This window comes from Monodelphis domestica, chromosome 3 (assembly GCF_027887165.1).
Source record: "Monodelphis domestica isolate mMonDom1 chromosome 3, mMonDom1.pri, whole genome shotgun sequence".
NCBI classification, from domain to species: Eukaryota; Metazoa; Chordata; class Mammalia; order Didelphimorphia; family Didelphidae; genus Monodelphis; species Monodelphis domestica.
Window position 1 is genome coordinate 89518885 of NC_077229.1, and position 121577 is coordinate 89640461.

At 40.1% G+C, this 121577-nt stretch overlaps 3 protein-coding genes and 1 long non-coding RNA gene across 7 annotated transcripts; 2 read left to right on the forward strand and 2 right to left on the reverse strand.

Annotated features, from left to right (window-relative positions):
* The first annotated feature begins 8803 nt into the window (after nucleotides 1–8803).
* CHAF1A (chromatin assembly factor 1 subunit A) lies at nucleotides 8804–73510 on the forward strand. Of its 2 annotated transcripts, none has more exons than XM_007488917.3 (15): nucleotides 8804–9056; nucleotides 11833–11883; nucleotides 14110–14960; nucleotides 40865–40921; nucleotides 44231–44460; nucleotides 46361–46421; nucleotides 48634–48702; nucleotides 49598–49824; nucleotides 50930–51101; nucleotides 64454–64534; nucleotides 64729–64821; nucleotides 66945–67203; nucleotides 68657–69147; nucleotides 70926–71022; nucleotides 73147–73510. In XM_007488917.3, the coding sequence occupies exons 1-15, from the start codon at nucleotides 8819–8821 to the stop codon at nucleotides 73248–73250; spliced, it is 3081 nt and encodes a 1026-aa protein (XP_007488979.1). In that variant the 5' UTR covers nucleotides 8804–8818; the 3' UTR covers nucleotides 73251–73510. The 2 variants fall into 2 exon arrangements, with proteins under 2 accessions (XP_007488979.1, XP_007488980.1); XM_007488918.3 differs by having other exon boundaries at nucleotides 50933–51101.
* On the reverse strand, nucleotides 51066–64734 carry LOC130458281 (uncharacterized). The gene is made up of 2 exons (XM_056822441.1): nucleotides 62621–64734; nucleotides 51066–62157 (listed from the first exon to the last, which is right to left on the reverse strand). Exon 2 carries the CDS (start codon nucleotides 57851–57853, stop codon nucleotides 56444–56446), a length of 1410 nt encoding a protein of 469 aa, XP_056678419.1. The 5' UTR covers nucleotides 57854–62157; nucleotides 62621–64734; the 3' UTR covers nucleotides 51066–56443.
* A 630-nt stretch (nucleotides 73511–74140) lies between the features above and the next one.
* UBXN6 (UBX domain protein 6) lies at nucleotides 74141–98154 on the reverse strand. Of its 3 annotated transcripts, none has more exons than XM_056822443.1 (11): nucleotides 97694–97915; nucleotides 91968–92131; nucleotides 87286–87350; nucleotides 85283–85411; nucleotides 83781–83878; nucleotides 82804–82879; nucleotides 82111–82195; nucleotides 81730–81943; nucleotides 81508–81638; nucleotides 81130–81275; nucleotides 74141–74200 (listed from the first exon to the last, which is right to left on the reverse strand). In XM_056822443.1, exons 1-11 carry the CDS (start codon nucleotides 97774–97776, stop codon nucleotides 74156–74158), a joined length of 1236 nt encoding a protein of 411 aa, XP_056678421.1. In that variant the 5' UTR covers nucleotides 97777–97915; the 3' UTR covers nucleotides 74141–74155. The 3 variants fall into 3 exon arrangements, with proteins under 3 accessions (XP_056678421.1, XP_001365542.1, XP_056678422.1); XM_001365505.4 differs by lacking the exon at nucleotides 74141–74200 and adding an exon at nucleotides 79213–79966 and having other exon boundaries at nucleotides 97694–98154; XM_056822444.1 differs by lacking the exons at nucleotides 74141–74200; nucleotides 91968–92131; nucleotides 97694–97915 and adding exons at nucleotides 79213–79966; nucleotides 89051–91907.
* On the forward strand, nucleotides 83878–97742 carry LOC103095530 (uncharacterized). Its single transcript, XR_008917396.1, has 3 exons — nucleotides 83878–84074; nucleotides 86441–86540; nucleotides 94597–97742. It is a non-coding gene; the product is annotated as an uncharacterized LOC103095530 (long non-coding RNA).
* Nucleotides 98155–121577: the final 23423 nt, after the last annotated feature.

Here is a 121577-nt window from a genome sequence, read left to right on the forward strand (position 1 = left end):
CTATTGTTGCTTCAAGGAAATCTAATATTCTTGAGGGATACAGATGGACACCAGGCTTTAGTACCTAGACTAGTATCTCTACACCACTAAGCTATACTTCAAGGATGTCTGGTTTATTATCCAAAGAAGTCTGGTCCATTAACTCTGACCTTGTAGATATACTCAAACAATAAACATTTCTTAGTCATGGAAAGTAAGAAGTGTAAAATTTAAAATTAATCTCAAGTAATTAAAATATATTTTAGGAGACTTATTAAAGATCATTAGAAAATAAAGGAATAAAAGGGATACAAGTAAAAATCATGTGCCTATTGCTGATAGGCCAGTTCAAAACCGCCACACTTACCACCACCATGCTTGCCACCTCCAAGTCAAAGAGCCTAGGACCCTCCACATCATTGCCTAATATTCCCTGTCTATAGGAAGTATGTAATGACAGGAAGTCAGTGGGCTCCTGGGAAATGTAGTTCTTTTTTAGGGTAACAAATTTTCAAGTAAATAGGAAGGGGTTGTTGCTAGCTCCTCATTTCTAATTTCCAACCAATTATTTTGCCCCCCATGCTTCATCTCTGTAACCAATTATTTTGGTTTTGCCAATTCAGAAGAGAGAGCTCTTTTAACCAATCAAAAATTGTTCCCTACCTATGAAGTCCTGTTCTTTTTCTCTGTATTCCCCAAGCTATAAGAGATATCTGTCTCCCACATTCAGGGTCTTAGCTTTGTTGAGGAAGCTGAGATCCTATTTACTGGTAAATTCACACTTTATTAATAAATTGATCATGCTCAGAACTTTGTACCTTGGTTTACTATATTTTGACTATAACACAGTTTAACATTATTTTGACTATAACAGTTTATTTTGACTGTAACATTTAGAGTGTACCTTATTTTTCACTGTAATCAGGAGTTGGAGATAAGGAGAAAGAGAATTCCAGGTATGGAGGACAGCCAATGAAAATGTCCAGAATTAGAAAACAAAGTATTGTGTGCAGAGAGGCCAGTGTTACTAGATCACAGAGTACATAGGAGTAAGGTATAAAACTAGAAAGGTTGGAAAGTGGTTATAAAGTTTTTAAAAATCCAGTAGAGGATTTTATATTTGATCTTGGAGGTAATTTGGAACCACTGGAGTTGATTGAATGAAGAGTGACATAGTCATATTTATGTTTTAGGAAAATAAATTTGATAAGTGAGTCAAGAATGGACTAGAGTGTAGTGAAAAACCTGAATCAGGGAGACCAACTCATCAGGTTCTTGTAATATCCCAGGCAAGGAAGTGTTTGAGGCCCTGAACCAAGATAGTGGCAGTATCAGAGGAGAAAAGGGGACAGAGTATACAAGAAATATTATGAACACAGAAATTACAGGACTATGCAACTGAATGGATATAGGGTAGATGAGAGATAATGAAGAATCAAAGTTGACACCTAGGTCACCAGCCTGACTGACTGGGGGGATGGTAGTATCTTTGGTACTAACAGGGAAATTAGGAAGAATGTTTTTTTTTGGGGGGGGGGTAAGACAATGAGTTCAGTTTTGTTCATATTGAGTGTAAGATGTCATTTAGATATCCAGTTTAAGCTGTCCAATAATTGGCAGTTGGAGGTGTAAGACTAGAGGTCAAGAAAGAGGTTAGGGTTAGACAAATAGATGTGAGAATCATCTGCATATAGATGATAGTTGAATCCATGGAAACTGATGAGATGATCAAGTGAAATAGCATGGAAGGGAAGGGAAGAGAAGGGGGCAGACAAAACTTTGAGGGAGGAGAACCTGTGTTTAGTAGGCTTGATTTGGATGCAGATCCAGCAAAGGAGGAGATTGAAATGAAGTGATTGGACAGGTAGGAGGAAAACCGTAAGATGCCATACATAAGATGGGTAAGCCTAAAGAGAAACCTGAAAACCATAAGATGGGTAAACCTAAAGAGAAGAAATAGAAGAGAAGAATAGAGTGACTGCTGATCTCAAAGCCTTCATAGATATAAAGAAAGATGAGGACTGAGAAGGGGCTACTAAATTTGTCAATTAGATCATTGGTAACTTTGGAGAAAGCAGTTTCAGTTGAATGATGAGATCAGAAGCTAGATCGTAGACAGTTAAAAAGAGAATGAGATGAAAGGAAGTGGAAGCACCTATTGTAAACAGCCTTCTCAAAGTGTTTAGCCACAAAAGGGAGGAGAGATATAGAATGAAAGTTATCAGGGATGGATGAACCAAGTGTGAAATTTTTTTGAAGTTGGAGTAGACATGGGCATATTTTTAGACGTCAGTAAAGCAAGTAACAGACAAGGACAGATTGAAGATTAGAGAGTAGGGATAATGAGTAGCTAGGCAGTCTGCTGGAGAAGCTAGGATTGCTTATGCAAATAGAGGGGCACATTCTCTAAATGACACCAGGACAATCTGCCAGTTTACTTTACTGGCCCATTATGCCCCTGCCCTAGAGTCCTAGGGAAAATGTCTTTAATAAAACATAAGTATGGCTAATATCTAGGGTCTTCTTTAAGGAAGAGTTCTTCTAGGAAGGTAGTAAGGCACTAATTTTGACTACTGGACTATCCAGAGGATCATAAAGCTAGAAGTGGCTTTAGGGTCCATCCAATTTAACAGAGAAGGATAACAGAATCAGGAGAAAAATTATTTTATTAGGTCCATACAACTAGAAAGCATTAGATCAAAGACACAAATGCCAATCATGTCATAGATTTAGAACTGGGAGGGATTTTGGAAGTTATCTATAGCCCAAACTCTGTAGCCTTTGTAAACTCTGAGGATTCTCATCTCAACTCATCTTCACACTGATGACTCAGGTGGCAAGAGTGAGGTTATATTTCTTAGTGAGGATTCTAGTGTATACCAGAGATGCTTTTTTTCCTAATGTTTTTGGCTTGAAACCCATTCTGGTATGTTGTCCCCCAAAATCAACAGCAATGATTGATTAGTGCCTCAGTTTAATTTAACAAATTAACATTGAATAGATTTTACTAAGGTAATATTTACAGAGAAGATAGAGCAAGGACAGAAGTACAAACATTTACTCCAACCTTGGGAGCACACTTTGCCCTCTAACACTTTGGTCCCTGGGGAGAATGGGTTCAAACTTAAAGCAGTTAGTGGCGGTAGTCTCTGTCTTCAAAGAGGACCAAAATATGATGTGCCACTGTGACTAATTAGACCAATACAAGTCAAGATGACTGGTGATGGCTTAGGGTGAAGTGGATGCCCACGAAATCTTTGATATTTGCCAAAATTCTAAACATTCCATAATACTTGCTTTAGTTGCCTTCATGGTGGTTGGCACAAAATGTTCACATTTGCTCATTCTGCTAGGGGGATGTCTTCACATATTCAGGATAGACATTCCCCTCAATCACTGACAGGTTTGAGACCTGTCAGTTATCTTCAACCTGGTTTAGCCTGTCAGCTAAGATGGTTTTATTGAAGTGTGACTGATATTAATGCTATAGCTTTTTGGAAGTTGGAAGTTTTGGAGAATTGAATGAAAAGTGGATACCAAAGGAGGAAAGCAGCCCTCAAAAAAGGGCTCTGTAGCCCTCCCCCCAGAGGTACTAGTCTTCCCTGAACACTCTATACTCCAAAGCTGTTATTACATACCATTTGTCCTCCAAGTTCACTTCCAAATGCAGCCCTTCTGAAGGGTTGGATAAGCCTGCATCTCTGCAACTGTTGGATTGCATCACGCAGGTCAGTCAGTCATGTCAAGTGTTCAACTGTACTGAACCTCCTGAAAGTTTTTTACTTCCTGCTCCTTTTTTTTTTTTGGTGCTTCTTTTGACTTTTAGCTCCTGGAGTTAAGGCACTCACTATTCTAACCTTTTGAAGCTCTTATGGTTGTAAGCATCTCCAGTATTCCTTCATTTAGGAACAGAAAGAACAGATATAACAGAGACAGAAGCAACTGGATGATGTGCTAATGGGACACATGATAGTGGTCCCAGTGAGGTCACCAAGGTCTTACACTAGTCCTTGCCTCTTGCAAAAAGAAATTCTTAATCCCTTTCTCTAATTTAACTGGGGACCTGGAGATCCTTTTACCATAGAGATGTGTAGGGATTAACCAGCCCACAGTGAAAGGAAGTAGAAACCTGAGAGACAGGAAGTGAGGTAAGGAGGGGATATAAAAGGGGCCAGCATCAATTGGATGGGGGAGTTAGTTGTTGCCAGTGTGTTGCATTGGTGGTTGGAGTTTAGTTGCTGGAATATAAAGGCAAGCCTGAGCTTACTGAGAGGGCTTTAGCCTTTAGAGGGCTTTTTGGCTTTTGGTTTGGGCTGTTGGGGTTTTTTTCTTTCTTGAACTTTTTGGGAGGTGGTTGATCTTCATTGACAGACCTACTTGGGGTTGGATTAAACACTGATTGGGTTGGTTTTGATTGGGTGGATTGGGTTGGAACTTTGTGGGGTGGTTGTTATTAGTGGTAGTTATAGGCAGTTTTAGATAGTAATTATAGGCAGTTATAGATAGTTATAGGATAGCTAGTTGGGTATTAGGAAATTTATTTCTCTACCTCTTTCCTATATTTCCCTCCTTTACTATATTCTTTTATTATCTCTATTTTTTTTTTTTTGGTTACTGATTTTTTTTTCACTTTAAACATTATTTTATTTGGTCATTTCCAAACATTATTCATTGGAAACAAAGATCATTTCCTTTTCTCCCCCCCCCCCCTTCCCACCACCTCTCCCATAGCTGACGCACAATTCCATTGGGTATCACATGTGTTCTTGGTTCGAACCCATTTCCATGTTGTTGGTATTTGCATTAGAGTGTTCATTTAGAGTCTCTCCTCAGTCATATCCCCTTCCCCGCTGTATTCAAGCAGTTGCTTTTCCTCGGTGTTTTTACTCCAATAGTTTATCCTCTGCTTGTGGATAGTGTTTTTAGATCCCTGCAGATTGTTCAGGGACATTGCATTGACACTAATGGAGAAGTCCATTACCTTCGATTGTACCACAGTGTATCAGTCTCTGTGTATAATGTTTTCCTGGTTCTGCTCCTTTTGCTCTGCATCACTTCTTGGAGATTGTTCCAGTCTCCATGGAATTCCTCTACTTTATTATTTCTTTTAGCTCAATAGTATTCCATCACCAACATATACCACAATTTGTTCAACCATTCCCCAATTGAAGGGCATCCCTTCATTTTCCAATTTTTGGCCTATTATCTCTAGTTTAATAAAACTAAATTGTTAAAAGCTGCTAGAAGTTTTCTTTTCTCTGACTTAAAGAGATAATATTAATTTACAACTCTACTATATTCTCATTAAAACTAAAATTGTTAAAAGTTTCTCTCTTATTTTGTCAACCTCCTAATTTAACCCTTACACTCTTCATGGGACTCTGTTAGGCAGGAAAGTAGAAGAGACCAACTCACTTTGGCCTGTTATTGAGTTTTGAACATAATCCCATTTTGACTTCACATTCATCAACAATCTTGTTCTTCCTCATGTGTTAGTAGATCAGAAATAGTTACAAAATATTTTTTTATGCTCCAAATTAGGAAACCTCTTCCTTTACATGTCATTATGCTTTTGTGGAAGCATGTTCCTCAAGCTCTTCACGTGTGCTGGCAGCAAAGGCAGAACACACTGAAGATGCTTTGGGGATGGAACTCCATCAGCCAAGTCCTGTTCCACCTACATTTTATAGGCAAGGAACCTAAGGTAGAGGAAAAAACTTGCCTAAGGCCATACAGCAAGTAAATGAAAATTTCTGATAATACAACCCTTTCCACTAAATTATATTTTCTGAGTGTGCTACTTTTGGGAAGATAGTGTGGTCTGGTGTTTGTGGAGCACACCACTAACCCTTTAACTGATAAGATGTCAGTAGTGGTTATGGCCTTTACGATAAAGCAGGAACTCAACAACTCAGTTAATATTTATTCAGCACCCAGTCATGTAGGACTTTAAATGAGGGAAGGGAGACACAAAAACAGACCAGATCCTGACCTCAAGGAGCTAATTTTCTACTTTGGCCATACAACAAGTGCAAAGATAAGGCAATATAAAGAGAGGGTGTGGAGGGGAAGTGAGATAAAGAAGGAATTTAAGTAGAAAATGGAATCAGAATGGAGCCTTGAAGAATAAGAAGGGTTGTAAGAGGCAGAGGTTAGGAGGGAGGGTGTTCCAAGCATGTGGGGCAGTCTATGCATAAGTCTCAAAGTGGGAAGTGAAAGATCCAGTTCAAGGATCGTTTACTCTTCCTGGAATGTAGAACATATGAAGAGAAGTAATGTGAAACAAGTCTAGGCAAGTAGGTTGGAGACAGAATATGGAAAGTTTTATATGCCAGGCTGATGAAGAGATAATGTACAAATACATACAAAAACAAGCTATATACCAGAAAAATAGGAATATAAACCAGGTGAATAGGAAACCTCACCAGATTGTTGATCAAATGAGATAATATTTGTAAAGCCCTTAATACAGTTCCTGGTGCTTAGTAAATGGCTATTTCCTACCTTAAGAGGAATGGCTGCATTGATAGGTAATAAGTTCTCCATCCCTAGAGATCTTTGAGCCAAAGCTGGATAGTGACCCAAGAGAGGCAATAAATCCAGTAATTCAAATTCCTGCAGAGTGATGGGTTGGAGTAGAAGTCCTTTCAGGTTCTTTTCAACTTTGAAATTCCATGATAGCTCATGTTCTTTTGAATCCTGGCCAGGGACCTCAACTTCCATAGGTCTGATTTGATTCATTAGGATAGATGAGTGTGCACAAAGATACTTGTGCATGAAAGAGATTTAAGTGGAAAAGTCGATGCACAGAGACAGTCCCACTCTCTTGGCATTGGAAGCCTGGGTCCAGTGGCACGAAAAATTGTTACGTCTGGAGACTTCCTCAGCTGCATTGGATGGCCGTGTTGTCTTTTGTGCTCCAACACACCCTAAGCACTCCACAGTGTTTTGCTGCGTCGCCATCTCAGCCGTTGAACCTTCTTATTGGTTTCTTCCGCCTGTTCCGCTGAAGTAGTCTTCACATGCTGGGTGAGCAAGGCCCTGGTTTACCAGGGGTCGATGACCCGATGGCTACCCTCACAAGGTTTAGCTGGCCTGTCGAAGCTGTTGCCCAGGGTGTGGCTGCTGCCACAAGCTAGCAGCTACTGGGAGCCACAAGTGAGAGCTGGGTGTCAGGTGGGGGTCAGAGGCTGGAGAGCTGCCCTAGGAGGGCACGACAAGCCCTCCATACCAGAGATACTACCCCTCTCTGAGCACCCCATACACCCTACTAAGTGCTAAGCACTGTGCCTGAGGAATCCTTGTAAAGTCATGCAGGACTCTGTTTCCCAATTTGGGGATTTCCTTGGCAGAGATAGGGCAGCGGTTTGCCATTTCCTTCTCCAGCTCATTGTACAGATGTGGAAATTGAAGCAAAGTGTTGTGACTTCACAGCTTGAATTCTTGAGGCCAAATTTGAACTGTCTTCCTGACTCTAGGAACTGAGTCTAGCCACTTCTCCATGTGGCTGCTCCTGTACTAGGGAGATTCAAAGACAAAAATAAGCCAGCCCCTACCTATGTAAGGGCGCTTTCTGTGGAGTGGATGAGTTTAGGGGTGGATGGGAGTGGGCATATACAAAGACATAGTTAAGTACACATTATGTAGATTCAGTAATTTTAAGGCTGAGGGATGAGTGACACGAGCTAAAGTGAGACTCTGTGGGAGACAACTTATGCAAAGGCATGGAGATAGGAAGTGGTATATCATAGCACTGACTGTCAATTTAACTGGAACAATAGAATGCATTGGCCGGAATAATGTGAAAATGATCCGGGGGAAAATAGGTTGGAGTTGGATGGTGAGGGGTTTTAAATTCCAAACAACGGAGATTTAATTTATCTGAGGGAGCAGTGGGGAGAGGACTTGGAGTTGTCAAATTAGTTGTGGAGTCATTTTCAGTCATATCCTACTCTTTCTGATCCCCTTTGGGCTTTTCTTGGCAAAGATGTTGTAGTGGTTTGCCATTTCCTTCTCCAGATCATTTTACATTTGAGGAAACGGAGATAAACAGGGTGAAATTACTTGCCCAGTCACACTTCTTTAGTATGTGTCTGAGGCTGGATTTGAATTCAGTTCTTTCTGACTCCAGGCCCCAAATTCTATCCACCGTGCCACCTATTTGTCCAAGGAGTCGGGTAGACTTGCATACAAATTCAACCTGACACTAGTTGGATGTCTGAGCTTGGTAAAGTCGTATAACATACATCTGCCTCAATTGCCTCATCAATAAAATGAGGATAATAGTAGCACCTATTTCGCAGAGTTGCTGTGAAGGCAAAATGAGATATTTTGCAAATCATAAAGCACTGTATAAATACTAGTTATTATAAATGATAGGGAGTCCCCGGAAGAACTGCGCCGTAGAAAGATCAGCAGGGCAAAGGAATGTAAGGCCCAGCGTCTTAACTCTTGACTGTCTTCTACAAGGCTCTTACTATAGAAACAGAACCACCGCCACACATCGCGCTAGTGGCATCATGACGTTAAAGAAGATCCAGTTTCATTCGAGGAACGCCCGCCCCTTTTCCAGGCCATCCAATCACGAAGCCTAATTCTCAGTTGACGTTTCCTTCACCCAATCACTGTACACATCCTCCGGGCCCCGAGCCAGCTGTCGGATGATTTATCAAGCGGTGGAAGAAAGAAAGAGCCCTCCGCCCTCCCTTCAGGAATGTCAATAGGCTGGAGGAAGAACTCGATCTCGCGAGGTTGCCTCTTCCACGTCCCGCCTCCCTGTTCCCTCCCCGAGGGCCCCTGAGTGGGTCACGTGCAGTCTCTCGCCCTATCAGTGGGTCGCATGGCAGGGTCGCCGAGGTTCCCGCCAAATACGAGAAGCGGCGGCTGGAGCAGCGGCGCCGGTGGACGGGCGGGAGGGAGGGCGAGCAGTAGCCGCCGCGCGGGCCCCGCTTCACCGCCGCTGTGTCGCCGCCGCCACCACCTGAGGGGAGCCTGCGTCCGCGTCAGTGCTACCACTGCCGGGGCGATGCTGGAGGAACCCGAGAGCCCGGCGCTCGGCCTGAGGGGGGTGGTGACAGGTACGGAGGCGGCGGCTGAGGCGCCGCGCGGGCCGTGGGGGAGCGGCGAGCGGGTCGCCGGGCGAGAGCTCTGCCCGGGGCCTTGGGGGAAGGGGGGAGGGGCCAGAGGGAACTGGGGTCTGAAGCTCTCTGGCGAGCACCCCTGGAGGGAGAGTAGGGGTCTTTAGGGACTTCTTGGGCCAATACCCTTCAGGTTTACAAGTGGGGAAACTGAGTTTCAGAGAGTAGAAGCGGGAAAGGCAGGATGGCGATGATGGGAATTGACACTTAGAGCCTTAAAGTTTACATACATTATTTATTCTCCCTTGAGCCTCAGAACCACATTTTTGGCTGTTGTTACCTTCATTTTACAGATGAGACCACTGAGGCTTAGAGAGGCAGAGTGACCTGTCCAGGGCCTCCCAGCTTGTGAGAGTCCGAACTGGGATTCCAGCCCAGGTCTATTGACTCCAGGTTCAACATCTGAGCCACACCACTCGTAGGTCAGACCTGGAAGACCATTTAATCCGAGTCTCACTTTACAAAGGCATAAACCGAGGTTCATCAAGGAAGATTCTTGGAAGGAACTTGAGAAATAAACTTGTCCAATATCTTCATTCTAGGGGGGAAGAAATTGGACCAATTAGGTGAAGTTACTCATAGGATGAAGACAGGATATAAAGCAGAGATTTAGAGATCATTTAGTCCAGCAGTTATGAAAGTATGTTCTGGGAATTCTTAGAAGGATCTGGATCCCCAGTACTCTTTTCAGGGGGTCTGGGAGGTGAAAAACTATTTTCACAATAATTATATTTTAGTTTCTGAAATCATAAATATTAATAGCAATAGCCCATAACAGCTCTATGGGTGATCATCAATGATTTTTAAGAGTGTAAAGTGGTCCTGAGACCATAAATTTTTTAAAAATCTTAATCTTTTGTCTTAGAATCCATATTGTGTTTTGGTTTTGGCAGAGCAGTGGTAAGGCTAGACTGTGGGGTTTAAGTGACCTGCCCAGGGTCACACAGTTGAGAAGTATCTGAGGTCATATTTGAACTCTAGGACCTCCTGTCTCTTAAGCTTTGCTCTCAATCCCACTGAGCCACCTATTTGCCCCCTGAGATAAAAAATATTGAGAACTGAAAATCTAGTTCAATAGTGTTATTTTCCTGAGGCGACAGATTCAATAATATTGTATATCTGTTTCCCTCCTGGATCATAAACTCCTTAAGGAAAAGGTCTTCTCTTGTCCAGGGCTTATTTGCATGCATTGTATTGGGAGGAAGGTGGAAAGAAGCTGATTTCACCAACTGGCCATTCCATTATAAATTATAGTCTTGGAGAGTGGCTTGGGGCACTCAAAGGTTCAGTGACTTGCCCAGGGTCACATAGCTGGTTTATGTTAGAAGCATCTCTTGAACCCACTTACCTGATTGCAAGACTGGCCCAGTATTCACCACCTTTCTCATGAAGTAATAAATAGCTGGCAGCCAGAACTCCTTGGTTCATTTATCTACTGGCTCCTGAGACAGCCAACCATTATACAGCAATTCAGGTAAATTTATTTCATTTGGGTCTCACAGCAACTCTGTGGAATAGATATCCCCATTTTATAGATGAGGGAATAGGCTTAGAAAAGTTAAACGGAGCCTCATTTGAACCTAGTAGTTTGCCATTACATCTTTGATATTCAGTATAATTGTTGACATTCTCCAAAAGCCAACTGGTACAGTTCTTCTTTGTCTGTGATGAGTGTTGTGAAGGAAGACATGTTGAATGGTGAGGTGCCTGAAAATTTCATATCTAGAGAAAAGCAGAAAAATTCTATTGATGGTGTTAGTATCATGCCAGATTGGGCCTCATTCATAATGCATTGATACTTTCTTCATTCCCTTCAGATACTATGAAAGAGGAGGTACCTTCTGGGTACCCTTTTATCATTTAGCCTTAGAAAAGGGGGGTTTTGTTTTGATTCCATGGACAGCCAGCTGGCCCTTCCTGAATATTGTAAAAGGCTCCATCTAATTTTTTGTTTTGTTTTGCTTTAGCAAGAGTGCGTGTATTTTTCTACTTTTGTGTTCAGAATGTAATGTCAGTTGTCCATTGACATCCTGTTGTTCTGAAACTCTTAGGAAACCACATAACTATATGCCTTTAAACAATAAAGAATAGATTTTAAAGATTTTATCAGAGGAGGCTGACAGTCCAGTTTGGAATAATTTATTTAGAGTTAACTTTGAGAATGAACATTTTTCTAGAGGTTTTTCATATTTAGTTCAGTTTGCCTTTTTAGCAAGAAACTTAGTATATCACAGTTATCCGTTACTCTCATGGCATTCTGTGAAATGATGCTTCTATTTTTCAGATGTGAGTTTTTGAGACTGAGGCTCAAGGAATTTTTTTGTCCTCAGAAAAATTAAAGATTATATAACATTTTCCCCCAGTTTGTCTGTATCACATTGACATACTACATTATCAAAATATTATAGAAGTCATCTTAAATATTCACATTTCCTTGTCTAATTCCTACCTGTTCTTCTAGGTGGCATTCAAGTTCCAACCCTTCCTTGTAGTTTTTTTGAATTTATTCCATAACAATCTTACTTTTTCCTTTTTTTGAAGCACATTTTTTTGTACCACTAATAAGGTAATTATGTTTTGCCTTGAGGTCAGGAATTTAGTTTTATACTTTGTATCACTTGCAGTTTCACCATACCTTATATACATGAGATGCTTGGTAAATATTTGCTGATGAACTAAATGTTTATTAACTTATTTTTGGTGCCTTTATTTACAGCCATGGAGTGCAAAGACAGACCAGCTTTTCCAACCAAGAAATTAGTACAAGGTAAAGTATTGGGATGGGATGAGAAATCAAGTTTGAATCTTTTCCTGTTTAATTATACACTGGATATTGCATCTTTCTGTGCAGAAGGAGACAGAAATACTCCTGATGAAAAAAGCATAGTAGTCTTTTACCATGTCCTGTGGGATACATATTATTACACTTTATTCCTCTCCATGGACTCCGTTAATCAGCTACCCTGGCTAGCTTCTTGTTCCTTGTTCATGATATTTTGGCATTCTCACTCTTGCATGGAATACTTTTCTATCACCTCTGTCTTTTAGACTTTCTATTCCCCTTAGTTGCTATAACCTCCTCACCTAAGATTACCTCCCATCTGCTCTGTATATTTGAATGTTGTCTCCCTCATTAGAATGTGAACTTCTTGAGGGTAGGAATAGTATACTTGCCTTTCATACTAAGTACTTATTAAATGCCTATTGCCTTAAGTATAAAACTTTATTTTTTGAGGAGTCTGAATTGTCAAGGCTAAATTGTTTTGAGTATACCACATTTATTGAGAGACTGCATCTATAGTGCATTAGAAAATGATTTTGTAAAGATGGTTAAAAAAACATCACTTTAAGATGAAAATTATTCCAAAAACATTTCCTGAAAATGTGAGATAAAATAAAAAAAAATAGCTCAAGTTTATAGTACTTGAAATTTACTGGGCATTTTCTTCATGACCTATGAGGTAGATTATACTAGTTTTATCCTTATTTTCACAAATGAGAAAACAGAATTGAGATTAAGTGATTTGCCCACAGTCAGAGCTAGTAAGATTCAAGGCTTGGGTTTCTGATTATACCTTCTGAGTCCAGTACAGCCTCCTTTATATCTCACTCCTAGTTTCCATAGCAGCCAGATTATGTTCAAGGTCTGGCTGATCTCTAAAGAGTAAAATTTTTGTGGTAAATGAATGTGGAATTTGAAGATTATACTCTTACACATCTTAAACAATCTGGAAAGTCTCAAACTTTTTTTGGAACTCTCCAATAATCTAGTTAAAGGGTTGTCAGCATTCTTCTTGACAAGTTTGATGGTGAACTAGTATGAAAAAAGTTATTGCTGTTTCCCCTTCATTTTTTCTTTCCCTTTCTTAAGCTTGATAAGGTCAGTAGTTTTAAAGGCTATGATACACACACACACACACACACACACACACATATATTTTAAACTCTTGCCTTCTGTCTTAGAATCTATACTAAGTAGAGTGGTAAAGGTTGGGCAATTGGGGTTAAGTGACTTGCCCAGAGTCACACAGTTAGGAAATGTCTGAGGTCAGAGTTGAACCCAGGACTTCCCATCTCCAGTCTATCCACTGATAACCCTAGCTGTTCCAAGGCTCTAACATATTTAGTGATATTAAAGTAAAATGCACACAGCTTGGCATTTTAAACCATTCACCATTTGACACCAATCCATCTTTTCAGACTTTCTTTTATAGTCCTTCATATACTCTTATGTTCTCTCAAATTGGTTTATTTGCTGTGGCCTAGAATGCTAACTACCCTCACTTCTGCCTCCCCGAATCTTTAACTTCAAGATTCAATTTAGGTGCCATCTTCTATAGGAAGGAAAGTCTTTGTTTATCCCTCTAGTTGTACTTTTCCTCTTTAGATTGCCTTGCATTCATTTCTCAGTTATATGCCCCCAACAGAACATAAGTATTTAACACAGTGCCTGTTCTAGTAGATATTTTGAGAAATATTTGTTGAGTTGAGTCTTGCCTTTTTTGACTCTTCATATCTTTAACATGAACTCACAATCCATAGAACTTTGAAGGTTTACAAAGTGTTTTCCTTATAACAACTCTGAGAGGTGAGTAGAAAAGGCATGAAACTGAGGCTGAGAGGGATGAAGTAATTTTCCAAAGCTCATTTTACTAGGAATTAAATAAAAGTGTAATACTGATCTCCTGAATCCAGATCTGTGTTCTTATACAAAGCAAGATTGGCATATAGATAAGAATGTTAAACTTGTAATCAGAGCTAAATTTAAATTATGCTTTAGAAATTGATTAGCTGTGGGATCCTGGGTACATCACTTAACCTCTTTCAGCCTCAGTTTCCTCCTCTGTAAAAGAGAATAATAATACCTGTTTCAAGAGTGTGATGTGGATCAAGTGAAATAATATATGTAAATACTTTGAAATCTTTAAAAGGCTGCATAAGTATTAGCTATTGTTATTACTAAATGGTAGGGTTTATTTTTCTTCCATTTCAGCTCGATTGCCTTTCAAGAGACTGATTCCTATACCAAAGGAGAAAACTGATAACCACTCAGATAACAAGAAATCAGGCTCTCAGAGTGCTTCTATTGAAAGTAAAGTCTCTGATTTAGAAACCTCTTTGGAAAACTTGGAGACTGACTGTCAATTGAACTCTGGAATGGAGTTCACTTCAAAACTTGTGAATGGGAAGGGTCCATTAGATAACTTTTTAACAAGAAAGGTAAAAAACCAAATTGGCCAACCTCTGGTCATAATTGATTTGACAGAAGACTCTAATGACAGACTGGGCAGTCCTATGGAGCACAGTAAATTAAATTCTGAAGCATTTTCATCCAGAGAAACCATAAATGGGATCAGAGAAAAAGATAAAGGTCTGATGGGGCCATCAAATTCCATTCAGAATCACAAGATGGATGGATCAGAGGAGACCAGTTCAGAAGATTCCTCTGCAACTCATCAAAATGATGGCTCAGGAATCTTGAAGGATGAAGGCTCAAAGAAAGGCTCCTTAAAATCCTTCCCTGAGTTGATACATCTTCAGAAAATGGACTCAGAAAATAAACAGGACAGTTGGAGTGAAGTCAAGGGTATCCTCTGTAGAGGGAAGGTGCCTGTAGTGGTCTTGCAGGATATCCTGGCTGTCAAATCACTTCCAGTGTCATCTTTGAATGAGAGCATTACCTCTGAGAGCGGGGTCCAAGTGTTATGCCCTGAGGATGACTCTGTACTTAGCCATTCCTCATTGAGCTCTCCCTCTTCCACTAGCTCACCTGAAGGACCATCTGTATCTGAGAAAAAGAGAGTCAATATTAGTCCTTTAACTTCTACCACACCTGTACATAAGGTAAGTTTCTTTTAGTATAAAAAAAAGCCTTTGAAAAAACCACCTTGCATTATAGTGTGCTAATCACTGGCATTTAGGAGACTTTCTGCCATAAGTGCCTAATTTGCGTGTAGTTATTGTCAATTCAGTAGTGGTTAATTACAGTGAACAGGTACCAAAGAAATCTAATTTTAGATACTGGTTTCGATCTGTTTCTTCAGCAGGGCAATTAAATAAAAACAATTCACTTCCTGTCCCTTTCCTTCACATGATCTTGCTCATGTGAGATTTGCTGACAGCAATTGAAATGACTAGAAGCTGTCAGTGTGAAGAAAGACTGCAAAACTTAAGAGTGCCTTGTCAGCTTTATGAATTCTATAGCATCATCTTTAGTTATTTCAACTACTTTTTTTTGCATCATTTACAGTTTTATTTTGTTAATTTTTTGTTTTATATTTATTTTTTATTGTCTATTGGTCACTATTGCAAAAGCAAAATCATAAATAACGAAAACCCCAAAATGAAAACAAAATATACTGATGTGAAAGATGACTCCAATAGTTCTTTCTCTGGAGATGGATAGTACTCCCTGTCATAAATCTTTCAGGATTGTCCCAGCTCATTGTATTGCCAAGAATAGCCATGTTTTCCCAGATAATCATTGTTCAGTATTGCTGTTACTGTGTACAATGTTCTCCCAGTTCTGCTTATTTCGCTTTTCAGCAGTTCTTGCAGATCTCCTCAACTTTTTCTGAAATCTTCTTGCTTTTCATTTCTTATAGCACAATAGTATTCCATCACCAACATATACCACAATTTGTTCAGCCATTTCCCAATTAATGGACATCCCCTCAACTTCCAATTCTTTGCCACCACTAAAAGAGCTGCTAGAAATATTTTTGTATAAGTAGGTCCTTTCCCTTTTCAACTTTTTAATGTAATGATTTGTACCTCAAATTGGCTATCCATATCATGATAATTGAAATAAAAAGGTTTCTGTTGCTGAAACCTAGTTATCTTCAGTAATTCTGTTTTCTTACTCCCCCTCCACTCCCAAATTATTACATTCTGTTGCCTTTTGTGCAACCTGTGTAGTTGTGGTTTCTATAATCCCTTTCCTAGGGGTATGGGAGTAAGGAAGGAATATCTTTTTTCTTGCTTTACAAACAAAAAAAGGTTTACTTTAAATTTAACCTTAACCTGTAGCAAAATCAATTAAGCTTATTTTATAAATATTTACATTTAAATAACACCATGGATCTCAACACAAAATATCTATGCCTTTGTCATTTCCTTATTTGGAATGTATTGTAGCTTTTTGGTCTGCTTATACCTTTTTAAATTTTATGTTGTAATCTGTATTCTTTTTGATGCAGTTTGAAGTAGTTTGAAGATCTATGTTTGAATCTTAGCCCTGCCACCTACCTTTATTATGCCTTTGGGTATTTCAATTCCTTTCTCCCAGCCTTAGCTTCTTATAAAATGAGAGATTTTGACTCATTGACCTCAGAGGTTCCTTCTCCCTCTAAAATCCACTCCTTTGATTCTTGAGGTTGTTGTTTTTTTTATTTTTATTTAATTAGTCAATTTAGAACATTTTTCCTTGGTTACAAGAATCATATTCTTTCCCTCCCCTCTCCCCCCCCTTTCCGTAGCCAACACACAATTCCACTGGGTTTTACATGTGTCCTTGATCAAAACCTATTTCCATATTGTTGATATTTGCACTAGGATGATCGTTTAGAGTCTATATCCCCAATCATATCCCCCATCACCCATGTGATCAAGCAGTTGTTTTTCTTCTGTGTTTCTACTCCCACCGTTTTTCCTCTGAATGTGGATAGTGTTCTTTCTCGTAAGTCCCTCAGAATTGATCTGGATCACTGCATTGCCACTAATGGAAAAGTCCATTACATTTGATTGTGCCACAGTGTATTAGTCTCTGTGTACAATGTTTTCCTGGTTCCGCTCCTCTCAACTCTGCATCAGTTCCTGGAGGTCATTCCAGTTCACATGGAATTCCTCCAGTTCATTATTCCTTTTAGCACAATAGTATTCCATCACCAGCATATACCACAATTTGTTCAGCCATTCCCCAATTGAAGGACATCTCCTCATTTTCCAATTTTTTGCCACCATGAAGAGTGTAGCTATGAATATTCTTATACAGGTCTTTTTCCTTATTAACTCTTTGGGGTACAAGTCCAGCAGTGCTATGGCTGGCTTATCCTTTATTTAATTTTAAATTTAATTCTAAATTTCATCTAGTTCTTGAGATTTCTTTATATTTCTCATAGTTTTGGTTATAGTTTTATGTTAATGTACCACTTAGTAAGCATACCCTAATTATAGAACATTTACATATCCCTTTTTTGTAGTTATAGATAATATTGCTTGTAAATATAACTTTTTTTCTTTTAGATAATGATTTCAGGGCACTTCTAAAATTCCTTTTGACTAAAATAATCTGATATTTTTCACATATCCCTTGATTTCTATCCCAAAGGATAGAATGTTTGCAATTATACTGCCTTGTTTTTTTCCTATTGTTATGTCATTTTAAGTTATTTTTGGAAACTTGATAAATGTGAAATAACTCTTCAAAGTTGTTTCTGAATCATTGAAGGTTAGAGCTAGATGAGATCTTAATGATCAATTAGTTCAATTTAACTTGGATTTCTTTTCATAATAATCAGATATAGAGTATCTTTTTCCTTCATTTTTTTCAAATGAATATTTCAATTTGTACTTCCAAGAATGACTTTCCTAAAATATTAATCAGAAATGATAGGATGTTTCCTTTTAGGCAAACTGAGGATGCTTTATATTTATGGCAAATGAATTTAAAGATTTTAATGTAATTTTAGAAAGTTAATGCTATAATTTAAGTGTAAACATTTACCCATACAGCTTATACTTTTCAAGGGAGAAGGAGCCACCAGAGATCAATTTATTGAAGAAGAAGGGATAAAAGAACATTTTAAAACTCCTGCCACAGATGTAATTCATAAATATCCAGTGTTTTAAATTAAGTCTGCTGCCTGCCATCTTGTTTTGTAAAGCACACTGCTTCCATTTGTAGACTTATCAATTGCTTGAATTTTTTTCTGGCTACTATGCAGAATTAATTTATTACATAGTACATTGAAGCCAGTCAGAATTGAGAAAAAGAAATACCTTCATCCAAATATTTTACTTTTGATTCCCACTTCCTCTCTTTATCTAAGATTCTTTTTGACACTGGGAATTTTTAAAATGCCATGGTTGGTGCAGAGTAATGAAATGAAGATTTGATTTTGTCAAATGCACAAATAACTACATAAACATTCCCTATTTTATGAATGGATCATTATGAATTTAGAAACTAATATGCTATGTTTTACATGGTTTAAGTGCTAAAGATGTAATTTCTCTTTCATTGTGCACATTTTGAAACTTATTTCATTTTTGAACTGGGAGTTTTTTTGTGATGCTCTCGGAGAAAATTCTACTAGTAATAAGCAATAGCATTTTGATGCTTCAATAGTCTCAGTGTTTTCCACCATTGCAGATTGCTGTTAATTCATATCTTTTCATCTTGTGCTATATCTGACCATGACTTTAGTGAATTTTCCATAAATCTGTCCAATTTCTAGAGGTCTTTCTTTGGTCTTAATATATTTTGTGGATTGGATTATCCATATGCTATTTTGTTGCTATTTGTTTAAAACAGTCCTCCCAAAATAATGAGCCTCTTCCAACTTCTTTGGAGCCTGCTACAGAATACTGCCCTAGCTACTAAAAAAGAAAACTTTGTTAAACACCCAAATTCTCACCTGAAAAATGTAAATAAAAAATAGTGAGAAAACCTTATTAATGTTCCAGGCTTTGTCTTCCACTTGACAAATATTCATGCCCTACATGCCTGGGTGTCTTGATTATATCTAACTTTGCAACAAATTTAGATATGTTGTGATTCCTACCATGCTGCCCCCCCTCCCCCTCTTGCTTTTCCCTCTTCTCTTCAACTTGCCCATTTCCTTAAAAAAAAAATAACAATAATTAGGTTTTATTTTTTCCCCCTAGTTTGGATCTTTGGGAACAATAGTGAAAAATACAGTTCCATTAAAGTGGTTTAAATTAGGGAGAACTTTTGTTTTGGCCTCTTGACCTTAAAACAGACAAACAAATAAATAAATAAAATGTGATTTGGTCTAATAGATGAAGCCTCATTCTCCTTTGTGTTGGTTTGTCATGAAGACTCAATTTGTAGTATTGTATCCCTAGTATTGGAGTAATCATAAATAAATTATTTCCCTAATCCTGGCTCATTTTTATAAGATGTATTCCATTGTTCTCATTTTAGACCCTAGGCTCCTATAATTTCTTTTCTTTTTCCTTCTTCCCCTCCCTTAAGCCCCCTACAGCTTTTTTTTCCCTTGTTATTCTTCAGTGATTACCCCAATTTTAGCAAACTACCTTCTGACATTAAATACTCTGGAACTAACTAATTGAATTGAATTCTTTCCTCTAACACTTATATTTTCCCCTCCTTTTCAGGCCATCTGAAACAGACCCTTTTCTCTTAATTATTTTTGTTGTGGAAACTACTTTACATTTCCCAGTTTAACTCTTTAATTTTACCCCATTTATCCAATCAGTTATCAAATCTTGCTTTTCTGCCTCCACATTTTTCTGTCCTTGCTCTTTTCTCCAGCGATACAACTACCACCCTAATTCATTCAGATCCTCTTCACCTCTACTTGGACCATTGCAGTGACCTAAATGGTCTTCTTGCTTCCATTCACTCCTGTCCCAAAGCCACCCATTACCAAATTAATGCTCCACAAACACAGATTTGACAGTATTACTCCCATCCTGAAAAAGCTTTAGGGACTGCCTATTATTTTAGGAATAAACTACAAACTCCTCTATTTGGCATTTGAAGCTTTTCACAATCTGCTTCTGGTCTATCCAGACTAATCCACACATTTACTCCCCCTCATTCACTCTTTGTTCCAGCAAAACTAGCTTGCTTATCAACTCTTTACATGACACTCCATCTGCTGTCACCTCCATGCTTTTGCACAGGCTGCCCTCTCATGCTGGGAATACTCCTTGACTCTACTTCCTTAACTTCCTAGCTTCCTTCAAACATAGCTTAGGTGCCATATCTTCCAAAAGGCCTTTTCTTATTCCTCTTCAGTTGTTAATGCCTCAAGATATTCCCACCCTCACCTCCCCAATATTTTTATATACTTGCCTGTTTACATCTTGTTTCTCACTAATAGAATGTTAGCCTCTTGAAGGCAGAGGCCTTTTCTGATGGGTTAGTTTGTTTTGGTCTTTGTGTCCTTAGTACCTAGGTTTGAGGCATGGCACATATAACTAGGCAGTACTCTTATTGAATTGAATTGAATTTTACTCCTAGGAGCAGTATCTTGAATTAGCAATTGGTAAGGTTGTCATAGTTACCTTTCCAGAAGTAGGACTGTGCTTCTCATATGATTGTCATGCTAGATATGTTTAGGAGCTGGTTGTCTTACCCCCATCAGTTCACTTTTTCCTTTTCCCCTGATCTGATGTTCTATTTCCTAATTTTTTGGCTGAAACCTATTGAAAGCTATAGTATATTTTACCCATATACCTTAGGGCACCCACTTATCCTGGGGCACCACACATGGCTGTTATAATGGCCCAGCCCCTTTACTGTCAGGGTCCTACCTTAGTCTTGTGTCCCCCTTATAATCAACCAATTGTACCCCCCCCCCCCCCCCAGTTGGAAATCACACCTGCCACAGAGGAGCTCCTCCAATATCTGAAGGCAGAGGGAAGATGGAACTACTCTTATCCTAATTTGGCCCTTTTATATATATATATATATATGGTTCTCCCTTATGCCCAAATCTCTGGCACCATTCTCCACCCAAGAATAACTAGTTCTCATTGTCTGGCATTGTCCCTTTTTCAGTTCTGAGTTATTTCAGGTCCTGATTATGTCCTGAATAAATTTGCTTGTTTTATCTTCTGCTTACTTACATAGTTCTTGAGGCTACTTACTTAGAGCCACTTCCTAATCATTTCATGGGAATTCCCCTTGACATGTTCTACCTCTGGCCCTGTATCAGGATGCCATAAACTTATAAACCCTAAACAGGGGGTCTAAAACTCCCAGCAGCCCCTCCCTAGCAAGATTTATCTTTGGGAACATAGAAAGGAGGGGGCTGGGAGCATTCTGTCCTAGGGAGAGAGCCTCTACAATTCCCTAACCTGCACTGGGTAGATTGTTTGCCCTTTCCAGTTATTTGGTTCCTCTCACCCTGACCTTATAAATAGAGCCTGTAGGGGCAGCACAAAGGCATACTGTTTAAAATGTACTGTTCTGTTGGGATATTGTTTCATATAAATATATTTTAAAATTAAATTGATCTCTTGAGGAATGAGTCATTCCATATAGCTGAGGGATTACTCATTTAATGTTAAAGCTATCTCTTTTGACAGTTTTGGATATTAAAATTTTCCAAAATGTATTACATACTTCTGCCTTAAATTATCCTAAACATGATCTAATATTTTTTTGATGACTTAAGGTAGTCACTTTGAACACTGATTATTTTTGTTGTTTAGTCATTTCAGTGGGACTCCATTAGGGGTTTTCTTGAAAGAGATATTGGAATGGTTTGCCATTTCCTTTTCCAGCTCATTTTACAGATGAGGAACTGAAACTTAAATGACTAGGATTAAATGATTTGCCTATGGTCACATAGCTAGTAAGTGTTTGAGGCTGAATTTTTATGCAGGTCTTACTGACTTTAAGCCTGGCACTCTATCCATTGTACCACCTTGTTGTCCATTAATAATTATATTGTTCTGTAATACAGTAGAGCCATGATATTAGAGCCTGTTGATATTAAAGCAAGGGAATTCATTCTTCTCCGATACAGCTGACCCCAGTCTGCCTTTGCAGGTTTTCATGCTTTGTTCTTAGTGTAGTCTCTTCCACCCTCATTTGTTCTATTCTGCTCTGGGCCTTGGAATTAGCTACCTAAATTTGTTAGAATTATATGTAAAATAAAAACAAATCAGCTTTTTTAGAATTCTACATAAAATAAAAAATAGATTGGCTCTCTTAGGAGTGAAATATATCAACTTAACTATGAGTCTCTATAGCATTTCTATGGATCTCTATGGCCTTGCTTTTATACAACAAATCATTGAATTTTATAGCAGTTTTGCAAAGCCCTATGTGTTAACATATCTGGTTTGATCTCACTAACCTTTTGGGATAAGCTCTACAGGCATTATTAGCTTTTGTAATTTGGCTTCTGTGACAAGGAAATCACTTTAAAAGACTGATATATATTAATTTAAGGTCACCAAGGAATTCAGCTATGTAATTCCTAAATGAAAACTCAAGTCAGCAGTCAACCTTTTATGGAGTTTAATCACAAACAGGAGGAAGAAAGGAATTAGAGATAGAGAGAGAGAGGGAGAGAGAAAGGGAAGAGAAGGGAATAGGGCTTAAATACCCCTTCTGTTTAGGCTGGGCCAAAAGGCCCAAGCCCTTAGATAGCTGGGGCAAAGAAAAGAGATCAGCCCCTATTACTCACGTGACCAAAATGGAGAAACAGTCTCAGAGGTCCCCACCTTCAGCTTCCTTCAGAGCAAGCTTCTCAGAGCACACTCCAACCACTCAGACAAACTCCTCAACCACCACCCTGAGTCTTCAGACCCCTCTATCTTTAAGGAAACCATCCAAGTACCCTCCCCTCAGTTCTCACATCTACCAATCACTGTCCATCAATTTCCCTGTGCCAATGGAGGCTCTAGCTTAACCCAGGACCTCCCAGAGGTCTCTGGCTTTGCACATGTCTGTTGAAGGTCATATTTTCAAATAATTAAATCTTTGATCCTTTGCTACAGCCCTTCCTAAATCTTGTTAACCTGAGTAGGGTAGAGATTGGAATAATTAAATTTTGATCTATGCTGCAGCCCTTCCTCAATCCTGTTAGGACTGAGTAGGGTGGAGATTGATTCCAAGTATCTCCATTGTATCAATTCTAAAATCAATCATGACTCAAAGAAATTCCTGTTCTATGCTTAAGCATAGGTCAAAGTCCTTTCCATTGTTCAGCAAAAGGTTTCTGTCCTAAAGTAATCTTAAGAAGGGAGGAGGAGGAACCTCCCATGCCAATGGGGTTCACATTCCAATAGACTATCAGTAAGAAATTTTCCAAGTATGAAATTTCCCAAAGGCGAAATTTCCAACATTTATAAGTCTAAGGAATTTTAAGGTTTACACTTCTGACTTCATCAGCAACTGAAACTGATTTCTCCAAAGTTACTAAGTGACCACTTAATTGACAAATCTGATTGTGTTTTCTCAGTCCACATTCTTCTGGATCTCTTTGTAGTATTTGAAAACTGTTGAATACCATCTCCTTAATATTTCTGGGCGAATGACTTGCAGATCTATTTTCCAAGTTTCCCAAGCTGTAGTTCTGTATTACCAACTGCCTATGGACATTTCTATCAGTCTTCTTCTCCAACTCAACATGTCCAGAACAGAATTCATCTTTGCCCCCCAAAGCCACCCTTCTGCTAAACTTCCCATAACATTCATAACTTTGTTACTTGTGCTTGACTCCTCACTTTCCCTCACCTCATAACCAATTTGTCACATTTTTGCCTTTTCTTTCTAATATTTCTTAAAACTGATAACTCCTTACTCTTCACATAGCTCCCACTTTAGTTAAAGCCATTAGCGCCTCTCACCCTAAACTGTTGAAGTGGTTTTCTAATTGAACTCTCCTTTCTCAAGGCTTCTCCAATCTGTCATCCACACAGCTGTCAAAGTGTTTTTCTTTTAAGTCCAGCTCTGACAATGACAACAGCCCTTCCTCAGTAAATTTCTGTGGGGCTTAATAGCCCTAATTCTGTGTACTGTTAAAAGTTAAAACTATTTCATTATGATTACTTTCTTATTTTATATATTTAAAAATATTGTTCTGAGAAAGATGTATCAGTTTCACTGGGATTACCAAAGAGGTCCATGATTTAAAAAAGAAAAAGTGCTTAAAGAACCTATCTGAGACGATCATCCTCAGCATTTCCCATACTGATGGTAATGCCCTTGTTATTCTGGTTAAAATAGATTAAAAAAAAAGACTATGTCATCTTATTAAAAAGTATCTTTTATTTTTTTTAAACTCTTACCTTCCATCTTAGAATCAAATTTGTGTATAGGTCCCAAGGCAGAAGAGAAGTAAGGACTGGGCAATGGGGGTTAAGTGACTTGCCCAGAGTCATACAGCTAGGAAATGTCTCTGAGGCAAGATTTAAAACTCAGGACCTCCTGTCTCTGGGCCTGGCTCTCAAATCTACTGAACCCACCTAGCTGCCCCACAAAAACTGTCTTGCTAAATTTTTCAGCATCATGAACTTCATTGGGTTTGTGTTGTGCATCCATCTTCCTCATCTCTCTCCTGCCAGAGTGGTCTTTGTACCTGGGACCTTGCACTCTCATGGGTGAACCTTCAACTTATCTTGCTTGGAACCAGGACTCCATTTCCAGACTATATTGCTACTTGCATTAAATCTCCTTCCCATTTAATGTGTGGTCTTCCCCATTTGAATGTAAACTTGAGTAGAAAGTTTTACTCATATGTGTTTGTATTTTCAATGCTTAGCACAGTGCCTGGCTAAGTAAACACTTTTCATTCATTCATCAGTATATGAGTATGCATATAGATTGTAACTCAAACTTGATTTCTCCTCCTGTTGTGACTCTTTACTTGCATATTGCCAAAATTCTTTGTAGAAAGATCCATCCAAAGTGTTAGAGGCCACCTTCTCTCTTTTAACATAATGTATATATGTTTTGTCCAAAAGTCAGATGTTGAAATACTTCCCTCCTCTATAGTGAGGCACAAGACTGCATGTACTGCATTGATTTTGTTTTTTCTTTGTTAGAAGGTATTCTAATTTAGTGAGGAGATTATATCAAAGAAATGACTAATATAAAAAAGCAAAATAACAAGACATTAGTACAATTTATTTTTTTTTAAATATGTGGATACCAATGCAGCATCTAGGCTGTCCATCTTTTATCTTTGTCTTTTTTTTTTTAACCTCTTTATCTGTAGCATTTAGCACAATGCCTGGCACATGTTAAGGGCTTAATCAGTGCTGGATGATTGATCTCTAGTTCTTGATAGCCAGTTTACTTCCTTTTCTAGTCATACATATCCAGTGTGATAATCTTTTGGACAATTCATTATTGGTAATATGCTGCAAACTACTTACATGAAGTATACTTTTATCCATTATCTTTTAGGACACTTGCAATTTTCAGGTTTGGGCTTAATAAATTACAAGTTGATGGTAGACAATATTCCTTTGAAATAAACTATACTAAATTCATTAATAAATGAACAGTAATGATCTGAAATTATTGGAAGCCAACATGGATCTTTTTTGTTTCAGGGGCACTGGGATTTGTGCCCAGAAAGAAGGAACATAAAGAAGTTTTCCGGCAAAACAACATCTTTAGTTCCAGAGATGATAATAATAATTTTTTATAGTTCTTTAAACTTAATAAAATGTTTTCCACAAGAACACTGAGGTAGGTGATACAAATAATATTACTGCCATTTTAGGGATAAGGAAACATTCTCAAAGAAAGTGTGACATACATATGGTCAGTTGGCTACCACACTTCAACTGGGATTCAAACCTAAGTCTCTGGATACTACTAAGTCAGCTATTCTTTCTGTTAAACCATGCTTCTCTTAGAAATAGAAAGCTTTCTATAGCCATTTCTCAAAGTTATATAGTGTTTAGATCATCCCTGGTCATACTCAATTTCCCAATGTAATTCAGTCATCTTAAAACAGATTCTAAGCATAGTTAATAAGTGTTAAGTTTTTTGATGCCTTTTCATTAGTCATTCCCTTCTCCTCCCTGCAAAACCTATGCCCCACCCATACAAATCATCTATAGCAGTAATGGTGAACCTTTTAGAGATGGGGGACCAGGGTGCCCCTCCAACTCCCTAGACTGAGTGTTGTGCCCATCCCGCCCTTACCCTGTGCCATGCCCCCGCCCCTTTACCCCTCACAGGGGAGGGAGAAAGCATTCTCATTAGGCTGTTGGGCAGAGTAGTGGGTGAAGTGAGGAATGTCTTCAGTGAGTGTAGAGAGGGGGAGGGGAGTGGCCCAAGTACTCTGCTCCCCTCTAGCTCTGCCCTCTATGAGCTGTCCACCTTACCCACTGTATGCTCCCATTGGGCTGTTGGGCAGAGGGGTGAGGGATGTGAAAAGATGTCCTCAGGTGCAGTGGAGAGGGGGAGGGGAGCGGAGCAGCTCTGCTTGAGTCCCTCTGCTTTTATAGTGTGACAAGGGAATCACTTTAAAAGACTGATATATATTAATTTAAGGTCGCCAAGGAATTCAGCTATGTAATTCCTAAATGAAAACTCAAGTCAGCAGTAAATCTTTTATGGAGTTTAATTACAATTAAGTAAGTAAGAAAGAATTAGAGATAGAGAGAGAGAAAAAGGGAGAGAAGGGAATAGGGCTTAAATACCCCTTCTGTTTAGGCTGGGCCAAAAGGCCCAAGCCCTTAGATAGCTGGGGCAAAGAAAAAAGATCAGTCCCTATTACTCACGTGACCAAAATGGAGAAACAGTCTCAGAGGCCCCCACTTTCAGCTTCCTTCAGAGCAAGCTTCTCAGAGCCCACACGAACCACACCAACCAACTTCTCCACCTCCTCCGAGACCTCAGACCCCCCTGATCTTTAAGGAAAACCCTCCAAGTTGCCTCCCCTCAGTTCTCACATCTACCAATCACTGTCCATCAATTTCCCTGTGCCAATGGAGGCTCTAGCTTAACCCAGGACCGCCCAGAGGCTTTGCACATGTCTGTTGAAGGTCATATTTTCAAATAATTAAATCTTTGCTCCTTTGCTACAGCCCTTTCTAAATCCTGTTAACCTGAGTAGGGTAGAGATTGGAATAATTAAATTTTGATCTAGGCTGCAGCCCTTACTCAATCCTGTTAGGACTGAATAGGGTGGAGATTGATTCCAAGTATCTCCATTGTATCAATTCTAAAATCAATCATGACTCAAAGAAATTCCTGTTCTATGCTTAAGCATAGGTCAAAGTCCTTTCCATTGTTCAGCAAAAGGTTTCTGTCCTAAAGTACTCTTAAGAAGGGAAGAGAAGGAACCTCCCATGCCAATGGGGTTCACATTCCAATAGTCAAGACCCACTATCAATAGGAAATTTTTCAAGTATGAAATTTCCCAATGGTGAAATTTCCAACATTTATAAGAATAAGAAATTTTGAGGTTTACAATAGTAACAAACTTGGGGGGGGGGTGCTGCCCACAGAGAGTGCTCTGCATGCAATATTTGGCACTCATGCCATAGATTTGCCATCACTGACCTATAGGATAGAAGAAAAAATTAAGTAAAACCAATACATATTGTTATTTGGGAGTTAAGTCAGTTGTAGATTGAAGATATAATAGCCTGTTACTAGGCTATAAATAGATTTAGTTGTTGGGAGTTGATGAGAGTTTGGTGGACCAGTAATCGAAAAGACTTTGACTAGAGATAAATCTTCTATAAAAACCTATTTATTATATTTGCTTCTATAGGAACAGTGATAGGAAAAGGAAGTTGGAGATACTGAAATAGGAAGTTTAGGAATTATAATTCCCTAACTCTAAAAATCTTAACCAAACCAACCCCAAAAATCTGTCCTGCAAGACACTTTCTTCTCCTTTGACCAAAGCCAAGGCTGACTTATTTATACTTACTGTCTATTTAATCCCCAAATTCTAACTGTCTATCTTACACAAACATAAACTTATAAACAGAGAGGAGTAAGTCAGATTTCTTTTCCTGCTGCTCAGATGAAAAAGCAGCTTGTTAGAATTATCACAAAAATTTACCCACTCAAGACAGCTTGCTCTTTCCTGCCACTTACTGGGGCCAGCACCCAATACTCTCCTCTTGTCTGCCAAGATGGGTTTTCAAGAGATAAATTCACCAGAAATTCTCCTAATTCACAGAGCAGGCTCTTCTATTCAGGACAGCCCAAAGAGTCCGTTGGTCCAACTGTCTTTCTCAAAGTTCCTTGAGAAAATTCTCTTCCCATGAGTCCTCTTTGAGATTCCATTCTGGTTTAAAGAAATCCAATTCACTCTACTCTCTTATCCTTCTATCAATAAATTTTGTTAATTAACCCTATTTCCTAATTAATTCTTAATTAAAGAAAATTCTACTACAACAGAGACAGTATATGACTATGTATATAATATTAGGTATTGATATTCTTCTACCTCTGCTGAAAGGTGAGAACTTTGTTTCATCAATTGTTCTCTGGGACCAAGATTGATCATTGCTTTTAATCTGAGATCATGAGATCAGCTTCCTTTTAGTGTGATTTTCCTTTACTTTGTTCTAGCTATCTTGTATTTTGTTCTCCTGGTTCTTTTTTCTTCTCAAGTCTTCCTATGTTCTCTTTTCCATATTATCAATTCTTGTGAATCTACCCTTCTTCTAAACTAATCTACGTCATTGAGGCTACCACTATTCCTCCAGTGGTTCAAAATCTGTGTTCAAAAGCTCGATGTCTTCCAATTAATTGAAAAATTTTGTGATTTTTGCCTCTGTGGCATATTTCACATATTTCTCACATCATTCTTATATCTTCCTCTGTATAACCATTGGCCTATTTCAGGACCTCATTATCCTTTGCCTAGACTATTGCTGTAGTCTTCTGGTTGATTTTCCTGGCACAAATCTCTTCTCACTCCATTCTGCCTTTCACACAGTAGAGTGATTTTCCTAAAGTACAGGTCTGACCATGTCACTCTTCTACTTAGTAAATTCCAGTAATTTCTTCTTTACCTTTAGAATAAAATATAAACTCTAGTTGGCATTTAAGATCTTTATACAATTTGGCTTCAACCTATATTTCTAGTTTTATTACACATTATTGCCTTTCCAACATAGTGTGGTCTGGCCAAAATTCCCTTCGTACTCTTATAATTATGTCTTTGCATTGACTATCTCCCATACCTGGAATATATTCCCTTCTCATCTTTACCTCTAATTTCTTTCAAGGTTCAGCTCAGATGCCACCTTCTACTTGAAATCTTTTGTGTTTCTCCCAGCTACTAGTATCTTTCCCTTAAAATTATCTTGCTTCTATTTTATATATACCTATATATGTTATATTAGCTCTTCTGGCTATATTGTAAATTGCTCAGTGGCAGGAGAGTTATTTGACTTTTGTCTTTGTAGCTCCATCACCTAACTTCCTAGTTAGTGTTTTAATAAACACTTGCTAATTGAATCTGATACCTAAAATCTTAGAATTGTTTTAATTTGCATTTCATTTATTAATGATCTGAAAATTTTTTCATATGGTTATGGTACTTCAAGATTTAACAGCACTTCTGAAAACATTAAGAGTAAATTAGGATAATTTAAAATCAGGTCATGTCAGAGTCAATTTTAGGGCTCTTTACAATTTCACCCTTTGTCCTTTCTGCTGGTTTCACAATGTTAAAAGAATTGAGGGGACTTTAAGCTCAAGAGTTTAATAAAATTTGATATATTATTTCCATGTAGTAAAAACACTAGTTCCTAAGGTCACATGAGCTAACTTAAGAGCATGTATGCTTCATTTAAAAAAAATTTTTTTTTAAACCCTTACCTTCCGTCTTGGAGTCAATACTCTTTTGGCTCCAAGGCAGAAGAGTAGTAAGGGCTAGGCAATGGGGGTCAAGTGACTTGCCCAGGGTCACACAGCTGAGGAGTGTCTAAGGTCAGATTTGAACCCAGGACCTCCTGTCTCTAGGCCTGGTTCTCAATCCACTGAGCTACCCAGCTGTCCCCATGCTTCATTTTTTTATTTATTCTAATATCACAGAATATGAAAAGGCATTTGGTATGTATTTCATCTGATGGTCAAATGGACAGAAGCTCACATTTTAAAAACACCTAAATTTAAAAAATGCTTTCTTTACAATAAACCTGTGAGGCAGATGGCACAAGTATTTGATATCCATATTTTACAAAGGTAGCCTCCCCTGCAGTTTTATAGCTTATCTCACATGCTATTGGAGACTAGGATACTTTGGTTTCTGTATTTTATTCAGTGTAAATGGTATAGCTCCATAAAAATCTTATTCTCTTTATATTGCCATACATGTGATGTTTTATCTTGATAAGTCTCTCACCATTCTTTTCATTTGTGATGTTGTAAACATTTTGTAAATTATTCTGCTTATAGTTACTTCATTCGATACAAAGTTCTGCCAGGTTTCTCTGAATTTGTCCTTTTTGTCATTTTATACAATCTAGTAACAATATTGCATTTCATTAACATACCTTAATTTGTTCAGCCATTTCTGAATTGATGGATGCCTACTTTGTTTCCAATTCTTTGCTACAACAAAAAGTGCTGCTATAAATATTTTTGTGCAAAGCAATCCTTTTCATCTGTCTTTGATTTCTTTGGATATATGCCCATTAATAGTGGCATTGGGTCAAAGGATATATACTTAGTGACTTTTTGAGTATAGTTCCAAATTGCTTTCCAGAATAGTTAGATCAGTTCTCAGCCTCATGAGCCACTGGTTATTAGTGGCTCTTCTATAGATATTCTTGAACTATTGTCATCTTTTTTATACCTTTGCCAGTCTTGCTCTTGATATGAGGTGGAATCTCAATTGTTTTAATTCACATTTCTCTTATTAGAGATTTGGAGAATTTTTTCACATAGCTGTTCACTTTTTCTTTTTGAGGAGTACCTATTTATATTTGACCATTTATCTATTAGAGAATGCTTCTTGTTCTCCTTCCCTGTCCAAATTTGTTTTTGGTGTAATATTTTTATATGTTGTATATATCCATTCAGGATTTCTTGGTGGTATTTGATGTGAGATGGTTGGTTTAAATCCTAGTTCTCTAGACTGCTTTCTTATTTTCTAACAGTTTTTGTAGAATAGTGATTTCTTATTCTAGTATTTGAAATACTTGGGTTTATCAAATGCAGTGTTACTATTTCAGTTACCTCTAGGTCTTGTATACCTAATCTGTTCCATGGATCAATCACCTCTTCTGATGGTGTACCAGTACCAATAGTTTTGATGATAACTGTATTCTAGTATAGTTTGTAATCTTACTACTAGGTTCTTCTTTTTCCCATTTTATTTACCATGAAATTCTTGACTTTTTGTTCCACCAGATGACTTGATTTTTTTTTTCTGGTTCTGTAAAGTAACTTTTTTATAATTTGGCATAGCTTTAAATTACAAATTAGGTAATGTTGTAATTTTTATTGTATTGACATGACCCGATGCTTTAGTAGTTATTACCTTGACAATTATTTGCCTAACTTTATTTTTGTATTGGATTCATAGAATTGCTGTGGTAGATAGCCTCTTGTACATTTAATACATGCTATAAAGGAATTTCTTTTTCTCTCTCTTCCTAATGAATGTTGTTGGTTTATTTTATACTCTTTTTGTTTTGCTGGTTATTGTTTAATTTTATGGTTGAATTTCTGGGATTCTCTTAAAAAACATATACAACCCTCATGTAGTCTGTATAAAGTCAGCAAGCACTTCATATGTGCAACACGTTTCTGAGTGCTAGGGAATACAAGAAAAGGCCACACACAAAAAACCCCCAACCCTCAGACCCTACTTTCTAGGAACATACATTTTAATGTGGGAGATATGTAAATAACTAGTAAAATGTATGTATTTATGAGTGGATGAAGGTAATTTCAGAGCAGAATATATTAGTAGTGTATAGGTAGATAAGGCTAATGTGATTGGATCCTAGAGTACATGGAGAAGAGTAAAGTGAAGGAAAACTGGAAAGTCAGAAAGGGGCCCAGTGATACAAAACTTTAAAAGTCAGAGGAGTTTCATATTTAATCCTGGAGGTCAGAGAGGAGGAGGTGACATGGAGCAGTCAATTGTTTGGATAGATTGGATCTGAGGGAGACATGAGGCAAGGAGATCAACCAGAAGGCTTATGGAATAGTCTAAGCAAGAAGGGATGAAAGTTTGAATGAGGATGGTGTTTATATGAATGAAAAGAGAGATGTGAAGGCAGAAATGGCAAAAATTTTCAACAAATTGGATATGTGGAACAAATGAGAATGAAGAATTAAAGATGACAGTGAGCTTTCAAGTGATTCATTGAAAGGACAGCAATACCTTAGACAGTAATAAGGAAGATTCGAAGAGGGGAAGGTTTTAGAATGGGGGCAGGGGAAGATAATGAGTTCTGTTTTGGATGCATAAGTATGAAGTGCCAACTAAATACTCATTTTGAGATGTCCAAGAGACAGTTAGTAAAACATGGAGCTGAACCTCAGGAAAGAGTTTGGGGCTAGAAAAATAGATATGTGAATCATCAGGCTAAAGATGATAATTGAATCTATTAGAATCAATAAAATCATCAAATGAATTAGTATTAAAAAAAAAAAGAGGAAAGATGGGCTGCTTGGTGGTATAGTACATATAGAGTGTTAAGTTTGGAATCAAGACCTGAATTCATATCCATCCTCAGCTACTTATTAGTTGTGTGGCCTTGGACAAGTCACATAATCTTGTTTGCCTCAATAATTAAAAAAGAGAGGCCTCAGTATAAAGCCTTGAACTCTGTCAGTGGGTGTGACCTTGAGGAAGATCCAGTGAAGGATCCTGAGATGTTAGATAGACAAACTAGGAGAAATCTGTTAAAAACTTGAGAGGAGAAATACTTTAGGAGGAGATGGGGGGGCGGGGGGGCAACAATGTCAAAGGTTGCAGACTTTAAGGATAAGGCCTGAGAAAAAGCCATGAGATTTGGCAATTAAAAGATAAATCATTGGCAATTTTGGAGTGAATGGTTTCAATGTAAACTGAGATTAGAAGCCAAATTATAGAGATTTTAGAATTGAAAGAGGTGAAAGGATATAGAAGCATAAGTTATAGGTGACTTTTCTCAAGAAATTTAAATAATGAAGAAAATGAAAGATATAAAAGGAAAGCTAGAATGAATGGTTGGATCAAGTGAAAATTGTTTTAGTTTTTTTGATGGAAACAGAGAAAAAATTAAAATTAAAGACAACTCTCCAATAAATAAATGGTCAAAGGATATTAACATTGGTTTTCAGAGGTAGAAATCCAAGCTAAATGTATAGCGTCCACATTTTTAGAGGAAAGCTAAATAGTTATAGATGGAAGTAGATAGCAAAATGGTAATGGGGGGACTTCAATTTTTCCCTCTCAGAACTAGATAAATCTAACCAAAAATAAATAAGAACGAAATCAAGGAGATGAGTAGAGTCTTAGGTAAATTGAATATGATAGATATTTGGCAAGAATTGAACAGAAATAGTAATGGTACCTTTACAAAAATTGACCATATATTAGAGCACAAAAACATAGTTAAATATAGAAAAGCAGAAATATTAAATGCATCCTTTTTAGACCATAATGCAATAAATTGTATATACTAAGGGATCATGGAAATAAAGGAAGAATTAATTTGAGACAAAAGAACTTAATCTTAAAAAATGAGTGGAGGGGCAGCTAGTTGGCTCAGTGCATAGAGAAAAGGCCTAAAGAAGGGAGATCCTGGGTTCAAATCTGGCTTCAGACCCTTTTAACTATGTGACCCTAGGCTAGTCACTTAACCCCAATTGTCTAGTCCTGACTACTCTTATCCCTTGGAACTAGTATTTAGTATTAATTCTAAGGCAGAAAGTAGATGTTTATTTAAAAAAAAAAAGGAAAAAGAAGAGAATGAGTGAGTTAAAGAGCAAACCATAGAAACAATAATTTCATTAAAAAGAATGATAATAATAAGACAACATACCAAAACCTGTGGGATACTGAAAAAGCAGTAATTAGAGGAAAAGTTATATCTCTAAATGCTTATATTAATAAAATATAAATAGATCAATGAAATAGGGATACAATAAGAATTAGAAAAAGAACAAATTAAAAGTCCCCAACTAAATGCCAAATTAGAAATTTTAAAAATTAAAGGCAAGATCAATACAATTGAATGTAAGAAAACTATTGAATTAAATAAATCTAGGACTTAATTTTATTTTTAAAAAATCAACAAAATAGAAAAACTGTTGGTTAATGTGATTTTAAAAAGAGAGAAAATCAAATCACTAGCATTAAAGATGAAAAGGGTAAATATACCAACAATGAAGATGGAATTAGAGCAATTATTAGAAGTTATTTTGCTCAACTATATGCCAACAAATTGACACATATAAGTTAAATGGAAAAAATACTTTGTAGGTTGCCTAGACTATCAGAGGAGGAAATAGAATAACTAAATAAACCTATTTTAGAAAAAAATTTGACAGGCCTTAATGAACTTCCTTTAAAAAAAATGGATTAGGGGACAGCTGGGTAGCTTAGTGGATTGAGAGTCAGGCTAGAGACGGGAGGTCCTGGATTCAAATTTGGTCTCAGATACTTCCCAGCTGTGTGACCCTGGGCAAGTCACTTAAACCCCATTGCCTAGCCCTTACCTCTCCTCTGCCTTGGAACTCTCAGTATAGATTCCAAAATGGAAGGTAAGGATTTAATAAATAAAGAAGGATTTTTACCATACTCATTATAGATTCCAAGACAGAAGGTAAGGATTTAATAAATAAAGAAGGATTTTTATCATACTTCTTTCGTGAAACAAATATGGTATTGATAACTAAACCAAGAAAAGCAAAAACAGAAAAAGAAAATTATAGGCCAATTTAATTAATAAATATAGATGCAAAAATCTTAAATAAAATACTAGCTAGGAAACTACAACAGTTACAAAGATTATATATTGTGACCAAATAGAATTTATAATAGGAATGTAGGGATGCTTTAATATAAACAAAACTATCAACATAATTGTTTTAATAGTAAAAATAATAAAATCTTATTATGAATAAGTGCAGAAAAGTATTTGATAAATATTACACCTTCCTATTAAAAACACTGGAAAGTATAGGAATCAATGAAGTTTTTCTTAAAATAATAAAAAAGCATTTACCAGAAACCATTCCAATAAGATCAAGAGTAAAACAAGGATGCCATTATCAATAGTATTATTTAACATAATATAAGAAATGCTAGCATTAGCAATAAGAGAAGAGAAATGGAAGGCATCAGAATGGGCAAAGAAGTAATAAAACTTTTTTGCAGATCATTTGATGGTATGTGTGGAAAATCCTAGATTTTCAGCTAAGAAGTTAGTTATAACTAAAGTAGTAGGAAATAAAATAAACCCACACAAATCATCAGCATTTTTACATATTATTAACAAAAATCTACAAGAGATTCTCCATTTTAAATAACCACAGATAGAATAAAATACCTGGGATTATACCTGCTAGAGCAAACCCAGGAACTACACAAAGATAACTAAAAAGCACTTTTTTATAGAAATAAAGTCAATTTTAAATAATTGAAGAAATATTAATTGTTCATGGATGGGCAGAGCCAATATAATTAAAATGACAAGCTACCTAAATGAAGTTACAAAAAAAATTATCTTGTTGAGCTAGAAAAAAAAAATCCAATTCATTTGGAAGAACAAAAAATCAATAATAATAAGAGAATTAATGAAAAAAGTAAAGGAAAAGGGGTTAGGAGTACCAGATTTAAAAGTGTATTATAAAGCAGTATTTATCAAAACTATCTGTTATTGTGGAAAGACATATAAATGTTTGAAAAATGAAGTGATGGTGGAGTTGTGAATTTATCCAACCATTCTGGAGGGCAATTTGGAACTATGCCCAAAGGGTGCTAAAAGACTGTCTATCCTTTGGTCCAGCCATACATAGCACTGCTGGGTTTGTACCCCAAAGAGATAAGGAAAAAGACTTATACAAGAATATTCATAGCTGCTCTCTTTGTGGTAGCAAAAAATTGGAAAATGAGGGGATGCCCTTCAATTGGGGAATGGCTGAACAAATTGTGGTATCTGTGGGTGATGGAATACTATTGTGCTCAAAGGAATAATAAACTGGAGGAATTCCATGGGCCTGGAATGACCTCCAGGAATTGATGCAGAATGAAAGGAGCAGAACCAGCAGAACATGTACACAGAGACTGATACACTGTGGTACAATCGAATGTAATGGACTTCTCCCTTAGTGGCAATGAAGTGATCCCGAGTAACTTGGAGGAATCTATGAGAAAGAACACTATCCACATTCAGAGGAAAAACTGTGGGAGTAGAAACACCGATGAAAAACAACTGCTTGATTACATGGGTCGAGGGGGAAATGAACATCCTAATGCAAACACCAACAACATGGAAATAGATTTTGATCAAGGACACATGTAATACTCAGTGAAATTGTGCGTTGACTATGGGAAGGGTGGGGGCAGGGGAGGGAGGGAAAGAATATGATTCTTGTAACCAAGGAATAATGTTCTAAACTGACTAAATAAATTAATAGAAAAGAAAAAAGAAAAATGAAGTGAGTAGAACCAGGAGAACAATATATAGTCATAGAAATATTTTACTATGATCATTTGTGAAGGATTAAATTATTATCAGCAAAACGAGGTCTCAAGAAAACCCTAAGGGACTTATGATAAAAAAAAATGTTATTCAAAGCAAAAGAACTGTTGGAATCTGATTGCAGATTAAAGCATGCTATCTCTTACTTTATTACCTTCATAAATTTTTTATTAGAAGTGTGATATGTGTCTTCTGTTAAGGTATGGGGAATATGGAAATACATACTGCATGAAAGCCCTATTATAACCTAAAATAGAACATGTACTGCCTTATGGGGGGAAGGGAATCTAAATCACAAAATGTCAGAAAACAGTTATAAAAATTGTTCCTACATATAATTGGGGGGGGGGAATATCTGGTACTGACTAAGAAATAGAAAGGTAGATGAGTGGAACAGGACAGATATACAACATACTGCAGTAAAAGATTATAGAAATCTTGTATTTGACAAAAGTTTATATCCATTGAGATTGAGATGAGAAGTCACTATTTGGTTAAAAAAAATGCTGGAACAACTGGAAAGTAGTTTTGCAGAAATGAGATATAGACCAATATCTTACACCATAAGATCAAAATGGATTTAAAAAAAAGGTTACCTTCCATCTGCTTATACTTTTTTTCTGATGGATTTTTGTTTTTATTTTTACTTTGAAGATATTTTCCCCGATTACATGTAATAATAATTTTCAACATATGTTTCCAAATTATAAGATTCAAATTGTCCCCCTCCCTTTCTTCCCTTCTCCTGGAGATGGTAAGCAATTTGATAAGGATTACACATGTATTATCATGTAAAATATACTTCCTTATTAGTCATTGTTGTAAGAGAATATTCATATAAAACCAAAACCCCAAGTAAAAACACAAACTAAGTGAAAAATAGTATGCTTTGATCTGCATTCCAGCTCCAGCAATTCTTTCTCTGTAGGTGGATAGCATTCTTTGTCATAAGTCCTTTAGAATTGTCCTAGAATCATTGTCTTGCTGAGATTAGTGTAAAGATTATAATTGATATCCAATAGACTAAGTATTATATTTAAAAATTTTTTATTAATAATAACTAAAATAAAAGAACTACCTAAACCCAGCCCACTCATGAAAGAAGAGAGCGAGAGGGCGGGGCTACAGAACTATAAACAATTACAAACAGTGCACAAAGGGAAAAGCATTCTGGTTAATGTAGCTTTACGGGTTTGAAATTTTCTAACTATACATTAGCTAAGTCTTTCACAGTTGAGCATTTTACAGTATTGCTGTCACTGTGTACAACGTTCTGGTTCTGCTTCAGTTCATGTAAATCCTTCCAACTTTTTCTGAAATCTTGGCACATTAGTATTCTGTCCCCATCATACACCACAATTTGGTCAGCCATTGCCCAATCGATGGATATCCCTTCAATTTCTAATTTCTTCCCACCACAAAAAGAGCTGCTATAAATATTTAGGTACAATTAGGTCCTTCCCCTCTCTTCCTCCTCCCTTTTTAAAAAAAAATCTCTTTGGGATATAGACCTAGTAGTGGTATTACAGGATGAAAGGGTACTCACAGTTTTAGAGCCTTTTGGGGCACAATTCCAAATTGCTCTCCAGAATGATTGGATAAACTCCACCAATGATGCATTAGTGTCTGTAACATGTCACTTTTTAAAATTATCATATTGGCAAATCTGATAAATATGAGCTATGGTTATTGATAGCTTTTATTTCTTCATCTAAAAATGCTTGTTCATGCCCTCTGACCATTTGTCAATTGTGAAATGACTTGTATTATAAATTTGACTCAGTTCTCTATATTTGAGAAATTAGAATTTTATCAGAAAATTTTGTTGTAAAAATATTTTCCAGTTTGTTTCTCTTCTAATCTTGGTTGTGTTGTTTTTGTTGTTGTTTGTATAAACCTTTTAAATTTAATTTAATCAAAATTATTCATTTTGCATCTTGTAATGTTCTCCATCTCATTTGACCATAAATTCTTTCCTTCCCCAGGTCTCCCAATTTACTTATTAACATATCCTTTTAAGTCTAAATCATATACCCATTTTAACTTTATCTTGGTACAGAGTATGAGATATGGTCTATACTTAGTTCCTACCATACTGTTTTCTAGTTTTCCTAGCAGTTTTTGTCAAATAGTGAGTTCTTATCCCAAAACCTGGTCTCTTTGGGTTTATCAAAGACTATATTACTATGGTCATTTACCCCTATATATTGGTTATCTAATCTGTTCCATTGTTCTACGATTCTGTTTCTTAGCCAGTACTAGATTCTTTTAATGATTACTATTTTATAATACAATTTGAGCTCTAGTTCTGTTAGGCTACCTTCCTTCACATTTTTTTCATTAATTCCCTTGATATTCTTAACCTTTTGTTCTTCCAGATGAATTTTGTTACTATTTTTTCTAATTCTATAAAATAACTTTTTGGTATTTGATTGGAATGACACTGAATAAGTAAATCTAATTTAGGTAAAAGTGTTTTTATTATATTAGCTTAGCCTTCCCATGAGCAATTAATATTTTTCCATTTCTTTAGATCTAAATTTATTTGTGTGAAGTGTTTGTAATTATGTTCATATAATTCCTGTGTTTGTCTTGGCAAGTATTCATATTGTCTAGAGTTTAAGTGGAATTTCTCTATCTGTTGCTAATGGACTTTGTTGGTAATATATAGGAATGCTGATAATTTATGTGGCTTTTTTGGGGAGGGGGTATCCTACAATTTTGCTAAAGTTAACTATTTCAATTAGTTTTTGAGTTGAGTCTCTAGGAATACCATCATATTATCTACAAAGAATCATAGTTTAGTTTCCTCATTGCCAATTTAATTCCTTCAATTTCTTTTATTGCTAAAGCTAGCATTTCTAGTACAATATTAAATAATAGTAGTATTAACGGGCTGCTTTTCACCCATGATCTTATTGTGAATGATTCTAACTTCCCTTCTGCAGATGATACTTGATGATGATTTTAGATAGATAATATTTATCATTTTAAGGAAAGGCCCATTTATTCCTATGTTTTCTAATGTTTTAAATAGAAATGGGTATTGTATTTAGTCAGAGACTTTTTCTGCATCTATTGAGATAACCATGTGATTTGTTAGCTTTGTAATGGCACAATTGTGCTGATAGTCTTCCTAATATTAAATCAACCCAACATTCCTGGTATAAATCCCACCTGGTGATAGTGAATGATTCTTGTGATATATTGCTCTAGTCTCCTTGCTAGTATTATATTTAAAATTTCTACATCTATACTCATTAAGGAAATTGGCCTAAATTTTTTTTTCTCTGTTTATGCTCTTCTTTGCTTAGTTATCAACACCATATTTGTGTCATGAAAAGAATTTGGTAGGATTCCTTTTCATGTTTTCTCAAATAGTTTTTTAATATTGGGTTTAATTGTTCTTTAGTATTTGGTAGAATTCACTTGTGAATCCTTCTGGCCCTAGGAATTTTTCCTTGGAGAGTTCCTTGATGGGTTGTTCAATTTCTTTTTCTGAGGTGGGATTATTTTAAATATTCTATTTCCTCTGTGATTCATGTGGGCAATTTGTATTTTTGTAAATATTCATCCTTTTTTATTATCTATAATTGGGGGGAAATTACTTCTTTTATTTACTCTTTATTGGTGGTGAATTTACCCTTTTCATTTTTGATACTAGAAATTTGATTTTCTTTTTTCTATTTTAATCAAATTAACCAATGCTCTATTTTATTTTTCCTAAAACTATGTCCTATTCTTATTTATTAGTTTAATGGTTCTCTTTCAATTTAATCAATTTCTCCTTTGATTTTTAGGATTTCCAATTTAGTTTTAGGTCTGAATTTGGGAAGAGTTGGGTTCAGATCTGTCCTAGCTGTGACTGTGGAATATCATTTAATTCCCATTTGCTTAGCCTTTGCACTTCTGTCCTAGAGTGTTATTTAGATAGAAAGTCAGAGGTTTTTTTATTAATATGTTTTCTCTAATGACTGTTTGACGACATTTCAAAATAATTTGGTATGCGATTTATTGGTACTTTCTGGGGCAAAATTCTATTATTCTTTGACCATTTATTTAGGATGATTTATTTTCTAAGTTTCAATTATTTCTTCAAAGGCTTTTTATTGATGATACCTCCCTCCTGTGCGCAGGTAGGTGACTCTGAAAGTGAAATAGTGTATATACTTTTGGACTCAGTGGATGTGTTGATTAGTGTTGCTGAACTGTTTTTTCATTCTTTTTATATTTTATTATTTATTTTATTCCTTGTTAAGGGGGTAGTCCCCTGGATAAGGAAGAATGAAGGGGGGTATATTTGTAAAATCTTCAAATAAATATTTTTGTGTACATGGGAGTATAATCCTATTGTTTTAAAGACATTGTCTCCTTTATTTTAGGTACCTCGGAAACTCATCAAAAATTCAGCAGAGAAAGGAAAGATGAGATTACAAAGAGTAAGACATTTTCACTGAAATAGAAAGTTAACCTGCTGTGCTTTTTGAATTAAATAGTAAGCAAAGCTCCTGCACTTCCATTGGCCCAGTTTTTACCTGTTTATTTTCTAGTTTTCTAACTTGTTTGTACATCTTGACATTTATACATTTTTGTATATTTGTTTATACATATAAATACAAACATATAAATGTTTGTACATTTATAATAAATACCTGGGCTTTTGTGACTTGTGAGTTGTCATTTTTGCTTTGCTAAGTCTTGCATTTTTTCCAAGTTTTTGTTTTCAAACAAGCATGTAGCTTCATTTACCCTAAAAGGAGATGGGCTTTTTTTTTCCCACAGAGCATGTCATTGTATTGTTGTGCCTGCTAACTAGTAAAAATAAAAGTAGGTATGTAAGTTCCTTTAAAAGATCCTTTACTAATGATTATCTTAGTAAAACTTCATTATAAAGAGCCCTACTTCAATTATTCTACAGATTTACATCCTGTTTCCTTACTATGTGGTGCTGGATTGTTCTAAATTCTCACTTGCATGGAGAGTATTGGCTAAGGCAGATATTAACTTATGATCCCTGACACCACTATTACAATAGGATCCTGTTGCATTTGCTGCTGCTTCTGAAAAATGGCCTTGTGTTGTCAATTTCATGTATTTTCTGTGCCTGGCTGAATTGATTTTGATTTTCTTGAATCAAGCTTCAGTAGATCTTTTGAGATTTTAGAACTTGGCACAAATAAAAAAAATGAAACACAAGACCCCAGAAGACAATGCTTTAAAGCTAGAAGGGATCTTAGAAATCATCTGGGCCAATCTCTTTTCTTTTACTTATAGCAAAACTGAGACCTAGAGATGTATTTTGCCTAAGGTCACACAGGTAATAGCAGAGCCAAAGTTTGAAGTCCTCAGGTTCTTTAACTACAAAATCTAGTCCTCTTTTACCTCTAATATACTTTGTTTCCTTAGTTAACTTCAAAAAAAACTTCTTTTTTCACCAATCTGCTGCTAAATCTAGATTAGTTAATGTTTGTCAAGTGCCCTTATATGAGTTCGAGACAGAAAGCCTGGATGTTTGGAACATCTATCTATAACTTCACAGACATACACCAGTGGAGAGGTGTCACCATTTTGCAAATGTTAGTGAACCTGAATGGATAGCAGTGTAGCAAGATAACAGTTTGAAATATAATATTTGGAACCAGAAGTATGTGGTCAAATACCCAATTCAATAATATATCAAGCCCCTAAAATGTAACATTTTAACAGTTTTGAAACCCTTTGTTTTGTTGGACTAGTTCTGTGAAAATTATTCACAGTGCCTTGCCCCAAAATAATTTGTAGTCTCTTCATTCAGGATGCCCAATAGCTCACTGGATCAAGTCTTATAACAGATCTGTGAATGACAGCTCTTGTTCTAATAGAGTTCCTGATTTTAGTGATATGATAATAGGGGAAAGCATATAGATACTATCAAGTCACCCAAGTACTGGTACAGACTGGTTGCTTGACCCAGAAGCTAGATACAGCATGACTTTTGGATTATACATACACATCATAAACAGGAGACTGTTCTTGAGTTATAGTGTTTGGAATTTCTAGTGAGGGGGTGGGGTTTAGATAGAAGGTGTGATATGTAGGAGATCATATGGCTACTTCTTTCAGAAGGTTATTTATGCTTCCATCTGATTCAGCATTCTCACAAAGGGCTACTTGTAGACTGTTGGGTGGTTTAGAGGATTGAGAGCCAAGATGGGAGGGCCCAGATTCAAATCTGGTCTCAGATACTTTCTAAGTGTGTGACCCTGGGCAAGTCACTTAATCCTTTTTGCCTCACCCTTACCACTCTTCTACCTTGACAGAAGATAAGGGTTTTAACCCTTCCTTGGCACTGCCCTCTTCCCCCCCCCCCCCCAAACCTTTCAAAAGGGGTGGATGGGACTGCTTGATTCTAATTGTGTGCTGGTTTCCTCTTTAGAGATTCTTAATCTGAGATCCATGAAGTTGTTTTTTTAAAACTATTTTGATAAGTATTCAGTATAATTGGTGTTTCCTTTCTAATCTTTTCTGTTGATTTATGCATTTAAGAACATTACGAAAAGGTGTTTAGAGTCTTCCCCAGTCTAGAGACTGCTAAATTGTAGAGAATCTGTGACACAAGTTAAGAATTCCATTTAGAACAATTTCTAGCTATTGATTAAAGGCAGTGGTGTAGTAAAAATATAGTGGATTTAGAGTTAGAAGACTGGGGCTTGAATTCCAGCCATGTTAGTCTCAGACAAGTCTGTTTTATTTGTTCAGGACCTTTATTTCCTCATATGTAAAGTGGACAAAATAATCTCTTTGATTTGATCCTGTCAGCTTATGGACCTGCACAGCTTTAGTTTCTAACTCATTGTGCTTCTGACAATCAAAGTTAAGTAATTAAGACAAAGAGTTATCTCTCCTGTTTTATAGATGATTAAATTGCAAATAATATGTCCACAATGTCAGACTAGTGATAGAACAAATCGTGGTTTTCTGAGTCCAAATCCAGTATACTTTCTACTAATATAAACATTTTATCTTTTTCCTTAATTTAGCTGTTAACATTTTTCACAATCTAGAATAGTTTTTAAGATGGTAGTTAAAGGTGGTGTTGGTAGTTAAAGTTCCTTTTATGTATTTTATAACTTATTTCTGATGTTTTAAAACATTTTTCAAACTCTCCGTAGGGTCCTGTCTTCCCTGTACTCTAAAGAAAGTACAGTAAAAACTGTTCTCTAGCCTGGAAAATACCCAGGAGGAGACAGATTTTTTAAAAAAAATAAACAATATTGATAATAATAACTCCTAACTTTTTGCCCTTTAGTGCTTTTGGAGGATAATCCTGTAAGTTTTGTAGTTCAAAGATTTTTATGTACATTTTATAGATGAGGAAGCTGAGGCACATTAAAGGGAAGTTACTTGCCTATGAATATACCTTTAGTTTTTTAAACCCAAGCCAAGGAGGTAGAGAACTTCCCAGTACTTCATTAGTAGGATAGCCTGAGCAGGAAATGTGCAGATGGCCTAATTTTTAAAATGAGCCCCATTTTGCTAAATGTATCTTAATTAAGAGAGTGAATAGCAGAATATTTTAGATGTGCTTTCAAAATAGAAGGAAAACTGGGGATGAGGTGGGGATATCAATGTATCTGTGTGTGTTGGGATATCAATGGAACAGGAGCCTTTTTCTTAGACACTCATTAACCTTGGTCCTTTAGGTTTTCACTTCAGGTCTTCTTGTCTAATGTCTGATGCTTACCTGTTGAATTGTCATTTGGCTGCAGGATAAGGAACGTTTGGACAAGCAGCTAAAGTTACAGGCAGAAAAGGAAGAAAAGGAGAAGTTGAAGGAAGAAGCCAAACGAGCCAAGGAGGAAGCCAAAAAGAAGAAAGAGGAAGAGAAAGAATTGAAGGAAAAGGAAAGGCGAGAAAAAAGGGAAAAAGATGAAAAAGAAAAGGCAGAAAAGCTGAGGCTCAAAGAAGAAAAACGGAAGGAGAGACAGGAAGCACTCGAGTAGGTGGTGGCCTTCCCTCTGATCCTTGGAGTTGGGAATAGCTGGGATAGGAGCCAATTTCCATTTTCTCTGTATTTTAATTCTCTGATAGCACACTATTTGGATATATCCATTACACTAGGATTAAGAAGGCAAAACTAGATGGGTTTTGCTTACAGGCTTTCCCTTTATTTCTTTTGGGTTATGTGTGGGATAAAAATAAAAGGCCTGAAAATTTCCCACTTTCAACAAACTGGAATTGGAAAGTAGCAGGCTTGAAAAAGAAGCAGTTTTTATTTTTTTCATGAAAGACAGAAAAATGCCCTAATTAGCAAAATGCAAAAACCTGGGTATAAGAACAAACTTTTTATAGTATTCCTGATGTGAAATTTCCCCTTCCTCTTCATTCAGCCCCTTTATCTGGGGGTGCTGTGTCCAGTCCTCCAAGGAACCAAACCTGGGCCAACACACAGCACTTTTACCAGTAGGGAGATGATTACCCCACCCTGTAAACAACAAAATTTTATCCTTTTCTTTTTGTCTGTATGTTTAAACTATCCCAGTCTTCTAATTTATCCCCTAAAGGGCTTTTTCTGGGAATTTTGTATAAATTCTTTTTATCCTTCTTGCTGCTTTTTTCTTTCAACTTGCACTTACTTACCCCATTGTCAACCTATTCATCTGCCTTAGAATCAAGATATCTAAAACTCCATAAAATCCCTGATGGCAGAAAATCCCCTGGTTTTCTTACTTTCTTTTGGATTTGTCAATCCAAAATATTCTGAAAATTGGCAAACCTAGCTTGCTTACTCTCACATTCAACAGTACAATCCATATCTTTCCTGAGATGTCTTACAACTCAGAAACAACCTAGTTGTGTCTCCCTATAACTTCCCATAAATCTAGCCAGTTTTTTTTTTTTCAACCATACAAACCCTCAACAGACTTCATCTGTGACATATCCCACACATCCACATCCAAGGAAACCTTTTAGTTAGGATCAAACCTGATGAGGGGGCCCTGTATGCATACTTACATACTCTCTTTGCTGCCTCTTTCTGTGTTCCAAAATCTTCATTGCTCTTTTCATTCCTGTTCTATCCTTTCTCTGGGCATGAAAGCTGGCAGAGGTTCACAGACCTCCTTCCTTTGGGAGGCAGCCAAAAGCACTGGCTGATGCATCTCGCCTTTCGAAAGAGAAAACCAAGAGCCTTTTGCTGTTCCAGGATCCCGGACGAGCCCCCAAACTATGTGGGATAAAAATAAAATGCCTGAAATTTTCCAATTTTTAAGAAACTGGCTTGGAAAACTAAGTAGTTTTTATTCTTTCATGAAAGATGGCAAAATGCCCTTATGGCAAAATGCAAAAGCCTGCATGTAAGAACAGACTTTTTATAGTATTCCTGATGTGAAATTTCCCCTCCCTCTAAATCTAGCCCCCTTGTCTAGGAGTGCTGTGATATACAATCTTGAGTAGGTGAGCTAAGTTTCAGTATACAAAAGAAAGAATTACATACCCTAACGAGAGTTTCATCTCCCTCCCCCACCCCCAATACTCTCACAGGATAAAAAATAACTAAGCTGCTCATGGTATTCATTGTCCATAAGTCAGAAGCCACCTATATTTTTCCCAGCCAAATATTCTTTTGTGATTTAACATATTATTGTCAACCAAATATTTCATCTGGGAAAGTCACATGCATTATTTTCACACAGGTTATAAATTTAATTTCAGTATGTGAAAGGACTGAAAAAGAAATCTCATGCTCCATCAAATTCTGTTTCCCTCCATCATACTAAGGGTTCTTGTCTTTGACCATTCTGACCACCTTGCTGAAGGAGTGCTTTTTATAGGAGTTCAGTGTTGCCTCAGCAAATCATGTTCTTATTTTTTTTTATTTAATCACTTTTTTCATATAGAGCTAAACTTGAAGAGAAAAGAAAGAAGGAAGAGGAGAAACGGTTAAAAGAGGAAGAGAAGGTAAATAATTATTAAGTTGCTACGTGTAGATAATAAGTAATGACTATGCTTAAGTACCTAATATATGCTGTGTTAGAATCTTATAAAACTGTTCTTGGTGGTGCCATTATCTTTTATTGATGGCCTCTTATTTAATGGCAATTTGAACATTATTGAACAAAGTCAGAGGGGCATCCCCTGGGAATGTGCATATTTAATAATGCTGGTTCTTAGTTCTTATCCTCAAGGCAAAGCAACAATGATTCATTAAATTTTTTTTTTTAACTCTTACCTTCTGTCTTGGAATCAATACTGTGTGTTAGTTCCAAGGCAGAAGAGCGGTAAGGGCTAGGCAATGGGGGTCAAGTGACTTAGCCAGTCACTAGGGTCACAGCTAGAAAGTGTCCAAGGCCAGATTTGAACCTAGGACCTCCCGTCTCTAGGCCTGGCTCTCAATCCACTGAGCCACCCAGCTGCACCCTTATTAAATTCTTACTGTGTACTAGTTACTGTGTTAAGCATTGGGCATGTAAAGAAAGGCAAAGACCATTTATGCCCTCAAAAAGCTCATGCATGTTCTGATAGAAGGCAACATGTAAACATCTGTGTGTGTATGTGTATGTATATATATATGATATATACAGGGCAAATTGGAATTATCTCAGAGGGAAGGCACTAGTATTCAAGGGGACCAGGAAAGGCCTCTTAGAGAAATTTGGGATCTGAGCTGAGACTTGAAAACTGGGGTAGCCAAGAGGCAGAGATGAAGAAGAAAAACATTCCAAGCATAGGGGACAGCCAGGAGGCCAGTGTTTCTGCTGTATCATAGAAGACATAGAAGGGAGGTAAGTGTGAAAAGACTGCAAAGGTAGGAAGGGGCCAGGTTATGATGGATTTTAAAAATCAAATAGAATATTATATTTGATTCTAGAGGTAATAGGGAGCCATTGGGGTTTAATGTGTAGGAACTGATATAGTCAGACTTAAGCATTGAGTGAGATTACTTTGGCAGCTAACTTGAGAGGATGATCTGGAGTAGGGAGATATTTGAAGCTGTCCTTGCTAACAGAAGAATTCATGCTTTCTGGATGTTTAGATAGTTCAGCCGCCAAAATCAGGATTCATGTGAGTAACTGATGCTTTAAAATTAAAATATTGCTTTGGTGTAAAGTTTCTTAGTACCTACTGCTATACCTGGAAAGCTTTGTTGGAGCACTTTGGACATTTAAATCAGAGTGAAATTCCATATTTAATTTCTCAAATTATTTACAAACTCAAATACTTCTTATATCTTGGAATTCCAGTGATGAATAGTGGCACAGTTCTTACCCATCAGGAACTTTAAAATCTAATTAAAGGGTGGAGGATATGACATCTGCACAAAAGCAGTTAAAGGTAGAATATAGTTGGAGCATAGGAAAGGTCCAGCCAGAGTTCTGGAAAAATTTTGAAGAGAAAGAAAACATTTTTACTGGGTGGGTGGGTGGGTGAATCATTCTGGAGATGGGGACAGGTTTGGTAAAGGAAGTAAAGACTTCCAACTTGTGAATGAGATGAAGAATTTTAACATACAGAAATTAGCTTGGTAGTGGAATTTTTCCCTTCTGCAGACAATTCTCCACTTAGCTGCCAAAGTGATCTTCTCAGAGCACAGATCTATGTCACACCTCCCTCCTCTCACTCTCTGTCCCCCATCCCTACACACACTTATTAAACTCAATTGGTTTCTCTTTGCCTCCAGAATGAAGCATTAAATTCTGTTTGGCATTCAAAGCTCTTCATAACCTCTCTCCCCTACCTCCTTCATTCCCCAAATATTCTTACTCATCCCCATGTACTTTGCTATCCAGTGACACTGGCCTCCTTGCTTTTCCTCACTCATAACATTCTATCCTCAGATTTGGGCCAATTCTCTGACTGAACCCTTCTTGTCTAAAATTCCCTCACTCCTCCATCTCCACCTCCTGACTTCCCAGGTATTTTCTTAATCAATAGATGCTAATAGCATAATTATCTTGTTAGAGTCTGTGACATTTTATTGGTGTTAGAAAAAATTGGTCCCCACAATTGAGAATTACTTCTGTAGACAGCAGAGAACCACTAAACTTTTTTTGAGCAGGGGAATATGGTCAGACCTTTCCATTAGGCAAATTATTTTGGCACCTGTGTGAATGGTGGAATAGATATGGGAAGACTTACTACCTTGTCTTCTTTCATCTTTTATTCATTATAGCGCATTAAAGCAGAGAAGGCAGAAATCACCAGGTTCTTTCAGAAACCAAAGACCCCACAAGCTCCCAAGGTAAGAAACTTGTCTTTCAGTTTCAGCTTTTTCTTGTTTGATTGGTTGGGATTTTGTTTTGTTTTGTTTTGTTTTTAATGAATGATATCTTCTGAAACAATCAGGTTTTATTTTATAATTATGTGTGATCTCTGGCTACAGAAATTTTACTTTTCCAAATTCAGGAGATATAATTTGTTATTCATTTATCATCTCAAAGAAGCAAAGATGACATAGTTGTCACTCAATAAATTTAGAGACTTAAGTGGTTGTAATAGATATTTTATAGGCATGAGAAAAATAATTCTTCCTTTTAAGGGTTTATAGCTGGGGGGGTGGGGCAAAACTGACAGCTGAAAGAAAAATAAAACAGTATAAGGCAGTATCATTAAGCCATGTAGATTTTTTTTTTTAAACCCTTACCTTCTGTCTTGGAGTCAATACTGTGTATTGGCTTCAAGGCAGAAGAGTGGTAAGGGTTAGGCAATGGGGGTCAAATGACTTGCCCAGGGTCACAAAGCTGGGAAGTGTCTGAGGCCAGATTTGAACCTAGGACCTCCTGTCTTTAGGCCTGACACTCAATCCACTGAGCTACCCAGCTCCCCCCAAGCCATGTAGATTTTTAAGTGTTATTGGAGTTAAAAGCAGAGGAAGGTCATTCATACCTTTATTTTAATTACTACTAAAATTTGTAGTCAGACTGATGCTGAAAGAATATTACTGAAAAATGTACATATTAGTAACTGATATTTAGGTTTATGCAAAAAATTAATTCGGGTACACATTTGTTAGGCTTTAGCATTCATTCCAAATATCTTGAGCTAGAATCTTAAAAAATATATTTTTTAACCATATGTGATATGGTATGATATATTGTAGGTAGCTATTTCAATATAAGATTTATTCTTAATTTCAGACCCTTGCTGGCTCTTGTGGGAAGTTTGCCCCCTTTGAAATTAAAGAGAACATGGTCCTTGCCCCTCTCTGTCGGGTGGTTTTTGATCAAGACCTCTCTGATCAGCTTGACCAACTTCTTAAGGACCAAAATTCGGAATTAAATTTTCTCAAAGATCTTAAGTGCCGAGAACCTCACAAATCTGGACCCACCTTGCCTTATACTCGAGGTCCTAACACTATCAACAGGTTAGTATCTGGGGAAATAGTTTGTTTTCGTTTCTTATTTATGAATCTGTTCTAATGTGGTGCTGAGCTGGGAGTCAGGGGCCTCGGTTTTAATCATATCTCTGCTACTGACAAGTTGTATGGTGTTGGGACAAGTCTTCTCTTCTTAACTTCATTGTCTGTGTCTATAAATGTGTGAGCCTGCCTAAACACAGCTTAATGGAATAGAATTAGTGCTGGACATAGTTTTAATTTTCTCATCCTCATTTTCCTCATCCGTAAATTGAGGTGAATATTATTTTGTTATCCAAGGATAAATTGCTTAATCTTTAGAGTTTATCCAAAATGGTTGTCTAGAGGAGCAAGACATCATAGTGGGCATATATTGTATTTGGATTCAGGGAGTCCTAAGCTCAATCTCATTTCAGACACCCAAAAGCTGTGGAATCTTGGGCAAGTTAATTCTCTGAGTTTTTGTTTCCTCATCTTTAAAATGAGAGTAATAATGGCATCTCCCTCACAGTGTTCTGGTGGCAAGCCACTTAATGTTTCTGATCCTCAGTTTCCTCACCTGGAACCTCAAGGGTTGGACTTACTGGCTGCTAAGGCTCCTTCCAGTTCTGATAATTTGTAATTCTATAAAATTCTATAAAAACTACTCTATATATTTACTGCAGAAAGGGCAGTGTTCTATTGAGACTGCCTATCAAATGGCATTCCATCCTCTAGGAAACAGTGATCATTATGAAGTTTATTTTTACTTGCTAGTTCACCAGTCTAATCTTGTTTGAAAAATCTCTAGAGAAGAGATTTTTTCTTTATTAATTTGCTTTCATGTAACTCAGCTTATTGTAAATAATTAAGCTATTTCTTTGCAGTGACCTTTTTTCCCTTCTTCTGGTTTTCCCTTTACCATTTACATGTATATTTGTGTTACGTAGGGAATTGTGGCATACTGAAGTTTTGTCTGTAGAACAGGAATTGGTATTTTCTAATTGGGGCAAATATTTATAGATTATAGTTTATTTACTTGAAAGGAGGTTTTTGCCCCTTAAGGGATGGCCAAGGCCTCTCCATAGCACCAGTTTTTTGTATGATGAATTTCTCAATTCAGTCTTTTACTTAGCAGTGATGTAGTAATCGTGGAGAGTGGCAAAGTCAGTGATGTTCCTGAAAGGAAGAAATTTGGCAGGATGAAGCTCCTACAGTTCTCCGAGAACCATCGGCCTGCATACTGGGGTACCTGGAACAAGAAAACTCCAGCCATCCGTCCACGAAACCCCTGGTCCAAGGACAGTGTAAGCAATTTTAAAAATTGCTTGGTGTTTAGATTATATTTTGTTGGGTGATGAAGAGGCTTTATAGCTTGCCCCCTTATTTGGTCTTGTTATGGTCTTATTTTCTTTGTTTTTAAAAAATGTTTTAGTTTCTCCCACTTTTCTATTCTCATCCATCTCTACAACAGAAAAATGTTTATTTATCACTTATAGTACAGAGAATGATATTTTCATCCTGAGAGTAGTTTTTGCAATTTAGATAAGATATTCTTTATAGCCTTAACTCTGATCCTATGATCCCTGTTTTCAAAGAGCCTTAGGTCTATATGGGGATGGTATGGATTAATGTAAGAATTAAAATTAGGACTCTGGTCCTTGGAATTTTATAAAGTTTGTTAGAATCACTTGGATTGGTAAAGGATTTGAAATAGGTAGAAAAAAGTCTAATCTAACTACCATGTGGATAGTCTCAGCCTGACCATAGCAGCCATTCCCCTAAGCCAATCTCTAGAGACAGAGAGACATATATATATATATATATATTTTTGGCACTTCTCCCTTATACTTATTTTATTCTTATATTTATATGCACTTCTTCCTTCTAATCTTTTTAACCTCTCCTTCCACATCTGGTTCAAATTCAGTCATGTAGCCTAGGTTACGTAACTTAAGTGACATAGCTCCAGGAAAGCCAGGACGCAGGCAAGACAACATCCCATGTGTGATCCTAGGAGAGGATTCCCTTCATATAATCCCCCTTTGATTCTTTGGGAAACCAGCATGTTAAAATCTCTTCATTTGGGGCTTCTGGGAAATTAACATGTTAGTCTCCCCAGTGAGTTGTTGCACACATGTAGCCTATTCATCTAAAGATTCTCTAACTAGAGGTGTATAAAATATTGCACCTTGCATAGAGGGAATTGCAACAATTTGGGGAATAAGGGAGAAAGAGAAGAAAAAGAAGGGAAAAAATGATAGATGCATTGACAAAAAGCCAATTGGGGGCACTCCCTTTTGGCATAAGAGTTTACATTCAGAATAAATGATAGGTTCAACCCCCTTCAGTTCATTATATCCCAAAGTTCACTTTAGATCTCTTGATGTAGTGTGTGATTTCTATAGGCATCCTTATGGCATCTTCTCCAGAAGATCCAATTTTCTTGATTCAAGGTGTTGACAATTTCCCCCCCTAAAATTGCTTTAAAAGATCTTAAAACAGGGGGCAGCTGGGTGGCTCAGTGGATTGAGAGCCAGGCCCAGAGACAGGAGATCCTGGGTTAAAATCTGGCTTCTCTTCCTAGCTGTGTGACCCTGGGCAAGTCACTTAACCTGAGTTTAATCCTGCCATAGGCACTTGCTAGCTGCATTATGCGAGTAAGTCACTTACCCTCTCTTGGCTTTAGTTTCCTCATTTGTAAAGTAGGAACCATAGTGTCACCAATTCATAGAGTTATTGAGGCTTAAATGAGATTATATACATAAATCATTTTGCATACCTCAGTGCTATGCAAATATTAGCTTTTAATATGTACTTATTATCATATTCCTATCACACCTCATAATCCTACCCTCTTCATTTATACTTCAAGCATTGACCTATGCAGGTGTTCTCTGTCAAAGATGGCAGCCTCAGTAGAGTCCTCTTCCCTCTTTAAAATCTTGTCCCCAGCACCATAAGCCTCCAAACTTACTAATTCCTCATATTTATGTGCTTAAGACTTCTCAAAGGCAATTTCATATCCATTTTCTGAACCCCTATGAGGTATGGAGCCTGGATATTATCCCCATTTTACAGATAAGGAACCTCCACTGAAGCCCAACAGTGATGTCTCCATGACATGGAGCTGAATCTGGGCTCTCCATAGGGTCACAGGTCTATGTCCAGAAGGAACCTTAGAGGTCATCCAGTCTGACCGCCACCATTTTCACATGAGGAAACTAAGCCCCCAAGAAGCTGTTATTTTCCTGGGATCGTTTAGTCAGAACTGGGACCAAGTCCATATCCTCTGACTCCAAGTTCATTGTTCTTTCAGCTGTGACAGGTTACCTCCTCAAAGGTTATGGAAGTAGACCGCACATTTCTATAGGTTATAATAACACAGTGGCAACCAATTGATCATTAGTATGCAGCTCCTACATTCTTGAAAAACCTTCAAGTACAGGCCATGTTTGACTCTTGTCCAGGCCTCTTCCTGGCTAAGCCAAGCACTAGAAAGTGGACAACTAGATTGTGATTTTTTTTTTCTTATCCACCGCATTGCTTTAATCTATCCACCAAGGAATGGAATGTCTGTAATCTGCAGGAAGATGGGCCCCACTTATCATGGATGTTTAAAAGCACTGAAGTAGAAATAAAGAAACTGAGGCTGAGGACAACAACTTGCCCAAATCAGTAGTAAGGACAAACTAGAACCCAGGTCTAGGAACCTTTCTCCAGAAGATTGAATTGATTATCCTAACCCTCAAATTTTCATTCTCTGTGATCTGTTGTCACTCATCAATAATATACATTTCTATAGTGTTTGTTGTTGTTGTTGTTGTTGTTTACAAAGTACTTTCCCCACCTAAAATTAGAAATTGCTTTTGTTGTATTATCTGAGAAACAGCTTGTAGGAGGTACTTCCCCCATGATCATATGTAGCAGGCACAGAGCTAGGATTTAAACCTACATCTCTTGATATGTGTAACATTTAAAATAGTTGATGTCATAAACTGTTATATTTAAAATAGTTAGAGACATGTTTCCAGTAGGGAATTTGTTCCAATGGAGGATTCCTCAATGTGGAAATTTTTAACATTCACAAGTCTAAGAAATTTCAAGATTTACAATCCCCCCTGATGATCATTGGGAGACTAGTCTCCCAATTGATCATTTAACATAATCAATTTGTAATCCTAAATGCATTTCTAACTATAGATATACACGATATTCAAATCTCTAAGAGGAATTAGAATAGTGAGGAAGGAAATAGAAAAGAAAAGAAAGCAAAACCAATGTTTTGCTAGGCGCATTGACAGAAAGCCAAATTAGGGGCAGTCCCTTTTGGCAAAAATGTGTACATTTATAATAAATGTTCAATCAAAGTTCAGTTCAATCAATCATATCCAAAGTTCGTTCTTGATTTTCTTGATGAAGTGTAGGTTTTCCGGCATCTTTCTGCAATAGTTCATTCTCTGGATATAAAAGTTTCAAGCTTCTTTCTTGAAGATCTTTTCTCGAACAAAATCAAAATCTTGAATTTTTATAAAAGTACAATCTTAAACAAAAATTCAAAATTCTTGGATTTTTATAAAAATACAATCTCAAACAAAAAAATTAAAAAATTCTTAGATTTTAAATTAAAATACAATCCCCCCTGAAGTAGGTATTAAAAAACATCAAGTTTAGCTCAGAATGCAATGTTCAGTTATGGGGGTATATGAGTCAATTATCAAAAGAAGGGAAAAAACAATCAAAAACATAAGGAAAAAAAATTCAAAATACGTCCTTGTATAGGTCCAATTTAAAGTAATTTCTATCCCACAAGTATGTAGGACCGAATGCAGTAATATTTCACTTAGTCATTTGTAGCCAAGACTACAGGAAGTTGCCATAATATAAGAAGAGAAGAATTAGAATTCTATTTTGATAGGGAAGCATCATTCCCTTGTCTGAGTTTTTTGTCATTCTCAGGGATATAGGGAGCCAGCATGATAGTCAAACTTTGTACTTGTATGAGTACTTCACAAAGAGTGTAGATAAAAGGAAGTCCTACGACTTGACGTATGTCAAGTGTGGCAACCTCGAGTCTCACATTAGTATTTCCTGTGTGCTCTTTTTTTGGCACTATTCAGGTTAAGTCTGTGCTCCTTGTTTTTATCCTATTTTCTGGAATCAGATTCAAACATTAATCACAGTCCTATAATATTTTATCAATAAATGGCAGGTTCCCATAGTTTAAAGCTTTTGCATTGACATTATAGCAAGAATATATATATTAACTTGTATTAAGTACTTAAGTAAGAAGTACTTTAGTACAAGAAATGAGAAAAAATCAAATATTCTAATGAAAAAATAAAAGAAAAGCAATAATAAAAATAAGGAAAAAATCAGCAATTCAATGTGTTCTCAAAAAACAGCATCCATTTGTCTATGGATTATTATCTTCAATTCATATGATAGGATACAGTCAATCAGTCTCAGCAGAAGATGCTTTCTTCACATGTGAGCAGTGAATCCAAGAATCCTTTTCTCCAATCTTTATAGATGTTGGAGTAGTTAACAATATTTGGAATGGTCCTTCCCACGAAGGCTGAGTTGCTCCAGTTTGCTTGAAATTCTTAATATAAACTTTATCTCCTGGATTCAGGTCATGCAGAGAAAAGTCTAATGGTCCAGCTTGTACTGCAGCTCCGGATTCATGAAGTTCACGTAGTTTGTGCTGTAACTCCTGTATATAGAAAGCAATGTAATATCTCCCCCTAATACCGAAGTATAAGCCAGGGAGAAAGGCTTAGCCTGTATAGGTGGATGTCCAAAAAGCATCTCAAATGGTGAGATGTGTAGGTCTCCTTTAAGCCTGCTTGTAAGATATAATAGGGCCAGAGGGAGAATTTCAGGCCATTTTAAATGGGTCTCAGTGCATAATTTGCCAATCATAGTTTTAAGTTCTTTATTCATCCTTTCAACTTGGCCTGAGCTCTGGGGATGATATGGAACATGGAATTTGGGGGTTATTCCCAAGCAAGAATATATATCTGATTTAGGACAGAATCAGTAAAATGACTTCCCCTATTGGAATCAATACGTGCAGGCAGGCCAAAGCGAGGAATAATTTCCTTTAAAAGTATCTTTGCAACAAAATCCTCCGTGGCTCGGGTCGCAGGAAATGCTTCCGGCCATCTGGTTAGTTGATCTACAATTACTAGACAAAATTTATAACATCCAGCCTTTGGCATTGTTATGAAATCTATCTGCAGATGTTCAAAAGGTGTGTAAGCCAGAGGACGTCCACCAAAGGCTTTTCCACGAAATGTAAGTTATATGCCTGGCAGGTAGAGCAGGCTGAACATACTTTAGAGGCTATAGTAGTTATACCAGGGGCTATCCATACTCTCTTGACAGAGTCCACGATGCCCTCGGTGCCAAAATGGCCATTTTTATGAATAGATTGGCAAATTTGGTTATAGAAACTTCTAGGGAGCCGGGGTTTTCCTTCAGATGACACCCATACTCCATTAATCTGTTTTGCTTTAAATTTTTGTTTCCATTTTTCCACTTCCTTTTCATTATAGGAAAGTGGTAGATTTAAATCATTAGTGGTTGTTAATGTTAAAATTAATTCAGGTCCTTCTATGGCTGCTAGCTTTGCAGCGGCATCTGCTTAATCATTTCCTCTAGAGACAGGGTCAGTGCCACCTGTATGGGCAGAACAATGAACTACAGCTAGGGCTTCAGGCAGCTTCAGGAGAGCAGAAAGAACTTCATTAATAATTTCTGCATTAGTTATAGATTTTCCAGCTGAGGTTAAAAATCCTCTCTGGAGCCATAACATTCCGACTGAGTGACAAATGCCAAAAGCATATCTAGAATCCGTATAAATTGTTGCCTTTTTATCCTTGGCAATTATACAAGCTTGCTTCAGAGCTATGAATTCTGCTCCTTGAGCGCTAATGTTAGAAGGTAGTGAAGCTGACCATTCAGTGGCAAATTCTGAGACTAAGGCAGCTCCAGTGTAACGTATGCCATCCCTCATAAAAGAGGAACCATCAGTAAATAAAATCAGATCTGCATTGTCTAAGGGAGTGTCCAAGAGATTATCTCGAGGTTTTTCTGCCATGGACACTAATGTTTCACAACTATGTAATGGTTCTCCTGAATTTGGTAAATCTGGAAGCAAGGTGGCAGGGTTAAGAGTAGTACAAAGTTTTAAAGTAATGTTTTCACTATTTAATAAGGTTATTTCATATCTTGTAATTCTCTGATCCGAGAATGCCTGTGTTCTATGTTTTATCAATAATGCTTCTACCTCATGTGGGCACATTATTGTTAATGGACATCCCAATACTAAATCAACAGTTTTTGTTACTAGTAAGGCTGTAGCAGCTACTCCTCTAAGACATGGTGGTGCTCCTGCTGCTACTGGGTCCAGTTGAGCAGAATAATAAGCAATTGGGCGCTGAGAAGGTCCCAAAGTCTGAGTTAACACACCAGAAGCTACTCCTCTTCTCTCATGCACATACAAAGTAAATGGCTTGTTGTAATCTGGGGTGCCTAGAGCAGGGGCAGACATGATAGCCTTTTTTAGATCTGATAGAGCTGACAAGTGTTCAGGCTCTAATTTGAGGGGTTCAGGAACTGAATTCTTTGTTAATGCTTTAAGGGGTTTAGTAATTTCCCCATAGCAAGGAATCCATTGTCTGCAAAACCCTGTTGCTCCTAAAATTGCTCTCAACTGTTTCTTAGTAGTAGGAGCGCTTAAATTTTGAATATTCTCAATTCGTTTTGGAGAAATATAACGGGCATCCGCAGTCAGGATGAATCCCAAATATTCTACTTTAGGGAGACACCACTGAACTTTATCCTTCGAGATTTTATGCCCTCTTTTGTGCAATTCCAAAAGAAGGTGTTTGCTATCTTCTTGACATGTTTCTGCATCTGTTGAAGCCAAGAGTAGATCATCTACATATTTGATTAATTTGCTATTTTTAAATGTTATATTGTCTGTGTCTTGGCTCAAAATTTGCTCAAATAAACTCAGACTTCCACATAACCCTGTGGCAGCCGACTCCATGTATATTGCGAGCCCTTCCAGGTAAAAGCAAAAATATGCCTGGAGTTCTCATGTATAGGTATGGAAAAGAAAGCTGAACACAAGTCTACTACTGTAAAGTATGTAGCTGTGCTAGGAATAGAGGAAATAATAGTATTTGTGTTAGAAATTATGGAGTATCTCTTTATAACGTGATTATTCACTGCCCTCAGATCCTGTACGAATCTATAGAGGTACTTGCCATCAGGCCCTCTTTTTGGTTTTTTAACTGGCAGGATGGGCGTGTTGTATTCAGATTTGCAAGGGATTATTATTCCCTGTTCTATTAATGAGTTAATAACTGGTGTAATACCCTCAATTGCCTCCTTTGAGAGGGGATACTGAGGGATGGAAGGAGGTGGGCTAGATTTAGTTTTTATCTGCACAGGAACAGCAGATTTAAGTAAGCCTACATCGGAAGAAGATGTGGCCCAAAGAGACTCCGGTATATCCTTAGGTATTTCAAAAGTGGAAGGCTCTTATGCCTCCTGGTTTTTGGAGAGAAGTACAGGGGGTAAATTTAAAGATTCCTCTGGTACTTCCAATGATAAAGAACCATCTGGTGAACAAGTTATTGTGGCTCTGAGTTTGCATAGAAGGTCTCTCCCCAGCAAATTTAAAAGAGAGTCAGGCATTAAAAGAAAGGAATGTTGTACCTCTAGGGGTCCTACAGACACCATTCTAGGGGCAAGTTTTTCAACTCTTTGGGGTATTCCTGATACCCCCACTACACTTTGTGAATCAACGGAATAACAATTTAAATCTGGTACATTCTTCAATACAGACCTGGTAGCTCCAGTGTCTAATAGACAATCATAATAAATGTTACCCACCTGTAAGGTAACATGGGGTTCATTAGTATGGGGAGGGCAGTGGATAGGGACAACGGGTAGTAGGACATCAGGGTCCAGAAAATCAAAGATTGTATCCTCTGATTCCTGTGCCCCAGTCCTCCCCCCCCCCAGACACCATCATTGTGTTTGGGATATTCCTTGGGCACCCCCCTGAAGGGCACCTCGACTATTTTTTGGACGAGCTGCATTTCTCATATTTTGTTGTTGGTCATTATCATTATAATTTTCTTCATTTGGAGCATTGTCATTATTTTCCCAATTCCTATTTCTATAATTTTGGTTTCTAAAGTTCTTATTTCTATATTCATTATAGTTATTTCCATAGTCATTATTATAATTTCTAGAGTTTCTAAAATTCTGGTTTCTATGACCATTATCATCATTTCTATAGTTATTATTTCTAAAGCTATTATTAAACTGCGTATTCCTTCCAATCATCTTAAGAAAAGTTCTACATTCCATCATTTTGTGGCCCTTCTCACAGAAGTGGCAAGTTACTGATGTATTTGTGAATTCCCGCAAAGGGGCTATATAGTCTCTCCCTTATTTTTCAATTTTCTCCTTAACATTTCAATTTCTTTCTTTAAATCTTCCACTGATGTATCGTCTTCCTCAGGTCTTTTTACACGACCTTTATAAACATAGGTTGCTACTCTCCTTAGTTCATCGAGGTCCATAGAGTCCCAATTAGGACAGCTAGTTCTGAAGTAATCTTTTACCACTGAACAACAATTCTTAACAAATTGCCTACGTATTTGTCTAATGTCTCTTTCTCTGGACAAATCAAGGTCCATATATGTATTCCCTATGTCAATAAGTCTGTCCATAAATTGGGAGGGTGTTTCATCAATATGTTGTCGGGTTTTTTCAAATTTTGACCATTTTTCAGGTCTATCAGAGAAAGCTCTCATGGCTGTCAATAATGCTTCTCTGGCCTGGTTTTGTTTTGTGTAATCTAGTTCAACATTGGGGTTCCAATGTGGATCTTCAGTTGGCCAATAATGTCCTCTTCTACCTCGTTTTTCATTAGCCAGAGAGACGATATTATTTTTCTCTCTCTTTGTCAATAATGCTTCTAATATATTCTCAACATCCAACCAAGTGGGGTCAAAAGTTCTGAATATGTTCTCTAATTTTTTTATAATTAATATTGGTTCATCCTCAAATGATGGCATATCTTCCTTCAATTTTTTTAAATCCTCAGGGGTAAAAGTGTATGATGTCTTACAGATACCAAGTTTCCATTCTTATTAAAAGTGAGTACTTCCCTTAAAGGAAATAAGCTATCTAAGTTATTTGGTACTCCTGTTTCTAGGCTTCTTGCTCCATTTTCAATTGGGTAAGTCTGAGAAATAGAAGAGTTGGGCACATTCAAAGGAAGGGTTTGTTGTTGTCCCATGGTGCCAGAAAATTCAGAGGTAGGGTGTGAATTTAGGTTGGAATGTGAACTTAAAGTGGATTGTGTAGGATGAGGAGGAGCAGCCAAGGAAGAATTGTGAAAGGATACAGAGGTGTTTGGTTTGGAGGAATCAGTAAGGTCTAAAGTAGAGGAAACTGTAACATTTAAAATAGTTAGAGACATAAACTGTAGTGAGTTAAAATTATGGAAGATATAAATTGTGATAGATATAAGAGAGGGTGAGTAAATTTGACCACAGAAAATGTTTCACTACGGTGTCTTGGTTTTTTAAATCAAATATAAGGTGGTCGCCAGGGAATATATTCCCAAATTATGAATATGCCCAAGTCAACTGGGTTTTATAGAGAATTTAATTAATAATACAATTGAGAATTAAAGAAAAGGAGAAGGAGAGAGAAAAGGTATTAATGAGAAAAGAATAGGTTGGCCCAGGGCAGGCCTGGCCAACCCAGGCCTAAGCCTTAAGAGAGAAACCAGTCAGTTATCACTCACCACAAGATTTGTCTTAAGCAAGGATGTCTGGGGAACAGAGTCTCCCCAGAGGGAGTTCCAGCCAGAGTCAGCCTCCCAAGGGACTTCTTCTCAAGAGATCTTCAAAGGGCCTCCTCCAAAAGGATCTATCTCTAAGGACCCAAGGATCCTATCTCCAAGCCTCCAAGGATTCCTTGCTCAAGAGATTCCTTTACTTATATAGGAGGTTTTTTCCTATGTCACCTCCCCTAAGTTCTTCCATCTACCAATCACCGTAGATGTTTTCTAAAAGACAGCCCATCTGAATTCCTGCTAAGTTGACTAACCTCCTCGGTAAGTCTGAACCAGAGAAAATGCTGCTATGTCGACTAATCCCCTCAGTAAGTCTGAACCAGAGAAAACACAGCTGAGTCGACTAATCTCATTAAGAGAAAACTTGCCCGACCCTTTTAGGTACCTAGCATCCCATTGTATCAATTCTAAAAAACAGGCATGGCTCAAAGAACTCCTTGCCTTATTATAAGCATGGGTCCAAGTACTTTCATTGTTTAGCAAGGAGTTTTCTCCCCTAAAGCAGTCTTAAGTACAGGTGGAGTAGAGGTCCTCCCATTTCTGATCCTGGCAAGTTCTCACATCAAAATGGGGAATGTTTCCAGTAGGGAATTTGTTCCAATGGCGGATTCCTCAATGTGGAAATTTTTAACATTCACAAGTCTAAGAAATTTCAAGATTTACATATGTCTGACTTTTCACTATATCCTGAGTCAGCATAAGAAATTAAATGGGAATTTTTTGGGGAGTTTTGCAGAAGCCACAAATAACACAAGAAGGCCAGCAGACAGTGCAGAAAAGGTTGAGAAACTCAGAAATGCATAAAATATGTGTATAGTACTATATAATAACATATTTTATCTTTTCATACCACAAATATATACAATTCCCTTTTTAAGATTAAAATAAATAAAAAATTAGTTTGCAGAGATGGTACCATAGACTAATGGCCAGTACCATTAGGGAAATTTCAAAAGTTATTTTTTAAAATTTATTTTGTTATACATGTAGTATGCTCAGTATTATGCTCAGTATTATTCTCCTCAAATTTGTTTCATTTACATTTCTATATTTGTTTCTTTTTCATGCACATTTTTATTTTAACATTGACCTACATATAGGCTATGATCAAATAAATACTTAAATTTTACAGGAAGGTACCCCATAAAAGAAAAAAATAATTCTGACTTCTTCACTAGTACTAAGGGAGGACAAAAAAATTTAACTCAGATTTTCCCGATTGAGGGGTATCAATATGGAAGGAATTTCTGTATTGTGGTATAAGATTGAAGCATGACACTTGCTTAGTGGGAGGGGAGGGGTCCTAGACAAGGAGCTCCCACCTGGAAGAATGCAATGGGACTTAGTCACCCTATCAGACTAGGACCTGGTTCCTAAGAGGAGGGAAGGGAAGCCAGGATTTGGTACCCACCTGCATGATGGAGTGCTGTCCAACCACTGCTGTCCACAGTGTCTACCACACAGGATACCTAAGAGAGGAAGGGGATGAAAAGATGAAAAGAATGGAAGACTAAAACAAGAAGGGCCTTTAGGTCCATAGCTATCCACTCTCCCCTCCTCTTTCTCTCCCTCTTTTTCTCTGTCTCTTTCTAGTCCAGAGTTTCTCGTTTGACAGGAATGGAAGCTTAGAGATGGGAAGGAACTTACCTAGAGCCATCTAATAAGCCACAGACACACCAGTGCTTACTACAGTGCCTGGTATATGGTAACCACTGAGCCCAGGCCTTTCTGTCTCCAAGTTCATCATTGTATCCACAATAGCATGTTGCCTTGATACCAATGGGTTCATAAATCCCCATTTTATAGATGGGGAAACTGAAACATTTTAGCATTCTGCCCCCGGTCCATGATAGGATGAGGGTTAAAGACTCTTAATGTCAGACCCTGTCCCTCCCTAATTCCATAGTCCCAGCATGAGGGAAGAGTGTTTACCTGAGCCATCAGTGCTCATGACATTGGCACCATGGGCCAGCATCACCTCCAGGCAGGCCGATGCCCCTCGCATAGCAGCCAAATGAAACCTTAAATGGGATACAACACCACAGACACAACACAATGAAATAATCCACCCTGTGTTGGTCACCAAAGTCATCTTCCTAAAGCAGAGATCTAACAGCATCCCTTTTCTGCTCAAGAAGATTTCATGGTTTCCCATTTCACAGGATCAAAGATTTAGAGCTGGAAGAAAGCTTTGAGGTCATCTAGTCAAACTCCAAGAGAGTTTAAATGACTTGCTCAACAGTCAATGGCAGGGGGCAGTTAGTGGTTCAGTAGATTGAGATCCACGCTTAGATATGGGAAGTCCTGGGTTCAAATCTGGCCTCAGATACTTCCCAGCTGTGTGAACCTGGGCAAGTCACTTAACCCCCATTGCCTAGCCCTTACCACTCTTTTGCCTTGGAACCAATACACAGTATTGATTATAAGGTGGAAGGTAAGGATTTAAAAAAATAAAATAATAAAAGATCTTAAACTTTGGATTTTAGGATAATTATACAATCCCCCTTTAGGAGGGTGTTGACCAACACTAGAGTCGCCCTGGGATACATGGCTGAGCTATGAGGTATATGAATCAATTCTCAAAAGAAAATGAAAAATCAAATAGAAGAGAAAAAAATTTAAATTCTTGAAAAATACTTATATCAAAATCTTATGTATATAAATTGTGAGTAAAAATAAAACCATAACAGTTCCTTGAATCACCATCAAGGCCCAATTAAAGTGGCTTATGTCCTACAAGCATGCAGGACAATTGTAGTAACGTTGCACTTACCCATCAGCAGCCAGGACTATAGAAAATTGCCATGCTATAAAAGAAAAAGGGGATAAAAATATGAGGTAAAAGGGAAATATGATTCCCTGGTCTGATTTTGTCTTCAATCTCAGGGAGAGGGCAGCCAAAATGAAAGCCAACATACTTATAGAAACCTGGCGTGGGGAAGTCCAACATCTGTATTTGTCAAACAGCCACTTACTTCCTTGAACCTCAAAGCAAGTCCTCTGTCTTGGTACAGATCCTCATCAGTCCCAGAGGGTTTGTTGATCTCCTTGACCTTGTGCTTCTTAGCACTTCTTAGCTCCTTAGTAATCCCTTCTTTTGAAATCAGACACAAATTTAGTTAAAGTTCCATAATACTTAACAGTCAATGGCAGGTTTCCATAGTCTAAAGCTTTGGGGTATTAGGACTAATAGGAATTGTAAATGTGTCCTTCAAAATAAACATTAATACTGATTCCATGTACTCAAGTTCTTATTGTTATTTCTCCAGTCTCTTCTGTCTCTATTTTCTTGGTTCCTCATTCTACAATCTTAGCTACCTGACCTTCCTTCCCACAAAAAGAGCATGTGATTGGTTGCCTCTTAGACTCTTTTAAAGGAGCTATGGCCTGTCAGTCTTATAGCTCTTTGCTTTACTCGTTCTTCTAATCCAGCTATTTCCTTCCTTAATTTCTCCTCTAATTCAGTATTTTTCCTTCAAATCTTTTTAAACTCTCTTTCCACAACTAGTTTGAATTTAGTCATGTAACCTAGGTTACATAACTAAGTGACCAGCCTAGGTGACGTGACAATTCCAGGAAAGCAGGGACCCAGGTAGGACAATATCCCATGTGTAATCCTAAGAGAGGATTACCAGAGTCCTAATTTTAATTCTTACAATAACATATAATAAGTAATATTAGTTACTAAACAAAATATTGGTTTTCTAAAATATCCATTGAAGAGGAGAACTTGGCTCATTGACATTGGTTCATTTCTTCTTTTAGAAGCTGTTGGACTACGAGATAGATAGTGATGAGGAGTGGGAAGAAGAAGAACCAGGAGAGTCACTTTCCCATAGTGAAGGGGTAAGAACCACTTGGCTTTTAAGAGATAGGGTCAAAATCCATTTAAACTGATTTGATAGGATTCATACCTGACTGTCCTGATTGCATGAAACACTAAATGGTGTTTCCTCCTTCAGTTTTGGCAAAGATCTGTTATATACACACTTGTGCGTGCTCCCCACCCCCCAATGAACTTAATTATTTTTCCTCCTTAGGATGATGATGAAGATGGCGGTGAGGATGAAGATGAGGATGATGGCTTTTTTGTACCTCATGGGTACCTATCTGAGGATGAAGGAGTGACTGAAGTAAGTTTGTAATAATTAAAATATTTTCTCTCCTTTACACCTCCTCCCACTAGAAAAAATAAAACATTTATAATAAATATTACTATTTTAAATAAATTCGATCATTAGATTTCTATAACTATATGTCTCAGTCTGTACCCTTATTACATCATCCCTCTTTCATATGTGTGGGCAGCATGTTTCATCAAGAATTCTCTGAAGTCATTGTTGGTTATTGCATTCATCAGGGCTCTTACATTTTTCAAAGTTGTTTGTCTCTGGTATTGCTGCTATTGTATAAATTGCTCTGCTGGTCCTGCTCACTTCACTCTGAATCAGTTTGAATGATTTTTCTTAGGTTTCTCTCTGAACTGTCTCTTCTATAATTTCTTATATTACAATAGTATTACATTTTAGTGATGACTGTGTAACGGTTCAGTTCAGAATTTCTAAAATAAGTTAGGCTACCAATTCCCTCTCCTGGTTGTTCTGCTTATATCAAGTATCACAAAATTCTAAAAGTAAATTTTGATCTCTACATTTAAATTTGTCATTGCAATACAAATAAAGATGAAAAATCAATTAGGGTAGTTAGCATGACATAATATAGAGCTCTAACGTAGGAGTTGTGAGACTTGAATTCTAGTTTCAACTCAATCACTAAATAACTGACTTTAGCAGTTTGCTTTCTTAAACTTTTTTTTTTTAAACCCTTACCTTCCGTCTTGGAGTCAATACTGTGTATTGGTTCCAAGGCAGAGGAGTGGTAAAGGGCTAGGCAATGGGGGTCAAGTGACTTGTCCAGGGTCACACAGCTGGGAAGTGTCTGAAGCCAGATTTGAACCTAGGACCTCCCATCTCTAGGCCTAGCTCTCAATCTACTGAGCTACCCAGCTGCCCCCTCTTAAACTTTTAAATAAGATAAGGATTAGACTTTCTGCTAAACCATTTTTTTATTCTCTCACTTGGTGATCACATCAGCTTCCCTGGGTTTAATTATATGAATCCAGATGACTTATAGTTCTGTATTTCCAGACTTGTTTCTTAAACATTTTCATGTTACATTTTTATCTGCTTCAGTCCACTCAAGATTTTTCCTGCATATTGTGTGGCACATTTTTTTAGAAGCTTATTTATTTAATTAATTTAGAGTATTTTTCCATAGTTGCATGAATCATGTTCTTTCCCTCCCTTCCTCCTTCCCCCCTCCCCCTCCCATAGCCAATGAGTAATTCCTCTGGGTTTTACATGTGTCATTGATCAAGACCTTTTTCCATATTATTGATGTTTGCACTAGGATGATCGTTTAGAGTCTATATCCCCAATCATATCCCCATCAAACCCTATGATCAAGCAGTTGATTTTCTTCTATGTTTCTACTCCCTCAGTTCTTTCTCTGAATGTGGATAGCGTTCTTTCTCATATGTTCCCCAGGATTGTCCTGGATCATTGCATCACTGCTATTAGAGAAGTCTATTATATTTGATTGTGCCACAGTGTATAATGTCTCTGTGTATAATGCTCTCCTGGTTCTGCTCCTTTCATTCTGCATTAATTCCTGGAGGTTGTTCCAGTTCACATGGAATTCCTCCATCAAACAATCTTTTTAAAGAAAGGATTGAAGCTCATGGAAGGCTGTGGCAGAAAGCAAAACACTCTGAGTACTATCTGTTTATGTAAAAATCCTATTTTTTAGCTTGTAGCATTTGTGGTTCACCTGGTTTCCCTTACCCTAATTAGCACCTTGACATCCAAAACCAACTTTTCTTTTTTTCTGATCAATTTGTACCTACTCTTCTCTTTGAGTCTCTGTCTTCTTCAATTTCTTTTCCTTTAGCTGAAATTCTTCTCAAAATCTGCCCCCCCCCCCAAGATTCTGTCCCTAGATTCAGTTTCTGACTTCTTCTCTTCTCATCTTCAGTTCAGTTCTTTTTCCTTCTTCAGCTCAAGTCCTTATTTCCCAGTGGATAGGAAAGAGAATACACAAGGAGAGATACATGAGGGCTTTCTCTCATCTCTGCTAATTATTTTCACAATCCTTGCTCTGTGCTAGCTTCCTCTTAGATGACTGGATATGAGAGCTTCCCTAGGATGCTCTAGTTAAGATTGGAATATTTGACCATAGCTTTTCTCTTGATTTGCAGGAAGGTGCAGATCCAGAGAATAATAAAGTTCGTCAAAAGCTGAAGGCAAAGGAGTGGGATGAATTGTTAGCCAAGGGGAAGAGGTTCCGTGTGCTCCAACCAGTGAAAATTGGCTGTATCTGGGAAGATGAGAAGAACAGTAATGCCAGTTCAGAGTTAAAAGTGTTGCAGCAATTTGCAGCTTGTATTCTGGACACAGTCATTCCAGAGGAGGAACACACACCAAAGGCCAACAAAAGAGAAAAAAGAGACCGACAGAGTAAGCTCTGAGTTTTGGCTGGGATGGCATGAGAAACCAAAGGCAAAGAGATCTTCTGATCTAGTTCAGAATCCTGTGATTATAAGATTTAGAGTTGTAAGAGACATTAGCGATCATTGAGTCCACTTCAGACCAAAACTTTTATTCAGTGCATACTACATGTACTCTATTATGCCGGGTGCTAGGATAGAAAACTAAGCAAACAATCTTTACTTTCAGGGAGCTTAGATTCTATTGGGAGAATATAGCATTGGTACAAATGGAAGATAAAATTAATTTGAGGAGGGAATAAATGCTGGATCAGTAAACTGGTGGACTTCACAGAGAAGGTGGTCCTTGAACCTTGAGGAGGATGGTGAGGTTGAAGCTGAAAATATATTCATTCATAGAAGATACTGTGCGCAAATGTGTGGAGTTCTGTCTTTCAGATGAGGATATTGATACTCAGAGATAGGGAATGACTAGGCAGCAGGAACATAATTCAACTCATGCTCCAACACCAAATTTTGTGCTTTTTCCTCATTGATGTGGAACTCATTGGGGGAACCCCAGGAGCAGCCAGGGACTAATGGAAGGAAAGTCACTCAGCACACACCTACTGAAACAAGCATTGTCAAATGATGGACATTGGGGATAAAAATGAAATAGTCAGGGCTCTCAAAAATGTTACATTCTATGAGAGGGATATCATCTATTTCAAATCAACAAGCATTATTTAACCAAGCATTGTGCTAAGAGCTGGGGATTCAAAGAAAAGCAAAAAAACACAATTCCTGCCTTCATTGAACTGTCTAATGGAGGAGATAATACATAAACAGCTACATAAATATAAGATATATACATTGTAAATGGGAGATAATCTCAGAGTGGAGGCAGCAATAGTAGAGGGAACCAGGAAAGGCCTTCTGTAGCGGGTGACACCTGTCCAGGATCACACAAGTACTAGATGTCAGAAGTAGGATTTAAATCCAGGATGCCTCTGTCCCAAGGTCCAACCCCTTTCCACTGTGCCAAGCTACACTTGACTTTTCAGCTATAGATAGTGTCTCTGGTTTATCTTGGGCATAAGAGATAAGAAATTTGAATTTTACAAAATGTGTAATTTCAGGCTTGAATTTCCTATAGAGCTCTTTCCACTATATAAAAACTATAATTATAACTCACATTTATAAATCGTTTGTTTACAAAGTACCTGGCTCATAACAACCCTGTAAATTTAGATAAGGAAAGTAAGGCCTAGTGAGATTAAGCTGTTTTTGTAGGCACATCTAGTAGGAAGTTGACCTATGACTCCGACTTGAGTCTTCAGACTCTTAAGCATGTTCTTTCCACTAAGATCTTAAGCTAACATGTGATTATCCTTTGTAGTCCTTACAGACAAGGCCCTAGTTAATGCACATTATATGTTTTATTGAGGTTCCTTTTAAATTGTGGATTTTCTTCTCCTTGCCAGTCTTGGAACAGTTACTCCCATTATTGCATGGGAATGTGAATGGAAGTAAAGTGATCATTCAAGAATTCCAGGAGTGCTACCGCCAAGGATTGTTCAGTAAGGGCACCAGCAGTCCTGACAGTGGCACAGCTAGCCCTACGAGTCCAAGTACCTCTCGGCCACAGACTCCAACTGCTAATGAAGATGTTGCTATACCTTCCAAAGCTAGACTAAAACGGATTATTTCTGAGAACTCGGTGTATGAGAAGAGACCAGATTTCAGGATGTGTTGGTATGTTCACTTGGAGGTGCTCAAGAGCTTTGACCAAGAGCATTTACCAGTGCCTTGCCAGTGGAACTACATCACTCAGGTCCCGTCTGCTACTAGAGAGGACAATGGCAATGGGCTAAGCCTGGGACCCACACAGACTACCCCAGTCTCACTAAAGAGAAAGAACACAGGCAGTATGTCCATCACTTATTTCATGAAGAAGCCAAGACATGATGAACAGGTGAGAGTTCCCTTGGGAGCATCCTGATCATCTCTTCCCCAAAAGAAAAAGGAGAGCAACAACTAATAATATAATATATGCATCATACATGGTAACCGAATAATGCTTTGGGGATTATCTTTGGAGTTAGGATTTGAAAGGCGAGGGAGTAAGGCTGGCCACTTGATGTCAATTTAAAACTGGCTATATTCTATTAGGGGGAAAGGATTCTGATTTTGTATTTGCAAAAATTAGACTTCATGAGGGGTTAATTGGAAGGTTAAAGGTTCTAGATATCTGTGGAAGCTCTATAACTTCTGACTACTCATTCCATAGTATTCCCACTACATCAAAAACTGATGGACTAAACATTAATCAGTCCAAATAACCGGTCGAGTTTTTCAGAATTGAAGAATCTCAATACTGAATTGACCTCAGAAGTCAGTCTAATTCAACCTATACCTGAATAGGCATCCATTCTACAGCACCCCCTTCACATGGTAAGACCAACTCTAGTGATGGAGAACTCATTACCCCATTACAGGGCAACTTATTGTACTTATGGGCAAATCTAATTTTTAGGAATTCTTCCTAAAGCTGAATTCTTTTAGTTCTCAAAGAAAAAAACTATAATCTTTCACCATCTTCCCCCCCACCCAAATCTTCTGATAGCTAAACAGGCTCAATTCCTTCTTCCAGTCTTTATATGGCATCATCTTCCATCTTCACCAACTGGGTAGCCATCATCTGCACAGATTCCAATAAAAAGTATTACCAAACATTTTCCTCCCTCAACTTCAAAAAACTTAGCTATTAATGACTAAGCTCTTTATAGAAATTACATCTACCCTCAGAAGCTGGAGAGATGAAGCCACTGAGGGGGCTCAGGCATGTCCTACAAACTCCAAAGGCAATTCCAAAAGATGATTTCCCAGAATGTTTTGGGCATTGTCAATGTTGCTCAACTGTGTAACCTTGAAGGGGAAAGCTCTCATTTCATGTGTAAATTCTGACCCCTTTGTGTTAAAGTTCATCACAGTACGTTGCATGGTAAGCATAAATGTAAAATTTTCTATAAGAGTCTGAACTCTGCATGTTCTTAAAATTTACCATAACTTTTAATACTTTTGTTAAATCAATCTAAAAACAGATGTTTTGGGGTTTGTTTGTTTTTTGTTTTGGGGAGGGGAGGGGAGGGAACTAGGAGGAAATGCAGAAATACAATAAGGTGATTTTGGTTTTTATTCTTTTTTTTTCTCTGCTTCTGTCAATTTTAGTATTCCCATGTGCAGAAGTGACCAGAGTATGATAATCAACAAAGCCCAGTCATCCTTTAAATTAGAAAACAATGAAAAAACATGCCATGCAAATGAGAAACAGAGCATAATCAATATCTCTAAAAACTGAATATCAGTAATATCACTTTAAAATAAGCCCACCAACAAAGTAGTAGAAATACTAATTCCGTGGACAGAAAACAGAGTCCATCACCAGGCCTGTACCTTTCCAGTGTGGTAGGACTTAACTGAGTTTGATTTCCACTATCATTAATTAACTTGGAGTGTCCAAGATTCTTTCCATTCCACAATTAGTTATCAGAATAGATCTTTTTCAGGGATGTAGTATTACACATAATGGTTATAAGATTTTAATTATTCTAAAAGCACATTGATTTTGTCCTACTTTTTTTAGCCTTAAAATTAAAAAAAAAATTTTTTTTCATAAATTAAGCATTTAAAATGATTGCCACATCAATTCTGCTGCTTCTGTTATAAGATACATTTCATTGGATGCTTTAGGTTGAAACTGTGGAAATGGATGGATTCCAGGCAGACACTGAAGAGGAAGAGGAGGATGACACTGATTGCATGATTATAGATATCCCAATAAACAGAGGTAAGAAGAATTAGAATTTTAAGCTGTTGCTTCTTTAAAAAAATATTTTTTTTCCTTTTTGAGGGCTGAGTCCTTGTTTTCTGCCCCATAAAAGAAATGTGATGTTAATATAGTCACTTCTAGCTGGTGGATTACTTGAGTTGTGTTACTTATTTTGGTGAATCTGTGATCTGTCTTCCTTGGTGCAGGTTGTACATGTCATTGTACCATTCTTATCCATGGTTATCCAATGCCTTGGAGACCTTCTCTTTAAAAGAAAAATCTTTAATCTGGTTCGCTTCTTTCAAGAGTTACAACTTCATTAGTTATCAAGTGAAAATCTCTCATTGCAAAGATTTGGTGTGAGAATAGTCAACAAAGAGAACAGCATTTGGAGTTAGGAGGATCTAGGTTCAAATCTTGCCTCCAAGATATCCTTTCTTTGTGACTATTTGATGGGGGAAATTTTCTCACCAATGAAGCTGAAAGTCCAGACCAGAAAAGGACCGGCATTTAAATCTGTCTTTAAGTGTCCAAAAACTAATACTTTATCTCCTTTTCTACCACTCTACCGCTATCCTGACAAAGATGGAAGGGGTTGGCACAGAGTGGAAGGCTGCTTTGTGTTTGTTTGTTTGTTTGTTTGTTTTATGGGTGGGTTTGAAGCCTCTCCAGCTAAACTTGAATTTATGATTTACATCAGAGTCTTTGAAAACCTGGAGTTCACGTGGCATATGAGATTAAATGTGAATTTCTGAGGAAGGAGTGATTATTTAATTGTAGAACCTAACAATAAAAACAATTATAATGCTAATAGCATTAGACTAAAAAAAAACCAAAACCCTTACCTTTCACTTTAGAATCAATGGTTGTGTTGGTTCTAAGGCAGAAGAGCAGTAAGGGCAAGTTAAGTGGCTTGCCTAGGGTCACACAACTAGGAAGCATCTGAGGTCAGATTTGAACCTAGGATCTCCTGTCTCTAGGCCTGGTTCTCAATCCCCAACATCAGACTTTTAAAAGTTATCAAGAATGCATACCTATTTTCTGTCCATATTCATTTATCTGGACTTGATCATTTCTTTTCTCCAGGTTAAATAAACTCTTAACATAGCTAGGATTCTCTGGAAAAAAATTGGATTTACATATGCCTGCATGATGGAGGAGAAATAATCATTGGTATAACACCTGCTTCACAAATGTGATTGTGTTTGATATTCCTGAGACCTACCCATACACATAGTTCGTTCCAACCCTGTGTGGAAGGGCTTGCCTGGCTATCCCAGTGTGTGTGTGTGGTATCAGGCTATGGGGATTGGAACTACGATACTAGGTCAGCAGTGAGTGCCCAAAGGGCATTTTTCTGGTTCTCCCATTTAATAGTCAGAAGATTACAGCTTTGGCTGTGGTGTCAGGATGCTTAGTTTCACAATTTATGAAGGATGACCGTGCATTAGCATAAATATCCACACTTGAGTATTATATTTCCAAGTTATGCTATGACTTTGAATTTAGACATGACACAGAAAAGGGTGGTGACTCAGCTGCAACTTTAGTTTCTTCATGCTCAGGCTGTGGATATCAGCAAGATGTTGGTCACTTAGCAAGTGTTTAGAGTCAAGCAGAAAATAATATGAGGCAGAAATGGGTGGAGACAATATTCTTTTTTTTTTTTAAACCTTCACCTTCCATCTTGGAATCAAAACTATGTGTTGGTTCCAAAGCAGAAGAGTGGAAGGGTTAGGCAATGGGGGTCAAGTGACTTGCCCAGAGTCACATAGCTAGGAAGTATCTGAGGCCAGATTTGAACCCAAGACCTCCCATCTTTAGGCCTGGCTCTCCATCCACTGAGCCACCCAGCTAGTTGCCCCTGAGACAGTATTCTTAAAGACAATTTCTTAAAGCAGGAACTGATCTTATAAAGGACATGAACAGCCCCAAACATGTATATTAATAATTATCAGATGTAATAGGGCAACAGTTAAAAATAAGAGTATTGCTTACATTTTTCAAAGGTTCTGTTCGTTCTACTGTCTGAATGGTGGGTCATCTTTTTGTTCTTCTGCCAGGTAACAGAAGGGAGGGGCATGTTGGGAGTTGTGTTGTCCTCTAAAGTGACTGAAATCCAGCCTCCCTCTTCTTTTCCAGAGGCTAAATCTCCATGTGGACTTGATTCTAAGTTTGATGATGGTGCAATGGAAATGGAACCCAGCGAGGACCCTCAGCCCGTTAGTGTGTCTAACAGAACTTAAGAAATAAATGTACTAATCCCATAATGTATGTATGTAGAATTCTTTAGGCTATTTTAAAATGTGTATCAGATACTTGAAAATCTTCCCATTTCTTTTGTAAAGAAGACAGCACTTTGTCCTGCTTCACGACCCCTTTGGAGGTTTGAAAGTTTATATAGAATGACTGATTAGTTCTTTGATAATTGTAAAAACAAAGACAAAAAACACACAAACCAAACTGCATATTAATCTGTCTTTAATAAAGCATTATTGAAATTTGATATTTGTATGAGAAATAACTTGTTCTCCTCTCAGGCCACAGAAGGCAGCCTGTGTCGTTGGATTGTAAATGTCCTTAAAACCAGTAGCTTAATGTCTCCTGTCAAGGAATTTTTATAATTGTGTATAATATGGGCTTCTGGATATAATGGTGAAAATGTATAAATTTTTATTCTATAGCCCTGACTTGGTCTCTTTCTCCTCTTTTTATTTAATTATTTTTTTAATTGCAAGCTTAATAGGCACTAACAAAAACATACTCGACTCCTTCTTTGTCTGTGGTTTGGCACATCAGCTTAATTCTTGTCAATTAATTAAAAACTCTTGAATGATTATTATCTCATCTTTGTTCAAAGTACTTTGGAACTTCAGAAGAAAAGCGATGAATGTGACAGCTTTGGGGAAAGTATGTGTGTTGCAAAGATGTCAGATATTTGCTCATGAGGCTCTTAGAGTACTTGTGTAGGGCAATAGGTAGGTAGATCAGGGTGATAGGAAAAAATGCCACCTAGAGAGAGGGAGGGAGGGGCCTTGGGCATACTGTTAAAGGAATATTGTTAAAGACAGACTTTTGCTTCAGAGGGAAAAGCTTGGGACCATTGAAAGCACTATATAATTTCCCTTAGGCATTCTAGCCTGATCTTTCTTCATCTCTTTAACTGTGAGCCCAATATGGTGGTCATTGGCAGCGTCTGCAAAAGATAGACACAAAGTAGTGGAACCAGCTCTATGGGTTGTTCATCCAAGAGCCCTTTTAGATTTGGATAGTTAATCCAAACCAACCCTTGAGTGATCATGGATCTCTTTTAAGAAGCCCTTTAGTGTTCTGGGGCTGGGTGCAATCACCCCACTGTAATTCACAAACAATAGCATCTAGAGCATCATTCCCTCTGTAGAGAAGTCCTTTTCCATCTGGTTTTTCTCCCAGACATCTCCATGACAGTTGCAAACACCTTCAGCAAATATATCTTCCCCATTTATGCCTTATTAGATATTAATAATTAGATCATTTTCAAAGATCTTATATCCTCTACATTTTAAAGTCAATGTTATGACTGAAGATGTGGTTTTATAGAATATTTGCAAAAGCCTGTTAATGTTTCCTTCTCAAACCTTTATATGGAGATTATTCTTATATATTCATAGATGGATTACATAAATTTGTAGGAGACGGCGGTTTATCGATATTCTCTTGGTTGCCTTCTTTTGTTAATAAGGTATGAGGTTTTTTTATGAGCCATTTTGTTTCCTTTTTTTTTTCAGATACCTTGAGAACCCTTTCCTATCCTCAAAACTATTTCCTCTCAAAAAACAAAACTATTTCCTCTCTAGCATGGAGTTTCTCTGTATATACTTGATTTGGGCCAATTTTTCTTGTTTTTGCTTTCTTCAGTATCCATTTCTACTTCACGTCATATGCCTGGGACTTGGGCAGGATGTTTAGTTAGCATATACAGGTGCAGAAGGACTCATCTTCATAAAAGTTTAGGGCTAGCAGATTTGGTATCCTCCCTCTGTCATTATTCCTGGTTTCTCGTGAATTGCAGAGGCCATCCAAATCATTACCTGGTGACCCACAATGCGGGTCTGGTGCTGAGCTTTTAACACTGATCTTATAAAACAGCTATGTGGCACAACAGATAGGAGTGCTGGGCTTGCAGTCAGGAAGACTAATCTTCCTGATTCAACAACAACAACAAATGATATTAACCTCATGACTGAAATATGTCTCTGAAATTTTTTACCTTATTAATGGAAGAGGTTAGGTAAAATAATAGCTCATAAGGTTTGCAAAACACTTTATAAATATTTCATCTTTACAACAACCCTGGGAGTTAGATGATATTATTATCCCCATTTGAGAGATGGAGAAACTGAGGCAAAGAATAAATGACTTGCCCAGGGTCAGATAGTAAGCATGTGCCTGTGGGTAAATTTGAACACATCTTCCTGATTTCCATGCCAGCTAGCTGCCCAGATGAAATTGTATTGGAAATAAGATGATATTGTGAAGAAATCCAGGAACTGGAGCTTAGTGTCTTGGACAGTATTTGGGTGAGGATCCTCACAGAGAGAAAAGAGCAATATTGTCAATAGTATTGGGCAGACTGCCTAGACCAGTGATGGTGAATCTTTTAGAGAGCATGTGCGGTGCCCCACCCCACACCTCCCCTTACTCCACACAGGGGAGGGAAAAAGCGTTCCCATTGGGCTACTGGGCAGAGGGGCAGGTCATATGAAATGTCAACAGGCACAACGAAGAGAGGGAAAGGAGCAGCCCCACTGGAGTCCCTCTATCTTTCTAGTAAATTGGGGGAGAAGGCAGCCATGTACCCACTGAGAGTGCTCTGTGTGCCATCTCTGGCTCCTGTACCATAGGTTCACCACCAGAGGCCTAGACCCAAGGAAGAAACCTCATCAGGCCATTAGAGAAGCCACATGACAATCATAATAAAATGGCAGAGAAGCACACTGTTTTAGTGATCAGTGCCCTTGGCTTTCCTAGATGGATAGTGAAGCTCTGCCAAAGGCATGGCTTACAAATTGTGCTCTGCTGGGGTAATTCTGTCCTAAAGAGGGAGAAAGGGATGAGGGCAACTGCTATTCGGGACCTGGTTCTGAGCAACAAGGAGGAACTTGGTTGGTGAAGTGGAAACGGAAGTCATCTTAAAGGTGAGGGAGCCCTCTGTCACAGGGTCGGTGACAAAGAGCCTCCATTGGTCAGTTGATAAACTTATGAAGTAACTGCTGTGTGCCAAGTTTGGTGCCAGGTGCCGGGGAAACAAAGATAAAAGTCACTGCACCTCCTTCACCACCCACACAAAGAAATTATGTTCTACCATAGGAGACCTGTGCATGTATAAGCATATACAGAATAGATAAATACCTGGTCATTTGTGGGAGGTCTACTAATGTTGGGTGAGGAGGATCCAGAAAGGGTTCCTGGAGGTGTCCCTTAAGTTGAGTTTTGAAAGAAACAAGGGGTTCTGAGAGGTGAAGGAAAGGCATGGGGGGAGGGGGTAGCCTGTGCAAAGACCCAGAGAGGGGCTTGTCATGTGAGAAACATCAGGGTCCGGGGTTAAATCTCAGTGTACAGTGTACAGTAAGAGTAGGAATGTATAATAAGGTTAGAAAGATAGATGGGCATGTTGGGAAGGCCTTCCTTGAACTGAAAAACAAACTTCATTTTGATGTTTGGTGTTTTTTTTTTTTAGCCCTTCTGCTTTAGAATCACTACTGTGTATTGGTTCCAAGGCAGAAGAGTGGTAATGGGCTAGGCAATGGGGGTTAAGTGACTTGCCCAGGGTCACACAGCTGGAAAGTGTCTGAGGCCAGATTTGAACCTAGGACCTCCCGTCTCTAGGCCTGACTCTCCAACCACTGAGTCATCCAGCTGCCTCCAACAATAGCTTATTTTGTACCTGTTTGTCTGCTTTTGCCTCCCCTTTTAGAGTGTGAGCTCCCTGAGAGCAAGGAGTGTTGTTTTTTTATTTCCAGCATTTAGCATGCCTGGCTCACTGGTAGAAATAGAGAAGTTTGGGAGAGAAATGAACTTTGCATGGAAAATAAGGAGCTCTGTAAATTGAATAGAGCTCTAGACCTAGTCAGGAAGATCGGCGTTCAAATATGATGTGCAAGTTGCTTAATCCTTATTTAACCCTTATGGGTGGTAAGCGCCGAAGAGAATTGACTAGATTTTAGAATCGTCTTCAGAGATGATAATTAAATCCACTGAGAAAGAGGGTCAAGGATAGAACATGGGGGGGGGGGGGGGGACCTACAGTGGATACGGCATAAATGGTGAGCCAGAGAAGACAAAGGAGCATTCAAACAGCTGAAACCCCAGATAAGCCAGGAGGGGGAAAGATGATTAGATTTGGAGATTGAGATTTCATCATGAATGGGTGGAGAGCCTGAAGGACTCCAAAATGCTCTCTCCCATCAGTCTGAATGCAGATGGAAGCATGCCATTTTTCACTTTATTTTCTTCATTAGGCTTTTTCTGTGATTTCTTCTTCCACAACGTGAAGAACTTGGACATACGAACTGGCTGATGGCACGCTTGTAACCTCAATCAATCTGCTCACGATCTCAGGGAGGGGAGGGATATGGCAACCAGAACTGCCCTATGGCTGCCTCTCCCAGGCTGCTTTAAGAGCAGCTCAGAACAAGTGCTGCCTCAGTCCAATCAGAGCATCGTACCATATTCAGGTGTGAACGCACCATTTTAGGAAGGGCAATGACAAGCCAGAATCCTTGTAGAAGAGAGCTTCCAGGATGGTGGAAGGCTTGGAAATCATACTTTATGCAGATAGGTTGAAGGAATGGGGTTTTGATTTAAAGAAAAAGTGGGATAGGTAGCTCGGTGGATGGAGAGCTAGGCCTACAACCAGGAGGTCCCAGGTTCAAATTTGGCTTCAGATACTTCCTACCTGTATAATCCAGGGCAAGTCACTTGACTCCAGTTCCCTAACTCTTCTGCCTTGGAACTGATAAAATCAATTCTAATAGAAGGTAAGTTTAAAGGAAAAAAAGGGCTGGGGGAGGGGAAAACTCTGTTTTCCAAGTTTCTTAGAGTCAATACAGTTCAATTCAATCAATATTGGTTCTGAGGCAAGAGAATGATGACTGAGTAATTGGGGTTCAGGATCACACAGCCAGGAAGTGTCTGAAGCCAGATTTAAACCCAGGACCTCCGGTCTCCAGGCCTGGCACTATCCACCGTGCCTCCTAAATGCTCTCTTGACTTCAAATATTTCAAGGGCTGCCACGTGGAAGAGGGCTTGTTCTAAGGGCAGAAATCCCAAAATGGGCAGAAGCTGTAGGGATGCAATTTTAGGCTTGATGTAAGAGAAAAGCTTCCTCTATTAGTGGGTTCCCTTGTGGGGGAACTGAGGTAGGACGACCACTTCTGAGTGATGCTGTAAATTCTCTTTCGAGGCTGTTCCTTCCAACTCAGCTCTGAGGTCATCTTGACGACAGCCCCACTTTTAGTCTGGTAGTGTCTGTCAAAATTTGCACTTTACTGATCACCTTAAGTCCTCAAAAACTCCCACTGATGAATGCTCTCTCCCTAATAAAGAAACCCATTCTACTCTGAAAGCTTTGTTAGGAAATTTTCCCAGCATTGAAGGAAAATCTGCCTCTGATGGGCATCCACTGTTCCTAGTCAGGCAAAAAAAAAAAATTCAACCCCTCAACCCCGGGACAGCATCAGAGGGCCTAGAAAAGGTTAAATGATGTTAGTGAGGCACGAAGTGCATAACCCACCTCAGGCGAATTTTTCCATCTCAGATGAGATGTACTGGCACTTAAAGGAGTTAAGTTTGCTTCTTCATTTGTGGGGAATCTCATTCCCTGAATGAATATGGGAAGGGTACTAAAGACAGACCAGCTGCCGCAGGAGCCCAGGTGGATCACACACTGAGTATTAGGGTAAAATGAGGCTAACAGCAGTATTATTCCCCTACTGCACCAGGTTATAAGAAAAAGAGTGATCTGCAAACCTTAAAGAGCTCTATAAATGGGACTCCATTTCCAAGGAAAGTTATTCTTGGTAGAATTGTTTTCTTGGGACTGAAGTTTTTTTAAACCCCAAATCAGAGAGCACATCCTGAGGCCATCCGTCTAGTCTCCAGAAAAATGTCCCTTGCCCCCATCTCTAGCCTCCGTTGCCTTGAATAAACGAGTCCCAGAAATTCAATGTATTCAAATATTCTATTTAATCAAGTTCATAATTTAGTGTTCACAGGGATCATGTAATTGACACACTAGTTGTTTCTTTGTCCACTTATATACAACAAGAACGTAAGAGAGTAGCTGAGCCCAGTTCAGAAACATCCCATCCGCCTAGGAAGTCCTCCCCTCATGCCTAACATCGGCTCCCCCACCAATGAAATGACCAGCATCTCTCTAGACCTTAAGTTAAATAAACTGTACATGACTAGCTAATTAGAGCAAGTTTTAAAATCTTGTATACAAAAAGCAGCACAAATTCAGCTTTTCCCAGCTAGCGGAGGAGCCTCTGCAAAGTTGTATCCAGCCACGTTCTCTGAGACCAGGGGAAGCTCTTACACCCTGGTCCCCAAACCAGCGTCATGGTACAAGGAAAGGGCTGCCCCACACCCTAATCTGCCCATGCTGAGAGGACAGTTCTCACTCTAGAACAAATTCCACCTCCACCATGCAGCCTGCCGCCCCAAGTGAAGGGCCGTGAGAATCAGGCAGCTTCTGCTTGAGATCTGGGAGATGAAAGGAGTGAGGGGAGGAGGAACAGGAGGAGCATGAGACTGAACCGATGGGGCCGAGGCTGAGTCTGGCTTTTTATTTCATGAGAGGCTTTCCACAGTAGCAAGAAGTTCAGGTTTCAGAGCTCCTGGGGGCTGCTCGGCCCCTGATGCCTTGATGTCGTCCATGACGGCTGCATCCCAAGTGAAAGTTAGAAGAGCTGAAGGCACCTGAAAGCGAACACAGCCACTTGCTTCGTGGTCCCCTGTGAAGGCAGCCAGGGGCCGGCTGGACAGGCTTTGTCCTGCTCCTCTCTGCCCCCTCCTCTCCCACTTTACTAGGGGATTTGATGGCCACATCACCTCATGCTTCTGTAGCACTTAAGGTTTACTAGACAATTCCTTACCACCTGCCAAGAGTCTCAGCCCCATCTTGCAAAAGAGGCGAGTGTGGTTGGAGCAGCAGCAGGCCTTTAGTTAAGGGGGAAGTAAGAGCTGGGATTCACACACCCAGGTGTTCAGATTGCAAAATAAAACTTTTTGCAATGCTTCCGTATCAACGATTTAGAAAGTGGGGAGTTGGAGAAGCAGGTGTTTTTAGGTGCTGGGAATACAATTCTCAGAACTCTCCCAAGTTCTACATCCTCACATCCTCCGGGTTAGCTCCGGAGTACTGATTATTGGCTGGAAGCCACAAGAATCCTCTCCACTTGACAGGATCAGTTTAAGGCAATCCTGGGTTCAGATAGGAAGATGGACATTAAAGGTAGCAGCGTCTTGTCATGGGAAAGATCCCTGATCACACAGTTAAGAGGCCTGAGTTCCGTCTTGGCTTCACGACTTTATAGCTGTGTGACCATGGATAAATCACAAGCTTCTGAGCTTCAATTTCCTTATCTCTAAAATAGGAAAAACATCTCCCAGACAGACGTGCTGGAAAGAGAGTCTCGGGGAAAGCTTGGAGAAGATCTTTCCCAACCAAAGGATTCCACTATCTGTGAGCAGGTAGAAAGCTGGGCCCTGAAAAATTTGTACTCAAATGGTTTTATTAATTTGAAAAAATAAGTATATGGCATGGCTGAAGTGTGGGCCAGTTAAAAGGATCCCTACAGCACGTTAGGAGAAGGGACCCTTCTAATGACTCGCTTGTTTGACACATGGCCCAGGGCAGGCAGGCAGCACATCCAAGGGCATCCGGTGAGTCATCATTAGCCAGGACCCAAGTCCAGGTCTTCAGATGCCATATCAAAAAAGGAAGAACCCTCCCTTCTTCCAGAAGATGTGAAACATGAAGCCTGACACAGCTTCAGAAACAGCCAATCCGTACTTGGTCTTGGTCAAAGGGTCCTTCCCTCCACTCCCCCACCACCAGCCTGGGCCCCCTCAACACTCACCAGCCCACATTCGTTGAAGGCTAAGCTGTCGTCCAACAGTTTGTGCCCGCCTACAGGAATCAGTTCAAAGGGCAGCCAGTCACTTTGCAGGGCCTCCCTCACATAGCTGTAGAGTGCAGACAGCCGCTCCCGAGCATAGAAGGTACCTGGGAAGGGGGATGGGGCAGCCCAGCAGGTGGACAAAGCACAAGTGGTACATTCCGCATCACCATAGCAACATGAATGGCCCGGCTCACTCTCCTGAACCCCTGCCCTGTTCCGCCCCTACATCTGGTGTCCCTCCCACGGTCAGGCCTAATAGGACCAGCTCGGCCCTTCCCTACTTGTCCAACTTTAAAACCAAGACTTGTGGGCCCTGGGATGGTGGGACCCCTTTACCCTGGAGGATGTGCCCATCTGGAAAGCGGACCCGTAAGAGGGTATAGGTATATTTTCTCATTTCCCTCTGCTCCTCCTTCTCCCGCATGGCTTTGGTCCGAAGCACAGACAGCCGTTCCACAGCGTCCGTCCTGGAGAACACAGAAGGCCCAGCCTGAGCCAGTCTGGCCTCACCTGCCAGGGCTTCACCCTGCACCCTCCACCCCAACAACTTCACCCAACCTTAGTTTCTGCTCCCGTTTGAGCTCCTCAGTCGTGAGGTTGAAGAAGTCCCCAGGTAGGTCAAACTGGGCAGCCAAAGGGGAGGGCTTGAAGATTCGTCGCTGCCGGGCCAGCTGAGCCCGCACTGGTTCTGAGTTCTGCAGAGCGACTTTGTGCTGTTCTAGCTTCTCTACTTGGGCATCCTCCCCCAGCACATAGAATTCTTCCAAGGCCTCTGTGGAGGAATGTCCAGTCCTTATGTTGCTTCCTGGGCCCCTGCCCTCCTCTGCCCCCCAAAAAGGCCCAGGGCCTACTCAGTCCAACTTATTCTTTGGAGAAGACTGTGTTCTTCCTCCCCACACCGGGAATAGCTGATGCTCAGGACCCATTCCATCCCCTTACCTTGTTCTGGAACAGGGAGAGACGTCTTCTCAAACCCAATGGCCCTGAAAAATTCATTAGCCCCTTCTAGGCAGTTGATCCGCTCCTAAAAGAGAAGGAATTGTGGCGCAATAGCTTGGACACCTCCAAAAGAATTGATTCATGCATTTATTAAGAGCCTGTTGGCAGAGGCTCTGTCCTGGCTTCAGCACAAAGCTTAGCTAAGAGTTGCCTCCCTCTTGGAACTCACTCACAGGCTGGTAGGGGGTTCTGCCTCTTACACAGAACACCAGATACACAATTAGGAAGCTACTTTTAGCAATGGCAAAGGGAGGGAGGCTTCTCGGAAAAATAGCCCTTGCAGGGTTTTAAAGGAGAAAAGACAGAGAGCAGTCCAGTGTGGCTGAAGAACAGGGCACATTAGGAGAATCTGAGGAGATAAGGCCAAAAGGTAAGGCGGCCTCAGAGTGTGCAGCAGGCTTCAGATGCCGGCCCAACAGTCTGAACTTGACATGATAGGCAATAGGGAATTGATGGAAGGCTGATAGCACAAAACTTCCATGGCAAGATCCATACACAATGAATCTGCAGCATGGAAAGGCCATGAGACTTGTTGGGAGCCTCCTACAAGAGTGCAGGCAGTCTGCCCAGGGGCAGTAACAGTGTAGAGACTGTAGTCCAGCTGAGGTCCTACCTAGGGCATATGAACACTACCTGAAACACTTTGTTTTGCAATTTGATTTTCCTGTATTTCTCCTCTTCTGGGTGAAGATGGATGTTGTCCAGGTACCTGTGCAGAGAGGTAAGAAGTCAAGGTTTCTCAGTTTGCTGAACGGATTTCTACTGCTGGGTAGAGACAGGGATACAGGATACACATTAGCCTCCACTCTATTGCAGCCACCTGTGCCAGGGCAGAAGGGGGCAAAGGAAAAGAGAGCAATGACCCAGAATGCCAAGCTCTATGCACTGACACCCAGGTAGGAAGGTGCAATGACTTGCAAAGATGGAAGATGTTAAGAGGCTTCTGGGTGGGTTCTGAGGCTTTAGTCAACCCCCTCGAGTGACCCCGAGGTACTCCAAGGATCTGGTCCCCTGCTGGGACCCCCATTTATCACTTCTACTCATAGGCAGGAATGAGGCTCAAGAGACAGCTGCCTCCTCTGCCCATCACGAACATCAATGGCAAACTAAAGTTTCTGCCTGCTTTAGGCCATGGGGCTCCTTTCTACCAACAAACCCCAAAGAACCTTGATTCTCTCCAGCTTCAGGTAACACCAACAGGTAGCATGGGGGAAAGAGCTGAACTCTAATTTTGATTTTGGGTGACTCAGCAATTTTCCCTCTGGTCCTCAGTGCTCTGTTATCTCTCTTATGGCACAGTGGACAAAGTGCTGGACCTCAAGTTCAATATGGTCTCAGACATTTACTATATGACCCTGGGCAAGTCATTTATCCTCCACTTGCCTTGGTTTCCTGAACTGCAAAATGGGGGATAAAAATAGGACCTGCTTTCCAGGGTAAGGATCAAATAAGAGAAGATTTGTAAATCACTTAGTATAGTGCCTGGCACGTAGTAGGTGCTATATAAATGCTGGCCATGAATTACTATTGTTACTCTTGTTCTTATAGCTATGAGAGAGCCTGGAGGTAACAGCTCTGAGAATGTGCTTCTTTTCAAAAGGGAGTCTTACTTGGCAATGGTGTCCACCCCCAACTTCACTTTCTCTCGGTCCCTGTTGAACGTATGGATCTTCATGATGGAAGCAGTCACTGGGTCTTTGTCCGCATACTGGAGAAGAAACAGCAACTCATTTCTGTAGCACGGTCAGATCTGTCAATCGCTTTTCTCACACCAGCCCCAGGAGACAAGGAGCACAAGTCTTATAAGCCCCATTTCACAAATGAGAAAAGTGGGGCTTACTGGAAAGAAGTGACTTGCCCAGGATGAGAGGCAGGACTTAAATTTGGCTCCCTCTGGCTCTAAGGTCAGCTCTCTACCCACTAGGCTATGCTGCCTCTCTTAGATTGATGAAACATTGTCTTATGTCACATGCTTTGAAAGATCTGGGTGAGGGGTTGGAGCAGTGTAGATTTGGAGGACAAACCAACCAAGCAAACAACAAGTTAGCAAGCTTAACTTTGATTCGTGGCTAGTCTCTAAACAGTGACAAAAAGGATTCTCTAGAAAAGGAAGCAGCAAGTACCAAAAGCTAAAGTACTGGATCCCAGGTTCAGAGCTAGAAAGGATGCCATGTGATCTGATCCCATCATTTTATAGATGAAAAAGCTGAGGCCCAGAGAGGGGAAGGACGTGCCCAATGTCACATAAGGGGACAGGCAGAGTCAGGATTCAAACCAAGGTCTCTGTTACTCCAAGTTCAGTTCCCTTTCCCCTTTCCCAAGACTTTGTGAACAAAGTGACTCAGGCAACAGAGTGCTCTGACCACAGAGCCCATAGTATTTTAGCAGAGTTTTTCCTAAAACCCCAATATTATTCTTGTGTACAAGCAAGAGTGTGAGAGTTAAACACACTCAGATGGGTTTGGAATTGGTTGACTAGATGAATGTGAAAAAGGAGTTTGGTGTTCCCTTGGAGTCTCCAGTGGAATGAATACCCCAAAGCTCTCTCCTTGGCTTTATGTAGCTTAATGGTTTTACCAGTAACTTGGCTACAGGCACAGATGGCATGTGGTGCGAAGCCAAAAGGGTAACTAACACATCAAATGACAGGAACTAAGATAACCTTGACAAATTAGAAACATGGGCCCAAAACTAATATAATAAAATTTAATAGGCAGAAATGTAAAGCATTATACTTTGGGTTAAAATAAAAAATCAGTTTAGAAAAAAGAGATTCAGAGGTGGAAGGATCCCAGTGTTGTGGAGGTCCTCAGAGGTCCTCTAGTCTAACCCCTTCATTTTACAGATGAGGAAACTAAAGCCCCAGAGAAAGGAAAGGATTCCTTGAGGTCACATGAGAAGAAAGTAGGAGAGATAGGATTTGAATCTAGGTCCTGAGACCCCAAACCCAGGGCTCTGTGGACTCCCATCACCCTGAACTTCCCAGATATGAATGAGATGTTATCATAGGTTTAGTGTGTGTGTGGTAGAGCATACTTGTCCAAGGGAGAGAGCGACCCCCTTGGAGGAAAGTCAGGCTCTAAAGTGAAGCTGAGCTGGTACCCCTCCTCACCTCATTAATGACCTCTTTGATGTGGGCATCCCTCTGGTCCTTTCTCAAGATGGCTCCAGTAAATGGGCAGGTAAAATAAACCCCAGTCACCGACAGGTTTGCAGAGCCCTCCTCCTTAGCCTCAGGTATCTGGTGGGGGAAAAAGAATGAGGACAGAGGCCATGGGCTGCTTCCCCCACAGTGAGAGCAGGCTCCTTTGGATTCATCCTGAACAATGCTAGGCCCATTCTTCTTCTAGGAGGACTCACTCAGGCAGAGTAAGAAGACCTCTCCCTTCTACCCAACTGCTAGGTGGCTGCAGAGTCCTAGGGGAGGCCCTCCTTAACTCACAAGTGCTTTCTGTAACTATGATAACCACTCCCATGTTTCCCATTGTTTGGACCCAGAAGGCTCTCCATAAACCACAACAATGGGCTGAACAAAATTTAACAGGGACAAATGTAGAGTTCTATGCTTACTCTATAAGCAGAGGACAAATGAAAGGTGGCTAAACAACAGATTTTATGAAAAAGATCTTGGGGTTGTAGAGAACCATAAGCTGACTGAGGCAAATAGGACAAGGCAGCCCCCCCACCCCCAATCTAATGGGATCAGAGGCTGTATGAAGGAGCAGCTTGCTGTCCAGAAGGGGGCCAGGTGGAATCCTCTACCCTTTGCTGTGGGGTATTCAATTCCCAGAATGCTGTGCTCACTGCAGTGCTAGACGCCCCATTTTGGGAAAGTTGAGAATATGTCAAAAAAGGTTAACATAGATGATACCACACAGAGGCATATCTAACCTTGTGATATCTGACTTCAGGTGTGTAAAAGGCCACCCTGTGAAGTGGCTCATCCTTAGGAGTAATGGCTGGAAGGCAGTGAGGCAGGTGTGGGGGCCTGAGGTAAAAAAAACCCTTGGCCAATCAGAGGTGTCCAAATGCAAATGAGGAAAAGATTGCCTCAGCCAATGGGCTGCTCCCTGTCCTGTGTCAGACAGAACCTGTATGGGCACTTGTTGGAAAGGTTGTATAGGAAATTCTGGTTCAGGTACGAGTTGGACTGGATGGCTTCATGGGTATTTTTCCATCTTTTCTGATTTTGTGAGTCTACAGCACTTTTACAGTTTACAACAACTTGTGGTGTAGGTATCTAAATATTTTTATTCTTTCCCTTTTATAGATGAAGAAAATGAGCCCCACAGTGATTAAGTGACTTGCCCAAGATTACAAAAGCTAATGAGTTCAGAGGCTACTCTAAACCTAGGTTTCTTCATTTCAAGGTAGGCACCCATCTCTTATTTGGGGTGGGGTTAAGGTACTTAAGTGTAAGTTATTAATGTCAATATATCAAGTCCTTCTCTTATGACTCCATGTGACATGAGAGGGACCTGAGATTTTTGAGGCTCTGGTAGGTTCCACAGAGCTGGAAGGAATTGAACATTTAGGCGTGGGAATTAATTTATTTGTCACTTGAAGAGCAACCTAGCTCAGTCTCAGTCTGGGGGGGAGGGGGGGAGAGAAGGAGAGCATGGGGGTGTTATATAAATGTGACCATGAGAGAGAGAGTATGTGTGTTGGGGTGGGAGTGGGGGTAATCTGAATCAGTAAGAGAAGCACCCACACCTATGACATCCATGGTATTCTGAACTATACAGTCTTATACAGATCCTATTGCTTCATGACGGCATGTATGTTTTGCAGACATCAGAACTGGAAGGGATCTTTGAAACCAAACAACTTATGATAGGGAAACTGAGACAAATAAGTTAAGAAACCAAGTTCACAGATAGATAGTAAATCTTAGCTCCTCAACTAATTTGAAAGTTGAGGGTAAGAACCAAGTCTTGAAATCCATCTCTAATCCCTCTCCACAGTGCCTAGTACTAGCTGGGCACTCAGTAAATGTTTGCAGATAGAATGATTAATCGAAAGGAAATCAGGGAAGAGGACTGTGAATGCCAGTAGAAGCCTTTTTGCACATCCCAGTTCTGCTCCCTACACTCGTCACTCTCTCTTCCAACTTACCACATTTGCTCCAGAAGACTCAGAGATACCACTAACAGTGGCTTCTGCTTGTAATTCCTTCTTCACTGAAAAACAGAAACAAAAAAAGGGAAGGAGAGGTGTGACCAGAAATGTACCTGTTACTGGGTGTGTTTTTTTAAAATGAATTTTAATTCCCCACCCACCCAAATTATGTGTAAATATAGTTTCCAACATTTTTTCAAAGAATTTTGAGTCTTGAATCCTCTCCCTCCCTCTCTCCCTATTCCACACCCCACATGCTGAGATGGTAAGCAATCTGACATAGATTTCACATTTGCATTCATGTAGAATATTTTTCCACATTAATAATTTGTGGAAGTAAAGTCAAACAAGAAAAAATTAAGGAAGTGAAAAAAGTTTGCTTTGGTTTGGATTCAGACTCCATTGGTTCTTTCTCTGAAGCTGATGGCATTTTTTATCTTAAGTCCTTTGGGATTGTTTTGGATCATTGTATTGCTGAGAGTTGATAAGTCATTCAGTGTTCACTGTGGAGTACTGTTGTCACTATGTTCTGGCTCTGCTTACTTCACTCTGCTTCAAGTCCATATAAGTTTTTCCAGTTTTTTCTGAGCTCCTGCTACTTATTTCTTACAGCACAACAGTATTCCATTATAATCATATACTCACTCAGGTATTCCCCATTTGATAGGTATCCCCACACTTTCCAATTCTCTGACCCCACAAAAAGAGCTGCTTTAAATATTTTTTTACATATTGGTCCTTTCCTTTTTGCCTTTTAATTTTAATTAAATCTTTTAATTTGTTTTTTATTTCTCTGGGACACAAACCTAGTAATTATATTGCTGGGTCAAAGGGTATATATATATATGTACACACACTCACTCTCTCTCTCTCTCTCTCTCTCTCTCTCTCTCTCTCTCTCTCTCTCTCTCTCTCTCTCTCTCTCTCTCTCTCTCTCTCTCTCTCTCTCTCTCTCTCTCTCTCTCTCTCTCTCTCTCTCTCTCTCATAGCCCTTTGGACATAGGTCCAAATTGCTCTCTAGAATGGTTGAATCAGTTCACAACTCCTCCAATAGTGCATTCAAATGTCTCAGTTTCCCCACATCCCTCTCCAAGATTTGTCATTTTCCTTTTCTGTCATAATAGCCAATCTGATAAGTGTGCAGTGGTTGTTTTAATTTGCATTTCTCTAATTAATAGTGACTTAGAACATTTTTTTACACTACTATAGAGAGTTTAATTACTTTGAGAACTACCTGTTCATATCCCATTGGGGAAGGACTTTTATTTTTATAACATTTCCCCATGTATCTGAGAAATGAGGCCTTTATTAAGACTTGTAAAAAAATGTTTGCACCATCATGATTACTATGTATTACTCTCCATCATATCCCCCTGTTTAAATGTGTCTGTCTTTATCCTCTGCCTCAGCACAGAACAGAAGTTAGCACTCTTCGCCTGGTGCCCTGATTGGTTGGTGCTGGGCATGGGAACCACAGGTTCCAGGGCTGCCTAATGCAAACTTCAATCATGCCTGCCTCTTTGCACCTGTTATAGACCCAACAGACCAGTAGGGGGCAGGGTGGCAGAGGAACTGTTCAGCATTCAGGATTTATGGGTCTTGGAGCAAGAAAGGCAACCCCACAGCTCTCAGACTCCTTTCTATTAAAGGACTGGTATTCAAAATGTGCCCACGGCTCAAAGAACCAACCAACATTAGTGATAAGAATGCCCTAAAGGCTTCCTTCCACACATCCCCAACCCCCCCAATCTCCCTAACTCACTTCCAAATGTCCTTTCCGTCAAGGGCAATACCACTATTCTTCAGTCACATAGGTTCACAGCCTGGCATTTCCTTTGACTTCACATGTATCAGTTGCCATTTCTACCTCTGTGTCAACTATCTGTTCCCTTCTGTTTATTCACAAGCCACCACCCTAGTTTAGGTCCTATTACCTCATAGCTAGTCTACTGCACTTATCTTGCCACTTCTGTCCATTAGCCCTCCACAAAACAGCCAAAGCAACTGTCCTAAAGCACAGACTGACACCATGTCATTTCCCTCCCTTAATTCCAATGGCGTCACCATTAATCTGGTTTGACTCTGAAAGGCTTTCATGCCTTGATCTGAGCCTACCTTGCCTCTACACCACTGGCCCTCCTCCTTACACTGAAGCCCAGCCACAACAGGCCCTGTGGTTAGGCTGTTTGCTAGGCCTAGAATTCACTCTGCTCCTTCAGATCGTTTCCTTCAAAAGAGCTGCTGACACCTTCCTGCTGTGACCTTTCCTGGTCCTGACCCCTGTTTTCTCACTGCCCTTGACACCACAAATTATCTTAAGTTATTTTACATATACATACACACATATGTACACTTCTTGAGGGCAAGGCCTGCTTCATTTTGTCTTTGTATCCCTAGTGCCAGGTATTGTATAATGTATTAAGGGTTTGTTGATTGACTATATATAACACACCACCACCCAGAAGAGTTCCTGAATAGATCAAAGCTTGATCATGGCAGAAATCAGAGAGCTCTAATACAAAGGCAGAAAGAAATCCCAGTATATCCCAGGTCCTGGGGAAAGTCTTCCACCACCCCAGCCTATCACCTCATCCCCCTTTCCTCTTTCCAGCAAAGGGTACCCAACCTCTGCTGGGCCCTTGCTCCTGCCCCACAAACCTCTTCTTTTATTTAATTCTCCATTTCCTTTTCTATGAACCCCACTCCAAACTTTGCTTGTCTTTTCAACACCTCTATACCCACAGCCCCCACCTGTATAGCAGATGACTTAGTAACTCCTGCAGAGGCCCTCTGACATAAGCACTCTCAGATCTAATCCTCCAAGCTTCTCTACCCCACTGGTTCTTCTTTCCTATTTAGAGCCAACTAAAGAGCTTTATCAAGGCTAAGTAAGCCCTTGGAGACCTGCCCTCCTAATCCCCCTTTCTCTCCTGAAGACCTAGCTCCAGCAGGAAGTTTTTCTTTCTATAGAGCTCCTGTCTCTCTCCCTCACTACAGGCTTCTTCCCATGTACTATTATCCCCACTTCTAAAAAAAAGTCTAACTACCATTCCATCTTCTCCTTTCTGGAAAAGGTTAAAAACATTGTGTGTGGACACATCCTCACCCCCTTATTCCCTTCTTCACCTCTTTTAAGAGTATTTTCAGCTCCCATCACTCCACTGACCACTCTTCAAAGGTCAACAATGACCAAACCACCTTCCTGTATAGCATCTGCCACCACTGACCACTCTTTGGCCACTTTCTTTTCCCTTGGCTTCAGTGACACCACATGGTCCTGGTGATCATTCCCTCTCTCTCCTTCACTAGCTGTCTGCTCTCTTCCTATTCTTTTATAGAGGTGTTGGTTCTACATGGCTCAGTTCTTACCTTTCTCTCAAAGCACTAACTCTAGGCAATCTCATTCAAGCTTCACTTCCCAAATCTACATAAGTTCGGCCAACTCTTCAAAGCTCTAGATCATCATATGAATACTGACACCCAGAGGTCCCAATCCAGCCTTAAATTCAGCTTTTCCACAACTAGGTTTACTTTCTTCTCACTTGACTTTTCAAGGGATCCCACCATCTTTCACCACCTTGGTCATCTCAGATTTGCTCCTAACTGTTAACATCCAACGATTATCTCAGCCTCTGGCACCTCTGGCATTTCTTATCTTTACTCCCACCTCCATGCCTAGGTGGAGTGATTCCATTAACTTCCTGATAGGTTTTCCCTTACATTCTCCTGCCTTTCTCTAATCTCTTATTCACACAGTACCCAAAATGATCTATCTTTCTTAGTCATTTTTATTCAAAAATGTGGTTATTCTGTTGCTTATCAAGTAAACAGAAACTCCTTTAATAATCCTAGCTACCATTTGCTAACATGCTTTAAGGTCTGCAAAAAGCACTTTACATATTATTTCATTTGATTCCTCACAACACCCTTGGGAGGTAGGTGCTGTTAGTATCCCCATTTTTCAAAGGAGGAAACTGAGGCAGGGAGAGGCTGAGTAATTTGCCCAGGGTTACAAAGCTTGGGTCACAGGCTACAGAGGAACTGCAGGCCCAATGCTCTGTACACTATAGCACCCCAGTTTCCCTAGCTGCTATTCTTTTACAATCTGGTGCCCACCACATGTCTTATCTTGTCTCATCTCTTATTAGTCTATTCCTATACATATCACACACTCCGTCTAAACAAGATGGCCTCTCTCTTTGCCCTAAAGGGGACTTCTGTTTACATCGCTCCCCAAGTCTGGAATGTCTTCTCTCAAAGGATCATCAATATTTGTATCCCCTTTAAAGCTCAGGTTCAGCACTCTCTTCTTGGAAGCTTTCCCTTACCCCTCAGACTTTACAGGATAGCCTGACCCTGCCACATACCCAGGAGGCACGTTAGTAACCATGCTGGGTGGACTAGGCCCAAAGTACTTCACAAACATTCTCTCCTGGATCCTCTTTGTGAAGGAGAAAGGGATGTCACTTCCACCATATGGAAGAGGATACAAGGCCTAAACAAAGGAGAGGCCTTCCTTTCCCAAAGTCAGCTTTTCTCTGTGTATGGGGTCCCCAGTCTGCTGACAGGGCACTGTGGAGCTGGGTCCTCTGAAGTCCCATGGCAGACAATCCCCGATCCTTCTTTTGAGGGTGATGAGATATCGTTCCCCCCAAGGGAAAGCTGGTGCCCAGCCTCACCTTGGTTCCGGATGGAATCTTGGGATGTGGGTCCTCGAGACCGTGGTTGTTTCTGTTCCAGCCTGGCCAGTGCCGCCGCTGCTGCCATTTGGGCTTCATTGGTAGGGCCCTGGCGGGGTTGCTTGCTTGCTTGTTGGCTCTGTCGTTCCTTGGAGCCCTTTTCCCTAAGGAGAGACGAAGAGGCAGGTGAGTCTAATGCCAGCTCCAGGAGAACCCCAGGCTTTATGCCTGGAGGGAGAATTGACTTCAAGATCATCTAGACCAACCCTTCACCTCACACAGACAGGGGGAGCAATACCCAGGAAAAAAGTGACTCAGAATCATTCTAGGTCCTCTTTGGGGAACCTTTTCTGAGTTTGAGTGCTCAGAAGGCAAATTTAAGTTGTCTGTTAGGCCCTTGGATTACCAGAGAGAGAGTTGAGGGAGAAAATGCTTGCTTTGGGTGGCTAGACAGAGGGGTGGGGGCATGCCAAAAATGTCCTCTGGTGCTGGGAAGAGGGGAAATGGACTAGCTCCCCAGGGCCAGCTCTGTACATGTGCCATGTCTTAGCCAATGTTGTTCTAGGTAATAAGTAAGGAATAGGGCTGTGAATAGAATGCAAATGTTTGTGTTCTAAACCCCGTGCTCTTTTGACAATGCTTTTTGTTGTTGACTTTTTGTGACTCCATTTAGGGATTTCTTAGCAGATACTAAATTGGCTTTCTGTCTCATTTTGTACCTGAGGAAACTGAGGCAAATAGTATTAAATGACTTGCCACACAGCCAGCAAGTATCTGGGGTCAGATTTTTAACTCGGGTCTTCCTTACTCCAGACCCAGTGGATTATATACTGAGCCACCTAGCTGCTCCCTTTGACAATGCTATTACTGCCTCTAATTGCCACTCTGATCTCAAACAAGGCATCAAGGATGAACAAACACAAAGTGGAGGAAATAAAAGCTGCCAAGGTCTATCTGTTAAGTCTTATTCCTATGGACATAGTGGCTTCACTCAATACTATGTGGAAAACATTCCAGATATCTGAGATGTCACTCTTTTTTTTTGGGGGGGGGGGGCATATTTTGTCCTACTTTATAGCTACTGCAAAGAGCTGGTACTTAACTAAGCTGACTGCAAGCTCCAATAGGGTGAGGATCATCTGTCTTCTTCCAGTGCCTAACATGTGTGACACAGAATAGGATGGGGCAGCTAGGTGACCAGTACCAGGCCTGGAGTCAGAGGGACTTGGGTTCAAATCTGACCTTATATAGTCCCTAGCTATATGACCCTGGGCAAGTCACTTAATCCCAATTGCTTAGCCCTTGCTGCTCTCCTGGTTGCTCTTACTAAGACAGAAAGCAAGGGTTTAAATAAACAAAAAGAAAAAGGAGCTTAATAGTGGCTGAATGTCTATAAATGAATGAAGGAAGCAGTCTGAATGGTACTTCCTCACTGGTATGTTCCCAGCTTAGTTTCTTGCTCTCCCTACCTCTTTCTCCACATTCTTCCTACTTGGCAAGACTTAACTCAAGCTGCTCCTTCAAAGTCTTCCTGGACCTTCTCCATGCAGCTATATCACTAGAGAAGAGCCAAACCAGCAAAATGCTCCTAAGCAGCACACAGACATTATCTTACAGTCAGAAGACACCAAAGATATACAAATCCTACAGGGAAGGGCCTTGTCCCTTCTCTCGACAGGAATCAACTGTCACTCTGACTCCCACTTCATCAATTCCATAATCATGTTCACATTTTAGGAAACTTTATAGTCTGGTTCACAAAGAACAATCACCCTGTGATGAAGGCAAAGCTCAGGGAGAAGTGCCTTGCCCATGGTTCCACAAAGTATCAGATCCAGGACTGAAAGCTAAGTCCTTCTCACCCCTAAGTGCAGCCATTTTTCATCCTATGATGCTAAATGTCCAAACAAGGGTACCATGGAGCAGGCACAATAATGCGTGTTTGGAAAAAAGAAAATAGCATCTCTGTCCCTATGGGGCTTAGTAGGACTGTTTCTTTCCAAGTTTCCTTCATAAACCAACAGCCCCTATATTGTCTATAGAAACCAGTTTATCTCAAAACTTGTCTCCCCATCCTCATAGGCCTCCTCTCCCCTTCCTTCTTGGACCTCCTTCATTTCCCTCAGGTGTGCTGCCTCCCTGCCAAATCCTGTCTCCCCAAAGACCCACCCTGCAAGACCCTCACTGACAATTCCCTGAAAGACCTGTTTCCCTGCCAGGTTCCACCAACACCACCAAACATTAAGTAAAACTGCTATGCACAAGGCATCACAAAATAAATAACAGTCTCTGACCTCAAGAAGTTTACATCCTCCAGGGAGAAACAATATGTAAACAGATAAGTAGATATAATATGAAGAGGAAGAGAACACTAAGACAAATTCTCCATAAAAGATGACACTTATAAGGAGTTAGAGGTCAAAAGGAAATATATTTCCAGGCTAGGAGACAGTCACAGGAAAGCATGGAGATAGGTGCTGGGGCCAAGTTTGGGGAACAGTGAGTGGTCTAGTTTGGCTGGATGGTAGGATGCTTGAAGAGGAACAATGTGAGAGCCTGGAAAACTAAGTTAGCACTAAATCGGGGAGGAATTTAAATGACATGCTGAAGAATTTGTATTATATCCTAGGTACAATAATAACTGGAAGCCACCAAATGATTTCTGAGCAAGGCAATAACATAGTTAAGCCTGTCAGAAGACATTATTTTGACAGTTGTGTGAAAGACTGATTGAAGAGGAGAAAAGCAGGAAAAACCAACTAGGAAGATACAGTGATCACTCACCGATTGTAGGAGTTACATTCCAGAGACCCCTGCGATAGGTGAAAATCTACAAAGTAGCAGTGTTTTGTTTATTTTGTTATATATATATTTTAAGGCTTTATAAACCCTTCCCACTCTCTTATAAACCTTTTCCACACTCATATTAACCTACAGTCACTGTGTGCATCAGTGCTCAGGATTCAGAACACAATGCTGTAGTTGGTCACCTTTCATTCCATCAGCCAATAGTGTGTTGTGATAGGTGTAATTCCATGACACAGAATTATATATATATGTATATATGTGTGTATATATATATATATATTTTTTTTAACTGCAATACAGTGAAACCACGATAAGTGAACCTGATATAGTGAGGGATGACTACTACTTCCTAACTAGTGAGATAATAAAGTGTTGAACTGGGGTAGTGACCCTGTGAATCAGATCAGAAACTGTTGTGCAAGTCAAATTGATGAGACTTAGTAACAGAATGCACATGAGGGAATACATAGAGGAGAGGAGCCAACTTTGAAGTTACAAACCTGTGTAACTAGAAAGACAGTGGTGCTGCTCAAAAGAAAGGGGGGGAGAGGGGGCAGAACCAGGTAGGTGGCTCAGTGCAGAAAGAGCCAGGCCTAGAAATGGGAGGCCCTGGGTTCAAATCTGGCTCCAGCACTTCCTAGCTGTGTGACCCTGGGCAAGTCACTTAGTCCAAATGCCTAGTTTTTATTGCTCTTAGTAGCAATTCTAAAAAAGAAGGTTGTTTGGTTTTTTTGTTGTGGTTGTTTTTAAGAGAAATGGGAAAATTTGAAGTAGGACAAGAATAGAGGGAAAGAAAAGGAATTCCACCTCAGACATGCCGAGTTTGAAATGTCAATGGAACTTCCAAATAGAAATGTCTATCAGTCAGCTGGTGCATCAGCTGGTGCATTAACTAGCTGGGTAGTTAAGAAAGCACCTAGGTTGGATTATATAGATCTAGGAGTCATCTGGCACAGAGATGATAATCAGACCCCCAGGAACTGATGAGATTACCAAGGGAGGGCAAAGAACAGGGCCCAAGACAGAATGCTCACACAGAAGATGGGAGAAAGATGATGATCCAGCAAAGGAGAGTAAAAGGAACAAGAGAAGCGCAGTATTGTGAAAAACAATGAAGTATTAAAGAGTTGGTTGGTAGTGACAGCCAAGAGATTTGAAAAGGATTAAACAAAGAAAAAGTCTTTAGAATTAGCAATTAAACAATATGATCTGGGCCATACATGCAAGTGGGGGGAGGGAAGGGAGGGCAGGAGATGGCTTGGATCTTATAATTTTGGAAAACATATGTCCAAAATAATTATTACATGTAATTGGAAAAATAAAATATCTTTGAATAAAAAAAGAATTAGCAATTAAAAGATCATTTTTAATCTTGTAGAGGGCAGTTTCAGTTGAGTGTTAGAATTAAAAACTAGATTGGAAGAGGTTGTGAAGTGAGTGGGAAGTGGAGAAACACAGGCAATGGAGATGATTTTTTTCCTTGAAGTTTGGAAGAGAAGGAGAGATTATAAAACAACCAGAAGTGAAGTCGTGTATGGGTATAAATGAAAACAAAATAAGAACTACAAATGAAATTATGTGTATCTGTATCTGTAAGAACAGAAAACCTGGGGGGAGCTGGGTAGCTCAGTGGATTGAGAGCCAGGCCTAGAGATGGGAGGTCTTGGGTTCAAATCAGATCTCAGACACTTCCCAGTTGTGTGACCTTGGGCAAGTCACTTGACCCCCATTGCCTAGGCCTTACCACTCTTCTGCCTTGGAGCCAATACACAGATTGACTCCAAGAGGGAAGGGAAGGGAAGGGTTTTCAAAAGAAAAAAATAGAAAACCTGAGGCACAATAAGAGACCACTGGATTCAAGGTTCAAATCTGGCCTCAGGCACTTACTAGCTGGGTGCCCCTGGGCAAATCATTTAACCCTAATTGCCTAGCTCTTGCTCTACAGTCTTACAATTGATAAAAAGACAGAAGATATTGGTTTAAGAAGGAAAAAAAGGAAAACCTGGCCACATCTTTAGGCAGGTAGTCTGGATAAAAAGGAGAGAGCCTAAAATATGAGACTAGAAGAAAAAGGATGGAGTAACCTCTTGGAGAAGATGGATATATAGGTTCAATGATACATGTTAGCCTTGGTCAGAGATCACAGCAAAGAAGAGAATGGGAACCCATGTTTTGCAGTGTCCAGTGAGGACCAGGAACAATTTTCTCATTCAGCTCGGGTAAATGCCAGACAGACAAGTCGGTGACTTAAAGGCTTTCATTTTCTTAGCAAAGTAGGAGGCAACGGTCACCTATGCTAAAAAGGAAGAAGCATCCAGGGCAAAGGCTTGGGCAGAGATTGCCACAGGCCTTTTGGGAAATGCAAAGGAGTCCAGCAAAGAATAAAAATCGATTGCACCGCAAAGATGGTTGACATCAGAAAGCTCAACTGTGTATACCTCCAGTGGCTCTCCCCACCTCCATCCCCTCCAGAATGGAGGAAGGGGGGGTGTAGGAGTGGAGGACAGAAATAACACCTTGGAGGGACGTTAGGAAAGGCCTCATACTCCTACAGAAGGTGGCACCTGAGCTATTCTTGAAGGTTTTGGATACTAAAGGCACGTCAGGAGAAAGAATGACCGGCATGTGGGGAGGGGAGGGCAGCCTTGGAAAAGACCAAGAGGCTGGAAACCGAACGCTAAGTGTAAGAAGGGCCATGAGGCCGCCCGGGGGAGTGGGGAAGGCTTCGAGGTGAGCCAGGTGAGGACACACTCAGCGCGCGTTAAGTTCCAGCCGATCCCGTCTTTTAAGGGAGAGGTAGGAAGGGGAGCCGCTGAGGATCCTCGAGCCAGGGCCGTGCCCTCATGCGCTCGGCAATTCGGTCACGAAGGAGACCGCTCCCTCCCCTCGACCGCCCTACCCTCTCCAGACCCGCTCACCCCGCCGTGTCCGTGAGTTTCTGCCCGGGCCCCGCGCTCTTGAACTTGATGTCCGCCTTGATCTCTTGGAAGAATTTTTTCATGGCGGCCGCGGGAAGGGGAAGGGGCAGCAGCGGCGGGGGCGGGGGCTGGGACGGGGGCGGGGGGCTGGGACAGGCCCGGGCCGGAGCAGCTCCGGTCAACAACCGGAAGGAAAATACACTGTCCAGGAAGTCCCGCCTTCCCTCCTAACCCCCCCACCCACCTACCGCCCCCTCCTCTCCTACCCCACCCGACCACGTGATAATCGGCCGGCCCGGCCTCTCCTTCCCTTTCGCGCCTCTATGGTTGCCGCGCGCCTCCGGGGGAACCGGAAAGCTCCTCTCGGCGCTCTGGCCCCATAAGTCTCCCGTCGCGTGTCTCTATGGTGCTGGAGTCGCTCTAGAATCGTTTTCCTCCTCTCGGTGGTCTTCCGGGGCTTCCGGTCCTGTTGCCATGGGTGATAGAAGCTAAGGGCGGGGCAGATGCGCAGACTCCCTAAACCTGGCGACTGCACCCGGCCCTCTAGGTGGGGCTGGGTGGCAATTGACCACTCCTCTCCCTTTCTCCCTCCCTCCCTCCTCTTGGTCCTCTCATTTTACCTCCGATGCATCACTTAATACATAGACTTATGACATTAAGACCTATGACTAGACTGGCTCTAGAATGGTGCTGGACTTAAGTGGAAGTCAGGGGCCTGGGGTCAAATTCCACTTCAGACACTTACTGTGATGTAAGAAGTGTCATTTAGGCTCTTTGAGCCTCAGTTACTCATTTGTAAAATGAAGATAGCCATAGGACCCACCTCACAGGGTTATTGTGGAAAAAAAAAAATGGGCAAAAGATGTGGACAAATTTTAAAAGATAAAATGCATATTATTACCAATCATATGCATCATAGTACAGTGGAAAGGCTGCTGAATTGAGTCAGAGGACCAAGGTTCAAATCCTACCTCTGTCACTTACCACCTGGGCAAGCCACCATCTGTTTGCTGTACTTCAGTTTTCTCATCTGGAAAATGGACATATCAACTTGGAAAAACACAGAACTAATAAAATTGTCAGAAAATCCAAGTCTTTAATCAGGAAAGAGATAGGTTCAATGATAAGATATCCCAGAGCCAATCCGCCACAAACTACACAGTCAAAACCCCAGGGTCTGGGGACAGTATCTCTAGGGAGTATCTCCGTGCCAGAAGTAGAAGATTCTCCAAAGAACAATAGAACTTGGGAAACATATACTATTTGGGGAACTAAGGACAGGGAAGTATGATTGATTGACATTACCATGGCTACAAGGAAATTATCAGGAAGAGGCTGATGCTTTACCATGGATACAAAAGGGAAAGGTCCAGCCTAGGGCTGGGCTATCTGAGAGAGGACTTTGATACAAAGGGGGAAACTACTAGGTCAAAAGGGTACTTAACATTTGATTAGATCTACTAGTGTATGGGGTGTATGGGGTGCTCAGGGAGGGGTAATATCTCTGGTACAGAGGGCTTGTCGTGCCCTTCTAGGGCAGCTCTCCAGCCACTGACCCTCACCTGACATCCAGCTCTCACTTGTGGCTCCCAGTAGCTGCTAGCATGCTGCAGCGGCCACACCCCGGGCAACGGCTTCGACAGGCCGGCTAAACCTTGTGAGGGTAGCCATCGGGTCGACGTTGACCCCTGGTGAACTAGGGCTTTGCTCACCCAGCATGTGAAGACTGCTTTGGCGGAACAGGCGGAAGAAACCAACAAGAAGGTTCAACGGCTGAGATGGTGATGCAGCAAGGCACTGTGGAGTGCTTAGGGCGTGATGGAGCACAAAAGACAACAAGGCCATCTAATGCAGCTGAGGAAGTCTCCAGGTGTAACGACTTTTCGTGCCAATGGACCCAGGCTTCCAACGCCGAGAGAGTGGCACTGTCTCTGTGCATCGACTTTTCCACTTAAATCTTCATGCACAGGTGTCTTTGTGCACAAAAATGCACAAAGACAATCGTCATCCTCGGTTCGAGAGACAACCAACAGATCTACTAGTCCCACCAGTACTGGGACAATTAAGTACCTTAAGGTATATTATTCAGTCTGAAATGGGTGAGTCTGGGACTTCCTTCAGGTTAAGTTCTCTAAGGACAGGAACAAAATTAGGGTCTCCAGATTTCAAGTTGACCCACAATAATTAGCATCTACCTCACCAGATTACTGTGAGGACCAAATGAGATGTCTTTGAAAATGTTAAAGGGCTATATAAATTCTATTTAAATTATTTATAAAGATATTTTATAAAAGTCACTTTTTTCTAGATTACATGTCAATGCAATTTCTTTATATTCATTTTCTGATATTTTGCAATTCACACTCTCTCCCACCTCTCCCCACTCCCCAAGAAGGCAGGTAATGCAATATAAGTTGTACATATATATTATCAGATTACATATTTCCATATTTGTCATGTTGAGAAAGAAGACATATCTCATTCAATTAATAAAAATTCATGGAGGAAATAAAGAAAACGTTACATATTTCAATTTGCATTCTGACACCATCTACTCTTTCTATGGCATTTTTGGCATGAGTCTTTATGGGGTTGTCCTAGATTCTTGCCTTATTCATAATAATTAAGCCATTCACAGCTAATCATCATACATTATTATTGTTGCTGTGTACAATATTCTCCTGATTCTCTTCACTTTGCATCACTTTCTATAAGTCCAGGTTTTTTAGGGTTTATCTTGTTTGCCATTTCTTGTGGCACAATGGTATCCCATTAAAAGCATATACCTAATTCATTCAGCCTATTTATATAGATTTTACAATATGTACATACAAATATTTTTTATGAATTTCTATATCATTAGAAATGAGAGAGTTGGACTAGATGATCTCAAAGTTCTCTTCCAATTCTAAATCTATGATCTTATATGGAAAAAAAAGATATGTTACTAATAGTAAAAGATATTCAAATTAAAACTCTGGTTTCACTTCGTACCCATCAAATTGGCAAAAATGATTTTCTGTTCTCAGTATGAACTTACAATTTCATTATTATAGGGAAGTCTTGGTGTGGAGACTTTCTCTACTGATATGGGTCAGCAACTTCTTTAACTTAAAAGTCTTAGAAAATGGCTAGCAGTACTGAGGGTTTAAGTGACTTGCTTATGTGTTAGAGGCAGGAATTTGAACCCTGACTTTCTGAACTTTCTGACTCTGCATATAACTTCAAACTTCCAGGAAAAATTAATTCTAAAAGATGGAAAGTGTCAGTGTGGGAGGCAGACACATTAAGACATTCAATGAAAACATCATGTAAAAAAAAAAGACATAGTATGGAGCAGCTGGATAGCTCGGTGGATTGAGAGCCAGGCCAAGAGATAGAAAGTCCTTGGTTCAAATCTACCCTGTATGACCTGGGGCAAGTAGCTTAATCCTCATTGCCTAGCCTTTACCACTCTTCTACCTTTGAACTGATACTATTCTGTCTATCTGGTTCTGGTTCAGATTCCAAGGAGGATACACCCACGGTAATGCAATACACAAGAGGTACTTTTATTCAAGCTATAGCCTGGGTCTTCACAAGAAGTGAAAGACCCTGAGCATTGTGTGAGCCTGGTTTATATAGAGAACTAGGAGTGGGGGGTCGTCTTGAGAATCGGGCACCAGAAGTGAAGACACATCAATCTTAGTCCCAGATGCTTCCTTTTAACATATGGTCTGGTGACCTAGGTCAGATCAGTGAACATATGGTCTTGAGATAACATATCCTTATGGCAGTACATAAATAAGGATATGTCAGTTTTAGTTCTTGGGACAAGGGCCCATTAGAGTATCATCTGGAGAGCAAGTTCCCATAATAACATTATGTTTCTTCATTCCCCACTTCTTTTAAGACAATGAGGAATCCTACTCATGGGGACAGTGTCCTCATAGGGGCATGGATGCCGTTTAGGGGAAGGTATTGCTGTCTTAGGACCATGAGTTGAACTGTGTTAATCCAGTCTTTCACAAACTGGACCAAGCGATTGAGTATACAAGGACCAAAAGCCAGAAGGAGGATGAGAATGGCAAAGGGTCCTACAAGTGTGGAGATCGGGGTGGTGAGCCAGGGGGATCGATTAAAGATTTGTTGGTACCAGGGCTCGGCCTCAATCCGCACTTTCTGGCATTGGTCAAGGCTTTTCTTAAGCTCTGCTAGAGATTCCCTAGAAATCCCTGTGTGATCAGTGTAGAAGCAGCATTCTTCCTTAAGCGCGACACACAGGCCTCCTTATTGGAGGAATAGAAGACCCAGCCCCCACCAATTCTGGAGCACTACTTCTGAGAGGGAAGTGAGGGATTTCTCTAAGGCCTCCAAGGACTGTTCAATGCAGTGGAGGTCAGTATCGACCACAACATGTAGGGAGCTTAGGTCTGCTTTAAAGGAGAGAATAGAGGCTATTCCCATTCCTAACCCTTCTAAACCAAAAATAGATGCGAGGGTCACAGCTAGGACTGGTTCATGGAGTTCTCAGAGGTGTGGAGATTGCTGTCAAGCGGTTAGGAGTTGATCATTACTGTGATAGAGGATCCTGGGTAGGACCATAACTAGCATACAGTATTCCTGGGACAAGGAAGGCCAGTCCTTGAGCAAGCCCATCGGGTTCCCTGGGGTGGAATGAGATACTTAGCCAAAGGCTTAAGTGTTTCAGGGATGCAAGTAGAAGGGGCTAGGGTAAGATTCCCAACACAGATGCCGGAATCTGCCAACCTTCTGGTCCCCCCCAGTCATACTCAGGGGGAGGAGGGGATTGTTCTGGGAGGAGATGTAGCTGACATTTAGGGCTATGGCATCATAGTAAGGGGGGAAGGCACTCAGGCAAAGCCAGCAATGAGAAGTAAGGTTGGGGAAGGAACTATTCAGGAAATGATAAGATTCGACAAAGGGCTACAGGGGGCTAAGAACAGCAAGGGGATACATAGGAAAGTTGGGGGCCAGGGGTCACAAGGCAGGATTTGGTCCAGCAGTGGCTGAGGCAGGATTTGGTCCAGCAGTGGTTGGGGCTCTGGTACAGCCGGGGGTATGGCTGGGGATTGCAAGGCAGGATTCGGTCCAACAGTGGCTGGGGTTCTGGGTACGGGTGATTTTTTTGATGAGCAAAAGACCCCCTGGGTCATATCCATCCAAATAGTAATGGAATCCCCAAGTTTTTCCTGTCAACCAGCTATCATGGGTGGGTTGGATTACAGTGAGGTTGAGGTACTGGCAGTTTCCCCTTTTTGATGGTCGTGTATGTCCTGTCCCATCAACCTCACATGGAGTACAACCATAAGAGCCCCATCAAAGTATGAGCCACAGGTCAGGGACCCCAGGGACCTAGTTGGTGGCAAGGGTCTCAGTCCCAATAAGCACAATAATAGTGATGGGGCTTATTGCAATAAGATCTACCAGGGTTTGAAGCAGGGCAGAGATAGTATCCGAGCTGGTTCAGGCAAGGGTTTATTGGGGCCAAATCACAAGGGTACACTGTGAAGGAAGGGGCCCCTGATGTAGTGACCAACTTGATGACAACCTGGTCTTCCCATCTCTGCAGAGCCCATAGCCAGGGTTGATGGGGATTAGGAGATTCTTGTACCGAATTATGGGGTTGGTGGAGCAGGAAGTATAGGATAAGCAGGAGCAGCATGTCTACAGGTCACTCAGAGCTTGAGTTGATTGGATGGGTGTTTATGGATATTCAAGGAGTCAGCAGGCGTTGCTTTCCAGATATGGGAATGGTGTATCCAAGGTCCAATCCCATCCACTTTGAGTGCTGAGGGGGTAATTGTAAACCTCAAACAAAGAGGGTTACAAAGGGGCCCTTCTACCAGGACTGTAAGGAGCCTTTCTGATGTCTTTTAACCCACACCCAGTCTCCAGGTTGGTAAGGGTGGGGGTCATAAGGGACAGGTTGAAAGATGTCCCTGACTTGAGGCCAAAGGTCCTTCTGAAAATGTGCTAGACTCAACAGCATAGGCCATAGTTCAGGAGGTATGTTTCTTCCCCTCGGGTTTGGGAGTGTGGGAAGAATGGGGGATAGGGAAGCATACAAGATTTCATAAGGGGTTAAGGATGAGGTTCCCAAGGTGTTCTGGGCTTGGAACAAGGCCAAGGGAAGGAGCGTCACCCAGTCTACGCCAGTCTCAAGGACCAATTTGGTTAAAGTCTCCTTAATTATTCTATTCATTCTTTCTACCTGGCCTGAACTCTGGGGATTATATTCACAATGCAATTTCCAATTTGTCCCCAGAGCTGCGGCCACCCCTTGTGTAATTTTACTCACGAAAGCCAGACCATTGTCCAAGGAAATGGTCTCAGGTAACCCATACCGAGGAATGATTTCTTCAAGAAGCTTCTTTGCAACTATTAACGCAGTTTCGGTCTTAGTCGGAAACGCCTCTGGCCATCCCGAGAAGGTGTCAACTAGAACAAGGAGATATTTAAACCCAAACTTTCCCGGTTTTATTTCAGTAAAGTCAATTTCCCAATGTTTTCAGGGCCTTTGTCCCCTTATTCTCTGCCCAATGTGTTTGTCAGGTTTGGCTGCACAGAGGAATTGGCATGCTGGGCAAGAGTCAACCAGCCAGCGAAGGAATTGGCTTCTCCCTCTATATTTGAGTTTGCCTTTGTCCAATAGTTGTATGAGTTTTCGATCTCCTAGGTAGGAGAGGTGGTGCAACTGGGTAGTAAGGAGCTGCCCTAATGCCTCTGGAAGGAGCAGATTCTCTTCGGGGTCATGGTACCAAGCCCCCTCTGTGTGTCCTAGGCAGCTCTTGATCCAAGTAAGGTCTTTCTCAGTATATTTGGGTTCCCCATCTGGTGGTGGTGGGATGATAGTTGTGGTGAGGATCTTGACTTGTCCCTGAGCCACCTGTTTGGCTTCCCAATCTGCCAATCTGTTCCCTCGGGCTTCCAAGGAGTCTCCCTTTTGATGCCCAGGAGTATGTACCACAGCCACTGCTTTTGGTTCCCAAACTGCCGATAGGAGATCCTGGATTTCAGGAAGATTACAGACTGGAGCTCCACCAGAGGTAACACACTCCCTTTCCCGATATATTGGGGCATGCACATGCAGGGTGGCAAAGGCATACCTGCTGTCTGCATATATCATGGTTCTTTTCCCTTCTGCTTTCCTAAGGGCGTGTGTTAGGGCAACCAATTCAGTTTTTTGGGCTGAGGTTCCGTCGGGTAAGGCTGCTGCCCACACAGTCTCAACTGCTGCATTCACAATGACCACCCCTGCCAAGCGGTGCCCATTTTCAAGAAATCTGCTGCCATCCGTGAATAGGATTAGGCCACTGTTTGGTAGGGGTTTGTCTTGTAACCCGAGTCGAGCAGTGATCGCTTCCGCTAAATCCTCTCCACAATCATGTATAGGGGCAGGATTGGTAGGAGACGGATTGGGCAGTAGGGTAGCCAGGTTGAATGAAGAGATGACCCTGAACGAGATGCGTGAAGTATCTAATAACAGTGACTGGTAATGTGGCAGTCTGGCGTGTGAAAACCAGTGGCTCAGCGGCTGTTTTAAAGCCCCCTTAATAGCATGGGTGGTAGAGAGAATTAAAGATTGTCCATAAAGATTGTCAGCATCCTTAGTTAATAAGGCAACTACGGCTACAGTGCGAAGACAAGGGGGCCATCCAGTGGCTACGGGGTCAAGGCGTTTTGAAAGATATGCCACTGGTCTATTCCATGGCCCTAACCTTTGGGTTAACACCCTTTTTGAAACCCCATGTTTCTCCTCAATAAAGAGTTGGGAGGTTTTTTGGGGTTTGGAAGTGTTAGGGCTGGGCCTCAAGCATGGCCCTATGAAGGTGTTGAAAGGCCTCTTCAGCCTGTGGGGTCCATTCCCAGTCTGGGGATTCTTTGGTCAGATTGTATAAGGGCTGTGCAATTTCAGCGAAGGAGTGTATCCACAATCTCCAATACCCCCACGGAGTCAAGGAACTCATGGAGCTGCCTAGCTGTGGAGGAACATGGAATCGGCAGAATTGTGTCTTTCATGGCTTGAGTTAGCCATCTATGGCCACCTTTCAGTTTATACCCCAGGAACTTGACTTCCCACTGGATCAGGGATGCCTTTTTGGCACTTACATGGTAGCCCAAGTGGTCCAAGGTCTTTAAAAGAGCTAGGGTGATTTGCTAGCAATCATTTGAGGTCCGGGCGGCCACGAGAAGATCATCCACATATTGGAGGAGGGTGACCTCAGGGTGAGCAGATCGAAAATCTTGAAGGTCCTGAGCCAAGGCTTCACTGAACAGTGTGGGACTATTTTTGAACCCTTGGGGTAGACTAGTCCAGGTGAGTTCTCGGAGGTCTGGGTACTCTCATTAAACCATTCGAATGCAAAAATTGGCTGACTGGAGGGTGCCAGGGGTAAGGTGAAGAAGGTGTCCTTCAGGTCTAGAGCAGTATACCAGGTCAAGTTGGGAGAGAGAGCTGAGCAAGGTGTAGTGGGTAGGCACAGTTGGGTGGATGTCCTCAGCTCTAGCGTTCACTTCCCTTAGGTCCTGGACTGGGCAGTGTTCTATCCCTCCTGGCTTCCGGATCGGTAGTAAGGGAGTATTCCAGGGGGAATGACAAGGTACCAGGATACCCAAGCCTAGGAGTCTGTTGATCTGAGGGGTGATACCTCTTCGGGCCTCCAGGGTCATAGGGTATTGTTTAATCCTAATGGGTCTTGCACCTGGTTTTAAGATGATGATGACGGGGGTCTGTTTTTGGCCAGACCTACCCTGGAGAGTTCTGCCCATACCCCAGGGGCCCGATCCACCTATAACAGGATGTCCTCACAGATGGAAGCTGGTGGTTGGGAGTAGAGGGGCTCATAGAGGTGCTATTATTCCAGGAGGTTTAAAGTCAAGACCTGTAAGGGGGCACCAATATTGTCTGTGACAGAAATTGCTGAGTCTGTAAAATGAATGTGGGCCCCAATTTTGTGCAAGAGATCCCAGCCCAATAAGGGAGCAGGGCTCTCTGGAATAATGAAAACAGAGTGGGACACCAGATAAGATCCTAGATTAATGGAGCATTTTGTAGTCCAATTATAGCAGCGGGTTCCAGTGGCTCCTGGGACCCAACTAGCCCACGAAGAAACATCTCCAAGGGGTTTCCTAAGAATGGATTTATCAGCTCTAGTGTCTACCAAAAATTTAACCAGTTTTCCCTCCACTTTAGCGGTTACCCAGGACTCGGGGAGGGATACAAGTCCTGTCCTCTTCAACCCTCCTCTCCTTGAAGGGCGAGGATATTTTGCCTTCTCTCTCACCCACGCCCCCCCCCCCAATGGGATTGAGGGCAATTTCATGCCCAGTGGCCCTCTTCACCACAATTAAAACACCCATTCCTCTACCCTGGTAGCCTTTAAGGGACAGGTATATAGGGTATCCCCTGAGGTCTCAGATTACCCGTTGGAGGAGTCTGAACCAGACTGGCTGCCAGGACGCGGGCCACCTCTCTTTGGCATCTATGGTCTTTCTGCCTCTCTTCCTGCCTGTGTTTCTCTTCCCTCTCTTCTCTCCTTTTTCTCTCCTCTTTTTCTTCCAGATCTTTCCTTTCGGCCCAATCTTCTGGAGTTTCTCAGGTGTTAACAACCCTCTCCGCAATTTGTAAGAGGTCAGATATACTCTGGTTCCCTAAATCCTCCGTCTTCTGGAGCTTGCGGTGAGTACCTGGTGCTGTTTGGTTAACAAAGGCTAAAAGGCTAAAAGCCCGACTAGTTTCTGCTAGGGGGTCAATGGGTGTCTACAACTGGAATGCCTCTTGCAGACATTCTAAAAAAGCTGCCAGACTTTCATCCGCCCCTTGCCTAACTAAATTAACCTTGGCCAAATTAGTGGGCTTGCGGGCCACAAGTGGGCTTGCGGGCCCAGAGACTGGTCATGAGAATCTGGTGATAGACACAGAGACGCTCCCTACCTTCAGGTTGCTCAAAATCCCATTTGGGATGAGTGAGAGGGAAGGCTTCTTCAATGATGTGTTTCTGGGTCGTGGGATGGCTGTTGACCCCGTTAGGCACATTTTTGCAGGCTTCCATGAAGATGCATTCATGCTCTTTGAGAGTGAAAAGGACCTGCAAAAACTGCTGACAATCGTCCCAAGTGGGACTGTGGGTAGATTCGCATAGATCGATAAGTTTTTGGGGCTCCTGGGAAAAAGGAGGGTTTGGGGTCTTCCAATTATAGAGGTCACTGGAGGAAAATGGTCAATATTGGTAAAGTCAGGGGGCCCCTGGAACTGAAGGGCCCATGACCCACACAGGTAAGATGGCACTAGTAGAAGAAGGTTTCTCGGCCTTGGGGTTCAGGGTTGGTGCCCTCCCTCTTCCCCTTGTGCAACTTGCCGGAGGACTAGAGTGGGGGCTAGTAGCTGCAACTGCCTTCCCCGGAAGATGATTCAGGTCAGCATATAAGGGGGCATAAGGAGGCGGGGAAGGATCAGGGGGGTTATTGTCTGAATCCTGTAGAACTGGTTTCCTGGGTGAGGAAAGGGGAGAAGTGGTTGTCTGTAGTTGGAGGGCCAGAACTTGGGGAGAGTCCTGCCTTGTGGGGGGTAGAGAAGGGGAAGGTTGCAAAGGTTGTAGGAAAGGCTGCAACCACAAGGGTGGGTTCAGAGCCAGATCTTGCCAGGCGAATATATATGGGGACTGATCTGGGTAACCGGAGGGTCCAGGGTCCAGGGTACGGGAACTGAACCATAACCAAGTTAAAGGTGCCTCTCTTCGGCTATCCAAGCTCAAAGGTAGGCCACTTTGAATCACAATAGGTGACAAGGCGTCCCTTCTTAACAGTGAGGGAGAGATTCTGGGCTCGCTCCTTAAAGATGGAGAAGTGAACCAGGACCAGATCTAAGGGGGTAGATGTTTGTTGGCCCATGAGGACTATTAAAGGCCCATATATAGAAAGACATACAAGACAAACAATAAAGGCCAGTCAACAAATAGACATAGAAGACAAATAACAGAGATACAGGCTTTCACTAGGTTTTGGGGAAGGCAAGAGTATACTCCCCCGACCCCAGGTGTTTATCTTAGAGATCCTATTCCTCAGCACCTCTGCCAGAATGGAAATTTTTCACACTCACCATCTAATGGTGCTCCTTAGGACTCATTAGGTCCTCAGAGGACTCGAACCTCTGTTGCAGGGACCCGGTCCCTGTCCCAAGTCCAACTTGGGCAGGGGGCCTCTAACCACCCCAAAGTTCCTACTGAGCACTCTTAACAAATCCTCTAGAAGGGAAATCTCTCAATTTCTCGAAACAACACTTCCTCTTCCTGGCCGTTCTGGCCCAGCCCCTCACGGGACTCAGGAACCACATACTTGGCAGGTCCTCATTCAGAAACAAGTGAAAGGGGGCCTTAATGGATCTGACTTGGCAATAAGTTGTCTCCTTATAATCCAAGGAGCATGGAATCTGCCAGCCACTTAGCCGTATGCTGCGATCCAGACTATCCCTTCACCATACACATTCACACAGACAAACACACTCAGATTTCCCTTGAGGGATTCAAGTACCTTTACCACTGTGTGGTCCAAACCTTTGGAATCCCAGACAAGCCCCCAAATGTTCTGTCTGTCCAGTTCTGGTTCAGATTCCAAGGAGGATACGCACACAGTAATGCAATACACAAGAGGTACTTTTATTCAAGCTATAGCCTGGGTCTTCACAAGAAGTGAAAGACCCTGAGCATTGTGTGAGCCTGGTTTATATAGAGAGCTAGGGGTTGGGGGTCGTCTTGAGAATCAGGCACCAGAAGTGAAGACACATCAATCTTAGTCCCAGATGCTTCCTTTTTAACATATGGTCTGGTGACCTAGGTCAGGTCAGTGAACATATGGTCTTGAGATAACATATCCTTATGGCAGTACATAAATAAGGATATGTCAGTTTTAGTTCTTGGGACAAAGGGCCCATTAGGGTATCATTTGGAGGGCAAGTTCCCATAATAACATTGTTTCTTTAATACTTAGTATTGATTCTAAGTTTAAGGTTTTTAAATAGAACATTCCAATAGTCCTGGTGAGAGGTGAATGCTTAGAAGGAACTGATATGACACCCCCTCTCCTCCTCTATTCTGGTAGACCAGGCAAATATGGTTGTTAGATTTGGGGTTAGCTAAAATTTTAGCAAATCATTTGACAAAGTCTCTTATTCTTATGGATAAGATGGAAAGATGTAGATGATCTACATAGTCAAGTGGATTTGTTGTTGTACAGTCATGTCCAACTCTTCATGACCCCATTTTGGGTTTTCTTGGTAGGGATACTGAAGTGGTTTGCCATTTCCTTCTCCAGCTCATTTTGCAATTGAGGAAATTGAGGTAAATACATTTAAGAGACTTGCCAGCTAGTAAGTATCTGAGGTGGGATTTGAACTTGGGAAGACCCATCTTCCTGACTAGGCTTAGCCATCTATCATCCACTGCCACCTAGCTGCCCCATGGCAAGGGGGTAATCAAGTAGATTGGACCCCAAGTCAAATGATTGGACCCCAAGAATAGTCAGTAATTGATTGTTGTCAATTAAGAAGGCCTGTAGTGAGGTTCTCTAGGGATCTGATCTTAATCCTATGCAATTTAACCTTGTTACTAAAGACTTGGAAAAAGGCATTGAAGGCAGGTTTAGCCAATTTGAAGATGACCCTGCTGAGAAAGAAAGCTAACACATTTGATGAATGAGTCAAGAATACAGTAACATCTTGCCAGGCTAGTTCAGAGGTTCTCAAATCTATTAGTGTCAGGATTTCTTTATACTTAAAAATGATCAAGGTTTCCCCCAAAGGTTGGGATTCTAATAAATAGAGATGAAGAAATGCTTTTATTTCTGTGGACTATATCTATTGACATTTATCATATTTGAAAATGCCTCATTATTTGAGAAAGTTTTCATCTCGAAGACCTTTTGAAAGAGTCTTGAGGAAGCTCTTTGGTCCCTAGTCCTATACTTTAAAGAATGACTAGAACTAGAATATTGACTCAAATTTAATAAAATTACCTGGGATAAACATGAGTTTTTTTTTTATTATTAGCTCCATAAGTACAGAGCAAGTATAGATAGAAAGCCATGTAGAAAGTTGACATTCTAGGATGAACAAAGTGTAGTCTACATTGGTGATGGAATACTATTGTGTAACAAGGAAGGTTAAACTACTTGGTTTCTATACAAGCTGGAAAGACCTCCACGAACTGATCTGGAGTGAAATGAGCAGAACCAGGAGAACACTGTACACAGAGACTGAAACATTGTGGGATGATCAAATGTAACAGACTCTGCTACTGATAGCAATGCAATGATCCAAGAGAATCCTGAGGGACTTATGAGAAGGATTGCTATCCACATCAAAAGAAAGAACTGTGGGAGTAGAAACACTGAAGGAAAACATTTGATTCTTTACTTGTTTATATGGGTATTGTATATGGGGTTTGGGGTTTTAAAAGATGATTACAAAAATGAATAATATGGAAATAGGTATTTTGATAATACATGTATAACCCAGTGGAATTGCTTGTCAGCTCTGAGAGGGGGGAGGGAAAAAGAGGATGGAAAGAACATGAATCATGTAACCATGGAAAAATACTTAAATTGAAAAAAAAAAAGGAAGTTGGCATTCTAATAGGTGGCACAATGGAATATTACTGCATTGTTATCAGGGAGACCTGAGTTCAGATCCAGCTTCAGATACTTTCCCTGCTTTGTGATCCTGAGCAAAATCTGTCTGCCTCAATTTCCTCATCTATAAAGTGGGAATAATAGCATCTTCCAGAGTTGTGAGGACCAAATGAGATAATATTTGTAAAATGCTTTTTGTATTATTATTGTTGTTGTTATAATTAGGCTTATAGGCAAAGGCTCCTGGTCTATCTCCCCTAGAGTTGCAGAGTAGGTGGCAGCAATAGTTTGATCTGATTGGCACAAGCCACCTCCTGTCTCACTCTCAGGGCAGCTGACTGTTTAGGCTAGGCTAGCTTGTCTCCCCCCATAAGTGGCATTTGGTTGACATTTGCTGTTAGTGTGATGAGGGTAGGAGAGGAAATAGGTTCATTTTACTTATAGAGGACAGAAGCAAGAGCAATGTCAGCCACTTGGTCAATGAGCATTTATTATACACTTCCTGTGTACCCAGCACTGACCATAAGCAAAAACAGTCTTTGTTTTCATGGAAATCACATTCTAATGGGGAGACAACATGCAAATAACTAGGTATGGTATGGATGGAAGGAAATCCCACAGAAAAGGTACTAGCAACTAGAGTGGAGAGACTGGAAAGGGCTCCTACCGTGGGTGAAACTTGAATTAAATCTTCAAGGAAGCTAGAAAAACGAAGAGGCTGAGATGAGATACAGACAGTTCAAAGTCAGCAAGGTCAGAGAGAGTGTCATGCTCAAGGAACTGCTATTAGGCCAGTGAAACTGGATTGCAGAAGGGAAGAAGGGACCAAGTTATGAAGAACTTGTTACTAACTTGATACCATCAGAATTTAATTCTAAATTAGAATGAGAGCCAGGCCTAGAGGTGAGAAGTCCTAGATCAAAATCTGGCCTCAGATACTTCCCAGCTGTGTGAACCTGGGCAAGTCACTTGACCCCCATTGCCTAGCCCTTACCACTCTTCTGCCTTGGAATCAATACAGAGTAGTGATGCTAAGATGGAAAGTAAATGCTTTTTTTAAAAAATTCAAAAGAGAGGAGGAAAACTTTTGGGGGGAAATGATAATGAACTTTGTTTTTAACATGTTGAGTTGACATACCTATATTGTTCAAAATGTCCAAGAAACAGTTGGCAACATAGGACTAGAGTTCAGGAGAGAGGCTAGGTCTAGATATATAGATCTGGAGACCATTTGCATTGAGATTTTTTTTTAACCCTTGCCTTCCATTTTAGAATCAACACGCCTATTGGTTCCAAGGCAGTAGAGTACCCCCCACCCAGGCAATGGGGGGGGGGGATTAACCTTGTCTAGAATGACACAGCTAGGAAGTGTCTAAGGTCACATTTGAACTCAGGTCCTTCTGTCTCTAGTCTTGGCTCTCAATCCACTGAGCCACCCAGCTGCCCCTGATGGAGAAGTTAATGGTTACAAATTATATGCATTGCCAGTGGAGTTGTGAATTGATCCAACCATTCTGGAGGGCAATCTGGAACTATGCCCAAAGGGTGCTAAAAAACTGTCTGCCCTTTGATCCAGCCATAGCACTGCTGGGTTTGTACCCCAAAGAGATAATAAGGAAAAAGACTTGTACAAGAATATTCATAGCTGCGCTCTTTGTGGTGGCCAAAAATTGGAAAATGAGGGGATGCCCTTCAGTTGGGTAATGGCTGGACAAATTGTGGTATATGTTGGTGATGGAATACTATTGTGCTCAAAGGAATAATAAAGTGGAGGAATTCCATGGAGACTGGAACAACCTCCAGGAAGTGATGCAGAGTGAAAGGAGCAGAACCAGGAGAACATTGTACACAGAGACTGATACACTGTGGTATAATCGAACATAATGGACTTCTCTACTAGTAGTGATGCAATGACCCAGGACAATTCTGAGGGATCTACGAGAAAGAACACTATCCTCATCCAGAGAAAGAACTGTAGGAGCAGAAACACAGAATAAAACAATTGCTTGTATACATGGGTCAAAGGGATATGGTTGGGGATGTAGACTCTAAATGAACATCCTAGTGCAAACACCAACAACATGGAAATGAATTCTGATCAAGGACACATGTAAAACCCAGTGGAATGTCAGCTATGGGGAGTGGTTGGGGAAGGGGAGGGAGGGAAAGAATATGATTCTTGTAACCAAGGAATAATGTTCTAAATTGACAAAATAAAATTTTCAAAAAAATTTTTAAATGGTTGCAAATTATAGAGAAGGAAGATTTTAATTTAATATAAGAAAAAAGCTTTCTATCAATGGAACAGTGTGGGACATGTTGAAAAGTCAATGTTGGAGCAGTATGAAGAAATATAAGTATACAAGCACACTATTGACAGAGTTTCGAATTGGTCCAGGTATACTAAAGAATGCTAGGTAGGAGAGAGAGAAGGCATATGTTTGAAAAAAAAGATTATTTGCAACTCAAAAATTTTTTTAAATGACTGTTTAAAAAACAATCTATTTCATGGGGGGAAAAGAAAATGAAGGTAATATGAAAACAAAAGACAAACATTTTTTAAAAAAAAGACTACTTGAATGATCTCCCCAAGTTCACACAGCTGGTAAGGGAACCAGACTAGAACCTATGTGCAAAATTTCTGCAACAATCTCCTGCCATTCAGCAAATATTCAATATTTTTTATTTACTAATATTTTATTTTAACTGTATTACATGAAAAAACAATTGTTAAACATTCATTTTATTTGAGTTTGAGTCAAATTCTCACCCTTCCTTTCTTCCCCCTCTTTCTTCTCACTGAGATGGCAAGCAATCTGACATAGATTTTACATGTGTAATACAAAATATTTCTCCATATTATTCTTTTTGTGAAAGAGAACTTGAATAAAGAAGAGTGAAGAAATAAATTTAAAGCATGTCTTGGTCTGTGTTCAGACTCCATCACTTCTTTTCCTGGAGGTGGATGGCATTTTTCATCATGAGTTCTTGAGGGTTTTCTTGGATCACTATATTGCTAGGAATAGCTGGCATTCATAATTGTTCACTATATAATAATATTGTTACTGTGTACAATTTTTCTTGGTTCTGCTCACTTCACATTGCATCATCAGTTCATGTAGGTCTTTCCAGGTCTTTCTTAAAATCATCACATATCTTATAGTACAGTAGTAATCCATTACAATCATATACCACAACTTGTTCAGCCATTCCCCAATTGATGGACATCCCTTCAATTTCCAATTCTTTGTCACCACAAAAAGAGCAGCTATAAATATTTTTGTACAAACAGATTCTTTCCCCCTTTTGTTATTCCCTTTGGGATACAGACCTAGTAGAGATATTGCTGGGTAAAAGGGTATGCACAGTTTTAAAGCTCTTTGGACATAGTTTCAGGTCATTCTCCAAAAGGGCTGGATCAGTTTACAATTCCACCTGTAGTACATTAGGGTCCCAATTTTGCCACATCCCCTTCAGCATTTATTATTTTCCTTTTCTGTCATATTAACTGATCTTTTAGGTATGAGGAGGTACTTCAGGGTTGTTTTATTTTACATTTCTCTAATCAAGAGCAATTTGTAGCATTTTTAATGTGATTATATATAGCCTTGATTCCTTCACCTGAAGGTGCTTATCCATATTCTTTGACCATTTGTCAATTGGGGAATGATTTGTATTTTTGTAACGACTCACTTCTCTATATGTTTGAAGAATAAGGCCTTTATTAGAAATAATAGCCATAAATCCCCCCCCCCCCTTTTCCTGGCTTTTTCCTTTTCTTCTAATCTTGGTTGCATTGGTTTTGTTTGTGCAAACCCTTTTTAGTTTAATATTATCCACTTTATCCCCTATAATGTTTTCTATCTCTTGTCATAGGTCATAAATTCTCCCCTTATCCATAGGTTTGGCAGGTAGACTATTCTATGGTCCTCCATTTTGCCAATGGTAGTCCCCTTTATGTCTAAATCATGTATCCATTATGTTGGTCTATATCCAGTCTCTGTTATCATAGCTTTTTCCAGTTTTCCTAGCAGTTTTTGCCAAGTAATTTCTTGTCCCACAAGGTTGGATCTTTGGGTTTATCAAACACTAACTATGATCATTTACTACTATATATTGTGTAGTGTGACAAGGAAATCACTTTAAAAGACTGATATATATTAATTTAAGGTCTCCAAGGAATTCAGCTATGTAATTCCTAAATGAAAACTCAAGTCAGCCTTCAACCTTTTATAGAGTTTAATTACAAACAGGAGGAAGAAAGGAATTAGAGATAGAGAGAGAGAGGGAGAGAGAAAGGGGAGAGAAGGGAATAGGGCTTAAATACCCCTTCTGTTTAGGCTGGGCCAAAAGGCCCAAGCCCTTAGATAGCTGAGGCAAAGAAAGGAGATCAGTCCCTATTACTCACATGACCAAAATGGAGAAACAGTCTCAGCGGCCTCCACCTCCAGCTTCCTTCAGAGCAGCACAACCTCTCAGAGCCAAAAAACTCTCCAACCCACCCTGGCGTCCTCAGACCCCTCTATCTTTAAGGAAACCATCCAAGTTCCCTCCCCTCAGTTCTCACATCTACCAATCACTGTCCATCATTTTCCCTGTGCCAATGGTGGCTCTAGCTTAACCCAGGACCGCCCAGAGGTCTGTGGCTTTGCACAAGTCTGTTGAAGGTCATATTCTCAAATAATTAAATCTTGATCTTTTGCTACAGCCCTTCCTAAATCCTGTTACCCTGAGTAGGGTAGAGATTGGAATAATTAAATTTTGATCTATGCTGCAGCCCTTCCTAAATCCTGTTAGGACTGAGTAGGGTGGAGATTGCAATTTCCTAGACCTGGTTCTGTCATTCCAAGTATCTCCATTGTATCAATTCTAAAATCAATCATGACTCAAAGAAATTCCTGTTCTATGCTTAAGCATAGGTCAAAGCCCTTTCCATTGTTCAGCAAAAGGTTTCTGTCCTAAAGTAATCTTAAGAAGGGAGGAGGAGGAACCTCCCATGCCAACGGGGTTCACATTCCAATAGAGTTCCCACTCTCAATAGGAAATTTTTCAAGTATGAAATTTCCCAATGGTGAAATTTCCAACATTTATAAGTCTAAGAAATTTAAGGTTTACAGTAGCTAATCTACTTCATTGATCTACCATTCCATTTCTTAGCCAGTACCAGACTTTTAAAAAAATTACAACTTTGTAAAATAGTTTATTCAATATATTTTTGCTGATTTCACATAACCATTGAAAATGTCACACCTGGAAGGTAAGAGACTGAAGAAGAGCTCCAGAGCTTACCTGTGACCTTGAACCATAAATGTTTTACTTATATGTTTTCCCTCTTTGGGCTTGAGTTTCTCCTTTAAAAAAAAGTGGGCAGGATTAGATTATATTTAAGATCCCTTCTGGCCAGCTAGGTAGTGCCATAGTGTAATAATGCCAGGCCTGGAGTCAGGACAATTCATCTTGTTCAAATCCAACCTCAGACACTTGCTAGCTATGTGACCCTGGGCAAGTCACTTAACCCTGTTTGCCTCACTTTTCTCATCTGTAAAATAATCTGGAGAAGGAAATAGCAAACCACTCTGGTATCTCTACCAAGAAAACCCCAAATAAGGTCATGAAGAAATGATGGAACAAACAACAAAGGTCTCTTTCATCTCTAACATGCTAGATATGTATGTATATTGCATTTTCCTTTTGGTTCTAAAGCTAAGAACTTACTTTACCAACAGATGGTCTTCTCTAGCCCAGTGAGAACAGGAAGCAGTAATTAGTAGCCTCTCCCCTTCCCAGGTAGTGACAATTGCTTTGACTGTGAAAAGTAGAAAACAAAAACAAAAACCAACCCCTCTACCACCAGAGTGATGATGCCTCAGCCCTCCAGCTTCAACTTAAAAAAAAAAAAAGCAGAATGAGATACTATTTTTGGTCAGGGATTGTCTCTCACCTGAGAGCAGGTTGAGTCCATGTTGCCTTCCCTGAAGGCAGAACCCTTGGCTGATGAAGCCCTCCTGCATCATGGTCCCAATCTGTCTTTTCAGTCTCATTACCCAGTTCCTGAACTCTAAAGTTGTGCCATACTGGTCTAGATGTTCCTCACAAAGGATACTCCAAGGGGGCAACCAGATGGCTCAGTGGATTGAGAACCAGGTCTAGAGATTGGAGATCCTGGGTTCAAATCTGAACTCAGATACTTCTAGCTGTATGACCCTGGGCAAGTCACTTAACCCCCATTGTCTAGCCCTTACCACTCTTGATTCTAAAATGAAAGGTAAGGGTTTTAAAACAAAAATAAAAAACAAAGGATACTCCAACACCTTTCTTTGTACGTTTTCACTAGTTGCCCCCCCCCCCCATTCCTGGAAGACATTCTCTCCACACATCAGTCTCTTAGAGTCCCTTATTTCCTTCCCAACTGGTCATACAGAGAACAGATGGAATGCCGCAAGGAAAACACAGCAGACAAGCAGGACAGCTGAAGGGTTGCGTTTATTATATACTTAAAAGGAAAAAGCAAGCAATGTAATAGAGACTGGCATTTGAAATGCATTCCTTTTCTGTTCTACTTGGTATATGGAAATACTTTTGGGGGATATTTATTTAAAAAATAATGAAATGTAAAAATAAACCCAGCTCTGTTCAAGGGACACCATTAAGCCTTTCTTGATTCCTCCCCCTGATTCCAGAGCCCTTCTCTCCCCCCCTTCCCAATTGCCTTTTATTATTTGCCATGCACTTTTTTTCTTACACATGTTGTCTCCCACATAGAATGTAAGTTCTTTGGGCTCAGGCAATGTTTCTTCCTTCTTGCCTGCCTCTCTCCCTTTCTTCCCTTTTTCTCTCTCTCTCTGTCTGTCTTTCTTTTTTAATCTGCATTGCCTAGCATAGTGCTTGGCACCTAGTGGGTTCTTAATGTTTGTGAATTACATGATGAAAATGAGTCCCTAATCTAACCTCCGAAGGTGCCTGGTGAGTACCATCATCCACTAGTTTGCTTTTTTCCAAGGGAACATAGCTTGGAAGAAGTGAGTAGAAATTGATTCACATCTTGATGATGTGAATCCTGGGTAGGTAGAATGTGCATGAGTAGTTGGAGGAAACAGTCTTCTCCAGCTACATTCAGGCTGGAGAACTTGCCTTGGATTGAATTTTGCAGATGGAACAGCACCCCCTGCTGTCCTTATTGGTGAATGCCTCTTATGGCCCTTACTATCTATCTAGGTGTCTCCATCATGCTCCTTCATCTTTTGCCTCAGATATCCTTTTGCCTTACTGGCACCTCTGTCCATTTTTGTACTCCATTGGTTAGCCTAGTACATGGTAAATGCTTTTTTTTAAACACTTACCTTCCATCTTAGAATCAATACTGTATATTGGTTCCAAGACAGAAGAGTGATAAGGGCTAGGTAATGGGGGTTAAGTGACTTGCCCAGGGTCACACAGCTGGGAAGTGTCTGAGGCCAGATTTGAACCTAGGACCTCCCATCTGTAGGCCTGACTCTCAATCCACTGAGCTACCTAGCTGCCCCTAAATGCTTTTTCATTTGTATATTTGTATCATTTGTCTTTCAGGACTCATTTTGTGATCTTTTTAAAAAAAATTAAATGTTTTAAAAAACAATGATAATACTTTGCTTTTTTCCTAATTTATAAGTAGTATATTAGTAATAAAAAACTTTTAGCCTGGAAAAATATGATTATGAAGTTATTTTTATAATTTTTGTCCATTTGACACACCATTTCCTATTCTTTCACCTATGATTTACAGGAAGGGCTAGCATCTCTGGTGTGAGGGCTTGCTGGCCCTTTTCAGGGTTGTTTGTCCACCTTTGGTGTCTACCTTTTTCTAACTCTTTACCTGTAGTTCCAAGAAGCTGTAGCATGTGCAGAAGCCACACTCAGCAAAATCATTTTGGCAGATGGGTTAACCAAGTTGAGGGTAATTGATAGGTCTCAAACTTGTTGGTGCATTAGGGGGATGTCAACCTCAAGCATGTGAAGACTTCCCCCCTTGAAGAGGTGGGTGAAAATAATTTGTCCCAATGGTACTTAGGGTTTGGTCAGACACTGAAGATGCCAAGGTCAAACACTGTATCCTGGGCCATTACCAGTCAAACTGACTTGTTTTGCCACTGGAATTTGATGACTTTGGAAGAGAGAGTGAAGCTACTGACTTTGTGTCACTCTGCCTCATTTAAATCCAATTCACGAATGTTGTTGGTGGTCTTCTTTTAAATAGGACAAACAACAACTATATATATATATATATATATAATTTTTTTTCATCTATACATTCTTTCATTAGCAAATCTTAAGCACCATCCATGTGCAGGTACAGGGGCTTCTTGATACAGTTAGAAATTCAGTGATAAGTAGGGACTTCATATTTTAAAGTTTAAGGTCTCATATTATTTGATTTTTCTTTCTCTTCAGCAGAGAACTTCATCTCTTATTTTACTAGGACAATAGAAGTCATCTGTCCCTAACTCTTTCCCCCATAATATGTCTCACACCGTCTTCATCATTCTCATTCTCTCTTTTGCTCCAGTCTCACTGGAAGAGGTGGATCTTCTCTTTGCCAAGACCAACAAACAATAATGCTTATGATCACAATCCCCTTCTTGAGTTCTCCAGGACCTTGCTCCTTTGATTATTGCCTCTTTCTCTCATCTCTCTTTATTCACTATAAACATGCCTATCAACATCCAGAGAGAGCTATAAATAAGATCCATCTCTTCCTTTCCTTCCTTCCTTTCTTCCTCCCTCCCTCCCTTCCTTCCTTCCTTCCTTCCTTCCTTCCTTCCTTCCTTCCTTCCTTCCTTCCTTCCTTCCTTCCTTCCTTCCTTCCTTCCTTCCTTCCTTCCTTCCTTCCTTCCTTCCTATTGATACTAAGTATGGGTTCCAAGGTAGAGAAGAGTGATAAGGGCTAGGCAATTGGGATTAAATTACTTTTCCGGGATCACACTGCTAGGAAGTATTTGAAGCTAGATTAGAAAACCCAAGATCCCCATCAGCCATATAGCTGTGCTCCTCAACCTTTTTTGCCCCAGGCAAACAGTAAGAAGAAAGCTTTCAGTTGAATGGTAGGGATGGGACAGCAAGCCAAAGGCAGAGACAAAAATCCTCAGGTTTGTGTCTCACTGCTGGTAGGGAGGCAGCTGTGTATGATTTAGGATGAGTAGTAATTGGGGAAGAGTTCAGCCCACCATTCAGTCGCTTCCTATTTTAACCATTTTTGCTGTTTCTTATGGACTGCAAGTTCCATCAATACAATCTAACCTTGGCACTCTGCAACAAAGGTGCCAGAGTTTTCTCCGTTCTAAACAAACAAAAGAAATCTGCACCTGATCCTACAATCTCCTTAAACTAGCGTCCTATGTCTTCTCCCTTTCAGATTCAACTCCAAGAAAAACTTGCCCACGCACCTTGCCTCCATTTCCTGGCCTCCCACTCACTTCTCAATCCCAGGCAATCTGGCTTCCACCCCATTACTCAAATGAAACTGCTTTCTCCAAGGTTACCAATGATCTGAGCGGCTAATTCCAAAGGCCTTTTCTTAATCTCATTTTAGTTGACCTCCATAGCTTCAGACACTGTCAACCACTCGCTTTTTGGACATGCTCTTCCCTCTTGGTTTCCATGACTCTCTTAGGTCCTCCTCTTAGCATTCTTTTCCTTTTCAACTTCTTTGCTAGAGCATGTCTCCCAACACCTAACTGTAAATATTCCATAAGGCTCTGTCCTGTGCCCTCTGTTGTAGTCAGTCAGGAGGCCCTGGATTTGAATACTTTAGACATCTATTAGTCTTATGATCCTGGGCAGGTCATTTCACCACTTAGCATCCTTGTGAACCTGTCAACAGGGAATCTAGAAGCCCTCAAACTTGTAGCCTAGAAAGATTTAAACCTGAGGCTTTCTCCTTGTCACCTGAGAGTTCCTCCCTGAGGGAAGTCCTACTTCATCAGTCTCATACTAACAGTAGACCCTGAGTTATAGCGCAGTAGTATCAGTCTCAGTGGCATCAGTCTCATAAGCCAAAGGTCCTGAGTTCGATCCTTGAAAGGGAAAGGGGGATGTGATACAAGAATCTTCTAAAGCAAAAAGAGGCATCTGATGGGATTAGTCTTCTCCACTCTGAACTAATTTAAGGAGGAACTCTCATATGACAAGGTGAGTTTGGGGGCTTCTAGATTCCACGTTGACAAACCTAAAGTTTAATTTGAGTGCCCAGAGGGTGCATTCAAGCTGTCTGTGAGCCCCCACA

Coding starts and splice junctions, on each gene's coding strand:
- UBXN6 (XM_001365505.4), bottom strand. CDS start 97,776: ATGAAAAAATTCTTCCAAGAGATCAAGGCGGACATCAAGTTCAAGAGC. Junction 82,880..83,780: donor GGGGTGGACACCATTGCCAA/GTAAGACTCCCT, acceptor CTCTCTGCACAG/GTACCTGGACAACATCCATC. Junction 81,276..81,507: donor AGATGGGCACATCCTCCAGG/GTAAAGGGGTCC, acceptor CCCCCTTCCCAG/GTACCTTCTATGCTCGGGAG.
- LOC130458281 (XM_056822441.1), bottom strand. CDS start 57,853: ATGGAGTCGGCTGCCACAGGGTTATGTGGAAGTCTGAGTTTATTTGAG.
- CHAF1A (XM_007488917.3), top strand. CDS start 8,819: ATGGCAGGGTCGCCGAGGTTCCCGCCAAATACGAGAAGCGGCGGCTGG. Junction 11,884..14,109: donor AACCAAGAAATTAGTACAAG/GTAAAGTATTGG, acceptor CTTCCATTTCAG/CTCGATTGCCTTTCAAGAGA. Junction 46,422..48,633: donor GGTTAAAAGAGGAAGAGAAG/GTAAATAATTAT, acceptor TATTCATTATAG/CGCATTAAAGCAGAGAAGGC.